Below are 144,179 nucleotides of genomic sequence, written 5' to 3'. Positions count from 1 at the left end.
TCAATACACAACTGATGCCTATTTATTAACCTACGATAAAGCAAACAAATCTCATTCTCACTACTGGAATGTTTATTTAAAATGGAATATATATTTAATTTTCCTTTTTTTTTTTCATTTTATTTAAATCATGACCTAGACATGTTTACAAGAGATTTTGCCAGTGCATAACATAAAAAAATGCACAAAATATTCTCAAAATGCATCCCTTAAGATAATTTGGCTCATGAATACAGCTTATGAATACCACCATATATAGATATTAGATATTTATGTACATACATTCAAAGCCAAAAGCTTTGGCAGTGACATAAAATGTGTGCTTTGCAAAGTTTCCTTCTTAAGGGGTTTTGCTGTTAATGCTAGATTATTGTGTAGAGGGATCAGAAGTTTCCAATCATTTTGTTCTTGTTAGCAGTGGTTACCTCCAAAGAAACACATGCAGCCATCATCACTTTGCATCAAAATGGCCTCACATGCAAAAAGAAATTGCTACAAAGAATATTGCACCTGAAAGAACCACATACTGGATCAAAACTTTTTCAAAACACAAAATGTGTAACTGTCAAAACGTATGGCCATGACTGTACAATTTACAATTTTGGTAATACAGTAAAATGAAAGCCAATACGACAAGAGTAGCAAGAGATTTATTTATACCAGGAATGGAAGACTTTATGCGACAGTGATTCACTTTGACATATCACAATCTGTTTGGTATTCTGATTCACGTGGATAACATATTTGATGCATTTTGTGATTTATTGTTTTATGTCCACAAACGAAATGGTCTGAGAGGTGGCTTATCTGGAGAGCACCATGTCCTGAAGTGGTGTACAGCTCGGGTTTGTCAGGCTGCCAGTTCCTCACCATGCTTGGTCTAGAAGCAGACAGCACTGAGCCAGCCCAGTCCAGTGGGTGTAAAAGGGATGTCAACTTGTTTACAATATCGTTTGTTGTTCTCTGGCCACCCATGTCGAGGCCCATGGCATGCAAAGGTCATTTTCAGCCAATGATCATTCATCATCTATGAAGAATGAATGAACATGGCTGAAAATAATAGTTTATTGTTATTTATACTGGCATGCCTAGGCTTTGGCTCATACTTGAATTGTATGTCTGTTATTTGCAGAGAAAGTGCAATATTTTGCAATGTTGCAAAAGAGAAATATACTGTTAAATAATGCAAAAAAAAGGTGATTTAATTCGAAAGATATTAATACATTTATTCAGCAAGTTTGCATTAAATCGATCAGAAGTGACAGTACAGATATTTATAATGTCACTTTTAAAAAAATGCTGTTTATCTATTCAAAGAATCCTGAAAAATGTATTCATGTTTTCTACAAAAATAGTAAGCAACATTAATAATTATGAGCAAATCAGCATAATAGAATGATTTCTGAAGGATCACGTGACACTGAACTGAAATGGATGCTGAAAATTCAGCTTTGCTTTCACATGAATACATTTTCAAATAGAACAATTTTAAAGTTATTTTTGATCAAATAAGAGACTTTATTTCTTGGAATTCTGAGGGAAAAAAGTCAGATATAAATAGAGAAAAGAAAAATATGAGAGATAAACTCAGAAATCTGACCTGTATTATTTCCCTTACAATTCTGAATCTACTTTTTAGATTATAATATGTGGTAGTCTGTCCAGTATCATCCCAGCTGTATTGTGGTGTAGTATTGACTTGTGCAGTTGTGAGGATAGATTTGAAGCAGGGAGAGAAGCATTCCCTGTGTGAACTTCCTGTCTCGTCCAGCAGAGGTCCTCCAACAGTAGCTTTCAGCAGCCTGATGATCTTTTTCTTCATGGTACAAAACCTGCAGGGCCTTTTTGTGTTTACCAGACTTCCCGAGCAAAATTGCTCTCTCCACATGAAGAAACCAGCCTGTTATTTGTTTCATCCATGAACACTTGCAACAGTATCAAACACATTTAAATTTGAATTTCAGATATGCTGGTGTAATTAACCTTTCAAAGTGCTCGCCATATATGACATCGGCTTTATAGAAAGAAGATTGCCAGAGTAATTGCTGAAGTTTGTCTCATCTCATGCTTGCTTGATTCATTGTTATTCTCGGTTGACTGCAGTATCTGTTTGACATACGATGTGATAAGCATGGAATGATGCTTTTCCTCCTGTGAACAGACAAATTGTGTTTCTTAAATGCGACATTCAGTCAAGGAAAACTGGCAGTAAATGGGTCGTGTAATATATTGTTACAGAAGTTCTTTAGTTTTTCTCAATCTTTATACTCTCTCTGACCCGCAAAAATACTCCTTAACCTTCTTTTGTTGTTTTGCCATTGAAAAACATCCCATGTTGTATGAGAAGCAGTTTTACACACTTACCCACATTTTACTCTTATCGTTGGTTCTTCTGGGACCATATTACAAAAACATCCATTATAGAGTCCTATCTGTTTAGTAGTCATGGTGATTTCTGTTTGAAGCGTGTTAGGTCTTAATTTGAGACTTAACTTTCTGTAATACGTGCCCTAAGGCTTAGAAATAATAGCATTTATCCTGCTTTCTCCTTATTACATCACTATGTATGTCCTGATGAAGTATCTGATCATCCAGTTCTGATGTGTAAACGTGGAGAGTCATGTGTGGATGCGATGCCACAAAAGTGCAGAAGTTCAGAACGAGTCGTTTTTATAACTTAGCTTCACCAATTGTCTAAGTTTAAGTATCGACAAAATGACTAAGAATTAAGCTGAAATGAAACTAAAAACGATCAAATAAAAGCGAATTCAAAATATTTAAAAAAAGCTAATTTATTAGTTCTAAAAGCTAATTTATGTTTCAAATCATCAGTGTAAATTTGACTCCTGATGACCCCTTTAAAATTGTTATTTATTACATATATACATATATACATATATTTACATATATATCCAGATGATGGGTTTATGTTCCAGATTTGAGAGGGTGTTAAAAAGTGTCGAAGCGATGTCCTGGGGACACATTTGGCCCTGTTCTGTTGGCCTGACATCTTTCAAGAAGACATCCAAAAAGATTATGTATTATTGAAATGTCGGCCAGTTGTTTCAACTTAATGTCCACAAGTCCTTGGCATGGTCCTTGTTAACTGCTGTTGTCTGAGGTGTAAAGTCTTCACTTATAACAGCCACAGCTGGATAAAGGCTCATTGATTTCTCTTGGGTCTAGTTCACCTTTACTGGAAAATAAAAGATTATACTGAAAAGGTGTTGGATTTCACACAGAAATTGCTAGTAAATTTCACTAATTGAAGCATTACCTACATAAAGTTCCTTTGTATCCACAAAAGTTTCTCTGTGAAACTTTATCATTCCAGATGTACTGTACTGATTACATATTTATGTAGATCCTAAACATAAAGTGATGAGTGGCATAAATCAGTTTCCATTCTAATTCTGACTTCTATAAATATATAGAAAGACAGACAGTTTAATACTACTGTAAGATGATTTTCATCTTGCTGGAAAGACATCTGTACATCTGGTGCGAGTGCTTTATATGAATTGCCTTGCTCAGTGTGTCTAAGACACACTGACCTCGGAAGATCCCTTCTGAAACCTTTAGGAGACATATGAGATTAAGCAGTCTTGCAAAATCAATAAAAGTCTTCAATTGTTCGCCATATTTTTTTCTCTGTGGGATCTCGAGTATATTATAAATTATTGTTAGTACATTCAATTAAACAATGTTTTTTTTTTTTTTTTTTAATCGAGCACTTACAGACTTTAAAACACTTGAACCCCAGTTTTTTTTTCTACCCCTTACAGAAAAACCACATGAAATATGTGAAACACGTGAAATGACATGTTTATGTACGTTTTACATTTGTTTCACATATTTCACATGTGATTTTAACGTTATTGCATGCACTGGCAGATTTTGCAGATTTACCTTGTTTATCATTTATTTTATAATTAAGAAAAAATTCTTACCCAAACAATCCAGGCCCATTTAAAATGAATTCTCCTTTTCCACATTTGTTAACAATGCTACTTTGCTTTCCCAGGTTATGTGGGAAAAGATCAAGGGTGGTTTGGCTCTGATAGTCATGGAGAAAATATCTGTCTCAAGTGGCCCCACACAGACACGTCCCAGGTTCCTGCGGCAGAGCCACCTGTCTCACACACTACCGTCTGTCCACACGCACCTTATAAATGCTCACTGTTTTCCTCTTGGTCGAAGCTGCAATGAGCTCGACAGAATCAGTCTGAACCGCTGATTCACTGACATAGAAGAGTGGCACATTCTCATTCTAGATGATTTTTTTCTGGACAGGAATCAGTTCCAGGGGGAACATGTCAAGCACCGTGACCGAACCATCCCAGAGAACTAAGAGGTGATTCAGAACAGGGACCGCCGTCAGCTGGCTGATTGCTCCACTTCGGCCCATCTGCCTCTTCCCCATCTCCCGGACTAAAAGGCTTTCTTCACCACTCATGTTATTTACAGTGAGGTACTCAACGACTCCCTCTTTAGTCCCAATATAGAGGTTTTTACCGAAACACTCAATGCTGAAGTTGTTTTTGCCTTTCCCAAAGGGCATTTTTTGAAAGACTAGCACAGGGGTGAAGACTTTCATGATTATTTACTCTTAATTTAGGTCTCAGTGGCAAAAATACACCTAAAAATAAATGACAAACATAGTAAATTGGGCAGAGAAGGAAAACAGTCTTCATTAGCCCAGCTATATACATGCTGTAAAGCTAAATAAAACAAGTAAAGGACGGTCTCACCTCATTAGCAGAGAGGCTGTCAGTGTTATGGAAGTCTCTTTTTTTACTCAAGTGTATTTTGGCCTTGCCATGTGACTCTCATCCTGTTTGACTGCTTTTTACTCTGACTCTGAATGGATGTTTGATTGCACAATAATTAAAGTGTATGAAAGGAAACTAAAACAGTGTTTGTTGCTTCATCAAATGCATTTTTAGCTCACGTTTGCTTTTGCTCACATTATCAATTGGGATTAGTGTAGGGTTAAGTTTAAGAGTATGTTCATTTCAAACATAATACAGCATTCAAGGAATAGATCACTCAAAAATGCAAATATGCTGAAAATGTATTTAACACCAGACCATCCAAGAAGTAGATGAGTTGGAGAAAATTTAGCATTCCATCACTTGCTCACCAATGGATCCCCTTAAAGGGGGGGTGAAATGCTATTTCATGCATACTGAGTTTTTTACACTGTTAAAGAGTTTGATTCCTATGCTAAACATGGACAAAGTTTCAAAAATTAAGTTGTACGTTTGAAGGAGTATTTTTGTTCCAAAAAAACCTCTTCCGGTTTGTCACAAGTTTTGGAAAGTTTTTTTCGAGTATGGCTCTGTGTGACGTTAGATGGAGCGGAATTTCCTTATATGGGTCCTGAGGACACTTCTGCCGGAAGAGCGCGCGCTCCAGTATAGCAGAGCACTGAGAGCGGAAGAGCGCGCGCTCCCGTATAGCAGAGCAGAGAGAGGCTGTGCACAGCCTGATCAGAGCGAGAGCGTCGCGAAAAGTCACAAAAGAAGTGTGTTTTTGGTTGCCAGGGCAAGACAACCCTGCACAGATTACCAAAAGAGAAACAGCATTAAGGGACCAGTGGATGGAGTTTATTTTTACAGAGCATCAACGGAGTTGTGCAAGTGTTTTTGTTTGTTCCCTGCATTTCGGATTGCACATCGTTTATTTCTTAAGGATAATGCAGTCCCAACGGAAAAGGGTCACGATTGTGTGTTGGAACCACATGCGGTGAGTAAAACTGCTTCAAATATCTCTGTGTTGTTAACTTAGCTATCAGCGCGTAAGCACATCAAGTAAACAACATGCGATGTTGTCATCAAACTGCACTTTCCACATGTACAGCTTAAAAAAAAAAAAAAAAAAGACGACATAAAGTGGAACTTAGTCATTTTCCAAAACCGCTAAGCAAATATATACAGTTTCAGTACATACCACATAGCATACCGCCTTTGCTGATGCTGCTCTTGTTAAATTTCAGCCTCTGGATCTGTGTCACAGCTTCCACATGCTCTCAACACAAAAGCCTACTGGCGCTCGTGATTCTTTAGCTCCGCCCACACGTCACGCCTCTAGGCGCTCGTGTTTTTCCGGGAAAAATCGGTACAGACTATCTTTCTCTTATAAATATAATAAAAATAAAGACTTTTTGGAGTTATGAAGGATGCAGTACTACTCTATAGGTACTCAAGATTAACAGGATATTGAGTGAAAACGAGCATTTCACCCCCCCTTTAAGTGAATGGGTGTTGTCAGAATGAGAGTCTAAAAAGCTGATAAATGCATCACAATAATTCACAAGTAATCCACACGACTCTAGTCCATCAATTAATGCTTTGTGCAGCCAAACGCTATGTGTTTGTAATAAACCACCACCATTATGAACCTTTCAGTGAACAGTTCTTAAAAGAAACATATTTTCTATTTCCACTCCAAAGAACCTTTTGTGCATAGGAAATGTTCCATGGATGTTAAAGTTTTCTTTATTTTTAAGGGTGTACTTAATTTTGAGTGTTTCCACATGACATTGCAGTGGTCAGGCTGAACGGTTGGAGCTCTCAGAAAATGTCAAAGTTTACAAGTTGTAATTACAAGTTCTATGAGGACATGAACACTTTTTACAAGTCAGAATCTTGTAATCACAGTCATTTTGACTTGGCGTAAACACACCTCTACTCACTTTATTTCACCAGCGAAACTTAAACAGAAAATGACTGAGAACACCTTTAAAAAAATGTATTTATTTTGTGGCCTTTAGATCATGTTTGTTTTTGAGAGTTCATGCTAGTTTATGTCACAACAAATTAGCCATTTTTACACATGTAACTTTCTCTATGATGGGGACAATGAACCAAAAATATCAATGACGCATCTTGTTCCCAGAGCCTTAGCTAAGTTTAGCTAAGTTTAGATAATTGGACCCCAGAACCATTCCCACTTTTTACCACCTTTATGGTAGCAATTAATATATGCACTGTAATCATAGCATCACCAAACTATGACTACAATGCATATATTAATGGCCACCATTAATGGGGATAAAAGATTGGGAATAATGCTGCATGTTTATTGTTATACTTAAAAAACAGGCAGTAGTAGAGAAGAATACATTTTATTGAACAAAAGAGCATTTTGTGCAACCAACTTCAAACATTTTTTATATTATTCCATACTGGTTTATGAAGACAGTTATTTTTGAAAACGTATTAAACAATACAATAAGCATCCTTATCAGCATGCCACACAGATTATTAATCTATTCATTGTATATTCATCATTCCATTTATTTGAGCAGAAATCCAAATCTATTTTGCCCTCATATTGCTTTCCTGCTATAGCTGGACGACTGTGCTGCTCCTGTGGTTGTCTGTCCCAGTCGGGTGAGCTCACTTCTCCCTGCCGCAGTCAGTGCACAGGATGTCATCCCTCTGGGTGAGGAATCCACGGCCCACCAGAGACACAGAGCACTGCATACATGTGAAACACTCACTGTGCCACTGTCGCTCCTCAAACGAGATGTACTTAGCACCTGCCAGGCCTGGACACACACACAGATGTTTTACAATCAAGCACAATGCTGATTCATTTTTTTATTTAAATTTAGAGGTGTATAAAAATAGCTGCCAGATGTCAAGAATGAAAACATACTAGTAATTGGTTTGGTGCAACCCACGCATTTCTTGGCATACAGATTACTGAAGCAATCCAGGCAGTATGGGTAGTTTTCTCTTGAGGTAAAGCGCTGGCCTGCCAGTTGTCTCTTGCATCCAATGCAAGTGAAACACTCTCGGTGCCAGGGCTTATCATGATACGTGACACCACCAGTTGTTATGGCCTACAGAATTGAAAGTGTGGATTTCATTTTAGTAATATCAATTAACCATATTGTCCAACATTAAAAACAAAAAAGAAAATACACGAAAATTAAAATCCCAATCAAATCCTTGAGAAATGTAAATATTTTACTAATTGGTGTTTTCATACAAATTTGTATGATGTGATTTGTACAGAAATATATCTTTTTTTTTTTTTAAGCTTGATGGTGCACCCTACATGTACCTGTATGTCAGAGAGCATAATCAAATCAACCAAAAGTGTAAAAATGAGTGTAAAAGTGTAAACATGCCAAAACAGTTTTCCATGCCGCTTAAATACATAGACTGTAGATTTCAAGGTCAAAAAAGCAATCCAAAAGCATTATGTATCATATTGCATTCAATTAATCTGCTATATTCCATGTCTTCAATGGCAAATGATAGCTTTGTTGAGGATTTTGTTAAAGTTATGCTGAAAAAAATGCTTTTTGAATCTTCAAAGCTCCAGTTGCATAAATGCTTTTTGATATATTCTCTCACAAATTTTCTCTTTTTGTATTCCACATTTTAAAATACTGTTTTGGAACAGCGTGAAGGTGAATACAGGTGAGTCACTTTTGATTGAACGATAACTAATGAAATGTAATAGTTTTTCATATGTCTGATTCCAAAGCTTTCAAGGTTCAAAAAAGACCTTCACCTTCACAAACTTTTTTCTGTTTGTGTTCCACATTAGAAAAAAAGTCATATTAGTTTGCTGCAATAAAAGAGTGAGTCATTTTTGGGTGAACTGTAACAGTAATACTGTTTTTCAAATATCTGATTCCTTCACAAACAATACACAAAGTAAAGGACTTACTTTTTTACAAGCACAGCATTGGTAGGCGAATTGCTTCTCAAAACAAGGGACACAGAAGTAACTGTTATCTTTAGGGATGAAAGACTTGGTTCCTATTGGCTGCTGACAGCGTTGACACAGAAAGCATGTCTCATGCCAGCTATTGCCTTTGTACTCCATTTTTCGTGATCCTAACACATAAGCAGAAGACAACCTTTATATACTGAGATCTTTCATATTTTATTCAATTTAATAAACAACCTATTTTTAATACAAACACATGCTTTTAATATGTTTTTAAGGGGGGAAATCATTTAGTTACATTTAATTTCTCCAGAAAAGAATAAATAAAAAGAATAAAAAGAGAATAAAGTGTTCTACCTGGCATGATAGTCTTCTTGCAGGTGTTACACTTTGAGGAATGCTCATGAGAATAGCACTCAGTGCAAAGCATAAGGTCATCTTTAGCAGCAAATGCTTTGTCCACCAATGATCGACTGCACTTGCCACACTTGAAGCAATTTTCATGCCAGTGCCGGTCTTTGTAGGAGAGATCCTTCATTAGGCATGCAGAGAAAGTCTAGTTAAAAGACTGCAAATCTGTTCTGACTTTCTGTTACTCATTAATCCTTTATTAATGGATCCTTTTTTTTTACATTTCTAGAGTTCTTAAAAGCAAATGTAGTCATAGTTGGGTATGTTTCTATAGGGGTGAATGGATACTACAACACATATAATTTGTGTTCCCATTTGATCCAAATGCAAAAGAAAAAAAAACCATGATAGCATTTCAATGACTTTTTAAAAAGGGAAAAAATATTTTGATTGATTACATGCCTAGAAGAGAATTTTGAAATGTAATACAAAGGAAATGTAACACAAAGTTTAGTCCTATAAATATGCATTAATAATAAAAAATAAATAAAAAAGTCTGTGTAAAGGGTCCACTGATCTCACAGATTTTTGATTTATTGCATTGCATTAAAAATTAATTCTATGTCATTTTCAAATATAAAGGTGTGAATTATGATGTCATTTAATGCTTTCTTATGCCTACCTTAGAGTTGCACCCAATTGGCAAAGAACACACCTCACAGCAGTTAGCAAACAGATTCTCATAGCACTTTGTGCAGTATTGGGTATCCTCCTTTAGGATGTATTTCTTTCCGAGCAAAGTGTCCTTGCAGTAATGGCAGTCGAATCGTTCCATAGACATTGTTGTTTATGTCTTAAAAGCAGTAAACAGAACCTTAAAAATGTCACAACATACCAGGCTAAAGCAATAAGGTAATTGTCACCCACAAAAAACATACGCCTCTTAAAATAGACACAACAAGCTAAAATTATGGTCTCTGCAAACAAAATCCCTTCCGTGGGATCCTAAACCCCCTTTAAGGTATCAAGAGAACGGCTTGTGATAGTGAGTAAAACTCACCTTCAGTGGCTGCTGGGTGAGATGGCCAGTGATTGAGGGGTTGCATTAAAACGAGCCTCTATAAATACGATTGCTCTTATTAGAAATCCCTGGGGAGAACGGCCCAGTTGCTGATCTCTGCACCTTTTATGGGAGTCCAATCACAACGCATGCCTTATGGTCAAGATCTGTGAATGGTGCCACTGAAATGTTATTCATTTGTGTACTCTTAAAGTACTTTTCCATTACATATTATTCCTGTAAGAGTTACAGAAATCAGCATTTTAGCTGAATTAATTTGTGTCAAATGAATCTTCAAATGAAACACATTATCTTCATAGTTACATACTTCATGTCTCGCGTATCAGTGAAATTAGCGATTGCTCTGTCCTCGGATACCGGATATCTTACTGTATCCACATCTGAGCCCTCAAGCAACTGCTGAAGGCTTAGATAGAGTTGAAAGCAAATGTTGTAGAGGATGCCAAGCTTCTCTGCAACCACTAAAATTGCCTTGGGTTGACTGGATTACAAGAACTATGCAGCAATTACCACAGCTAAACAGGTTTGACACCGGGGGGGGCTCTTAAATGTAAATGGAAGAGTTGATTCTTGACATTTATATTTAAGGGATATACCCAGATAACAGGGAACATTCTCAGAACTTTGGCTAATGTCCTGACAAGGTTCTCTCATGAGCAAACATTCTTCCAGTCACATTAATGAAAATTTATTCATGTTTTCTGGTCTTTAATAATGGTAGCACAAAGTCCATTCTTTTTTTTAACATCATTCATGGAGTGTTTTTTCTCTAGAATGTTTTAATTGAATGTTTGACTAACATCTACGTGTCTCAGAATGTTCAGACATGTGACAGACATGAAATGTTCTCTTGATGTTTGCATAACCAAATAAATAAATGAACATTAAAACTGGATGTTTTGAATGCTCAGAGATTATTATTATATTATTGTAATTCGATTACAATTATTTATACATGGTTAATTTTTTTCTGAAATGTTTCAATAGGATGTTAATCTAAAAAAAATTGTTTTAATGTTACTAGTTTCAGAACATTCAATGGACATTTAACATTCCCATAATGTTTGCAAAATTATAAATTGGAATTTTCCCTTAATATTTGCATGATCAAAAACATTTTTAGACTAACACAGCCTCAAAATATTTTCATGTTTAATTCTACAACATAAAATACATTAATTAATTAGTGTGTCTTGAAAAAGGAGGTTGCTAACAAGTAACTAAATGGGACTACAGAGGTTATTGGGGACAGTAAACATTATCATACCAAACAGGAAAACATTTGTTGGTCAACTTATTTTTAACATTAATCCAAAAGCCAATAAAACCCTCATCACTGCAGCAATCTATATATCTGTATGTATAGTTAGGCATTCAGGCTGTAAAACTTTTTTTGTTCTTAAAAGGGGGGGTGAAATGCTATTTCATGCATACTGAGTTTTTTACACTGTTAAAGAGTTGGATTCCCATGCTAAACATGGACAAAGTTTCAAAAATTAAGTTGTACGTTTGAAGGAGTATTTCTCTTCCAAAAATACTCCTTCCGGTTTGTCACAAGTTTCGGAAAGTTTTTTTCGAGTATGGCTCTGTGTGACGTTAGATGGAGCGGAATTTCCTTATATGGGTCCTGAGGCACTTCTGCCGGAAGAGCGAGCGCTCCCGTATAGCAGAGCACTGAGAGCACAACAGACTTCACTGATCAGAGCGAGAGCGTCGCGAAATGTCACAAAAGAAGTGTGTTTTTGGTTGCCAGGGCAAGACAACCCTGCACAGATTACCAAAAAAAAAAAAAAAACAGCATTAAGGGACCAGTGGATGGAGTTTATTTTTACAGAGCATCAACGGAGTTGTGCAAGTGTTTGTTCCCTGCATTTCGAAGATGCTTGTTTTACAAACAAGGCCCAGTTTGACGACGGATTTGCGTATCTCTGCCTTCTTGTTAGTGCGTCCGCCTCCCATCGGAGACCCGGGTTCGAGCCCTGTTCGGAGCGAGTCGTTGTTGATGCTGCTCTCGTTCAGTTTCAGCCTCGGGATCTGATTCTGGATCATAAATATACGCTGAATCTGACTGTTAGCCATGGTTTGTTTTGGATGTTTTTTTCCTCACGGTAATGTCACAGCTTCCAAACGCTCTCAACACAAAAGCCTACTGGCGCTCGTGATTCTTTAGCTCCGCCCACACGTCACGCCTCCAGGCGCTCGTGTTTTTCCGGGAAAAATCGGTACAGACTATCTTTCTCTTATGAATATAATAAAACTAAAGACTTTTTGGAGTTATGAAGGATGCAGTACTACTCTATAGGTACTCAAGATTAACAGGATATTGAGTGAAAACGAGCATTTCACCCCCCCTTTAATGAAATGTAAGAATTTAAGACCTAATGTATCATTTCAAAATTCTAACTTATTTTTAATTTTCAGACAAGTTAGCTTTTTTTTCTTTCTTCCGTTGCTGTGATGCTTTTGCAAAGTTTGCAGTAATTTAATATATATACAGTACATTAATAGATTATATATACAGTACAGAACTGTTTCATTTGCAGTATTTGGTACTTGACATTTGAGCTGCATCCAACTTATTAAAAAATGAGTCTGAGTTTGTAGTCATATCATTTATCAAGAGGATGAGAGAAATGATCTCGGTGCAAAAATAGCTCAGAAGATCAGCAGTTAAAGAACTTAATCCATCATGCATGTGCATAGGGAGGTCAGTCTATTAGAGAAAGTAGTGATCAATGCTGCCTTAGATTTTCTGCAGTTTCAGACTCACATCATCTGTCTTCATGAATGAAGGGAAAAAACACATTCATTGCTTGGCAATTTATTCAGTGTGATAACAGTTCATTCATATGATTCTTCTTTGCAAAATTGTCTCGTAAAGTGAAGTGTCCTGGTCCTGGATGCCAAAAGTGACAGTTTGGAGAACATCATGCCACAATTACATATGCCACAATTACATAACTCCCTGACAGCAGTATTTCCAGTCTCATTATCTGTCCTAAGCATTCATGTCTGTCTTTTTGTTCTCTTTAACAGGTGTCAACATGACTTGCTAGATGTTTGATTTGATGAACATCCATCACCAGGGGTTTTTAGCTCAGAGCACGGCTGTTGCAACCACCAGATTAATCTCCAACCGCGCTGCTAGCAGCTCAGCTCAGAACAAACAAACATGCACAGACTTTCGGTTGCTAGGCATCCCAGAGCATGTTGCACCTTTGAATGAAACTAGTGAGTCCACAGTAAAATGTGTCTTTATTTATGTATTTGTGTGATTGGAGAGATTAATACGGAAGTGAGAGGAAGTGTTGGAAAAGAAAAATATCTTTAAACTGAAATATGAATAGATGGAGTCTTTTAAATAAAGGAATCGGAATTATGAAGTAGCATGTAGCTAATGTGTTTATTGTCATAAATCACTAATATTTCTGGACTTTATCCCATTTTGTTGAAGTGGTAGAATGGCAGAAAATGATGGAGATGTGTGACCAGAAATATATTTTAGATTTGATTGATGTGTGAGTGGATCCCAAAATATATTAGAATGCAATTCTAATACAATGCATTCTACTTCTACTTCTACAGTCAGTTTACTCTTCCAGATCAACTTCTTTCATGTTGGAGCAATTATTAATCCAATAACCAGAAACTCATCAACACTTTTATTCCTAGCTACCAAAATTTTGGCATCTTTGATTTTACAGCAGAGATATTTGAAATTAATTCTACTGCCCCCTTACTGAGGTTTGTTACCGCCACAGTAATGCAGTTACACAGGTGTCAGTGTTATTTTAGCATTTATTAATATACTGCATTAGCTTTTATGTATATTTTTTTATTTTAATTTTGGTTTACATTTTTAGCTTTTTTATGTGTTTCTGTCATTAGTATTTTTTCTGTTTAGCTTTGATTTAATTATTTTTAGTTTAGTATTACTTTTTAATTAGTACTTCAACTTACTCTTATTTATTTTGCAAAGTCAACATTTCAATATTTTCATTTCAGGTTTTTATATAATATCTTGTTTGAGGATTTATCTCATAGTCATCTAATGTTTCAAGTTTTCTATCTTACATTTCTATTTTATTTAATTTTATTTCAGCTTTATTTAAATTACCAACAACAGTTTTATTTAACAATAACAACACTGACAGCTGGGTCCACAAATTAGAGACAACATTGAAAATCTGATATTAAAAATCTAAAAATAAAAATAAAAAAAAGTAAGATGAAGGAAAATTTTCTTTGATGTTCTTTGAAAATCTTTTTCAGGTTGTTATGATCATAATTTCTAATGGAAACACTAATATTAAATGAGAAAATGCTACATTCAAGCATCTCCTTAAGTGGTCTCAAAAGATCAGTGCATTTCAATGCTTTGGCCAAATATTCATGCCTTAACAAATGTTTTTCCCGCTTTTACAAATAGCAGAAACAATAACCACATCTTACAATCATACATTCTAACAGTCTATTTAATCTGTTGTGACACATCTGCTGTAAAATCTGCTGATCTGACACTGATTATAGGAAGGCATTTCTTCGGCTACATCATTCTCACACATTCGACTCAGGACTAAGATGCTTAATAAAGTGTTGACAGCATAAGTGAAGTCATTGTGTTGAGATCAGGTGGCCTTCACAGTAATAAGTGTTCTCACACCTTTCAGTTTCTCTGAGCTGACGATTGCCTGTCACAGCTGCCCGAGCAGGCGAGGATCAGCAGAACTCTCAGTTGGAAATAAGATAGGCTTGGTGGACAAAGAAACAAAGAGGCAAAATCCATACCCTATGATCTTGCAGGACTGTACACCCCTTCAGGGATCCTGAGGCGCTCTATTGGCAATGTCCAGGCAGGAATGGCGAGACAAGGTGACAGGAAATGTCATAAAAGCTGGTTTAACCCATCTAAAGTCTTTATGATATTCTGGTCTCTAGTTTTGAGCCAGGAATTTGGCTGTTTTATAAGATGCCATTTGTATCATTTGCTTATTTTCAGCTGAATTATTATATTCAACTAAAACCAGAAAACTTTAACTGAAATAAAATATAAAACAACTTATTTTATATCAACTTGCTGCCAAGACGTAATTTCTCATTTTCATTTAGTTTAACTTGTGTACTAAAATAACTTAAAGGGATACTCCACCACAAAATTAAAATGTTGTCATAAATCACTTAATCACCCCATGTCGTTTCAAACCCGTAAAAGCTTTCTTCGTCTTCGGAACACAATTTAAGATATATTGGATGAAAACCAGGAGGCTTGTGACTGTGCCATAGACTGCCAAGAAAGTTACACTGTCAAAGTCCAGAAAAGTATGAAAGACGTCATCAGAATAGTCCATCTACCATCAGTGGTTCAACCGTAAGGTTATGAAGCAACGAGAATACTTTTTGTATGTGAATAAAACTAAAATACTGACTTTATTCAACAGTTCCTTTGTAAACAGTCTCCTCTGTGTCTCTACATCACTCGAACTGCCTACGCGCTTCTGTGTCAGCCGCGCCACAAGGGTGCGCTGTTTTCATTCAAATCAAAGCATAAATACATGCAGAAACAGCGCATCCTTGTGGACTTTGACAGTTTAATTTACTTGGAAGTCTATGGGACAGTCATAAGCCTCCCGGTTTTCATCCAAAATACTCTCTATTGACTCTCTATTGACATACTCTTTATGCAAAAAACACAACAAATTTACTAAACCTACAATGAAAAAAAAAAATACAAAATTTAAATAAAATATATAAACAGAATATAAGCATTCAAAACATGAATAAAAAAAATATATGATACTAAAATAACATTGATTTTGAGATAATGAAGTGCGAATGTACATAATTATTTTATTTTATTTATCAGTGTTTTTGAGGAGCCTGAAGCTATTGTCTATAGCTAGAGCAAACATTTATTTTATTTACATTATTTTCTCTGTTTGTGGATTTTGTTGATCAGATCTTTAAATATCCCAGTCCAGAATAGAATTTAATTCTTAATCTCTGTCCTATATGGATTTACACACTGATTATATGCTGGTCCTCTATGCCCACAAAACACACACACACACACACACAAACATACACAAACAAAAACATACATTCCCTCATCAACATAATACTGAAATATATAGTAACCCGATGAACTTTACCCCCTTATTTGGCATAAGGACTGAACAACTGTGAGTCCTATTGTTTTGAGGAACAGGATAAGAGTGCATCACCTTAGTGGGTTCAGAAGGATAACTCTAAATGCCAGAGTATCAACACAGGGAGGTCACAACAACAGCGAGGGATTTGATGGCCTGCACACCAAACTGCCCCGTTGGTGTCATCATTCAGCATACAGTGGATTTGGTGGGCTATTTTTAACAGCCTGAGACATGTTGCTGAAAAAGCAAGTTGTTGTTTGACTAATGGTGGTGCAATTCAATAGGCTTGCAGTTGTGTTTTACATGCATGTCTTTTCAAACCTATTTGCCGTTAATTTATTTCAGCGGAACACAAAAATATAATTTTTGTAGAAATTTATTTTTTCAGTGCACTTATGCAAAACATTTGCATGATTTGTAGCAAGGTACTAGTTCAGTGAAATACGATAAACAGCTCAAAGACTTGCAGAAGCAACTTAAAATGGCATGGTTGCTACAACAAATGTGTTTTTCTTTCACGGTTACTTTTGTTGTAGTTTATGGTAAGGTTTCATAAAATTGAAATAACATTTTAAAAAGTGATAATCTTTTATTAATCTTTTAGCATCACTTGCTAAACACTTTATTTACAAACTGCAGCAAGAAGTACAATAACTAGCATTATAAAACAGTGCCAGATTTGCATTCGCCTAGTTCAGATAGTGTATGTGTTTTAGTACAACCCCTGGATATTTCATTTTGAGAGCCTAATCATTTTGCAGAAATGTCACTACAGGCATGTTTTCCCAATGAAGACATTGTGTAATGTTTCATGTTTAAAAAAACAAACCTGGAATTGAGTAATATTTAATAGTTAAATGTTTTTATTTTTAATTGCACTTATTTCAAAGCCAGAGAATAATACATTTGGCTGTATGGCTTCAGACGACTTGGTAGTAGTTTTACAAGTAATATGTACTACTTTTGTGGTGTATATATATATATATATATATATATATATATATATATATATATATATATATATATATATATATATATATATATGTGTGTGTGTGTGTGTGTGTGTGTGAGTGATTTATTTTTTGTTAGCTTCATCAAAAAACTATTTGGGTTAAAATTATGGCCAAGTTTAACATTTTGGATAGATGTAACAATTAATTTAATATGTAGGTGAGTTAATAATTTCTTGTTGAATTATTCAAACTTTTTTTCACACTTTTTTCAAGATGGGAAGCAAAATGTTCTGTGAATGTAATTTAATTTTCATCTCTTTATTTTACTAACAGACATCTAAATTTGGCAAATAACAATGTTTTAGTAATTAACATTGCAATGAACAGTTCTATACACCCTCGAGTTCCACAGCACAATAGGAATGTGGGTCATTTTGCAATAGAGTCCATAATGCATAGAGGAGATATCACACTCGATGCTGGAGTTAGTGAGACCAGCCTACATGTGTGAGTCAGCAGGGGCTCTTAGTCAGACACTGCTAACACACTCATTCTGAAAAAAAAACTGTTTTAAAGGGTACCAAGAGCTCACAGCCAGCATTTTGTGCACAGGAAATAAAGATTAGGTTAAGAGAGAGAGAGAGACCACAAATCAATACAAGTCAGTAATTAATGGTCAGGAAGTAAATAAGCGGTCGCTGATTCACTTTGTACAGCAAGATGAAACAATAAACAGTTCATTCTTTTTTTTTTCACAGTTCACATTTTAGTCACAATATGTATTTTTACTGTCACCAGTTCAATATATCACACTGGAGAGAAAGTTTTAGCTTTTAGGTTTTCCAGTCCATTATTCAAAAGACTAGTTCCTAATACCAAAAATGATTTGGATGTTCATTGTGGAAACTGCTTTAGAGACAGAAAATGTCTTTGTTTTCAGCAGGAGACTTTTCTTCCTTGTTGCAAAGGCTCAGAAAGGGCTTATTTTGTCTGTCTCATATCAGTGCTTCATCCTCGTGGCATTCGCTACAGTTTTGAGATTGTCCAACAATACTGCCATTTACAATGCCTAAAGAGCATTCACGGCAAACCGATTATCTCTGACAAACACTGATCTGAGACGTGTAGTGGAGCTTGTGTTACTACACGTCATCCCGATTTTCCTCAAAGTTAAAATATAAAAAACTCTGGCTTTTTGTGCACATTTGAGTAATATACAGATGGACATTGTTAAAATAGCACTTCTATTTTTTTTTTTTTTTCAAAACGGATGGTCCCTTAAGTATACAAAAGTTAAAAACCCAGGCATGAAATATTTATCCGCTGAAATTACAGTTTATACAGTTTGTTCAATTTGAAAGACACTGGAACACAACAAGAACAATAACCCACAAACATGTGTGCTTCAGACATGAGAATATACATGTGATTCAAGACTCGTGAGTGCCTGAGCCTGGAAATGATTGATAATCCTTATAAACAAAATGTGTACAAATATCATCAATTAAAGTGTGCTTTATCATATAGTGCAAAAATCATTTTCTTAATCGCTTTTGCCTTGGTTTCCAAGAAAAACAAGTAAACATCCTTAAAAAAAATTATATTTGCTTGAAGAACAAAATATTGTATGATCAGAGAACATATGTATAATCATTTAGAATCTACCAAATGCATTTCAGTAGTTCAAACAGTAGAGCATAGTGCTGGCAACACTTAGGACAGGGGTTTGATTCCCAGGATAAACTGTATACCTTAAATGCAAGAAAAAGCATCTGCCAAATGCATAAATATATAATATGACCTATTATTATTATTTAAGGATAAATCTAGCTAAATGTAATGCTTAAAATTAGCAAAAATATATTTTGGCACATTGTTATGTCTTTACTTAAATAGATAGTTCACCCAACTATGACCGTTATACATAAACTTCTCAAAATCATGTTTGATTTATACTTAAAACATAAAAATAAGAAAACAAAAGGAAAAATATTGTCTTACACAATATTTTTTCTCAGGTAAAAAAATTAATAAATAAAAATCTTGTTCTAAGGATGTTCAGATTTTTTTTTTTTTATTGGAGATAAGACAAAACGTTAAGAACATGATTGTTTTTTGCAGTTCCAGTATCAGCAGCTTAGTCTTCGATCCACAGCTGAAAATGTTATCATTGATCAATAATAGAGCTCTTCAACCTCATCTAATATTAGACTGACTACATGTATGTGAGCACATCTAAAACAGTCCTTCACCATTAAATGAAAGCAGATCTGATAAATGGGATGACCTGAATCCCAAAGATAAAAGATCAGTAGCATCACATTTGAGAAAGAAAACTTTGACTGCAAACAAATCTTCCAAGCTTCCATCTGAAGCAACTTCTGAATTAGAAAACCTAGTCATTATGCTTCTCACATTATGATTTCATACATCTCGTATGAGCACGTCGAAACATTTGGCAACATTTGGAAAAAAGTCCTTTGCATTCCTGTGAATATGGCACCTCCCACACATGACTGTATGTATACCGGCCTTCTGCTATTGATTCAACACTTCACTGTTAAACAAAAGTGACATTTAGAAGACAGAACTTCACAGTACACATTGATACTTCACAGTATCACATATCCAAGCCATGTAAGCTACTTAACAGTGATATTATCAGCAGTTATTCAGTAAAAAAAAAAATGCTTCTGGCATATTTGTTGTTTTTCAGTGGCAAATCATGTTGGTTACTGAAATGGTAAAATATAAATTTGCAAAACAACATCCAAAACCATGGAAAATGAAAGGCAGGTTGTCTCAAAATACATACACATTACATTTACAGTACATTGACACTTTGCACAACATAAGATCTGTAAACACTGCATAGATGCACTAATGTTTTCACAATAACCAATGATATAATTAAAGCATAAAAATCTCAGTTTCAGAAAGTGCTTGGTTCTCATTAAATAAACTGATTTCCTGTATAATGTGCGGTTAGGTGCATGAAAACAGCTAAACTGAATTCCCTCTCTAGGGAACTTGCGCTGCGTCCTCTAGCTCTGAACTATCTCTGCTCTTCATGGCTCTGCTCTATGGGGACTGCCACCGTGCCTGAAACACGTGTCAAACAATTCCAATCCCATTGGCCCACATAGCCCGTGACATCACAGGCCGAATACGTCACCGAATTTTATTGTCTTCAGGAGCCGTTTGTTTGACAGTTAGTGTGAAGGCATAATGGAGAAAACCAAGGTAGGTTTCTGAGGTTTCTGACACCCGAGGACACACAATCTAAGCGTGCTGTGTCTTCGTGAGAAGCACATGCGTTCATGCTACTAAGAGTCTGAACATGCAAAAGGCAGAAGCTTGTGGCAGATTGGACGAGTGCTTTCTGGCCAGTCATGACCTCCCCTCCCTCAGGGGACTCCCCTTTCTTTCCAACCTCCAAGTTAGTGAGATCACGGGACAGGCCATATCCAGCTCAGCTGCATCTTTTTCAGCATGTGGATTACACTAATATTGAGGGTGCGGGTGAGCATGAAAATGTGAAGATGCCCCCTGGAGATGCTAGTGAGCTATCTCTCCCAGGGTGAGTCATCGTCTTTAAAGACCTGCTTCAGACCAACTTGCGTCTGAACTGCAAGGTGTATGTGGCGGCAGGTCAAGCTGGTGGAGCTTTGTATACAATGGCTTTGTTAAAAGCTTATCAAGCTGACTCGCTTAGAAATCTAGATGAGGGCAAGGTTTTATCCCTGAGGCAGTCAAGGAACTGTGCCGCACCACAGACTTGCCGTGCAATGGCAGCAATGGTGGCTACAGAGAGGCATTTGTGGTTAATGGGATGTCCCTCATGTTTGGATGGGTTCTCCATTTTTCTGAGTTATGTTAGTGGCCCCGGGCATCAGTGGCTTACTCCCTTTCTGAGGGAAGTTTTGATGTATGTCTGTCGCTTCCCTTGGTGCTATCTCACCAGGTGAACAGGCATGCACATGGCATTGGATTAGGTCCGTTCCCCATAGTGAGGACATAGTGTGATTTCCCTAGAAGGGGATCTATGCCTATAACCATGGCTCCTCGAGAGGAAACAAGATGCTGGGTGGTCTCACCATGCCTAAATTGACTAAAGACTAAATTGATGAGGCATTCAGCAGGTGCCCTCTTATACTCCCGGACACCTGCCTGTGACATCATGGGCTACATGGGCCAATGGGATTTGATTCACATGTGCTTCAGACACTGGTCTTGCTGGCAGCAGTCCCCATAGTCTCTGCTAGAGGACGCAGCATCTCGTTCTCTCTCTGGGAACCACTGTTACATGTGACGTTTTAAAGCAATATTTCACACAAAGATTCTGTCATCATTTACTCACCTTTGTGTTGTTTCAAATCTGTATGGCTTACTTTTTCTGCAGAACACAAATTAAATTACTTTTGTGTGTTATTTTGGACCCCATTAACTTTCACTGTATTGGAAAAAAAACTATGGAAGCCCATTTTTTCAAACTCATAAATTCTAACAGTTTTCTTAACAAGTTTACATATCTCTCTTCTTCGTTTATACAGTATCTCACAATTCAGACTTTGTTTCTCAGAATTCTGAGTTTATGTATCAGCTGTTGTTTTTTTGTTTCCCCTGAAGAATAAAAAATAAAATTATGACTTTTTATCTCTCAGTTCTGACCTTTCTCTTGCAATTACATTATATATCTCAGAATTCTGACTTTTCTTGGAACTATGAGATAAAAAGTCCAAATTGGCGGAAACAGGATTCCATAATATCTTATTTATGTTCCTCAAAATAAATACAAGTCAGGTTTGGAATGACATGAGGCTGTGTAAATGATTTTTGGGTGAACTGTCCCTTCAAATGCAAATTGTGCATTTTGGTTAAAATCTTCTTTCCCAATAAATATATACTTATTAAACACTAAAATGCATGATTTGCATCTAAAATATAATTTACAAAATATGTTTGTGTGTATGTGTTCCACAGAAGAAAAAAGGTCATACAAGACTGGAACGACAAGTACGTATTTAAGTGACAGATTTTCAGTTTTTACAGAGAATGACAGAGTTTCAAACTTATTAAACTCTAAAATGCATCATTTGCATCCAGATTAATAAACACATGAAACCAAACACAAAATAAATGTACATCTACTTTTTTTACATTTTACAAAAATAAAAGTCTGTAAGTGCTCACGACTAACCCTCATGAAGTTACATGAAGCTCTTATTGTCAAGCAACTTTCATTAAGCTGGTCCAGTGTTTCAGTTGTGGATTAACCCCAGTACCATTTGTCAAGATTGTTAATTGATTTGTACTCATTGTGCCTTCTAATGTAATCACAAGCCAGACATGTGTGTTCAGCCCAGAAGTACGCCTTTTTCACCTTAAAGTGTTTACGCCAGTCAAAGTACTTCAGGTAAAGCTCCTCATTTTTATCAAGGAACAGGAGGTAATCAGCCAGCTCCTTTGGAGATGGGAAGTCATCAACGTGGATGAAAGCATTTCCCTGCACAAAGTTCTGATAGTTCTCCCTTGGTGGTCCAAGCACCACGGGTACAGTGCCGATGGAAAGTGGGTTGTACAATTTCTCAGTGATATAGTCTTTGTGAATTGAGTTCTCGAATGCCAAATAGAATTTACAGCTTGCAATTGTAGGGAAATAGTCCTGGTCGGAAATGTACTCACCAAATGCTTGTCCGTATGCATGAACCTCGATGTGCTTGTAGAGTTCATTGTAGTATTTCACTCTGACGTGGTCTGGGTTCCAATTGCTGACGATCCAACAAATCAGCTTGTTCTTGCTTGGTGGCACGAAGTCCTCCTCTCCTTGGGCCGCGACAATCGATCCATAAGGCACTTCTATATCAGCATCCCGCCGATAGTTTAGAGTCAAATTAAACAGGTTTTCAATTCCAGGTAACTGAGATGAATGCGAAGGTGATTCGAAGTTCATCCAAATCCATCTCTGCAACGTGGGCCGATACGCCGGTGGCATGTTGGACAGGTCGCTGGTGATGTCCCTGTGATGTATGACCACGGCGTCAGATTTGTTGTAAAGGTTTCGGTCGGCAGTGAGGAAGCAGCCATCAATATTGAACAAAGAGCTACAGACGTTCAGGTCGTACGTTTCACCGAAAGGCCAAAGCCAAACAAGGATGGTGGTCTGGTTCTGTTCACTTCTGGTGGAAAGGAGGCTCTTCACTCGGGCTGTGGACGTTTCTGACTCGACCGGGCCTGACAACCAGCTCGTAGACGGTTTGATGTACATTAAAAACAAAGTCACAAAGCATCCTAATAAAAAGATACCAAGCAGGAGGGGTCGTAGGATTCTGTAAGTTGGTGCAGATGGCATACTCTGGCCTTTAAAGAGGAAGTAGATGAAGATCAAAAGGCAAAAAAGGGTTATTGTATGAAACAGCTCCTTATAGACCTTATAGACCTGCCTATATAATTTAATGTACTATTTAATTTTGACAGGTATGAAAACAATGCTGTAAGGGATAGAAGTACAGTGCATTCAATTTATTGTGCTATTGTTTAACAACAAACTGAAACGTCTTTCTGTAAAACATTCAGTAGACAAAATCTCCATAAAACAGTTGTGAGTTGAGACTGGGAAAATTACTTGATGTAGGAACTTTATACTGTGCGTGCCATTTGAATATATATATATATATATATATATATATATATATATATATGTTAAGGTATATGTTAAGGTGTCTCATCCATCAGATGATTATATGTGCACTACTGTAATGAATATAAACATAAGATGCATAAAAATCCTAGACTTTTTATAAAGAGACATTTTCATGCCTAGGACGTTTGACTGTACAAGTATACTTGAGATAAAAATGCTGGCTGGTTTACACACACACACACACACACACACACACACACACACACACACACACACACAGATATATATGTGTATATATATATATATATATATATATATATATATATATATATATTAGGGGTGTAACGGTTCACAAAATTCACGGTTCGGTTCGATACGATACACTGATGTCACGGTTCGGTTCGGTTCGGTTCGATACGTTTTAGATACAGCAAAATGTAAAAACATCTCAACTTTTCAGAATGCCGCAAGCGCACCGCGGGTCATGTGACAAGAACCAACCAATCAGCTTCATCCTTTCCCGTAACAACGTTGAGAGCTCAGCCAAGATGAAGGAACAGCTGATCATAGTTGTATATGGATTGCAATTTTGAAATAAATTCAGTAGCAGAGCTACTGCAAGCGATTTTTAGAGCTGCAAATCCATTTATCCTTCGCTGAAATTTCCGCGTCTCATGGAGAGAGCACGTCATTGTTGCTTAGCAAAGACAGACGCCTCAGGAGAAAGACGCGCTTAGCGTTTTCCATGCGTTTTTAGGCACGATATGTGAACGGCCCCTAAGGCGCTCGCTCACTCAGCACGCGCTGAAGGCTCGTTGCAAAATGTCTAATGCATTTAACAGACCAGAAATATAAGATCCTAAAATAACCAACAGGTCTGGTGTTTGGGTTGGATTCCCTGTAAGCTATAGTGTCTAAATGCTGCAGGGATAGTTTGCTGCGTGCATGTTTCTCCTTTTTTTCGTCTTTTCCCAGATAGTACTGACGCATATATCCCAGATATACCCGCTGTTTTTTTTTTTTTTTTTTTTTGTAATCCCGCTGGTGTACCCTGTCATGTTGCAGATGCGACATACCGTTGTTTATTTATCCACCACTCTCTTGCCATCACCATTATAGCTTAAAGGGAATCCAAAGTGCACCCAAACACCAGACCTGTTGGTTATTGGAGGATCTTCTCATTTCTAGTCTGTTAAACGCATTGGCTATTTTGCAACGAGCCTTCAGCGCGTACTGAGTGAGCGAGCGCCTGCTGAGTAGCCTAACATAAACATATAAGATGGTGTTTTTTTCTTCTTCGGGAGTGTCAGGGGCGTTGCCTGTTACGTTGTTTGGGTTATTGGGCTACCTTGTTGAACGCATATCATTATATTTCTTTCTCTCTCTTTTTTTTTTTTTTTTCAAATATAATTAATTACTCCAACGAACCGTTCGGTATACATAATGCGTACCGCGTACCGAACCGAAAGCGTCGTACCGAACGGTTCAATACGAATACGCGTATCGTTACACCCCTAATATATATATATATAAAAATAAATTATTTAGAGAGAAAAAATATATGATTAATATATTTAACATGACTAATAAGTCAACTAATCACAAGCACAGCGAATTCCAATTTAAATGCAAAGAAAATAATCTTAAAAATTCACCTGACAGATTTGCTGATATCCAGAAGGTAAACTGATTGTATGTTCCAGGTTCTTCTTTTTATTACCAGAAGACTGTCAGTCTTAAAATCAAAGGTCTTCTCATGAGGGGAAAAAGACATAAAATAGATTTTCATCACTGTACAATCAATATCAACTATCAGATGTCAAGCATTTTAATGAATAAAGCTGCAGACTGACTATAAAACTGAATATAAATATCTATAACTTTGTGTAGAAAGGGTGTAAACAAACATTTTAGACTGGGGGATACAAATGTGAAAGTTTAAGATTTTGTCATTAAAAACTCCATATTATTTGACCACTGTTCAGAATATTTAGGGAGATGCACCTCCCTCATCGTCTCTGGTGGTCCTGGGCCTGTTGTGGGATTGTATACTTATAATTCTGGATCATTGCAAGAACAATTAGACAATCAGTTATTTATTTGGAAACACTGCCATCTTTAGGATGTCAACAGATAATAGAATCAAAAGGCCTATATTTACACCAAATTTTCACCTTGACAAGATGTTAAAATCAGCTTACAGTTTAAGGATCTAGAAACACTAGATTTTGTTTTCAGAATACATTCCCAGAACAGAATCCAAAATATTTTTTCTTTCCTCCCTTTTTCTTTTTTCTAAATGAAAACCATGGGACTATAATGCAATACATTTCCCAGTCTTTCTTAAAACCACACTGCCCGTTACATCCAAATTCTTCAAAAGTGAACCAATGACTTCAAGAGGCTTAAAAAAAAAACATTATTATCAAAACATACCATTAAAAATCAAATAAACATTCACTTCACTTATTCAATTCACTTCAATGGACTGAATCAACAGCTCAATTAACTGTACAGTTTCACAGGAACACCTGCTAATAAAAAAATACATCTTCACAGCTTTCACCCTGTTCTGTTTAATAGATGTGCTAACCTGACACATATAAGCAAATTAATCATTGAAGAAATCAATTAACAACCAATAAGTCACATTTCTTTGTATTAACTTTCACAGCAACCCTTCACAATAAGGTTCCATTTGTTAACATTAGTTACTATACTATAACAAATGTATTGCTCATTGTTAGGTAATATCAGGTGACACATTAAATAATGTTAATGTAATCTCAATGCAATTTGTTACCACTTTTACATTGTACATGTATGTGGACTTAAAAAGGCAACATGACAATAAAACGATTTGTGATATTTCCTGTGAGAAATATTGCATCTAACACACCTGTTACTCATTCATTTCATATTCATAATGCATTTCAGTTGTGGGGTTTTACACACACTACACAACACTGTTGGCTGATAAATGAGCTTTTTTTAATCTCTGCAGTGTTCATTCGCTATTAATCCAAGTGTGGACACATGGAAGAGCTGTTTAAAAGGTTTAGTGCATTTGTGACTCAATCATCTCACATCACAGCAAACGCTCTATGTAAGAGCGGACACAGAGAGGGCTTCTGGGAAATATATCATACATATGCTAAATCAAACATTGCTCATCCAGTACATGATCAAATATAATTATCCTAATGGATTATATATTTCTCAGAGTTTACAAACTCTGGGCAATAATCAGCTATTTTAAGGTCCTGAGGGGAGGATCATTTAAGAGTTTGGCATTTCACATCTTGTTTCCTATGCAGGCCTATATACTGTATATATTTACATATTTTTGGCCATACATAAGATGCATGATTTTATTAAAGTAAACAAAGATCACTGAGGTTGCATAATTGTGTGTCTCTCTCGGAGACACAAACGGTGACTATTCTTTGAGAAAGAAAGGCCTTTTGTTTTAAATGTATTGTGATGTATTTGGGACACAGAGTTGCATGCTGGTAGTTGGCTTCGGTGTTGACGTCTAATAAATAGAAGATGTGGATGAAGGACATGAAGATGAAAAGAAGAACCATTAAATATGAAGCGTTTCTGTAGTTTATTTAGCTTTACCAATTCGTGTCTGTCCCATCAGTGATATGGTGGTAAAATATTTAATGAACACACATCTAAAATCGTTCATATAAACAAAATGAACGTATAATACTGTGCAAGGTGTTATGTTTTGGCCAGTGATGCTGAAGGTCATCTTAAAACAGACTGTCACAAAATACTACACAAAATATGGCTATTCCTTAAATATGACACGTTTCCTCTTTCCAACATCTCGACTGCTTTGTCTGTTTTAAGCAAACACGCATTGTATCCAAAAAGGACGCATGAAGCATCCCTTGAGAATGATCGTCCCTGCCATGTTTAATTATTATAGCTCAAAAATCCCCCAAGAGATGAATGAAAAAATTATTTTGCACGCAGTGCGTGATATTTAAAGCCTGAAGTCGTGTCCTGCAATATATGCAAAGCATACAGGTAATATTCATATCGGTAAATCGCTTGTCTCACCTGTCCATCAGCAAACATCCTCGAGGGAAAGCCACATCATGCGCTTCTTTTATCTACATCCCACATACCTCGCATATCGGAATGGTGCTGAAAAATCTCCAATGATGGCAATATTCGGATAGGATGTAGGCTACCTGGACCCATAGTGTTCGCGTCAGGGCTTCACTGCATATTGCAATGTGTCCGCAGTGATGACAGACTCAAATCAGCGCGTGCAAGTCAAAATGTACGATCCTATGGGTCAGAAACGGAGAAAGCGAGCAAGTGCATCGCTGGAAAGGACCCCACGTAACGCGGTGTGATGTGATGTATAATAATGTCCCCGTGCTGTCCATATGCATGGATGTAATTATAGATTTAGAGTGTGTGTGCGTATATGGGCGTGCGTGCGTGTTTGTGTGCAGTTAATACATGCAAGAATGCAAAGATATGCATGGAAGGGGAAATTAAATTTGTAACTGCGTTACACTGGATTATGTATGTACTCGTGGATTATCCCTTTGTTTATCATTGCTGTTTGCATTCAGTGGCTTACAGCCTATGACAGTCAGATGTGTATTATTTATAAATACATGCATGCTATGTATAGAAAAAAACGTGGTTCACATATAAATTTCATGTAATAATTTGTTTTAAAATCGGTTTAATATAATAATTTAAACAATCATAGATTAGTAAATAAGCAATTACACAATCAATTATGTGAACAAATGATGACCGCATGGCATTTATAGTTTATTTAAAGTAAATATCTCTGAATGCAATTGGATGAGTTTAATGAGTCAGGTTTCCATAAAAAGGAGTTAAAATGCATGCAAGTAAAACAAATGCCTACGATACAAAAAATAACAAAATAAACCGTGGCCGACTTTTATATTCCATTTTGCTGTTTGAATTGTTAAATATATTGATGGAATATATGGATATTTTGAATGAAAATGCACAACACAGTGTTTTTTATTTTACATAATTTATTGTTCATTTAATAACTCCCATTCTTATAATAAATAATCAATTTAATTCATTTTGATGCCAGGGAAACTGCCAGTTATGTTGGTCACACTTTATGTTAGGTGGTTTTATTACTATGCACTTACATTAAAATTTAAAGAATGTGACACAGTGTGTCATTGTATTGTTCTGAGAAAGAAAGCTTATGAATGTCATGTGAATCTTTAAAGACTTTTCATCGAACAGTAGATTAAAATGCATATTTAAAAATAAATGTAATCTATTTAAAACTCAATTTTAAGCTAAGTACACAGTATATTATAACAATAATTTTTATTTCAGTGTTATTTGTTTTTTCTTTGTAATTATTTGTGAAATGTACCAGCAATTCTGAGTGAAATTGTTTCTACATCATTTTTTTTAGTGTAGTTAAAACTTTTCTTTACTCCAGCCATTTCTTCTGCTCCTCACTGAATTTTCTAGCCCATTTTTGTGTTATCTCTAAATAAACTGTAGGTTTATGAGGAAGGTAGTCAAGATACACAGTTTTACCCCATGTCTTTGGAATGGCCTTTTCGATTTGTGTTCCTTCATGCCATTCATTGAATGAAGTTATAGAGATGATTTGTGGCCTTGCCTCCACAGCCGCATTAAATGAGGTCTCATAGTACTTGCCATTAATGCGGTTCCTTGTATTCTGGGAGTTCCAAGGTCTAATGCTAGTGTCGATATAACCTGGCCCTACACTTGGAATGAATATCAAGTTATTATAGTCACAGAAGGTTTTGATGGATCTCCAGTTGTGATGTGAGGAGCCATAAGTAAAGCCATTGGTGGCAAAATATGTGTAGATTCCATCAAATCCAGCAGTCTGTATGTCCTTCTTATGGCTTTCTTCCACAAGAAGAGCAATGAAGATGCCATCATAAAGTGTGTTCCTGATTGTCGATATACCGTTTGGCTTTAACAGCTGTGCCCAAACATCTGGAGTTTGTAAGTAGGAGTCATATATATAATACAGTGGAAGAAATTTGCCAGTGCTTGTTTTGTATCTATAAAAAGCAGGATGGTTTCCATACCTGTAAAACACAATAAACAATAAGTGAAATTAAACACCTCTGTGGAATGATTTTCTTTATTTATTATTTAGATTAACTATAGAACAATTGGAGTGAATGGGTGCAGTCAGAATGAGAGTTTAAAAACATCACACGAATTCACAAGTAATCCACATGACTCCATTACATCCATTAATGTCCTGTGAATTAGAGATCTGCATGGTTGAAATAAACAATTGCAAACACACAGACAAGCATTTGTGGTTAAAAATATATACACACTTTTAGAAAATTATTGTTTCGCTAGAAAAGACTCATGCTGGGATCATGTGGAGTTCTTTGAAGCTGCATTGAAAATACAATTTGGACATTCAACTCATTGGCCACCACTGAAGTCCATTAATTATTCAGTTATCAGGAAATGTTTATTCTGGAAGTGATCTAATCCTTGATTGGTTTCTTACAAACACAAAACCTTTCACTTCACAAGATGTTAAATAATGAACTGGAGTCGTGTGGATTATTGTGATGTTTTTATCAGCTGTTTGAAATCTCATTCTGACGGCACCCATTCACTGCAGAGGATCCATTGGTGAGCAAGTGATATAATGCTAAAATCAGTTGGATGGCCTGAGGTAAGTACATTTTCAGTACATTTTCATTTTTAGGTGAACTACTCCTTTAATATTAACCTAGATTTATAAATGTTGTAGAAGTATTGTCATTGTCCGCTGATACATGATAGTTTTAAAGCTGTGGTAGGGAACTTTTGACGCTCTAGCAGTTAATAAACAGAACTGCTTGCGTCTTGCGGAAGAACATTGTAGCCGGAACTACTTCTCTCTGTTTATGTCTATGAAGAATCACAAAGATACTGGGTTACTCCGCCGCGGTACCCCCGAAGCAATCTAAAATAGTCCGAATATAAACACTTATTATAGGTGCACCCTAGTGATTCAAGACAAGCTAAAAACATGTTTTGGAAAATGGATTCATGGTGTACTCGCTTATTATATACATTTTTCTACATTTTGAACACAAACAAAGTTACAGACCGCAGCTCTGATTGGTTATTTTCTAACCGGGAGTGGATGAATTTCTGCAAATGGCAATAGGACCACTGGGAGGAGCCAGAGGAGCTTGATTTTTTCACAGATGATCTGTCTCATATTCTACTGTCAGGACATAATTACAGGTTTAACAAATATGTAAAAAATATATTTTTACAAAAGTTACCTACTGCAGCTTTAAGTAACTAATGTTAAGAAACTGAAAGTGTTATTTCTTTTATATGTTTTCTAAGTATGAATAGATAGAGTTGAATGAAAATGATCAAACATACCGCTCCACAATATATTTAATATTTTCATGCATATTTGCATCATCTCGCCCTTTGTATGGTTCAATGTGAAAAGCAACCTGTCAGGGACAATAAAAAAATAAATGCATGAGACACAAAAGCAAAGACTATGCATTTCAAACCTCCATCTGTATCTACTGTACACCACCTTCAATTGATATTTGTCAGCTGCATCCAGAACCAAAGGCAGAAAATGATCAATTTCTTCACCATTGTCGTCATTCATACTAAGTGGATACCACGAAACTGCTAGAACACCTAAAATAAAATAAAAATATTCAGTAGATGGAGCAAATACAGTAAAGAAAATGTTTCAAAGATGATTCTCACCAACATCAGCTGTTCGCAGCTGTCGCATGTGTTCCTCTAAAACTGATGGATCTCTGGAGCTGTATGGACCTAGCGCAGGGTAGAAATTGGCCCCGATGTCATCAGGAGGGTGGTGTCGTCCTGTCGAATAACCTGAGGCCACCTTGGGGTCCCAGTGTGGTAAGAGTGGATGATCCCAGTGAACATATTTTCCATCAAACTGCGGGTTCCCATACCACACATAGTAGAAAGCGTGCACATTGTAATTTGGCTCAGGAAAATCTTGCATTTTGTTCTCCATTCTATCAGCTTTCTCTGCTGGTATCAGCTGTGCAGGTTTAGCAGACACAACAACGCTGTTATCTTGTTCCATTTGTCCCGGAGGTGGAATAAGTCTTAATGCAAACTGACTGCCAAACTGATTATCCTCAGGGTTCAGAGACTTTAAGATGACTGTTATAATAAACACGGCCAAGGCTAATGCGATAAGTGCACAACATGACTTACGCCTAAAACGTGCCATTACCCTGGAGGATAGTTAAAGTCCATTCCACGGAAGATGTTCAGTCAATGGTGGAACAAATATGTTAATTGAAACCCTCAAGGTTCATTCTTCATCTCCAAGCTTCTACAAGAATAGCTGTAAAATAAATAAATAACTCACTAGATAAATAGATTTTATTTACGTGTATATATTATATATAATATATATATTTTCATGTATTACAATTATTTGTTAATATAAATGAAATAAAAAAATATACACGTTTAAATAATACTCTTGTGTGAAAAGACTTGTAGCCTACATTTAGTTGCACAACTTACTTTTATGACACTAATCATTAACTTTTAGCCTACGATGCTGTTTATACTAAGTACACGTACAATAAGATAGAAGGGCCATTTTAACAGTTTTTTCTATCAACTTATAAGTCACTTCTACATCGATTTTAGCCAAAAGAATACTTGTGAAATTCACTGTATTCATCTAAATAGGCAGTATAAGTATGTTTATATATATATATATATATATATATATATATCTATATAGATCTATATAGATATATATATATATATATATATATATATATATATATATATATATATATATATATATATATATATATATATATATATATATATATATATGTTAAACACAAGACTTAAATATATGACAAGTGCATGTATGTCATTGCATTTAAATGGTTACCTATTAAATGAAACGTATTAAAATAATCAAGTCCATTAATCCATTAAAAAATCAATAAATTGCTGTTACAAATAATTCATATTTTTAGAGCTAAAACGGGAACCAGTGAATAGCTATTACAAAACCTCATAGAAAAGAGGCACATGGAACAGCTATTTAACACTGACACATATATAACTGAGACTGAAATTAATTTTATACTTATTGTATTTTAAAACATATGCAGCATCATACCTTTGTTGAGTTGTTTTATAAATATATTAATATATCTGACTGACACTTTAAACTAACGCGGAAAGATCAGTGTCAGTGACCACAGACAGTAAAAGAAACCAGTATTTGCTTCTGTCTTGTTTATTCAGTAATTGTAGATATGAGCGATCTTTACTGCATTCTACTGGACGGGAGATGAATTTACGAATTCTATTATGGCGAAGACTGAACTCATGAATAATAATTAGGAAGCGTTTACGTAGTGTTCGTAAATTCGGTGTCAGACGGGTTATAGTAATTCATCGCCTCATTCATTGTTTGTTACAGTTTGCATCAGCTAATTTCGGAGATTAATGTTTTCTTTGAGAGGAAAATACATATGTGTAATATAAGTTCAGTTGCAGCTCACAATTGTCACATACAGAAAAATAAGTTACAAAAAATGCCTACAGCAATATATCTTTGTCGTTTTAGTCCAACAGAAGAATTTCGTGTTTCTTATTTTTATTCATTAAATTTTTTTTTATAGTCGCATGCGCAGCCATGAGAGGGCACTGTTTGCATTCAAATGAATGGGTTGCGAGGGAAGAGTCTGGCTACATTAGGCACACAGTAGTGATGTGTTTGTGCAGTTTTCTGAATGCATCTTGAACATCGATATATTCATAATAAGCATATACTTCAGGAACCTTTTCTTGTGAATTTCCACAAGACGGCATCAATAAAATAAAAATTAAAATAGGCTAATAAGTAAAAGTAAAAAGATGAAGTGCTGGGTCTGCACGTCTCAAAATATAAGCCACAATACATTTTAGACAATTCCACTTTAAAATGTAGTTTATTGGATATAGATTTAGACTACTATATACACTCCATTGTCAACACTGAGCTGCTTCAGAAGTGACAAACAGTCCCTGGTGTCTGAAATGACTTCAGTTAATCAAACAAAGCTTGCAAGCAATCATTTCCAAAGTGCACTATGTACACACAATATGGCAGGTTCTAGTGATGCTTTATGAGGACGGATGCAGAGCTGAGGGATTTTTCACATCTTAAAGTCTCCAATTTCTCTGATAAATAAGACTTTGATGTCGGTGCCACTCTGTGCCTTTGAGAATCTTTCACAGTTATTTTTGAACCTAACAGTGAAATTATGGTTCGTTTGGATCAGAATCAAAGGAGAAGCAAGAGCTGTCTGCGACAACCTGATAATTCACATAATTGCTTGCCAGCTCCCTTGGGGTACAGTGAGATTAAGTGCTGTTATGCTTACTCTGCCCTTGCTCTAATCTTAATATACATACAACCATTATAAAATTGGATCAGTTTTTTTTTTCCAGATTTATTCAGTTTTAATGTATAACAACCTGAAATGTGGTTGCAATCCAATTTTCTATTTTTTATTTTTTTTATAACAAATAAAAACAGTAATCCATGGTTTTGGAAGTTACAAATAATAATAATAAATGTTATTAATGTTATTAGATAATACCGATTAGATATTACTCATTGTCATAGATTGAGTGCATGTGTTCCAACATATAATATTCATTTATCAGGCTTTTTCTTATTTATTCATATTTTAAAACATGAATAACTTACAGAATAATGTTTGTTACAGCTACAGTTTTACTTTCTTGCATAAGGTTTTAATAAAATTAATGCAAATAAATTATTTTAATAAAGTGTAATAAAATTAAATTATAAAAATAATTCAGAATTAGTTTAATAAACAACAAAATTAAAATGCTTATTTACTTTAATGACTTGCAATAGGTTTCTGCTACAGTTTTGCTTTGCTAAAATTAATTGATTTAAAGTAGTTTTAATAATATTCATGCAATTAATTCATAATTAATTTAAACATGGAAATAAACAAATTAAACTTAATGAATAATCTGCTAAACTGATTCAATGTAATTTAATAAACGATAAACTACAAACCATTATTTATATGAAAACCTTACAACAGGTTGCTGCAGGCTTTCTTTCTTGCAAAAGGTTGGAAATGGATTTCAATGAATAATGCATTTTATACATTTTAAGAGATTAATTTACAGGTGTCAAGAAGTTAGTCCGTCAGACTCACAAATATGTGAAAACGCTGAATGGCTCGTGCTATTTTTCCACTTTTTTTACTATGGGCTCATCGCCATGACGTCATCGCCCCAATGTCAACAATGTTGCAATTTAGAGGAGGCGCGTGGTGGAAATGCCACAATCAGCAAAGAGCAAAGCAAAGCACGCGGTCTCGAATGTAACTCAACATAGACGAAGACTAAACACAGCGTTCCTCCGGCTTCAAAGAAACGAACAACCGTGCACGCTCCTCCAGCTGTTTGCGAAACGCGAAGAAAGAGACCATGTGAAAGCGTCTTTTGAAGAATATCTTCGTGCGGGAACGACTGAAAGTTTAGGTGAGTGACCAAGCCGACTGTGGTGCTGTTACAGTTTATGTGCGTCTAATTATTAAGAGTAGGTTGTTTGTGGTCCATGCATGCCTTGCGCACAGACAGAAAGCTTACGTCAACGGTTTTGGATGTACAGTCAGTCAGAGGAGCTGCACTGACGATTTTAGGTCTGCAGGTTCGTGCTTCATACAGTCACTGGTAGCCTCCTGTAGATGTCAGGTACAATTATGGGCTGGACTGGATGCACTCTGACTGAGACAATGGGAAGCAGTGATTCAGCAAGACAGTGTTTCATGCGTTTTTGTGTAATATAATGTGTGTGCTCATCCCTCTCAAACTTCTATCTATCTATCTAGTAGTAGTACTGCCATGCAAAGGCAAAATGAAAAAAAAAAAACATTAATCCCAGGGTTATTATAGTTAACACACAAAAACTTTATTTAAAATAAAATTTACATCAACTTAAGTAAATATAATTTTTCTATATATATATATATATATATATATATATATATATATAGAGAGAGAGAGAGAGAGAGAGAGAGAGAGAGAAAAATAACTTGTATAAAAAATATGTGTATGATGACTTTGGAGGAAGTAAAGCTGGTAATGGTCAACCGATAACCAAGCCTTTGGAACAACGAAAACATAAATCAATAAATAATAGACTAAAGTGTTTCTTAATGTTTCTTATTTTTGGAATTTTGGAATTCAAAGTAGGTATGTTGAAACATAAACATACTATAACATATTGTGTGTTAAACTGTGTTAAAAAAACTGTGTGCAGCACTGTGTTGTAATGAAAGAAGTGTGAGAGGGCTTTGGTTTTGTCATTGTGAATCTTTACTGTCAGACTGTCTAACACTTTAGAATATCTTATGAAATATCATCTTTATCCTATCTATTCCGTTACTGTTTATGAAACCAGTTGCGTTGCACCACAGACCCAGATTTGATGCGTTTTTGATTATTCAGTAAGGGTGAAGAAGATATGGTTAATGAGGGGATGAGTTGTTTGTAGCTTACATCCCGTGAGATGAGATGTTCACAGGTCTTTATGGTGCGGCATATAGAGTAGCTAATTCCCTGTGTTCATTGTAGAAATTCTTATCTGATTCTGGAAATTTTCAGACTGAATCCACCTTTAGCTTTCATCTTAATAAATATGCTCTCTCTTTGACACTTCTGAATGTCTTACCTGCATCTTTATTTAGAGCTGTGACCTTAGTGTGGTAATATCATGAGACATCTTGGTCTTAATGTGATAATGAGGTTTAACTGCACTGCATTACCAGTTACTGATGTTAAGTGCTCTCATGATCTTTATAACAGTAAAAGATTTGGCTTAGGGCTTGGATCTGCTTTATTGTTCATCCTTATTCTATACTCCCAAAAGTGTTTAGATGGGTCAAATCAATGGCCAGTGACTAATCAATGGTTCGTCTTTACTGTTGACTGTGCAGAAACCTCTCCTTAGTCATGTAACAGTAGTTTGTTCTTCTGATGAAAGCACAGCAGTTATGGGTTTCCCACTTATCGCTGGTTGAGAAACAGATGTTATTTGTCTTCTGCTTGTGTTTGCAACACATCAGTTTCTTCATTGGCGGAAAACTGCTTCTGTAATGAATTAGTTTGATAAAGCAAACTCAATTCCTGTTTTTTTTTTTCATGAAGTGCTTGAGTTACAATATATGTTCAGCAGTAGATAGAAGCTGAAATATTTGTCAGGTAGGAGCTTCTCTGTGCACAGGTCACCATCAGCATATTTTTAGACAAAAAAATCATAGCACTTTTTTTAGTGTACAAGATGTGGTTGCTAGATTTGGTTACTGCCCGATTCAAAAACACCCACTTTCAGTAATAAGTCTTTGAGAAGTTTGATCCCATTTTGTCCAATCACTTTGAAAATAAATTGCAAACCTTTCCTCAATCATGATTTGAGATATAATTCATATCTGTAGCATGAAGTTCACATTAATGCAATAAATAATCCTAAGTATGAGCATTAATAAGAGTGTTGCTTGCTACAAACACTAATAAGCCCAAAGACTGCACTGGTGTATGTGCAATGCATGTCAATTATATTGAGTCTCAACACCATTAAATCACTGACTGATGTGTTCAGAGTATTGTTTTTGCTCATTTAGTTTCAGTTTGGCTGAAACTAAATTGCGGGTATGATTTTTTTACCACTGTATTACTAAGTAATTTCTTTGCCTCCTCTGTACCCAAACATATTATGCTTAAAGCTAATAGTAAAGTATCAGGTTGTGATATAATGCATCTAAAGCCCACAGATGAGAGAAACAGAGCTGGAATGCACTTGGACACAGCTGTCATTTATTAACTACGTGGACTTCATGAACCCATTGAGTACTGGTTCACTTCCTGTTGGACGGCTAGAGTAGAGTTAGTCAGAGACATTGACACAATCCAAGATAATACAAACACAGCTAATGGGGCTATTCAAAGATTTTCTAATGGTAAAGGACATTTGTATTTATATTACACAGAACAGACTGTTAAGGGAAATGTTGCTGTATCCTGAACCATCAAAATGTCACCTGCTCACGTACATAAATACACACACACACACACACACACACAAACACACATATATGTAAAATACATCATTTTATTTCTAAAATATATTGTATATGAATATAATGCTTATTATTTTCTACATTTGTTTTTAAAATAATTTGGATATTCAAATAATTTAAAATACAGAAGTGTGTTAATCTACAATATATATATTTTTTTATAAAGTTTATAAATATTTACGTACATTTATTAATGTATTAATAGTACACGAGTGACATTTTAGTAGTGCAGGATGAAGTTGCTTGAATCACTTTTCTTTACTTTTTTTTTTTTTTGCATATTTGACAAAAAAAGATTCCCAAGACAGTTCTATAGCTATGTTGCCATGCTTTTTATGAAATGATGCATATCTCAGCCATTACAGCTTCGGTCTGGAGATCCAAATATATAGCCTCAAGATGCATTCACAATGAAAGAGCTTGCTCAAATCTCCAGCTACTCCCCATCTCATCTCTCTTATCCCTTTGAATATAAGTGTCACAAAACTTACTGCTGTGGTTTTTGTATTTTACCAGAATCTTTTGCTTTGACGGACAGATGAAAGAGGAGCTGTGACTCTTCTCTTCTTTGAAGTAGGTCATCAGCTGACTTAGGTAAAAGTAACACAGCTGAATATGAATGCAGGAAACCAGCTGCATCGTAAGCTATAAATGTGTAGGAATTTCAGTATGACATGTGTGTTACATTTAACCCTGATAAACTCTTTGGTCACGCTCTCTATGTCATGTGCGGTTCATGCCGTTATTTCTAGTTTTCATAGTAGTTCAGGTACAAATGTAGTGTAGTGCAGTAGTGTGGGTGTAGTCAGAGCTAAAGGACATTGAAAGGACAGTAGTTCACCCAAAAATGAAAATATGTTAAAAACAAATTTACTCACCCTCAGGCCATCAAAGATGTAAATAAGTTTGTTTCTTCATCAGAACAAATTTGGAATAATCACCTGTGGGTCCTCTGCACTGAACGGGTGCCGTCAAATCAGAATGAGCTCAAAATAAAATTAATTGATCCACAAGACTCCAGTCCATCAGTTAATGTCTTGTAAAGTAGAATGCTGTGTGTTTGTAAGAAACAAATCCATCAAGATGTTTTATGTTTGAAACATTACTTCTGGTCCATAATCTATAATCTATAATAATGCTTCCTTCAATGAAAAAAAATCCATTACTTGTTGTCCGCTTACATCGAAATCCACTGACACATCTGTTTATCTGACATGATCTGTCTTTGACTGTTTTTGCTTGTAAACGGTGCTTGATCTGTGCAGATTTCTCTCTTCAGACAAGACAACTTTTTCTATTGAAAGCAATATTATGGATTGAGAAGAGTGTTTTGATTATTACATATTCGATACAATACAAACATGCAGCTTTTCTCTTCACAAGATTAATTATCAAAGTTAATCGATGGACTGGAGATTATTGTGATGTTTTTATCAGATGTTTGGACTCTCATTCTGACGGCACCCATTCACTGCAGAGGATCCATTGGTGAGCAAATGATGTAATGCTAAATTTCTCCAATTCTGTTCTGATGAAGAAACAAATCCATCTACATTTTGGATAGCCTGAATTCATTTAAGCACAACTTGCCACTGTATCGAAAAATCATCAACCAGAACTGGAATAATCTATTTCACAACGTGAATCTGATCTGATCTTTGCATTGACTGACTGCATGTGTGTGGTCCAGTTCTGCTCTCACTGCATACAGATGAAACCTACCTCAGGCGAGATGTGATGTCAGTGTTTCAGCTGAAATAAGAGAGGTATAGACAACATCCTAGAAAATGGAGTGACAGGAAAGAAAGGTCATTCCCAGTGGATTGAAATACCTGTGTTTATTTTAGGAGAGATCTATTGAAATGACAACAGTGAACTTCAGCTAAACTTCAGGGCGGTGATTCTAAATCTCACTGTGATATTGTTTTCCACAGTTTAAGGAGTCTTGAAAAGCAAGACTGTGCCATGAATTGTAATTATAACTGGGAATTTCTCATAAATCAAGTCCTTAATTAATCAACCTGTTTTGTCTAATTAGCAGTCTAAGCGAAAAAGGAAATGCATCAGGAGACAATAAATTTTTAGGACACTAACATGGTTATGGTATTATACTTGTAAACATTTCTACCTTGTCAAATGTCCTTCGTTATAACAGAAAGAGATCTTACCACAAAAATAAATGAGAAGAGATGATGCCAACCCCTCAGAGGACCTCAGATGATGCTAGCCTTGAAACAACATTTTGCTATGTTTGATTGCATCATATAATAATTGATGTTAATAATCTTCATCGTCTGTTTGATTTACATTTTTTATTTTTCCATATATTTCTGTCATATGCACATAAATTACAGTCACCACTGATAAGCTACTTCTAATTATTATAGAAGCGTAATTTTCTGTAAAGTTGCTTTGCAATGATTTGAATCATAAAAAGCACTAAACAAATAATTCAAGTTCATAAACTTGAATTGAATTGAAATGTTTCAGAGATGTTCTTTAGCATTTCTCAACAGTTTGTTGTCCTGGCATGCCTTCGCACATGTCTAGGTTGTCTTACATGGATAAAAAGTAGTAAACTGTCTTCAAATGTGTGTTTATGCTCTTCATCAGATTTGTAGAACATGGTGAAATTTTAATAAGCGCACAAACCTTTCAGCATTTGCCTTTTTTTTTGCATTCCTTCTTTTTGATGTTTTGCAATCGGTTTATGAGATCACAGCAGAATGAAATCTTCAAAGCTTTTCAGCATTTCCTAGTTGATTATGTTAATAGTTTCTTCCAAGCTATTTGAGCCCATGGTACTTGTGTGATATTCATTTGAAATTCATGATATTTTACTGTAGGGAGGAAATCAGGTGCAACCTGCTGCCTAAACCGTCAGTCACCCTCAGTTGGTTACTGCCTCCCATGCTGGCCTCAATAACCATCTGTTTAGAAAGGATGTCCAGACCTTGGTCATGCTGACATCTCGTCTACACTGTATGCAAGCAACATGACGTGACAAAATTAGCATGCTCCAGTTTTAATCAAGAAAGCTGTATAGACCACAAAAGTGTGAAAAGCATAACTGCAATGTGCAGACAGTGTAGGCAGCCTTGTTGATTATATCGGGACTGTTCTATACTAGTTTTGTTGTGTTTTCAGGAATTTTTAATAGTGTAGATAAGTTACAAAAGGCAATGAGAAAAAGAGTTCAGCTTTTTAATCTCCTCACTTCAGAAGCTGATCTGTGCTTATGGGCAAAATAAAAGTAGGCATAACAGTGTCAATATTGCAAAGCTTTAATTTTTGTGTGTGTGTGTGTGATATTTAAATAGTGGCTTTCAATTTATGCTTCAATAGAAAAACATATTTTGCTTTTACATTTTACATTAAATCTGCATTAAATCTCCTTTAGCAAATTGCTTCAGTATTAATTTTCATCAGTTTTCTTGTAGAAAACAAAAAACAATCAGAAGTTTAGGGTCATTAAGAATTTCTTTTTTAAATAAATTATTAGTATTATTCCTATAGGTATTAGTACTTTAGTTTTATTTAATCATTGAATGGATCAAAAGACTAAATGATGTTATAGACATTTATGTTACCAAACATTTCTGTCAAATAAATGCTGTTCTTTTCTATTAATCAAAGAATCCTGGCGGAAAAAAAGCATGTTGAGAAACAAATCAGCATAAAAAAAAATCAAATGATTTCTGAAGGATTGTGTGACAGTACTGGCTTCTGAAAATTCAGCTTTGCGTTAGAGGAATAAATTACATTTTAAAATATATTTAAATAGAAAACAGTAATTTTGTTTTGCAATAATAAAATGTAATTATATTTCATAATATTTCTGCTTTTACTTTTGATCAAATGCAGCCTTGGTGAGCAAGAAAACATTTTCACTAGCATTTAATCTAACAGTTCATCTAATGTACTAATTATTTATGCCAAATTAACTGTAATTCACAGTCCCTTGTGATTTTTAGTCTAAAATATCCGTGATCTATGTTTTTAATGACTCGTTCATGACCATCTGCTAGTTGTATTATGTACCGCTTGTATTGAAGTATGTTTATCCCGCTCATTGCAAGCTTCTAAGTATATTTATAGCCTGCTTGCTGTGTTTTTTTTGTTTTTTTTTCATGGTTGCCTCTGCCCATATTAAAGACAGTTATGAGTCACTTCTCACTTCAGTCTGGGAAACCATGACTCATTCAAGATCTGTTTCAGCAACCAATGCCCAAAATACTCTGGCATGGAGTCACCCCATCTTTAAGTTGGAAAGCCTGCTTAGGAATGCCCTGATTGACTTGAGGAGTGGAATTTCAGCTGTTTATCTCACACCTGTTTTTTTTTTTTTTTGAATAAGCAACAGTAATTTGTAGAACTAAATTAACTGGCACAACTGCATTTACTCCTGAAGGACTTTGCCATTCTATTTCTATATTACAAAGGGAACTGAAGCAAGCTAGATGTGAATGCATTGTGGGACATTTCCCATGAAGTGGCAAAAAATAGCTTGCTTTTTTCAAAGAGATCCATTCTTTCAAACACCATTTGTTCACATCCTTTATACTGGCATGTGAATATGACAGTAACCCTCTGAATAAGAGACAGCTAACCTTATTTTGAGCACAATAGTTCATTGTTGAAACTATTGATGTCATTGTTGAATTTTCCAGCTGGAAAATCCCCCCAAGATGAGCTCTTATCTTAGTTGTGTTGGGTCATTCTGTTTAGTTGTGTCTGGTTTTTCTCCTGACATGCAGTCTCAAGCAGCCACGTCCCGCAACACAAAGTGTGAGCTCATGCAATCTGCAGATAGTGGTTCGCTTATATATTTCACAAGGATATGCACAATGATTCATCAAATGTTCTCACAACCAGAGCATCAGACAGGCATAGAGTTCATGTGTAGGTCAATGACCGTTACATTGGTGTGGTGCATGGTTAACAAATCTAATGTACTTAATTTGTAATACGTTTTATATCGATGTTATTATATAATATTTACTGTATATATAAAAAGTGAGAGAGCGTAATATTTAAATCTTTAAATGTATTCTTTTATTGGAGACATTTGTACATGCATATATTCATTTATACATAGATATATTTGTATATATTCTGATTTTTTTTAATGTTTATTCTAAACAAACACTCTTGTTTATGTTTATGGAAAACTAAACCGGCAGAAATTAATGCATTAAATAATTAATTAAGGTAAACTTAAAAACATAAAATAATTAATGTAATGTATAATAAAAAATCAGTTTAGGACTAAATGTTTTTTTGTTTTTATAAAAGTGATGATTAAAAAAAAAGAAGAAAGAATTGTATTTGCTTTATCAAGTCATATATTCCTGTATTTATGTTTCTTTCCTCCTTTGTTCATGGGTCAAGTTTTATAGTAAGTTGCTTTGGATAAAAGTTTCTAAAAACATTTTATCATATTATTTTAGTTATTAGCTAATAATTTCTCCTTTTTACCATGTTAAACCATCTCACTTCAGCTTGTTTTAAAATACAGCATACTGTGATTCTCAGGAAGCTCTTCAGTGGTTGGAACTGAAAGAAGAGCTGCTGTAATCAGGTCAGGATGAAATTAGGCCAGGCTTCTCTTGGTGGTCATAACGGCCATATTACCCCCTGAAGTAGGAGGCCTTGAGTTATATGTACTTTTTAATAATTGTCTTGGTGATGGGGTCACCACACTTGTGCTGTGTTATCAACTATTTAATGTTTGTCCATGTGGGATCTAACGGACTTCTTTACTTGAACTTAACTTTTGTTGAGTTTAAATGGAAACCCTAAAGTAAAAATCACAATTACAACTGCTCTCTGAACCAACTTTGAAGGGATACTTCCTCAAAAATAAAAATTCTGTCTTCATTTACACCAATGATCCTCAAATCTGGCTCGCGAGATCCACTTTCCTGCAGAGTTTAGCTCTAACCCTGATCATACAAACCTCAGTCTGCTAATCAATGTCTTTAGGATCATTAGAAAATCACAGGTAGGTTTGTTTGATTAGGATTGGAGCTAAACTCCGCAGTAAAGTGGATCTCGCGAGCCAGATTGGAGGATCACTGATTTACACAGTTGTAATTTACAAACAACTTGAGGGTGAGTAACTGAATTTCCATTATTGGGTGAACAATCCCTTTTAGCATTGAACTTTAACCTGTTCCATTTGTGTTTTGTGGTACTTACATTTTCTTCAGAAAATGTAAAATTGAGAAAAAAATTGTGCTGAAATCTCTTTGTAATAAATTAAATTAAACTTAACTATCCAGAATTTTATGTATACGCAGTTTATCTGACTTTGTTCCTAGAGTGTGTACATGCTCATTTCCATCAAAGGAGTTTTCGCTCTTGCATTTGAATCCATATTGCTGTTGACAGTGGATCTAGGTCGGGGAATTAGGGGCTTAATAAATTAGGGAGACTGCTGGGTTGGTCAACATCGTGGGCATTTTAACAAATGCTTTCTAATTATATTTCCATTCAGTCCTGGAGGAGCAGAAACCGAATAGGATAGTACTGTACCACGTTTGTTTCCACAGCAACCGGTTAAGCCTAGTTTTGCACTTGAATGAGTTTTTAGTGGACCACTTTTCTCAGAATAATTTGTCTTTTCATAACCCCTTTTCATTGTACTGCTTGTGCAATACACAATACTTCGAGCAGCATTGTAACGATGCTTATCTGCATCATGGTCATGGTTGTCTGACAGAGTCATGCATCAGTGTTGATGATGAAACATGCTGTAATTCCCTCTGTTTATGTGCATGGTATTTTTCTTTTTCAGAGCGCCATCTCTGAATGAATTGTCATACTGGTGATATCTCATTAGTGTGCGTAGAGCGAGCGAGTGACAGCTGCTATCAGACATTTCTCTGTTATGTGCTTTATTGGGAGATGTGTTAATGATTCACAAGCTGATGCTAAGATAACCAAAGCCAAGATGCTGAAATGCCATTTGTTAGAGTGAGCAATTGCTATTCAACAGCAAATCTTTACTAGAATGGTTCAAAATAATTGGAGCTCTTACTAGGTCCTCCTTTCAGCTTTTCAAGTGTGATAATAGAGTAGAAACTACCATATTTTCCGGACTATAAGTCGCACTTTATTTCATAGTTTGGCTGGTCCTGTGACTTATAGTAAGGTGCAACTTATTTATTCAAATTAATCTGACATGAACCAAGAGAAATGAACTAAGAGACCTGAACCAAGAGAAAACATTACCGTCTCCAGCCGCCAGAGGGCGCTCTATGCTGCTCAGTTCTCCTGTAGTCTACACTGAAGACATAGAGCGCCCTCTCGCGGCTGTAGACGGTAATGTTTTCTCTTGCTTCTAAATAAATGCGACTTATAGTCCAGTGCGACGTATTGATGTTTTTTTCCTCATCATGACGTATATTTGGACTTATGCGACTTATTATAAGGTGCGACTTATAGTCCGAAAAATACGGTACTTGTTTTGTTGTAGAAGTATATGTGAGGGATAATGCACAGTCAACCAATTATTCCTGCAAAATAAATCTGGATCAGGTCTTCTGTCATCCTCAAGAAATGTATTTTGAAGTAATGAATATAAATATGACCACTTTTAAAAAATAAAAAGTGGTTATTTGTGTTATTGTATTATATTACTTGTTGACCTCTGCTTAGAAGAAATATTCTTGTGTTTATTACATGGATTACAAATCTATGAATATAGTTTTTTAACATATTTGGCTAAAATCTAAAGGTTTATGATTACTGTATAATCTTCAATAATGTAAAACATTATATTCACACGTAGTGCAGTTTTATATTGTCTTGTTTGTAGATTAACTTCTGCTTAGAAAAATAGACAACTATCAATGTCCTAATATTACAATATTAATCTAGATAATTTTATTAATCTGCCACATTACTCTTAATTTATTCTTGCAAACTAGGCTCATACTCTTTTGCCTTTATTGTGGTCATGCAGAGCCATCGTTGTGTACTATTGTACTATTATACACTCCATTTTTTACGGTTGCCAACATTTTTTTGGCTTTCTATATTAAGCAACTGCCCTGAATTTGAACTTGCTTGTTTTGAGACCATTACCTTTGACATACTAACACTTTTGCTGTTTATGTGTGACAACAGCCTCTTTGAAACTCCACTAGTGTCATTTTGGAAATTCAGATATCAAAATCCTAATCATTAGTCCAAAGTTAGTTTAAAGCTGACACATGCTGCTAATTGGCCATCAGCTCATCTGTGCGAGCAATTGTGACTGAGACATCAGCAATTGTGCAGTTGTCCATTATTGGTTTTGAAGAACTGCCATTGAGATGGATAGCATATATGTTTTTTTTCTAGCTTTCACATGTGCAGTAAATATTTAATAAAATGTGGAGCAGTCATGTCATGTCACTTTTATCCACAGGCTCGGAGTAAGGAATGTCTACGGAGGAGAAGCCTGAAGCTCCCATGTATGTCTATGAGTCGACGGTGCATTGTGCCAACATCCTCCTGTGCCTGAATGAACAGCGGAAGCAGGACGTCCTGTGTGATGTGACAGTGTTAGTTGAGGGGAGGGAGATCCGTGCCCACAGGGCAGTGCTGGCAGCTTGTAGTCAGTATTTCTCCCTGCTGCTCAGGGGCCAGACGGAACATGAGCCGCTCATCAACCTGCCACAGAAGGTGAGTGTCCTCATTTGGCAGAAGTACAGATTCAGCATACATTAACACCCTGCGAAGATACACCTGAATGACCTGCACTGAAAACCTCACAAATATCCCAACGGTGCTAGATTAGGTTAACTATGAGATCTATGAAATCCTTTATTTTTTTGAAGATGACTGCATATAAACATCTTTATTGTCATTTCTTTGTTAATTCATTTAGTTTGTCAGGACTACTTTTATATTTTTGTGGATAAGGTCATTGATCAGACAAGTTATTGCAGAGATAATTATGCCTGCCTTGAAAATTAAAAGCTGTGATTTCAACAGAGAATACATTTTATGGTTTGCATTATTTGTGATTGCGTTTAGAGTGAATGTTGTGTACCATGTCATGAAAAATACTGTGTAAATTGAAGAATGTCTGAAATAGTCATTTGAAAATGTCTTGACATTTCTGTAGTGAATATACACTACCATTCAAAAGATGGATGTTACTACTTTTATTCAAACAATGACTGCAATGTTTTCAAAAGATTTCTGCTTACAATGCTTCAACTTTCTATTCATCAAGGAAATTATAAAAACATTTATTATGATTTTCTTAAATCATTAAGCAGCAGAACCCTTTTTAATGTTAATTAAGGAAATGTTTCCTAACACCAAATTAGCATATTTTTGTTACAAAATATGTTTCAAATAGTTTTTTTTATCAAAAAATTATTATATTAATCAAAAATAAAAAGTGTTTCTTAAGCACCAAACAGCATATTAGAATGATTTCTGAAGGATCATGTGACACTGCAGACTTTCAAAATTCAGCTTTGTCATTTAAAGGAACAAGTATTTTTTTTTATATTTGAATATATTATGTTTTTTATATTGTGGTTGATATATATATAACTGTATCAACATAGTTTCCTTTTAGGAATATTGTTTTCTAACATCAAGAAATGTTTTTCATTGTGTACTGATAGATAGACCAGTCCAACAGGAATGTGTTATGTTGTTTACCAGTTGTTTACCAGGACTGTTACCTCTCAGAACTTCATTCAGCTTGAATGAAGAATGATTTATTCATGGCTGAGCTTTTGTGTTGTAATACTTTAGGTGCTTTGCAAACTCAAGGCAAGCTCAAACTTATATTACAATATCCCAGATATGTCAGAAGCCCCTTTTGCCTCTGTTTATATATTAATTATCCTTCATCTTCAAAACACTTAATGTCAAATTGTATTCTACAATGACCGGGAAATTGGCTTCATATCTCATTCTCTCCTCAGAGCCATGCTGAACTGCTTTATAGTGTGGAGTCTCTGCTTTCTGCTTTGTGTGTTTGTGTGTTTGTGTGTGTGTGTGTGTGTCCCTGCCCGCTGCCCTCATTAGGATTGCTGGTTATAACATTAAAAGAGTCTCATATGGTGCTTGGCTTCCATAAAGACATGCTTCTGCAGGCGGCAGCTGCTGATGCCAGCTGAAAATAGATCCACAGAATGCTCAGCAACACCCCCCACCCACCCCACCCCAAAGCTTTTCTATTTATTAGCATCTCTGGGAAGACTGACTGAATGTCTGGGAGAGCTGTATTTTCAGCAGGATGACTTTCTATTTTAGAGATGATGTTCTTGGTGTGGTTGCACTGCCCCAAGCATTCATGGATACCTGTGAGAGCGAAAGTGATTGAAAGGGATGAGAGGGGTTGGTTTATTTTAGTTCCTGACACTCTGCAGCTCACTTAATTTTATTACTTCACATAAAGCCTTGTAAGACCTTTATAGAAAGCTCAGATACTTTGTAGCATAGACACAGTTATGATTTTAAATGTGATTTGATGATGATCTGATTATTCTCCGTCACTTGTGGTCACAGTTTCTACAACAATATAAAGCAGCTGTTTTCGAGATTAATAATTATTAGAAATGTTTCTTGAGCACCAAATCACAATATTAGAATGATTTCTGAAGGATCATGTGAGACTGAAGGCTGAAAATTAAGCTTAGCCATCACTGGAATGAACTGCATTTTAATATATATTAAATTAGAAAACATATATTTTAAATTTTAAGAATTCACAATATTTTTACTGTATTGTTGATTTAAAAAAATGCAACCTTGGTAAGCATAAAATAGTTAATTTCAGAAACGTTTTAACAACTTCACTCCAAACTTTTGAACAGTTGTGTGTGTCTATATATCAGTCATATATATATATATATATATATATATCAGTAATTTTTGTATGCTCCGCTCTACCATTTGTCATCATCTAACACTTAATCTTTACAAAATGTGTATAATTTAATAAAACTGTAACGTAATCGTTATCAAAGATCAAAATAAACATCGGTTTTTCATACTGTAGAATGTCATAACTACATTCAATTATGTTTGAATTATTTTCATTCTTTTTGTCTTTTACCATTAATTAGAAATATCAGTGCATCACTATTATTTAAGTCTTAAAGGTACAGTAGTAAACAGACTTTTTTAAAGAAGGTAGAAAATGAATGGAAACCTTGAGTAACAATATAAGTGCTGTTTGGGAAAACAAATAAAACTTCACCAAAGTGCTGCTGAAAATACCACCGATGAACCTGGAATGTCAGCTTGTTTTGTTTTCTTTTTTAGATCACGGAGAAAGGCTTTGCTCCACTGTTGCAGTTTGCTTACACAGCCAAGCTGCTTCTCAACAGGGACAACATCCACGATGTTATGTGTTGTGCAGAACTCCTGGGAATGCACAACCTCGAAGACTCCTGCTTCCGCTTCCTACAGGCCCAGATGAAAAGTGAGGTTCCTGGCATGCACACCAGCAAGAATCCCCTTTCACCTCAGACCCTGGTTCAGAAGCATCCTGATAATGGGTCAGTGGACCCGAAGGTACGGTTGAGTGTTTTCAAACCACCACTGTTCGGATCAAGCCTGCACCCTGAAAATGATCAATTAAAAGTCACCAACAACCTGCATCAATCAGACCAACCTCCAGATTTTGACATCCCTCATTATCCCAAATATAGAAAGTACCATCAGGTTCTTGCAAAGCGCACCGCAACCACCTCCTCACACAGCAGTACCTCAAGCTTACACGGATCCCTGCAGGATACCGTCACCAGCAGCGATGCCCAGGGCCTTGATCTTTCCAAGGTCAAAGCAGAACCAGCAAGTGGGGAAGACTGTGTGCCACTGGATTTGTCAGAGTTGGAGCAGGACGGTCTGGTCAGGGGTAAAGGGAATGAGATGGAGATGGAAATGGAGTTTGAAGGAAGACAACTTAGTTCAACACCCATGGAATTGCCTGTGAGCAAACGTTCACCAGTGTGCCTGCGCTCCCTTGTTAAAAAGGAAGCCACGTCTTCGGATCATTGTCTTAGCAGTGATCTGCAACTCACCAGCAGAACATCTCCCCTTCAAGAACAAGTTGCTCCAAATCAGGCCTTCGTTGGGGGACTTGGAGTGACATCCTCAAAGAAGGCTGAGAAATTAACTGATGGCGTGTCGCTCAAGTCACTTTCCTTTGAGATGATCTGCTCTCAAGAATCTGAACAGGAGAGCGACAGAAGAAGTGTCATCTTCTCCTCTCAAGCCCCCTACCATCTGGCGGCACCCGTTCACTCTTATCCGGGTGAGAGCTGTTTGGGCCAGGAGACTCCGGATGACTTATGGGCAGGTTCCAGCCAGTCATTCCCCTGCTCCCAAGCACTGTCCCCAACTTCTCTCACTCAAGAACCTGCTTTGCCCTACCGCCGCCGGCCAAAGAGCAGCTGTCCGGTGCCCATTAAGATGTGTCCCCGTTCATCTCATACCGAGAGCCACATCAGAACCTCCAGTTCTTGCTCTTCCTACTCCTACGCTGAGGATGGCAGTGGAGGATCTCCCTCCAGCCTGCCACAGTTTGAGCTCTCTACCTCTCCTTGTTCCACCATGGCGCGATGCCTGGTCTTTGAACACCAGGAGCATAGCATGTCGGGGCCACCAAAGATTAAGTTCGAGAAGTCCTACGACACTAATTCCAGTGATGAATCTGGATCTTTTTCTGATGGAGATAGCGAATCCTTTCCCTCCAAAGAGCTCAGTCAAGAGGTTGGTGTACGTTTGGAAATATTAGTTTTGGTCTAATGCACTGATATTTAGGATTATTTGGAATAATTGTTGCACATTCTGTGTTCAAAGTAAATAGCAAAGTGGAAATTAAAGCTTGAAGTGTAATGCTGAAATTGAGACATGGCTTAGTGCAATTATCAAATCACATAAATATAAGAGCTGCATGTCTCCGATGGTTGCATGGCTTTTGGCTTTCATGGCTCCCTTTGTTTTTTCCACCAAAAATCAAACCTCAATGTTTTGAAAATGTAAAATTTAGAAATTGAGACAGCAAAATGTTTTATTAGTAATGTACAGTCGTAATGTAAAATAAAATTATTATACTTTTTCTTTAATAATACAGATTTTTATTTTTATTTTTTCAGTTAAGTATTGCAATAGTAATATTCCTCGCCAAATTGGGCATCCCTGCATGCAGACACAACAAACCAGGAACCCCCTTTTTTTTTATCTGACTATATCATGATCACAATTTTTATCATAATAATCACAAGTTCATTTTTCTGTTGCCTAAATAGTGCAGCCCTATTGCAGTGGTTAGCACACGTATGCTGTTCAAATCCAAAAGAAAAGAAAAATCCACATAAATAATTATGAAAAAAATAAAAATTACAAAACATTCCCACATCCGATTCCTGAGCTTCTGAGATTAAGCATCAAGAATCAACTTGGCTAACGCTGGAGGGTTGCCATGGCAATAAGCTCTGAGCCATTCTTGTTTCTAAGGTCCCAATGACATAATTGCTCCTCCTCCTGACAACAGACACATTGCAAGTTCAAGAATCTGTGTATGATCATTTGTGCTCTGATTTAGTCGTTTGATTTTTGATGACCCAGTTGAGTAAGTTGTTGTCTATTCAAGTGACTACAAAGATTAAGTGTTTTTTTTTTTGTTTTTTTGTTTTTTGTGGAATTCTTAAAGTTTTGAAAGCGGCATAAAAACCCAGATATTTCACAGCAGCTTTATGAAACTGATAGCTTCTACAATATGATTGAATGATCTTCCTTCTACATTGCTTTAAAATAGAGGATATATGTGCGCACCTATGACCAAACTTTAGTTCTGTGTATGTATGTATATATATATATAAACAAGATAAACTGACTTGAAGCTACACTGAACAAGATAAGACTTGTTTTCATAGATTGTATCTTGAATATAAATAGAATCTCTCTTTAATTTTTTATTTTAACTTCTTTGTACTTCAAAAATGAAAAGAAAAAAAATCTGCAAGTAGGTTAAAATGTACTCTTATTAAAGATTAAAGAAAAAGCATTCTCTGAAAACAATATCTTCTGGAGTTTTGTTTCTTAAAGTGATAGTTCACCCAAAAATCGTCACTGTCAATTTGTTCCAAACCTGTATGGATTTCTTTCTTCCAAGCAGTTTTTTTAGTCCCCACTCTAGAACACGAAAGAATATATTTTGAAGAATGTGGTACTCAAAACTGGTTAAAATAAAAATTCTGTAGTATTTACATTAACATTTAATCATTTAGCAGATACTTTTATCCAAAGCGACTTACAAATGAGAAAAATAGAAGCAATCAGACCAACAAGAGAACAGTATACAAGTACCATGCCGAGTCTCAGTTAGTCTAGTACAGAACACGTAGCCAGGTGTTGTTGTTTTTTTTAAAGAATATAATAGACAAGAAAAGAAAAGGTAAGTGCTAGTACTAGTTGGTACCTTTTTTAGGTAACTTCCCATACTGTTGAAACTCATACAGGTTTGGAACGACATGAGGGTGAGTAATATTGACAGAATTTTGGGGTGAACTATCCCTTTAAGTACGTTTATCTAATTTCAGGTGGTTTTAGATATTAACTAGAAAACTGTTTATAATGATTTTCAGTGAAAATAGATGTTAACTATTTAATGAACATTATGGCAGAAAAAAATAGAGCCATGGTATTTAGATGGTACTTCAAAGTATCCAAAGCACTATGGTAATACCATGCTATTTTATTATTAGTCACAAATTAAAGAAAAAAATAGGTTATGACAAAATGTTAAATTTGACCCAATAAAGTGTAGAAATCTCTGCAGAAACGATCTTTCTATAGCCGTCTTTATTCTGCCCTTCACTCAGCCTGAGTTTAAAGCTCCCAGCTGCAGGTCCCCAGACAGAAGTGGGGCACCGGCCCCCAGGCTGCCATCTGATGATGGGCCGCTTCACCTCACTGGCTAACAGATGAGCCCTACTTCATTGTATGAGTGCTTTCTCCCAGAAACAACCTGACTTCAGAAAGAAGGAGAGGAGAAAACGTGCCTGTGCAGCTGGAAGCCTAATCTGTCATTCTAGCCTTATTACAGAGCTCTCTGTAGTAGAGCGGTTAAATATAGACCTCCATTTTACACAGACTGAGCAGTGGCACAAGGACACAGTAGAGAGAGGGAGTAATCGTCATGGTGATCACTGTGACCAACTCCCTCAGCAGAGTTTTAAGTCAGGTTCCATCTTTGTCTTTGCATAGAAATGAAATTTCAGTCGCTCTATTTGCAGAATATGTAATTGAACCATAATGTGTAGCTTATTACAATCACATATTACCAACCCACATAAAATCCTTCAGCACATATTAAAGAACAAAATGTAGACTCAGTGGCTGGCCAGAAAGGAAATGTATATATGAATTAATCATAAAGCATTTAATTATTAAACATCATTTAAAATAACTATTTTCTATTTTAATATTTTTTTAAGATATTATTTAATCCTGTGATGGCAAAGCTGAATTTTTTAGCAGCCATTACTGTATACTCTAGTCTTCAGTGTCACATGATCCTTCAGAAATTATTATTATCATCAATGTTGAAAACAGTGTAACTGCTTAATATTTTGTCTGGATTCTTTGTTGAATATATAGTTCAAAAGAAAAGCATTTAAATGTCTTTGCTCTCAGAGTATCCTTGTTGAATAAAAGTGATCATTGTTCATATAAAATAGTAGTGATAAGATAAAAAATTGAGACCGAATGACTGATCTGATACTGAATCATTTTATCATTTAATAGCATTTATATGAAATCTATCAAGAATTTACACACAAACACACACACACACACACACACACACGTATATATATATATATATATATATATATATATATATATATATATATATATATATATCTGTATGTATGTACATGTGTATACAAGTTTATTTTCCACTGCCTTTATTATCAGTGCTCTGGATGCAAATAAATAAAACATTTTATACAAGTTAGATGGCAGTGTCATCTAGTGGTGAAGCACTATAAATTCTGTGAAGAAAGTGTCAAATTTACTATATATATATATATATATATATATATATATATATATATATATATATATATATATATATATATATATATATAATATTATTATATTTTTTTTGTTGCCGTTTTTTTTTTTTTTTTTTGATGTTTCTTCCAGTATAAAGTGTTGCATGCTGTAAAATATACATCTTAACCATAATGTGCTGTACACTTGCAGATCAAACTGCCTTTCTCAATAGACCATATCACAGAGCTTCCACGCAATGACTTTCAGCTGATGATTAAGATGCATACGCTGACCTCAGATCAGCTAGACTTCATCCACAACTTGAGACGCCGCAGTAAAAACCGCATCGCAGCTCAGCGCTGCAGAAAAAGAAAACTAGACTGCATCCAGAACCTGGAGCGTGAGATTCACAAACTGGTAGGCCACGACCAATAAACTAAGAGTGTTTGCTTGCATAAGAATCTAGATTGTTCTATACCACCTTCATTATAGCATCTGTTTCTCCTCCGTTAGGTCTGTGAGAGACAGAAGCTCCTAACTGAACGCAGCCAGTTGAAGACCTGCATGGGGGAGCTGTGGGAGAACTTCTCCTTTTTGTCTCAGGAGGTCTGCAGGGAAGAACAATGGAGTCCAGAACAGTCTCGGTCTCTGTATAATCTACACCCAGAACCAGTTTCATCCAGTCCACCCGATACAGACCTTAGAATCTCTCCCAATCCCACCAGTATAGACGTCACTCTCACCTCACACAACAGCGTGGTGTTGTCTCCAGGCTTAACTGGCTGCCAGGCCGTAGCCGAACCGCCACCACACTTACACCTAAGAGTCACTTCTGAGAGGTCAGAACCTTCCCACGTGGGCAGCTCAAGTGTGACAACTGATTTCTGCCAGGAAATGACAGAGAAGTGTACGACAGAAGAGCTGCCCGAGAGAAACGAAGTCCGGTAAATTGCATTTTTATCTGTTATCATGACAATTGGTTCTGTGTTCAAATGTTACTTTTTTCCCACTACGTTAAAGGACTGCTCTGTTGTTATCTTCATGGTGCATCACCTGATGTGTTTTGTTCGTGTGCGCATATGGATTTGTTCTATGATGATGCTAAAATCATTTCATTTTGAACAGTACCTTCATTTTTTTCATATTAATTTTATGCTATCTAGTTCTCAGATTTATCTCAGGAATTTCAGATTTTTGGCACAACTTTAAATCAAGCAGCATATGCAAATGTGACATTGAGTGTTTGAAAGTGTTTTGTATCTTTTGTGCATCAAAGCATTCCTAACAAAATAGAATGATGGAGAAAACTAAACAGCTGCTCACCCCAATTTGCAAAAAGCCAAACAATCTGTTTGTCAGCATGGAGAAATCAACATCTGATCATCTCTTTCTAAACTAGCATAATGGAGAGCTCTTCTACAGAATAGATGATGAAGCAGTGACGATTAGCCTGCATGTTCCCTCAAATATTTTGTGATGAAGCATCATTTGATATGGAAGCAATTTTCTACAAAAGTTCGGTTTTCTAGACTTTTCAAATGATTGATCAGGGAGGTCTGTTGTATAAAACTCCCCAAGCAAACTTCTGACTTTCAGTTATTCTGACGTTCATTTTGGCAGCTCACACTTAGATCTCTCAGATCTGATTTGATTCCTTCAGGGGGTTATGCACATGATAATTTTACTGCAGTCAGAAATCAAAGCAAATCAATATTATTTTCCTCTCTTATGTTGTTTTTTTTTTTTTTTTTTTAATGGGTGGGTTGCAGTCCTTTATAATTTTTAAAATGTTAATAAGTGTGTATACTTGTCCATAGTCCACTTTCAGTGTTTCATTAGTTCAATGGTCATAACAAGTTCTCAATTCACTGCTTCCTTCAGTTCGGTGTAATTTTCGCTAGTCTTATAACACTTTTTACATGTTTGATTTAATAACGGGGTGAAAAATCAAGCCTTAAGGTAAGGTAAGAGTTGAAAAAGCTTAATGCTGCATTTCTATTTTTGTTTCTAATGTTGTGTTTTAAGCTACCGTGTGTAAGAGCCACTCACATCTGCTTCGTCACAATACTGAAGTTCAAAGCAGAGATGGGGTATATGTTTTCATGTTTTAATTAATTTAGTCTGTTTACTTTAAATTATTGTGAACTGCACGGTTTAAGATTTAAGGCATGATTAAGCTTTGTTTAATATTTGGTTTTACCAAACCGTTTGGGAATCTGATTAAACATTGATTGAGCAAAATCAATCAGAAAAGCTTTGGCCTTAAAAAAAAAATTGCATATAGTCATCTTGGTTAATTTGTGCTCCATAAAAGAGGATTCTCAAATAATTGACTGTCAGGACATCAGATATGTCCTCATGATGTTTATAGAGTCTTCAGAATTCTGTGCATAATCTGAATTTGTATTCTCATGAGTATGGATATGGATAAATCAATTAATCATACCTTTGTTATATGATGCACCACAGTTGTGATATGAATATTATGATAAGGGGCAAAATTAATATTGATTATTAGTTTACAATGCAGTAGGGAGAGTTTTGAGATCCACCGAGCTACCTGTAAAATCGATATACCTCTCATCACGGACAAGGTCTGTAGCAGAACTGGTTTACAACCTTTTTAAAAGTTGTTTTACAATCATTTATTTTATGTAGATTTTGTATGTATTGTACATATTCTGTTAATAGATATTTGTGGAATTCTTTGAAAATGATTGTTTCATTTTCTTTTGTTAATTAAATCTCAAAAAGTTGTGACCTCAATGTTCATAATCTGTGTTTTTTTCATTCTTGAATGTTTCCACATTGAATTTGTCTACTAGGATATTAAATAAATTGCCAAGCATGTTTTATGCAGATTGAATGCGTTTTGCATGATTTGCTCTGAGGAGTTTAAAATAGGCACGATCTGTATTCACCCTGAATTCAAACACAAACCCTTTTGGAAATGAGAAAACTTTTATTTTCTTCTGAATTTGATGTAAGAGTCCATCAGCTTGCATCACATTTTATGGATGCAAGCGAAATGATTTTAAAATGTTATTTTTTGCCAGCTGTCGAAAGGTCTGAAATTTTTATAAATATGCACAGATGTCTTTGTACAGTTTCTTAGAGAGCTCAACGCGCTGCAAATTATAAAAGCACCTGCAAATAAAGAAAACAACTTAATCAATTAGACAACAAACGCACTGTGAATACTCACAATAGAAGCAAATGAAAAAAATGCACTACAAATACAATTATTGTGTGCATTTGCAGGGCGTTTCTTTATTTGTTTTCTTGTGTGCATTTGTAGCACCTTTTGTCAAACTGATGAAGAGGTTTTTTTTTTTTTTAGCTGTTGCTTTATTTGCGTATGTTTTCTGAAGTTGCAACGCATTAAGCTCTCCATACCAGCCACCATACCTTTGGCTTCCATAATTGGACATGGAAAAACGGTATAACATGATTTACTGGTAAATTAAGGTGCTTAGAATTAAAAAGAACAGTACAAAACAGCACAACTTATACCACGTTAAACTCTGTTAAACCAGTGCTATCCTGGAGAGCATTTGTCGCTGATATCTCCATTCATTTCTGCTCATGAACGGCCTGTTACATTCCTGTTGTCCTTCTGCGCTTCTTAATTTCACTTTTTCATGATGGAAGAGATATCCAAGAATACACTCTGTAAAAAAAAAAAAAGAGGACATTTTTCATATCAGTAAACAAATTTGGCACACATCTGAGAAATAACAATCACATGTAAGTATCTATTTTTAGTATTTATTATATATAAAATCTAAAACATAAACACTCATTAATATAAACAAAATTTTGCTATTAATATTTATTATAATTAATAAATAATGTTGAATGTAACAGGCGGAATCTGATCTAGAAATAAATAAATGTTTCTGTTCCAAAATTTCATTTTGGACAAAGAAGCCTATAAAAGCCTCTATATGACCAGCTTAGTAGCTGGATGTCATTTGTGTCTACTTGCCATAGACATCCGTCTTCCTCCCCCTGGTGGTGGGTTCATTGGCAGGTCATTGAGGGAGCCCAGCTCGGACTCTGAACTCCTTGTGGAGGGACAGGACGGACTGCCAGAAAAGCTGTCCGAGGGCATACGGACCATAAAACTGGCTTTCCTGTTAGGTGGACAGAAGTCGCTCTCTGAAGACTCCCCAGCATCGTCCCCCAGTTCTGGCACACGACTGGGCCTGTGCAGAACGTTGCGAAGGCAGGCTGGTATTTCTGGATGAACCTCAGGACCCAGATGACCCGAGTTAAAAGGCATAACATCCCTCTCTGAGTCGTTACTGCTCTCTAGACGCTGGCCGCGGTTTTCCCGGTCCTCTAGTAACTCCATGGACCCTTGGGAGTGCAGTTCATGGATCATTCCCTGGCTTGGCTGCCGCATTTGCCGGGGCTGCTGGGTTATGCAGGACACTGGGAGGGTGGCTGCGGTGAAACTGTTGTGCTGCAGCATGTCGTTGCTCGAGCCGACACAAGCACTGGTTAGGAACAGTGGAGGGTCCATTTGCCCCTGTTGGATAAACGTTTTCAACTGGGGGTTTTTGTGGGGGGACATATTCGTCATTACACACAGTTGCTGAATGGTCGAGTGCTTGGGTTTGCAAAGACTTTTGTCCTCAACAAACTGGAGTCCTCTTAGAGTCTGTTTAATTTTTTTCACCCCCAAGTGGGATATTTCCAAGAGGTTCAGGAACAGCGAAACCCCTGCGATGACAATCATGAAAACCATGAAGATGGTCTTCTCCGTCGGCCTGGAGACATAACAGTCCACGCTGTTCGGGCAAGGCACCCTCTCACACTTGTACAAAGGATCCAGTCCAATCCCATATAAGATATACTGCCCAACAATGAATGCCACTTCTACCACTGATCTGGTAAGGATATGAATTATATATGTACGCAGCAAGGAGCCCCTCAGAGGAGCCTTACTAATTTTCTTTTGATCTTCTAGTTTCCTCAGTTCCTTCTCCAACTTCTTGTGCTCCTCCAAGAGGGCTTCCATCTCTTCCAGTTCAGCTCTCAGCTGGATTTTCCTCTTGTGCCGTTCTTTCTCCAAAGCCCTCAGCCGGTACAGAGCATGTCCCATGTATACCAGTGAAGGTGAGGAAACAAAAATGATCTGCAGTACCCAGAAGCGAATTAGCGATATTGGGAACGCCTGGTCGTAGCAGACGTTCTTGCATCCCGGCTGGTCCGTGTTGCAGATGAACTCACTCTGTTCGTCCACCCAAACGTCCTCAGCCGCCACGCCGAGAACCAGCATCCGAAATATGAACAGGATGGTCAGCCATATTTTACCCACGATGGTGGAGTGGATATGGACCTCCTCTAAAATGCTCCCCAACAAGTTCCAGTCCCCCATCTTCACCGCCACATGTCCGTGCTTGGTTTAAGACAAAAAATAGGAGTTTAGACTACTGTTCAAGTTGTTTTATTCTTTTCTTTTTTCGCATTTATACATTAGCCATCATGCATAAGGCTTTTTGCATGTATTCGACAAACAAAAAACAATAAATTCCAAGTCTAGAAAGTCATGCACATGGATCAACAAACTGCTTGTATGTAATTTTGCCAAAATAATAGTCCATAGCCAGTCAAAGCTTTTTCCACAGAACCAAACTAAAATGAACTTACGTTTCAGTGGGATTTGCTGTCTTGTTTCCTTAGTATATAAACAGTCATGTTTTCCCAAACAAGGAAAATCATTTCTTCATTTTACAGCCATGGAGTTTGCACATTAAAACGCAACCAGTCTCTCCACATAATGTCGGCTACAGTGAATGCTCCCCACAGTTGTCGCATGCAGCGAGTTCACAGGATGTAGAAATTGATCAGGAACTGACAGGAAATGCCCCATGGCAGATCTTATCAAGCAATTGCTAAAAAACAGCAACCACACACACATAAAAAGTTGCTCTCGATGCCAACCAACCAAATGTCCCCTATACAGTCAATACAGTATATTCTGCCACACAAAAAGTCATGATATTTTTCTCTAGTGAGCCATTTTCTTGCAAACCCAACTACATATTGGCTCGAACAGAAAATGGGTTTCAAACTTTTGTAAGCATGTATATCCACCCTATTTAACCATTAATCTTTTGTGTAATCTATAATGCTAGTCAATTAAAGCCCAGTTTCATAGCTCCTAACTGCATTGTGCACATCTGTTAGATAGAGATTTCAATAAAGGATATCTAACCCTGCACCTCGAACAAAATGAACCATATCAATTTTATCAACTCTATTTCACCGTTTTGCTTTGTTTTCCTTTGAGTTTTTGCCGAAGCTTTCCATGTTGTTTACGTTTGCGAGCACTCAATGTCAAATGAAAGACCTTGCAGTCGATTGCATCATGCCCCCCTCCTAAACTCAATCCATCAATACCGCAGTGATTTGTTTAGCATGTACTTTTTTCTAGTTTTATATGGCACAAATCTCATTACAAGCGTATTTTCACAGTATTGTGCATTAACCCTATAAATCCAATAGCGATTGATTTAAAAAACATGGTTTTGTATTGAAAGGGGGTTGGGGGGGGGCAAGCCATGATCCACCAGTCAGCATACGCACGTGATTTTGTTATCCTGATTCGTCCCTAGCCGAACCTTTCAGGCACTGCACAACTGGATCATCTCACCGATCACACTACATGCTTCATAAAATGACCAGCCATCCCTCAGGGCCTTTAATTAGCTTTCCATCACATGCTGACAGAGTCAATGGGAGATTGATTTGATTTTCCCTTGCAGAAGCTTGAACTGCAAATGCCAAAAGTCACATCAGGGACGTTGCATTACATAATGAGTTCATATGGTACCAAACAAAAGGCAGAAAACCATCTATTGGTCATTATTCTGCGGTGGTTCTTTGTGTCTAATTGCCTTGATCAGGGCCAAAATGTGCACTGAATTTTTGAGGAACAGGTTGTTGGGTATTGCAACTAGGTAAAATTGTAGTGCAAAAGTCATAGGCTATGTGCTGAAACCTACTACATTGTCATTATCCCCAAATAAACCATTTCCCACCATTGTGAATGGGTCCGTATTTTGGTCCCTGCACTCTTCCTTCGGATCACTGTTGTTTTTGCTTAATCATGTCCATTGTGTTTAGCGTGCTTCAAAAACGGCGGTCAAAAGTTTCTGTTTGTCTTGTTTGTCAAAATAACATCGCCCCCCAGCCCCTGATGCAGTTTTTACAGTTGTAAACCATTTTTACTTCTAGACCAGCGATATTTTGTTGCTAATGAACCACTTTTCCTGGTTCAGAGCTGGTGCTTTGGGTATCAAAAGACAAAGAACCGATTTAAAACTAAGCTCTGGCTCTGAACCAGCACTCAAACTGCCATGGTGGAAAAGGAGTATGTGACAAGAACTTGTCCAGAATGGTTCCAGTCCCTAAAAATGTATGAGTGTGAGTTCAGTTCTACAATGGCTGTCAATCCAGAAATTAACTAATGAACACACAGGACTAAAAACAGTATTCTCCTGCTGTGTGAACCTGGCCATGTAGCATCAAATTTCCTTTTTCACGTGTTTTCGCTGCGTTTGCGTTGTAACCAATCACACACGATTCTGTTGAGCTTATGAATGCATCGGCCAATCAGAGGCGTCCAGATAAGTCATCGCTGAAACCCGGAGTTTTGTTCTGTGCACGGGCTAGAAAACCGAACTCTGCAATCTCGCGAATTCCCTCATAAACAACAAAGTGCTGTGATACATACGGTAAGAGATTTCATAATGTAGGCAACTTCATTTACTTAAACTAGCGCTAGAGTAGACTGAAGTGATAATGCTATCTGATAATGGATGTTCCCTGTTTGAATAACTGGGAATGAAAGTGTTTGGTTGTTTTTTTTTACTTTTGTTTCGTTATTTGTATTTATTTATTGCCAATTTAAATATTATTCAAAATTCACTGCAAATATCTAAATATTAAAATATGTAATAATGCAACAGCCTTTTGTTTTTGTTGCAGTGTTACAAATATTTTGTTGTTAGGGGTGGATGGAGGCAGTGGCATGGACGTCCGCCATGCTTATAGATTATTTCACTCTGATCCATTTCAATCGATACAGACTCGTGCAGCCCTGATCTGACTGTTTTGAGATAATGAGATTCCAGCACGCCTGCGGATGTTTACCGAGAAGTGGTTTAGGGTGTGAACAGGGTAAAGAACAGAGCGTTAATAGCGATACCTTGAAAACATCTATAATAATGTTAGACTTTGAGGGTCTTTTTTTGTTGTTGTTAATTATTTTAGCCTCGTACTTGAGTCTCAAGGTATTAGATAGTTTTTGACTTCAACTTTGTGGTGAACATGATCATGAATCATTTAGTGGAAAAGATATGAATTCTTTATGAAAAGATACTATCAAATCTGACACTGTATATAGGATAATCATGCATCTGACTCTTGCAGGATGCTGTGCAGCAGAGATCATGGTCATGAGTGTTAAACATTTGACTCATCAAACATTTATAGCTTTTACACCTATCGCATGAATTCTTTATTGTATCATAAATAAAAACCAAAACATACTGCATTATGGCATGCATTTTAAACAGTTCTCTTCATTCTCAAGTTAAACTACTATAGATGCAATTTAATTAAAACCTTTTAATTACATTTTGTATGTGCAGATACTGAAGACTCAAACAATATATTATAGTGACATTCATTTTATATTAACAAGTACTATGTTATTTAAGGTAATTCTATCTACTATTAATCTTGACTGATTGAAAAGCATTTCATTACAATTTAATTCAGAATATTTCAGTCTTTACAAACAGTGAAGATAATTTAATTACTGAAAGTAATATTTTATACAAATATAAAAATTTTAAATTCTGTAATTTACTTACCATAATGCATCCCAAACTGTATAATATACTTTTCTATTTTAATATATATAAAATACATTTATTCTTTTGATGTCAGCTGAAATTTATTTATTTTATTTATTTATTTTGTTGATAGACTAGTCTTCATTTATTTTCACTTGTACTATAGAAAACAAAGTATCCACCTTATATATTTCACAATGATGGAACAACAATTAAATTTCTTTGAACCGCGATTCTGCACGTTCCTCTTCCTGTCTTTCCGATTCAAATTCCAATTGAACTTGTGGCCAATTCAGTTCACATTCCAGCTCATTAAAAGGAAGCACTTCTTTGATTATGAATCTTTCTCAACCCGTTTGAAAGACAAGATGGCGAGTAAATGATAACAATTTCCATTTCTGGATGACTTGACATTGAGCAAAGGAGTACTGTACTCAGTAGGCTAATAGAGCACTGTTGTAGTTAGTTATCGTTAGCATAACCACCACCTACATATAATGATTCCTGCATGCCACTGTCAAAATTAAACTTTGATTTGGAGTCTTATACATCTTAAAATAGTTTTGCATCCCTGTGTTTTACAGTACAATAAAACTACTGTAAGCTCACTCAGTGTTTACAAAGCTCCAGTCTCATTTGTCATTAGGTGGAATCCAGGTATATGGGGAAAGTACCGCATGTATCAAGAGTTTGTATTAGTGTTAGTGCGAAGCTTCTGTAGCTCTTCTTCCAGTGTGTTGATCTTCTCCAGTAGACTGGCTCTGTCCTGCATGGCTTTCTTTTCTGCTTCCTGGATCTTCCTCTCATACCAGCATTCCAGCTGTGTGGAGACCATCTCAAAGAAACGCTGTGTGTAACACTTGCTGGATGTGGACAGACTGCTGCTGGCAGTGCTATCGAACAGTTCATCCTTGACTTTGAGACATCAACCTCCTGCACTTGTGCTCTGTGCCACTTGGGGTCATCAGCCCCCCAGCTTCCGGGAAAGAGGTTTGTGTTTGACCATTGAAGGAGCTGACAGGTTATGATTAATCATCTGTTTGAATAAAGAAATGTATTTTAATGAAACAAAAGATAAGTGTTTATTTTTTGATTGTTTAGAGTCATATACTCTTAAATATTCATTTCATATTTTATATTTAGTTTTAGAGTATTAAAAACACACACAAAAAAACTTCTCAAAATAATAAATAAAATGCTTAGTTTAATGCTTAAAGCAAGCATGAATAAATGAAATTGACTGTATTTATTTATTTTCCGGTTAAAAGTATATCTTGCTTTATGAGTGTTTAGATATTTTTACTGTAATTAATGACACTGATTTAAAAAAAATGAAGAACCATTCAACTTCTTCCCAAAGTATCTCCTTCCAAGTGCATCCCCAAAATTCAAGACTTTTTACATCATTGTTATGATCTGCTTCTGGGCTGGGTAACATATTGACATAGGTGGCCAGCGAGCTGGAGCTCTCCTCAGAGATGAGGCGACAGCAGCGGGAGACCCTCGGGGTCTGAGTCCACCAGAGAGTGATCCACCGATGGAGACCGCAGAAGTTTGTAGTATTGTGTCTCTGCAGGCATTTGCACCTCAAGATCCTGAATCTTAGACATGCACCAGTTTTTCACAGCACTGCTAGCAGCTTCCTGCATGAAAGATTAAAACAGCATTATAAGTTTGATCAATCATGTCTAGACTGATGCAATTGTAGAGCATCTCTTCTCTTAAGGTATTGTACCTGTTTTCTCTCATCCTCTATGCGTTCCAGGGTGGCCCTCTGATTGATTCGATAATGACACTCCATCATCTCAGCCGACACACGCTCCTGCATGAGTTTCTCAAGAACTTTAATCTGAACATAAAGAGATGTTTGTCTCGAATACCCACATTTTCAGTGTTTTGGAATTGTTTTTCTAATTGATTCACCAAGAAATCTACAATAAAGAGCCATGCATCAAAACCAACCGTGATCAAGTCTTTCTCCTTCTGAGTTAACTAATATTCGTAAGTTATTTATTCTTATTTTCATACATTTTGAAAGGCATTTTTTCATTCCAATTCAAAGAATGACAAATTAAAAAAAAAAAAAAATCTCATATATGATTTATATTACACTTCTGTTCAAAAGTTCAGAGTCAGTAAGATTTTCTTTTCCTTTTTTTTATATTACTACTTTGATTCAACAAGAATGCATTAATTTGTTCAAAAGTGGTAGTAAAATCAATAATAATTTTACAAAAGATTTATATTTAAAATAATCTAATTATGACCTAAACATTTCAAATAATTTATGGCTGTTGAAAATTCAGCTTTGCCATTACAGGAATAAATTACATTTTAGAACATATTAAAATAGAATACAGTTATTTTAACTTGTAATAACATTTTACAATATTACTATTTTTACTGTATTTTTGATCAAATAAATGCAGCTTTTGTAAGCATAAGAGACATTTTATAGAAATTTTTTTGTAAAAATACACCAAACATTAAAAAAGTATTTTTAATTTCTAAATATAGAGGGTTGTAAAGGAAAAGTACCTGATGCTTCTTTTTTTGCTCTATTCTGCCAAGTCTGATGTTCATCTCATGCAGAAAATAAATTCTCATGTGAATTGATGAAAATGTGATAACATCTAATGAACTTTTTATTTAAGACAAAATAATAATAATAATAATAATAATAATAATGAGTCTACCTTATTATATTAGGTTATATCAATAAAAGCAATGATTAAGATGATTAAAAAAAAGTTTTTTTTTTCGATTTAGTTTTAATAGTAAACTTAAGATTCATTAAGATTTTTTCAATATTAAAATAGTTAAAATAGTTAAAATAGCTCATGTTTATTTTTTAGTTATAAAGCAACATAATAAGCAGAATAATGTACAGTCAGCATTTTATTATTGCAAAATAAACCTTCTAGGATCATTTAAAAATTGTCACCTAAAAATGTGATAACATCTAAATAAATAAGACGAACATATAATATGATTAAAAGAAATGTTTCTTAACCTTTTACAGTGAATATAAGATAATATATTGCACTCTGAAATTTATGTAACAATCAGTAAAAAAATTTAATATCAATGTTATTAAGATTAATTTTATTAATAGTAAAATAATAAATCAATAGTTCATGTTTATTGGTTTATGTCATTTAATATGCATACGAATGTACAGTCAGCATGTCATTATTGCAAAATAAACCATCTATCGAAAATATACAAGACCATATCACCATACAACCATATCACTGCATCATGGTATATTGGTATGTAGTATTAAATTGAAGTATATAATAATGTTAGTTATTATTCATTTGGATGTAATATCGCCACCTTTATTCTTGGGCTCCTGATCTTTCTCCCTGTGCCAGGGCTCAAAGTTGCTGTGTTCTGTTCAAGTTGTATCCTGTGATGCTCTTGATCACAGCCGTTTGTGTCTTCTGCCACTTCAGCACAGTCCTGCACAATGATGGGAGTGCTTGGCATGAGAGAGCTATTTAGACGAAAGCAATCACATGACCTCTGATCTCTTTTAGGGTTATGGAAGCTCAGTAGTCATGTGACATTTTCTTACTGGCCCCTAGACCCCAATCATATTACAAACAATGAATCTGCGATAGCACAGATGTCATTCTGCATGCGTGAATCTTATCTGAATTTTCCACCTTCTGTCGGGAGGAATGAACTCTGGGGAGGGACTGAGTTCTTCTCTGGGTCCCCAAGACATCTCTTCTTTTTCTCACTGTCTTTCCACGAGCAAACCTCTGCAATTGAGCAGGGACATACAACTTGAGTTATGAGAAGCTGTTGATGAAATAAAGATCGAAGTTTGGATGGTTAGGATATTTCATTTAGCTCCTGCCGGTAGATGCTGTAGCCACACAGCAAGGGTACATGGCAATAACTTAAACCACCACCAACAAAAAAATCTTACTTTTTTTTAAATTTGAGATATATGCCAAAGCAACATTTCTTATTTTTATATATTTTTATTAATCAATATTTTACAATACCTTTTATATATTTTTATTAAAAAAACAAAATCATAATCTAAACAGACATTAAAAAACTAATAAAAATGACAAAAACTAAATTACATTTCATTTATAATAATGTTAATTAAAATGAACTAAAATTAAAATGTGAACAAAAATGACAAAACGAAAAGAAAAAAAAACTACACCATCCGAGAGCACATGTCTTTTTCCGTGTATTTTGGTGAAATAAATATATTCACAAGAAAAGTGTCATGATCCGGTCACTGCATATCTGTTTATTTAACGCACAGAGTTTCATAGTACACAGTACACCCTGGACTTCATTTCCCATAAACCCCTGCCAAGGAACTCATAAAGATCAACTGTGACTTGACCTTTTTCCTGACTCCGGACGATCAGAGGTGACTCGACGGGGTCCTGACATGACTCTGGAAGATACTAAAGTCAATTCAGGTCCCCGTTGATCTTCCAGAATCAAGGTCCATTCAAGTCACCTCTGACCGTCCGGAGTCAGGTCAAGTCACCATTAAACCCCATGTGTCAAGTAAAACCACATAGTGTCAAGTAAAACCACATAGTTAAACTCCATGAGTCCAGACAAGTCACAGTTGATCTTTGTGAACAAGCTCAAGTCACAGTTGATCTTTATGAGTTCCTCGGCAGGGGTTTATGGGAAATTAAGTCCAGGGTGTACTGTGTAGTGTGAAAGTCTGTGTGGTGAATGAATGGATGTGCAGTCTTTCCTGCAGATATGTTGGTTAATACATTTGTTCTGGTCCTTGAAACTAGTTATGTTCCGCCTATATGAGCCATTAAAGCATTAAAACTGATTCGTTCATTTAGGAACTAATTAAGGAACTGCCTTTATGAGTGAGTCATTATTCATTAATTAACTGGTTCACTTAGTAGAGATGACTGAGTCAGAAGTTATTCAAGTAATCATAAAACGCTCTGTTATAAAGAGCATGTCTAACAGGACAAAGAACTGGTTCGAAATTGAAAATCTTTGAATGTAATAACATAACTTACCTGATTAGATTTTGCTAGAAGTATAGCCAAATCTCAGTTGTTGTTGTCTCGGGCTTTATCAAGCGCAGTGTGGCCAGTCTGTTGATAGATTCAGCGTGTAAATAAATTGTCATTTAGCAGATGCTGTCACCCAAAGCTATTTACAGCTCAGTTTGAGCGGCTCTGTTATAACCCCATCCCCACCCCATTATAACTCAATCATAAAGAGATTCAGGCATTTCATGAGATTACATGACTTACATTGTTTCTGATGTTTGCATCAGCTCCAGCTTCCAGTAACAGACTGACAGTTTTCTTGTGATTTAGGGCAGCAGCGACATGGAGCGCAGTGTCTCCTATCTGTAAAATATGTTGATTTTCCATAAGACTATGACCTGCTGTAGCTGTAATTGTAGATGCAATTAACAGAAGAAGTTACTGTAATGTAAACTACAATCTAGTGGTTCAAAGCAGACCATTAATTGTTTGTTCATTTGTCTCTCAATTTTTCATTGTATACCAGTTTCTTATGGTTTGTTGAGCATGCAGCAATGTGTAAACAAGCGTCACCTGCCTGGAAGGAAATAATATTTTCAGTATTTATAGTTGAACTTTTTACTTTCACTTTGCAATTAATATAATCATTTAAAATAGATTGTAATGATTTTAGAAGAGTGCACTTGCATTGTTTTTGCTATCAGGCATCGCTCCACCTTGTATTAGAACTCAAGCGCTCTGGGAATGTCCATTCTGACATGCTAGATGGAGAGGTGTGTTTCCTGCCTTTAAAAATAAAATATGAATACAGTTTAAATATTAGAACTGAAACTGATTGCATAATAATCATTCATCAGAATTCACTCAGCTTTTAGTCGATCTGTTTTGTCTACAGTAATGCATAATATATATATATATATATATATATATATATATATATATATATATATATATATATATATATATATATATAATTTTTTTAATGACTTTTTTTTTGGGGAAATGAACATGGACATATATTTTTCTGTACACAGAAATATTCTGTAGAATGAGAATTTCCCTTGCCTATACTATCAGCTGACTATCAAAGAACAAATCCTGCTATAACTAAACAAACCATAACCTGAAATCTGATTGGTGGAAATGTGCTTTGCTACTTGTTTTGGTACATTTGTGTTAGCAGAAGTTCCTTATGTTGTCTAAATTGTAAACCTCTAAAAATATTTGTAAATATTAATAACATTTTAATTTAATGGCTTTTGAGCGTCCTGTTTTAAAATTAAATCCATAAACATAGGAAAGAAATTTTTGCTTTTCAAATTATTTGACGGGGTCTCTAAAAAAAAACAAACAAGAAAATGTACATTTTTAAATAGAAATTCTGATTAAAATCTGATTTAATCCTAAAGTAAATGGAAAATATTGACTTACTTTGTTCTTCACTTGGACACTGGCTCCAGCTTTGACCAATAGCCTTACACAACTGAAGCCATGCCATGATACCTTATGCAAAGCAGTGTTTCCTTCCTGAAAATCAGATTCTATAGCAATTGAGTTTTTCATTTAAAAAAACTGACTCATTCCCACAGTAGTCAGGATTTTTACATCTGACAGGTTTATTTACAGCTAACAAGATACTTCAGTCTTGATTCGTTTAAATTGCAACAGTTCTGTTATTAATATTCATGATGAAAAAAAAGGATGATTTATTGATTGCAAATGAACAGACCTTGTCTTGTAGATCAAGTGCACAGCCTCCTTGGATGAGGGCAGAGATGGCGTCACGGTTTCCCACAACAGCTGCCCGGTGCAGGGCTGTCCGCTGACCCTGGGACAAAAAACAAAAATGTGTTTTTACTTTCTGAAATTTAGTGCGTCAACACAGGACAATTATGTGTACGGTAATGTAAAATATTTATAATAAATAATTGCAAATCTAACATTTAACTACAATTAAAAAATTAATTCAGACAACAGGTTGGTAATAAATAGATTTTTAGCTACATTGAATTGTGTTTAGTTCTACTGAATTTTATTGAATTGTATTGAACACTGCAGTCCAACTGAAAATCTTTTACAAACCAATCATCAAAAGGCTGACTCTGATATTACTAGATTTGTATAAATATAAGTTAACATTCATGTTATAGTAATATTTTTATAAATATCTGACAGTGATGATGACTTGATGTTTCTTATGTTATTCAGTATATTTTAATCTGCATTAAGTTATGGTCTGAGATTTTTATTTTAAATGTTTGATCAAATAAACAAATGATAAAAAATGATAAAAGAAAATACATACAGTATGTGAAAAATTAGAGCTGAAATTAATTTAAATATTAAAATAACTAAAACCGAAATAAAAATTAACTGAAGCTAAATATAAAAAAAATGACAAAAGGTAATAACTAAAACGAAAACTAAATCATATTTAAAGAAAATATAAAAATAAAAATGTATTCAAAATATAAATAAATGCTATTAAAGTGTATAATAACACTTTCTCTAATTAATGTCAAAATCAAAATGTTTTTTGTACCACTCTCATAAATCAGCATTTTGTTGAATTGGTCAGAAAAAAGCATGTGATGATCTCATTCTCTCATTGAAGAGTGATTTTAACTGCATACAACCACAGTGAAGCATTAGAGGGATCGCTGAAAACGGCATAAAAATATATGCATTAAACAATATACACATGAAAAGCCTGAACCAAATGTGCTAGAGAGCAAGTCTGAAGAGTTGCAGAGTTTGATCTCATGGTTTTAGCAAGATGAGAGTCCTAAAAGCTACAGCGGGGTCATGGTAGGACAGATGGAGAATAGCTCTGGTGTCTCTTTTAGTTAAATAGAAAAATAAATCATAATGTTGCTTGTTGCTCAACAGTTCATGAAATAATTGGTGCTTATAACCTAGTCTAGCTCATGAATTATTAATGTTTTGCTGACTCAAGCAACATTTGTACTTAAATATTCAAAATTCTTTAAGTTATAAGACTGCTCTGAAATTGTCCATATTGGAAGTAGCTCACAAAATAGAATTAAATCATATTTTCTTCAGTTTGTTGTTTTAAACCCACAATCATACTTACAGAAGTCTCTGCTTGATCATATACTGAATTAAACTGCCAACATTTTGTGTGCATTAATTTTCATTATTGTTCTTCACTTACATTCACTGCAGAGCATCCATTGATGAGTAAGTGATGTAATGTTACTTTATATTTCTCTAAATCTGTTCCTTTAAGCAAATTAAACCAGATGTTTGAGGGAAGCATAATATAGCATTCACATGTTGAAAAGAACACAAAACTTGGAGGTAAATAAATTGTTTATACAAATCTTAAACGATAAAACAAAGAGATTAAGTCTGGATGAAAAGGAGAGAGAGATGTCAGTGTCTTCAGCCTCTCACAAATCCTAGAATAAAGCAATCAACTCTCAACATGACACCTTCTAATGTCAATGTATCTGATTTGAAGTCATCATGAAGTATGTAAATGCAACATCTGAGAGTTTAATGTGGGTGGAAATGTTGCATGCAATCACAAGAGTACAGCATTTCTGAGTGAGTGTGTTTTGCTCATATAGGTTGTTATCAAGGCCGCATTAATCATGTGGATTCATGAATTACTCAGTCCAGAGGGAAATTAAGATTTGTTTTAAAATAACATGAGAATGAAATGTGTATGAAGGCCAGATTGGTGAATCCATGTTAGAAATCATAAAATAATTAACAAGAAGTTCAATCTCTGGTCATTTAAGGAGCGTAACCAGAGAAATGCCCTCCAGACACTATAATACCTCAAAATAATAATAATAAATATTCAACTTAATATTTTGTCATTTTCGTAGTTTAATACTGTACTATTCTGATTATTATTTTTATTCTGCTTCCATTTGAAATTTTAATAAATCAATGCAAATCATGCATTGTTTCAGCATATATTGTAGTCCTTTTACTGTATCCATTTTATAGGAAAATTATAATCAGTACAGATGAAAGGCTCCTGTTATTGCAGTCTTTCTGCTTATAGCTCAAGCCTCATGGATCATTTCTAAGCTGATCTTTATTTTATATGATCAGCTGATCTCAAAGCTTAAACTGAAGCAGCATCTGCTAAGAACTGGTTTACTTTTTTTTTTTTACATTTCAAATAATAAGGTAATCAAAGAATGATGATCATAATAATACAATTCATAAATACCTTTTTAGAGTTTCTGTTGGGTCAGATGGGTTCCACAGCGTCAGTAGCTGGAGTAAAAGTGCAGAGTTCGCATATGCACACGCTAAACATCTGTACTACACCACCTAACCACGCTCACCGCCTGCTGTCCCAGAGGAAATTACCCACACGAGCAGGCAGTCTGCTGGCTTTGTGTCTGTACGGAAGCTGAGGTATCACAGCAGGTCAAATCCTGTGAGACCACAATAACCACAAGAGAAGATGGGCTGGAGTTCACACTGGAGTCACTGTAAAGTGTGTAACAATGTTATATACCTTATACCTGTTCTTTAATGAATACAGCCTAACAGTAGCCTACTGTAAGTGATTTTCAAAGTTAAAAGCTGTCTGACAAAAGAGTAACTTAAGCATTTGTCAAAATATTAGCTGTAAAAAAGAGACAGTTAATCCTCTGTAAGTTCAACAGACGAGTTATGACCCTGAGGAATCAGAAGAGTGTGCAATTGTGTTTATTTCCATATTCGGTAATGGATCGAATGTTCCCTTATTTGGTTGTATAAGGCCTATTGGAGCATCTGTACAAAGTATGTAGCCTACAATAATAAAGTTTGAGACTGTAGGTTTGCACCCAACAGAACGAGAGCTGAACTAGAAAAATATAAAATCAAAAATATTTATTATACAATTTTTGCAGCGGTGAACATAAAGAGAAAATAACACTGGTCTCTCATAAACGTACTTTTATTATTCTCTATAAATAGTTGAGTGATACATCACAGCACTTACAGCGCCGTCTGTCGACTGGCCACGAAATCAACATTTGAAATAAATAAAATATTTAGTTTAGAGCCATATAAGGTCATAGAACATTGATTAAACAATTAAATAACAATTCAATAAATGTGTATATATAATAATAATAATAATAATAATAATAATAATAATAATAATAATAAAGCTTAATATTATTATCATTATTGTTGTCAGTTATTTATATTGAATTATTAGTATTTTGTTAGAGTGTTGAATATCTATTATAATTGCATTACAGCATTATTATGGTTTAAGTAAAATATTGTGTTTCTATTATGCTACTGGGCTATAAATTATTTACATTTCACATAGGCTATAAGAATATATATATATATAACAGAACAATAAGTTATTAAAAGCATGCAATGCATTATATGCATTATAAATTCTCTAAGTGTGTCCCTTATGTGAAGAAAAGACTACATCTCCCGAGATCCACAGTCATTGTGGCAGTCCACGCAAACTCGCATAGCCCGTTTGTTTTTGGGAAGGGACAGGGAGGCGTCTTCTCCTCTCCGTCTCCGTCTCCTCACAAAGTTCTTGCAGCTCTTCATTCTGTGATGGTAGTGAAGAATAGTCTCTGATTCCTGGCGTGCTGCTGCTGTGTGTGTGTCACAGAGCGGAGAGCGAGGGGGAGGTGAAAGTTCACCATGGCTTGGCCATATCAGGTGACAATGTAGAAAAGTTTGGCTGCCTCCTCAGATTAAACTTCTCAAACTCGGAGAATGACAAGCGAACGGAAATATAACGGAGTGGACGGAGAAAACGAAGCGCTGTTGTTCGATTATTTTGATGACGATGATGATTTCGACACATTCGAGGACGGAGACTGCGGCTGTGAAGAAGGAGGTTAGATGGCAGTATTCATTTATCACCCAGAAATAAGGGCTCGTGTATATTTTACGTGTTTCTGAACGAGCGCTAAGTGTAACGATATTACAAAACACATTACCATTGTAACAGTGGTTCCCTCTTAAATGTCAGTTTAATTTGTTACTAACTTGTAGTAACTTCATAGCCAGCAAAGTCATTAAAAAGTAAATATCCCAATAAATTATATAAGCTTCCACTCTGTGACATCTTATATAAATTTATTATGGTTTTGAAAGTGTCGCCAATAATTTAAATAATTTAAACTTGTTGGTGTAAACTCTGCTTGGTAAATATTCATGATGGATTTTTTAATAAACTATTGTAATTAGATGTCCGCCAATGTCATTAATGAATAATTGAGAACCCCTAAAAATGTATTATTGATTTAAAAGTAACGCTAAGGTGTTTTGGTGGAAAATTTGGCATGATATTAATCATGGTACAGTAAAACTTTGCTAGCTTGGCATTAGCCAGCTCCAGTATCATAAAATAATATAGCGTCTTGAAAACAATTATGGCTTTTAAAGTACCGACAAACCATAGTAACTAGTACTTTGGAAATTGGTAGTAGGAAATACTATAAAAATGCTTACAATGGTTTTATTAATAAGAGTGAACACATTTGGTTTCTCAATTGTTGGCTTTTACATTTTTTTTTTTTTTGGATATTTGATCATAATACCATTAAGCTTCACCTTATGGAAAGCAGGTAGATGTATATGTTTTTAAGGCATTGCTTACACCTCATTGTTTCTACACAACTTTAGAAGCAAACTGTAATCGTCAGCACAGTCAGCGGACGTTTTTCTTCACTTGTTTTTACATTTGTCTACCAATTCAACAAACACTATGTGTTACACAGTTGGACACCTCGATAAACACTGCAGGATTCCTGAGACTGTATTTTGAGACTAGAAGTGTCCCTCAGTCTCACCAAACGCAGCTGAGATTCCTCAGCTGAGAGCTAGCAAGGTCACAGTCTTCAAATCAGCTGCAGCATGTGATATGAAGGAGTGGAATGCCACGAGAGGATTTGCCCACAACTCCACACTCATGCTCTCATGTAATATGATTCAGACTGATGGGATGAGTATGCCATTTCTCTTTTCACTTTGCTACATGTCTAATTAATTAGGAGTGTATAAACTTGTCACAAGCCTATATTATTGGCGGTTTGACACCTCTTTTAGATGTTAAAGTATGTGTAATGATGCAGAATGATGCTGTTTTGAAATCAAATAAAAATGACAGTTATTCTAAAACCTCCTCTATGACGTTTCGTAAACATCGTAAACACGTAAACATCAGAGCTTTTCCGTTTAGAGAGTCCTCCTGCAACTCTTCTATTAAAATTAGGTGTACTTTCATTTTAGACTAGTTATTATTCATTCGAATGCATGATTTTTCTTTTCAGGTGAGGAACTTCACATCTGACTTTTTTGTCAAAATCTGCAGCACACTGACTAAAGTAATTAATAACCTTTGTCGGCTGATGACGGCATGTTAATTAGGTGTTATTGTGTACCGCTATTGTCAGTACATTTAGCATATGACATACATCAAAGAGAGACGGAATATATATATATAAGCTGCAATATCAAATAGGACCACATGGAGATGACAACACATCACTACAAATCGCCTTAACCCGACTGTATATATGGATCCAGTCAGAATTATTACACATTTTAAACAATTATAAAAAGTTATTACCATTGTTACCAGTAGATGGCATCAGAGGAGCACTTACTGACTTGTTAGTCATTTCATTTCCACTTTTTTGCTTCATATTTTGAGATGATAAAATTATTATTATAAAATAACAAATCATCAAGAAATCAAATCATGTCGTATGTATGAGGAAAGAAAAGCCACAAAGTGCCTTGAATCAAACATAACGCAAGCAAAAGGTGCTTCTTTTATAATCATTTTATAGAAAAAATAATAGTCCATTTAATAAGAGTAGAATATATACAATTTCCATAAAAAAAATCTAATTTTGCACGTTACTGTTACTAAGTAAATGTTGTTCAAATCAAGCTTAGTTCTTTACTGTCAAATTTGTATAACCAAGAAATAAATGTGTTTTATTAAATATAATATTACTAAAGTATTCAAATGAATGTCACCAGCAGTTCATGGGCTCGGTTTAGTTTTGTTTGAATCCTGGGTGTGGTTCATCATTAACCAAATGTGGCGTATGTATTTATGATGATTTAAGATTCTCAAGCGGTGTTTCTGTGTTTGGCTCTTGTACAGTGCTGGGCTTCAGTGATCCGTTCAGCAGTGAGGTGAAACCTCGGATCCTGCTCATGGGCCTGAGGCGAAGCGGCAAGTCTTCCATTCAGAAAGTTGTGTTCCACAAGATGTCACCCAACGAGACTCTCTTCCTGGAGAGCACTAATAAGATTTGTCGGGAGGACGTTTCCAACAGTTCCTTTGTCAGCTTCCAAATCTGGGACTTCCCTGGTCAGATTGATTTCTTCGACCCCACATTTGACTATGAGATGATATTTCGTGGCACAGGGGCTCTCATCTTTGTCATAGACTCTCAGGTGAAATATCTATCTGTCTGTCTGTCTGTTTTCTAAAAATACACTACAAACGTGTTACTGTGCAGGACGATTACGTGGAGGCATTGAGTAGACTTCACCTCACCGTGACAAGAGCCTACAAGGTCAATCCTGACATCAACTTCGAGGTCTTCATCCACAAGGTGGACGGCCTTTCAGATGACCACAAGATTGAGAAACAGAGGGACATACACAAACGAGCCAATGACGATCTAGCCGATGCTGGTTTAGAAAGAATACACTTAAGGTTGGTATCATAATAACAGATCAGATATTACATGGCATTTTTGAAATCATCAGAAGTTGGATTTGTGATGTGAAATGCATTATTTCTTTCAGCTTCTACTTGACAAGCATCTATGATCATTCAATCTTTGAGGCCTTCAGTAAAGTCGTGCAGAAACTCATCCCTCAACTTCCCACCCTTGAGAATCTGCTCAACATTTTCATATCTGTGAGTAGATGAACATCTTTTAGTTCACTGTGTGGCCCATGCACCTCTTCCTGTCTTATTTTCATCATGGATAACCAAAGTGAATCTCTGATCAGTGCTTAGTGTTGAATTAATTATGTTCTTGCTCAATGAATGATCATGTAGAACGTAACTATTTCTAGTAATTCATATATTTTTGAGCATAGGTAATGAAACGTTTGATTAAGACATCAATGGTTACAGTCGATGATGCATGGAAAGTTATCTTTAAAATTTAAAAGAGTGGTGCACTAATTATAAATAACTTGCAAATAGTTTTCACTATCAAACAAATTAACATGTTAAAAGATATTATATATTTGATGGAAACAAGCATAACCAGAAAGCATGAGTTTTTGTCTGTTATATCTGTCATAATCAACCATTAGCATAGGTACATTAGCACTGGCCTGTGATGTGCCGCTTGCAGTGAGGTGTAATGGAAATAATATGATGATCACAGAACCCATTATTATTTATTATTATATCTTTCCGACATAATATAATTTTATGGTGCTCATGTTGTATTTTAATGTTGATCAGGAAAGCAATTACATTTAGCAGACTCAGAAATTCTTCAGCGGTTTTTTAAATTCGCCAGTTGGTGGCAGCAGAGGGTAATTTGACAGGATAAAAAGACTGCTACATCAGTACAACAACTGAGCAATCTATAGATTTATTATTATGAAGAATGAAATCTCTTAACCATCCTACATTCAGTGCATTTTCTGATTTCATTCAGATTGACCCTTGATCTGTGTCCTGTAACTATATTTAGATACATTTTTAAAAGAATAAACACTTTTACTCAATAAGGACACATTAAATGAATCAAAAGTGAGAGTAAATAAAAATATTCTATTTCAAATAAATGCTGAGCTTTCTATTCATCAACAAATCCTGAAATAAAATCATGTTTTCCACAAAAATATTAAGCGTTTTTTACTGTTCTCACTGTATTCAATATTAAGAATAATAAGAAATGTTTCTTCAGCACCAAATCAGTGTATTAGAATGATTTCTGAACGATAATGTGACACTGAAAACTGGAGTAATGATGCTTAAAATCACAGGAAAAAAATATTTTTTATATATAAATAAAATTTAAAGTAGTAATATAATTTCACAATGTTACTGTTTAACTTTATTTTTAATAAATACATCTAAACCAGTTAATGTAAATGTAAAATCTAAATTTATATAAAGTACAAGTATAACTGAATATAATTTTTTACTGTTATGTTTGGGGAAAAAAACGTCACATGGGAAGAGTCACATAACTTGGGAAGAAGCTTTCAACAGCTTTTATAGAATTAAATGCATTTTCTAACAACAGTACTTGCAATGCAGTTGATTACTTGGTTGCGTAATTCATTTCCACTTCAAAGTGTTCTTAGATTGTTCCGCTGCATTTCTTAAGAAATACAGCTGACCTCTAACCCCGTCCTGTGCTCTCATTGCAGAATTCAGGGATTGAAAAGGCTTTTCTCTTTGATGTGGTCAGTAAGATTTACATAGCAACCGACAGCAGCCCGGTGGACATGCAGACCTATGAACTATGTTGTGACATGATAGATGTGGTTATCGACATCTCATGCATCTATGGGTGAGTGACACTGGATGGAAATCTCTCCACAGTCACATTAAACTACGGGACCTTTTTTTACCCTATTAACCAATATAAAATACACAATAAAATACAACACTCCACATGCAACAACCTTGTTTTCCTATAGGCGTTGTTGGATGGAATTGAATCTTTTGTGAATTTAGTAGCATATAACTTGGGGATATGTAAACACTGGCTGTTCACATTGTAAGGGCAGAGCGTTGCACCTCCAGCGCCATTTGTCCTTGAATTTGACGGGACACAGTGGTCTGGGTAGGTACAGGAACACAGGCCTTACCCAGGGCCCCACATATGTCGGTTCTCGGTGGCCTGCAAGAGCAGATGGGCCACCTCATCACTATCTGATGAATAGGAGAGCAGGCAGGACAGTTAACCCTGCAAACTGTAGCCGTATTAGTCTGTAACTGAGAGGCATGGAGTTTAAAGGAATAGTTTACGCAAAATTGAAAATGTTCTTTTTATAAGAATATCAAACATCAAAAATGGTCTCCAACTCTATTTTTTCTTCTCCTCCAACTTCAAAATTGTTCAACATAGTTGTTTTGAACTGTTTTACAGTGTGAAGGATGCTTGACATGTAAGCTTTGTGCATTGCACTTAAACCGAGCTGGACCAAGATGAGCATTTGTAGTTAAAAAGTATGCAATTTTATTTTTTTTTTTTACGACTGATCATTTCACTAGAGAAGACCTTTGCCTGTCATGTGGATTACTTAAACTGTCTGAATATGGATTGTGGACAGTCAAGAATGGTCTACGTTAAACCCTGTTCATTTGCTTTAGATGAGAGAAAAAATCCTGGAATATTTCTCTACAAAATCTTGAATGGCTTGGGGGTAAATAATCATAAGATGGTCATTTTTGGGTGAATTCCTTTAAGGCACAAGATGTTCATGTCAGTTCAGCCCATTTCGGCACGACAGCCTGTGCATTAATATATAGTATGGCTTTTATACAGATTTGGTGAGGTGCTGTGGAATAAATTTCTCTCACTGAAATTAATAAGTTGCTTATTAGTTCCCTATTCATCATATTGACATTGATTTGTGTTCTCAGTTTCAGGAAGCTTCAAATTACATGCTTTATTATGTCGACTTAATTTGCTCATCATATTTCCGTACTTTCTTTTTTTGTGTGAAAATATTTATATATTTGTAACATCCATGCATAATAGCGTAAATTTGTTTGGTTATAAAAGGAGGAGATTATGACAGGGCATCTGTTCATTTTGATAATTATGATATGAATCAACATCTGTTCCACACTGCACGATTTTTCAGCTGCATCCAGTCTGTTCTTCAGCTGAACTGGGAAAGTGTCTTCCAGATGGAGCAGTAATTCACGCTCCTCTTCATCCTCAGAGGAAGCTGCCTGTCAGGCACACTTTCATTATGTGCATTTATCATACAAATTGAAGGACAAGTACAAAAAAAGCATAATATGTCTGCTGAGAACAGGGAAGACATGATGAGAGTTGTGTTTTTGGGTGTTCTTCGTTTTTATTGTTGTTATTTTTTTTATATAGGTTGACTGGAGATGAGGTGGGAACACCTTATGATAAAGAATCCATGGCCATTATCCACTTGAACAACACTACGGTCATGTACCTAAAAGAGGTCACCAAATTCCTTGCCCTGGTGTGTTTCCTCAGAGAAGAGAGTTTTGAGAGGAAAGGTGAGCTTTCTGGACATCAAGCAAATGAGTTTGGTGGAATATTATTGTTTAAATCTGCTTTTTTCCAGGGCTGTTGAGAAGTAGTCTCAAGGGTTATTTAGAGTCTCAGTAACTTTATTAAAGTCCAATTATAAAAATAGCTGTTTTCTCTTTCTCTTTTTCTATGTTGGATTCAATCATCTACAGTAGTTTTAAAATTATTTTGTTTAATATTTTATATACTACGGTTCAAGATGAAAAGTTTTTTAAAATTATTATTACAATTTTATTTACCAAAGATGCATTGAACTAATCGAAACTGGTTATAAAATTATAAAATTTTTAGTTATAAAAATTACCATTTCAAATAAATGCTCTTCTTTTAAATGTTCTATTCATCAAAAAGTCCTGGGAATTTTTTTTCACTGTTGCTGTTTTCAACATTAAATAAATATTTCTCGAGCATTTAATCAGCATATCAGAATGATTCCTGAGGAATCATGTGACACTGAAAACTAGAGTAATGATGTGGAAAATTCAGCTTTGTCATTACAGTAACAAAATGCATTTTAAAATATAATAACATTTAAAACTATTTTACATTAGCAGTGTTTTTTCTTTATTTTTGATCAAATAAATGAAGCTTTGGTGACCATAAGAGACTTCAAAAACCTGTAGAAGATTATTGAGCACAAACTTTTAAACAGTAGTGTAAATGCATGTGTTTAATGGAGTAAAAAAAAATCTTTACTTGGCAATTGGTTTTTGTAACCAACACTTTAAGGTTTGTTAGTATACAAAATTGACAAAAAGCTAAAAGAAAGCTAAAAGAAAAAGAACAGCATGCATCAAAATATGTGTTAACTATGAATAATTCCCCCTAATAATCATCATGCAGCACATATGGATTCAATAGGGACTACAATAAAGACCTAAAGATCAGCTTTTGCCTACAAGCTGTTTTTAGCAATTACAGCTACACTACATTTGTCTTAAATCAGTCAGAGAAGAACCTGCTCTCACATGAGAGAATGGGATAATTAGTGGAATCCTTGGGAGGCTAATGAAGATTGAAATATTCATGCTAGGAATTACTAAGGGGGTTAGGGAGAGTATCATGAGTAATCATGTTAGTCAGCAGGGAAAACAAGGCATGTTACAAAAGCATAGATTTGCACTGGCTTCTTGGATGACATAAAGTAATATTACATTTTATTAAATTTTCCCTCAATATTCAGCTGAACTCAATATTTAACTCCAATATTAAAAAGGTAAATTGCTATGGAACTGGTTCTTTTTTTTTCAGTTCAAAATGAATATTTAATCATTTGTGGGTTCAAAAATCTTAGTTGGCACCCGTCAAGTGGAACTGTCTGTTTTACACTAGCTTTCAAAGTATATCTGTATGTAGGTGTTAATAAATATTTTATGTTCAAAGCTAAATTACATTTCTTGTGTGTCACAATCTTAATTCAAAGGGCATTTATGCAGTGATCCAATTTGAGAATGGGTCGAACGACTTTCCTGCCGCAGGCTAATTACACTTGTCTTTGCTCATGCAGGACTTATCGATTACAATTTCCACTGTTTTAAGAAAGCCATAGAAGAGGTGTTTGACGTGCGCTTGAAAGTGCAGAGGAGTCGGAAGCTTCTGAGCCAGAGGAGGTGGAGCAGGCAGACCGTGCCAAACGGGACTCAGGTGTATCCTCACTGAAGAGCACTGAAAGCCCTCCATCCTGTTACAGTGACTCCAGAGTGACGGCTTCACACAGACTTCGCTTGTGCTTTCAATCGTCTTCAGGGCCACCTGCTGCTCTTCAACGATCCAAAATGGAAAAAATATAAATATATACAGTGGATTCTGTTGTGCATTTAATATCTTGCACGGCTAACTTAGCCGTTCATGCAAAGTTCGTAAAGTAAGTAACTTTTTTGTTGTTGTTTTCATTAATACAGTATTTTTTACACAAAATCAATCAACTGTGCTACAGTTTTCCACGAAAACATGGTAAAAGTCATTTCCAAAGTCACGAATGCAAGATCATACAGTAATTTTGCCACATTTGTACAGTAGGTCACAAACATCTAATTTAACTTCAAAATACATTTTAAAACAAGAAAGTGATTTTTTTTAACATTCATTTTTTTTAGTTGAAATAAATTATTGCCCCATTTAAAGTTGTGATTTAAGTTTCTCAGCAGCTTTTTTAGGGCAATTTACTGTACTGTTCTTTTTTTTCAATAATATATATGTATTTTTTTTTACCTTGAAAAGATTCTGTGCTAAAGGTCACAAGTGCTCATACTTTTGTCACATGTTTAGGGCATGGACATCTGTTATCTTCTATATACATTGTAAAAAAAAGAATAATAATATTAATAGTAATATTAATTGCTTAAAAGTAAAAATTAGAAAAGATTTTTTTCCCCTTTGAAGTCATATTTATTTTTATTACCTCTATAGAAGATTTTTTATCTGATTTGATCTTATGATATTTTTTTTTGTCTGTTCATTTCATTAAAATTGTTATTGAAGCATGTCAGCTTCTTTAAATGAACAAACAAGCATATGATTGGTCGATTTGCATATACCAGTGGTTCTCAATCAAGGAGATGGGACCTGGGACCCATTAGAAGACTTCTGCAAACTTCCAAGGGGGCACAAGATGACTTAAAATAATTCAAGTGAATTATTATTATAATACAAATAATAGGCTATTAATAGTTTAATTTAACAACTAATGCTATTTATTTATTTCCCCCCTCAATAACTATTTATACAGTAGTGTCTTTTTGCAAAAAGGTTGAGGACCACTGGCATGTACATTTGCCATATTGTATACATTTTAAGCATTATTTGTTAAAAAAAATTAAAAGGATTTTGTAAAAAATAAAAAAGTCCCTTTCTTTGTTACTCACAACTACGGGAAAATAGTATTTTTATTTCACTACCACATATCTAAATTTATATAAGACGTAATTCTTAATTTGTTACTAAAATGATACTTATTTTTACATTGAACCAAATGCAAGAAGTGTTGATTGACTCAGACACTTTTCCCTTTCCAGGCCATCCGCACTTAGCTTTTGCTTGCAAGGAACAATTCACTTCTTTGGCGTCACAGGAAGTTAAAGTTCCTGCCTCCGCCCCGGCACTAATATCATGTAACTGATTTCACTGGTTGGTGTGTGTTGTCAGGGTTAATGCGTGTGCAGTGGAAGTGTCTCGTTGTGGGATTAGAGAACCAGCGCTAATCCCAGGGGATACCTTTGCTTCAGCAATGAAGGCTGATGGGTAAATCTCATGAGGTCAGAGCCGCTTACGCAAGAGCTGCTCCTCTCTGGATGGACACTAAATCATCTGTAGTGAAACTACAATGTGTTATGTAAGACAATTTCATGTTTAGTCTTATAATCTCCATCAGAGGGCCAAACGCTATTTACTCAGCGAGAGCAGGAACGCATCTGTGACTGAGGGCTTTTCCTTTTGCACTTATGTATTGTCAAGGCACATGGGTGAAGTGAAGAACTCCAAACTCTCTTTTAGTATGAATATATTAGAATCAAAGAAGGACTCTTTCCAAGCAGCATTTGAAATAGTGTTACCATGTCAAAACGAATGTAATTTAAATCTATCAGCCGTAGTTCTCAGTCACAACTAGTCAGCAGCTGAAGTGAATGTACCAATCAGAGGCTGTCATAGAGGATTAGATTGCTTCAAGACTTAAGCTGTCGCTCCACATTAAGAAAAGGCTTTATGGGCTCTTCACATGGTCTTCACTGATTCTGTGAAAAGAGAGCAGTCTTCATGTAACTTGTGCTGTCAGACATGAGGTACACATTGGACACATGTCAGGTTATCCAGATATTTCCGTTCTTGTGTGCTACACATACACACTGTTGGTGGATTTTCAATGTATATTTAAGCTTCTCATAGTTTGCGTATTGCTTGTTATTGTGCAACATTATGATCGAAGCACAAATAATGTATCTTTTGGTAAAAATTTAAATTGTTAAAGGAATAGTTCACCCAAAAATAAAGATATGCTGAAAATGTACCCACCCTCGGGCCATCCGAGATGTAGATGAGTTATGTTTATCAAAACAGATTTGGAGAAGTTTAGCATTACATCAGTGGATGCTCTGCAGCGAATGGGTGCTGTCGAAATGAGAGTCCAAACAGCTGCTAAAATGATGCGAGGTGATGTGAAGTCCAGAGGAATTCTCTTCAGTTTCAACCTGTGGGATTACAAATTTAGAAAATGTTAAATCTAGGTTCCAATATAATAGTAGACTTTTTGGGGTAATAAAGTTGAGATCCAAGAAGCTCAAATCAGGAGAATCAAGTGTCTGAGACATTAACCTTTTGTCTTTGTGTTCTTCCTTGAAGCTCAAGGCACAGCTGTGCCTTTTGTCTCTATGATAATGTGAAGGTATCCGTGATACTGTCAGGCACCTCTGTATTTAAATGACACTGTTATGCTGATAAGATCAAGGCTGGGAAGTTGCCAGTGTCTGGAATCTTCCTGATTGCATTTGCATGCTTTGTTAAAATGGTCTCCACCTCTACTGTATAGATCCCTCCCACTTGAATGTATAAAAACTACAATGTCTTAAGGACAAATTAGACCTCTTGATGACTGCAGCGCCACGCAGAGCGTTCTCAATAAAGAATCCTGCTGAAGATTACCCAAGAGTCTCCTGGTCTTCGTTTCTGAGTTTCCAACAGTTTTTGGTGCCGTGACCCGGATAGAGCTTCTCACCTGAATCCAGATTGAAACTGCAACCTCAACAAAGATCAGACTTCATTCCACACTGAATCTTTCTGTACAACCAATGGTTGGTGAGTGTACCTCTATCCAAAAGAACCTTTAAGACCAGAACAAATTTGTTAGCCTCTGCACCGTCAGAGAAGAGTTAACAGACAGCTGTAGGGTTTGGTTAACTAAGTTACCCTCTAAAAAGGATATTTTAGAGATGAAAATAATCCTCTGTATAGGCAGGGAATATTAGCATCACAAGCTAATATTTTGCTACCCTCTGTGTCTGACAGGGAAGTTTAGCATAAAGTGCTAGAAGTTTGTGTTAAGTGACCCTCTAAAAAGGATATTTTAGAGATGAAAATAATCCTCTGTATAGGCAGGGAATATTAGCATCACAAGCTAATATTTTGCTACCCTCTGTGTCTGGCAGGGAAGTTTAGCGTAAAGTGCTAGAAGTTTGTGTTAAGTGACCCTCTAAAAAGGATATTTTAGAGATGAAAATAATCCTCTGTATAGGCAGGGAAGATTAGCCTCACAAGCTAATATTTTGCTACCCTCTGTGTCTGACAGGGAAGTTTAGCGTAAAGTGCTAATAGTTTGTGTTAGAAGTGTCCTTTTGTGTCAGAAAGACATTACAAAATGTTGAGAAGAAATCCTAAGCTGATTCCAACAACTAAGAAAGGTGGACTAGCTACTCCTTCATGGACAGACAGTGAGTTCAAATCATTGTTAGGACAGCACATGGACTCAATAGTGACAGAGTCAGTCAGATTGGATTTGATAAAGAAATTTTGTATTGATCCAGAAAAAGTATGGTCAATTGAAGAATGTAAAAAGGTACTAGGATCATGTATTCGCAAAAACAATACGAAAGGCATTATCTGCTGCCACAGAGAATTTGGTTTAGCACTAGCTACGCAACATTCTCAGCGTACCTCAGAACTAGAGGAACAGATCAAAAAGCTCAGAGCCAGAGTATCCTCTTTGACTAAGAAACTGAATCGCAACAAAGCTGCAGCAAAAACTGATGTGGAAGAAGTTAGTCAGACTGATAACAATTATCCTGACTTACAAGCTTTCTTTGAAACAGATGTAGCCATCCAGTCAGTAACTGATGTAACTGTAGATTCTGTAGACAGTGTAGCTACTTGGGAAAGAAACTCTGATGTCAAAGCCACAGTAAAGATTGCAGCAGCATCTTTTCAGGTCAAAACAGAGAACCGACCTAAACGTAGAAGTCCTAAGAAGGAGGGCAGTTGTCATTTTTGTGGTAAAACTGGACACTGGTTGAAAGAGTGTAGGAAAAGAAAGAAGACATTAAGAGAAAATTACTCAGCTCCTACTCAGTCTACTTACCACTCTGAAGCTGCCCCTCCCCACGTCACCTAACTGCTGGAGCAGCTTGCTCAGGTGTTAACTGTGAGGGCTGTGAGTGCTTAACTTCCCCAGTAATGTGCAACAAAGATGAAACATCCTTTGTAAACACATTGACTGTCACTTCCTTTCATTGAGAGAACGTTAAGTACACTCACAGCCTTCAAAGCTATACTAAAGCACACTCCAGTCACTCCTATTCTTTTTGGGTTATGATGTCTTGTTATGACTGATGTTTCATTAGAGGATGGAGATGTCACACAGTAAAGTTTTCACACCAGCTACAGGGACAGACTAGGACACACACAGACCAGTGAGGAGCCCAGGGAAGAACCGAAGTGCAACAGGCCTCGGGGGCCAACCCTGTGGTGAAGACTTCCTCATAGGTTTCCCCTATCCATAGTTTTATCCCCACCTCACTGGTCCATAGGTGTCAAATTACTTAAAACTAGTTTGAGAAAAACACTATACAATCACCAGACTTAAAACCACTATACGATCAACAGAAGTCTAAAAATGTTTATGCATGAATACTGCTGGTCTGCTGTTTCTTTGTTTTCTTGTGTTGCAGGTATGCACGCATGAGAAGTCATTTCCATATGTGACAGCCTGGTATGAAGCATCACTTCAGACATCCATGAACAAGCTTCATGAGTACAAAGAGTCATCTGAGTGAATCAACATGGGAAATGGACTACAGAAAACAGACTTCACAGCTATTCGGACGCCATGGACTTCAAGACTTCCACTCCTATGCTACATGATTTTTTCTGTGTAATCATGTCGTTTTTACAACATGTTACCATCCATGCCATATGTGTCAACCGTTATGGTTCTAAAAATACACCTAAGTAAATCTAGTATAAGACACAGAATAAGTTAGACGTGCCTGTAACCTTTTAAAGTTACATGACTGAAGATGGGGCTTATGTTAACAAAGATAGGCCATAGAATGGACTTATGAACGTTTAAATTTGTATTATGTGAGAGTTATTAGAACTCTCAACGGGAGGACTGTGGGATTACAAATTTAGAAAATGTTAAATCTAGGTTCCAATATAATAGTAGACTTTTTGGGGTAATAAAGTTGAGATCCAAGAAGCTCAAATCAGGAGAATCAAGTGTCTGAGACATTAACCTTTTGTCTTTGTGTTCTTCCTTGAAGCTCAAGGCACAGCTGTGCCTTTTGTCTCTATGATAATGTGAAGGTATCCGTGATACTGTCAGGCACCTCTGTATTTAAATGACACTGTTATGCTGATAAGATCAAGGCTGGGAAGTTGCCAGTGTCTGGAATCTTCCTGATTGCATTTGCATGCTTTGTTAAAATGGTCTCCACCTCTACTGTATAGATCCCTCCCACTTGAATGTATAAAAACTACAATGTCTTAAGGACAAATTAGACCTCTTGATGACTGCAGCGCCACGCAGAGCGTTCTCAATAAAGAATCCTGCTGAAGATTACCCAAGAGTCTCCTGGTCTTCGTTTCTGAGTTTCCAACAAACCTCTCTTAAAAGTAATCTTTGTTGTTGCATAACTATTGGCCCTGATCAACAGCCCCAGATTCTGTGATGAGGACAGCCCAGCATCCAGCCTGCGTTTCTTTGACCTCGCTACTTCCCCAACGAAATGAAAAAGTTGGAGGAAAAACAGCAGATCTGACTTGTGAATTTACCTCCCGCTGACACATGGATATGCAGCCAGAATATTATTAACAATTCAGAAGCGCTTCATTAAAGATAACTTATAATTTAGGCTCTCAACATCCAGCAAATCTAAGAACCATTTCAATTTTTCAGGAATCGAGGCAAACATTAAATTTAATGATAAAGATTTTTTTTTTGGGTTGTTGTTGTTGTTTTTTGTTTGTGACCTATTTTCAAGTTTCAAATGCAACAATTTGTTTGCAAACCTGCAAAATGGAAATGAAGGTCTCACTAAAAAAGTTCAGTGCTTAAATAAATGAGCTTTTTAAATTAAATTAGATGAAAAGAATGATGCACTTTTTTATGTTCCCTTGTATTGGCAACAGCAGGCCTCCTTTTCACTTCAGATTGCACATGTTTCATGCTTTAAAGGCTAATAACAACAGATGCTTTACTTTTTTATTCATTTCAGTTAGGCTGCATGTCACATTGCTTGAGTTCAGAATAAATATCAGATAAGTAATCGTACATGTGACACAAAGCAACAAGTTCAAAAATCTGTTTGTCTATATTTAACCTTCAGTACTGAGCAATATTTTGATGTGTATCACCTTGGAAACAGATTTTGAAGGCAACTGAAGACCACTTCATAAAGCTCTGTGAAACATCGCACATTTATCTCTTTCTTTTCTTTGTGTATAGAACATTTCAAGAAGAATATTACATTGAAGTCATTTATACGTCACATATTTCTTCACCAAAACTATTGTACTGTATATCTTTTAAAAGCCTTTAACTACATTGTCTGTGTTAAAGGCTCACATAAAAAGCATATGTCCCGCCTTTTGCACATAAAAAGCATTAAAATTCAGAGCCAGCAGGGCTGCAAAATGTGTCCTTGGTTTTCTGAGTTGCAGCAGCAGCCTTACTAAAACAGTATGGAGAGTTTTACACTTTTAATTATTTCAGATTTGTATTAATACTGGCAATTTCAAAATGTAAAAATGTTTGAATACACTATTCGCTCTGAAAATATCTCCATTACATTTTATTGATGCAACTTAGAAACAGCAAGTCTGAGATTGCTTAAAATAAAGCTATGCTTACCGGTTTCATTACACTCATGTGAATTTAATAAGAATAAATATATAATCTCCGCAGGGGCTTCAATGTACTTTAAAAAAGTCAGTCTGTTTGCTTCACTTGAGTTGGAAATATTCATAAATTAATAATTATCCCATAGTGTTCATTTACAGATATATAACTGGTTTATCTTTCGTCTTTGTTGGATTATGCTGAGCTTGCAGTCATTTCCCACATATTTAATATCTATTATCACTCCAATATCTGATTTTTTAATAAAATAATCTTTGAGGCTAGGACCTTTTATGTTATGAGAATTACAAGTATGAGAAATTATAGCAAAATGAATATTACAATAATTTACATGCCTCTCTGGAATACATGGTTCTGACTGTCCAATCGTGACAGTCAAATATTTTTGCATATTGTTGTCTTTTCTACATAGCAAATTTCATATCTCTCATCCACTTGTGGTCTTTTTTTCTCATATACTAAAATGATTTCAACTCAAATCAAGATTCCTTGTCACTTATTTATTCATTAAATATATACTTGTATTTCAATATGAGAAAACCCAAAATGATCAAGTCAGCTCAAGTCAATATATCATGTATCTGTTTTAATATGCATAAATAATGCCATTTAATAAATTGACTGTATATTATCTCGTTATGATTTAAAGAGTAACGCTTTAAATTTCATTACTGAACATAGATTTTGTGCAATTCTTTCATCATATCTTTAGTAAAACAGATGCCTCGGTATATTGTTTACACGAGCCTTGCACTTCACCAAGCAACCAATGGATCAGTGCAAAAAAAAAAAAAAAAAAAACCTTGTTGTCATCTCCTTTTATTATCTAAATCTGTATGAGTTATGCATGCAACATTAGTCCACAATTTGAGGTTTCCAGCAGTTTGAAAGGGGAGAATGATTCCAGCAGTGGCAGCGCTCATTTTGACACAGTTAGGGCTGGATATCATAAGGCTGACACAGCATGTTTGGAGAGCCTCCTATACTGTACGTGCCATCAGTTCATCTTTACACAAAAGGTCCAAGGATAGCTTTGTTATTATTTCCAATTGAATTTCTCCATTTTGATTTGCAAACACTGCAACACAAAAGCCCTGGCTGTGCAGGGGACAGATTTATCCATTTAATATGAGAGGCCTGACAAACTTTTATGTAACAGATCCTTTAGTGACACACTGGCGATGCTCCAGCTCAGTGGCAGGCATCGAGTGGATACGGAGCCGGGGCGTGGCAGCACAGAATTGCTGTGAAATCCCAGATAAGCTGAGTTTCACTGGCAGTAGAGCCGGAGCTGAGTGAGTGGGAGGACAAATGCATGAAAAAAAAAAGCTTTACCATCTGCAGATGTGACAGTGACACGAAGGCAGACCTTTAGATACCCCCCCCCCCCCCAAGAAAAAGCAAGGGGTTTGTGAAATCTTCATGAGATTGAAAAGATTTCAGTTGAATTAGATAACAAAATAGACTTTTTCTCAGAACTAACTTCAATTTTGTATGGCGTCTTTGCAAGGAATTTTAAGCAACTGGTGTCATTTTGAAGGAAACGTATGACGTCAGTTTCCATCAAGGAATTTTTGTGTAATGTGCTTTGTTTCAATGCCATTTGGTTTGAAATCAATAACACTTTACAATGAGATTCCATTTGTCATTAACATGTGGAACCAACCAAGAAAAACTACTTCTTAAGCATTAAATAAAGCAATAATTCACCATTAGGCTATTCAAAATGTACAGTAGATCAGTTTGTTTCATAACCAAAAGAGCAATTTAGCATTACATCACTTGCACATCAATGGATCCTCTGCAGTGAATGGGTGCCGTCAGAATGAGAGTGCAAACAGTTTATAAAAACATCACAATAATCCACAGATAAACCACTCTGATGCATATTATTTAAATATATTTAAATATTAGTTTAAATATATAGTAAATACTAGTAAAAATACTAGTATACTTCTTATCACATTATTTAAATATATTTAACTAATATGATAAGAAGTATACTTGTTTGTAATAAAATGCAGCACAAAATAACGGGAACCGAGTGACACCGGAAGCCTCGCAAATTCGTGTTACAAATTGCGCGCCCGCAATTAAACCTACGATTTCTTATTTCCGTTTGGTTGATTGTTTCACAGTGTTCTAAATATAGGCTAGAAAATGCCACGATTATGTAATACACAGTATTGTAAACAAAAATAATCATCGTAAAATCGGAAGTGAATCGAACTTGTCCTTTCACACCTACAGACTACAGTAGGCCTACTATGCATTGATCCCACGAGAATTAGCCTATGTGGAATTGCGTCAATCACGAGGATGTTTTGGCTTTTAGTGAAGGTTATGCATTTCACCCGTGCATTAGATTTGAAAGCATTCATAGCTCCCGATATAGAGCTTTTTGAGGTCATATGTGTCTTAATCCGTCTTTTCCTCCAGCCGCACAGACAGCTGTGAGAATGGAAAGGCGTGTATGCCCACCGTTGATGCCATGTGGTCAAAGCAGCTGTGCAGCTGATAACCAATGACAGGCAGAAGACGCCGCGCGGAGCTGCAGCATGCGTCGCGTCGCGCCGCGCTGATATTTAAACCATCCACACATCGCGCATGCCAGAGATGAGAGCTGCAGCGATTTCTGCGCCGAGAGCGAAAGAAGATGCTGCCTTTCCCGAGTCACCGAGTTCATGGATTAAACTGGATTTCAGGACACACCTGTAGATTTCTCACCTGCTCTGCATAATGCCTTATCTGAGACAGTTCCTGATTTTAGTGCTCTTCCTGGCCTCGTTTGGGGAATGCCGGAATAAACACACCACGAGAGAGAGGAGGTGGACAGGAGCTGTGGAAACTCAGAAGCATGGGACGTAAGTGACACCTATTCAGTATTTGACAACTGAACTTGGATTGACATTTCACTTGCACACTGCTGGGTTCACAAATGATGATGATGAGGAATAGTATAACAATAAACACAATAAAGATGACTGAAGATGTCTGTCAACAAGTGCACATATATTTTTACTAGTCGCGATTATTTATTTATTTATTATTATTTCTGAGTTTTCAGAGTTTGATTCATCAATGAATTTATAACTGCATGTTTAGACTGATTTTAACTTCAGGCAGCAATTCACCTTAATTATACTATTTAATTATAGAAATCTAAAATGCATGTCTTGTTGTCAATTTTTGACTTGTTTTTTTTTTTTTCATCTGCAAATTTTATTTCAATTTCATGTTTAATTAAACTGTCTTTCTTAGTAATAAATTGTTAAATTTACGGAGTAAAATTTTTTCAGGGTATCGGATCTATATCTGTCCATTACTAATTTCATGCATTTTATAATAATGTATCTGATTTATGTGTTCCGAGATGCTGCGCATAAGTGGCGATAGTGTGAACTCATTCATTGGTCTTTCGCAGACTAATTTTCCGACCAACTTTATTAGTCTGATTTCTGTATGACGGCATAGTGCCATAAATGAGGCCAAGGGCCAATGCACAATTAACGTGACCCAGACAGATGATACCGCCACTGAACCGAACACATATCACTGGTGTGCTCGAACTGGTGCTTCTTACTCAGACAAACAGCCACGTTTCATCATTTCGCCCATCTGCCAAGGACAGTACGTTGGCACAAAGCTGTCCTGACAAACAGCTCACATGGGTACAGCTTCATGGGTCTACAAAATGAAAACAAACAAACAATCTGCAGAATTAATGAGAAAATCCAGCAGTAGTGCTGCAGACAGGGTGCCGGTCATGGCAAACTGCCTTCTGTCTCATATTCGCAACAGGAAATAAATTACAAATGACAAGAAGCTGAGAGGAACGAGGCAGTCCACTTCTCACTGTCAGTGATTGTCACATAAAGAGTTAATTATGTGCATTGTCTGACTGGAGCAATCACAGTTCATGAATCTAGTCTTCAGGACTCACATGTCTGTCGATAACATCTCCTGTAATTTGTAACAGATCCGGCTTCTACGGTTAGTTCACCACTGCCTTAACAATTTGTTGATACAAGCGCAGTGCATGATCTTAATCCGTCATTACACTTTTGCGGCTGCGTTTTCACAGATATTATGTAAACGTCATTGACTTTGAGGGTTCAGGCTGAGTTTTTCATGTAACCTCTGGTAGATTCCACCTAGCAATAGTGCACATTGTCTAATGTCTGATATAAGAGGCTGATCTGAGTTTTTTGTGACTTTGAAACCCGCAGCTCCCTGGCAAAGAAGCCACCGGATGTGACAAAATCACGGCGACTGAAAACAGAGCAGCTGTTGAAAGTGGATGACCATGACTTCACCATGAGGCCCGCATTTGGAGGTTAGTTCATCATATTTCTGTGTTGCAAATGTAAATTGCATTTCTTTGCCTTCATTTGTAAGCCACAACCTCAGTTTGGAGCCTTTTTCTTTTTTTAAATCTTCAAAGACATGTAAAGACATGTGTAATTTAAAATGTTTGGCATCCAAATCCTCTGAAGATTACTCAAAATAAGACAAATGTACTTCAAGCATGAGACTAAGAAAGTCTTAAGTCCTGTTGATAAACTACTGTTATAAGGTCTTCACTCCATCAGTTCTCTGAATGCCAATAAAAATAATTTTAGTTGGATTGTTAGATCTTATGTACAGATTGCAGATACAGTATTTAGTATGCACAGTTTGAAAACATTCAGGTCAGTTACTTGACCAGCAGACATTAAATCTACACTGGCTCCCTCTAGAGGGGTAAACAGCCTCATTATTAAGCACCGCTGTAATAAAGACTGGGATTTTTACTTTTTCTGGAGTGCATTTGGTTTTGAGTTTTGGAGTTTGTGATATGCATTGATAGGCAGGTGAATTTAGCCTATCATTATTTGATATTAAGCCATAAAGTCGCCTGTATTGTGTATCATATACCCCATTCAATTATTTTACATAGAACTTTTAATTCATACAGTATAAAATCTTAGAAAGTCCGAAACCAAATCTGTTTTTATTTAAAACTGGGAAATATGAAGTTTTATGATTCTGAAAGAGAAAACCATTGCTAGGTCACTAATCAAATAAGTACAATTTGTGTCATTGATCATGTGACTCTCTGTACAGATAGTCATACGTTTTTGCTTCCACTGAAGCACAAGATTGTCTTTGGATCGTGCTGGAGAAGATTTACACAAACTTGTGGAGTTTGTGCAGCTCAGTGCCACTGAAGCAAAGAGACAGAAACCAATTACTTTCTGACATTCATGCTTATTTTTCATGTAAATATTCCACTCGAATTGCTTCAGTGATAATATAATCGGTCTGTTATTTCATGTTGAGAGTAATTTTTTCCTAAAAATGAATTAGCATGCTTTGATGAAATTTTTGCATGGACGTGGACTTTCTCTGACCTTGATTTCACATATTTCTTTTACAAAGCAGTATCTTATTAAACTCGTTTAGATCGATTTTAGTTAGACATTTTTTATGCTTTTAGCTTTGCAGATGGAGCCTTGTGCACTTTTCTCAAGCTTTTTACACCATTTTTAATGTTGGGGAAAGTTAACAGTCAATCAGATCACATAGAAGCAGCCGGATGTGTGTGTGTGCAGATCGATCCTCTGGGAAGATGAGATTCTAAAATAGGAATAATTAACCCCCCCCCCCCCCAAAAAAAAAAACAAAAAACAAATGTATATTATTTATTCGCTATCATTTCGATATTTACATTAGATATTTTCAGTGGATTTCAATGATAGATACAAACACGTCCAGATTCAAAAATGGCATGTCAACAGCGAAATGTTTTTGTGTGTGTGTGTGTGTAAACTTATGCTTCCATTTCTGATAAACAAGAATGTAAGATTATTAAGGACTTTTATGGTGCTTTTTATTTTTAGTGGGTTTATTTTCTTGCCTTTTTTGGAGTTTGACAGTCATGGTCACTATGAGCTGTCACTGCAATGGTGTAAAGATTCAAAAACTCTTCTTTTTGTGATCTATGGACAAAATAACAGTTTGCGACGACAGGAAGGTGAGTAAATCGTGTCAGAATTTTCTTTTCTTTTTTTGTATGATCTATTCCTTTAATGCCTTCTATTCCTTCTCTACCACGGCTATGGTATTAAAGGATGATATAAGAGGGAGCTCAAAGATTCCCTTTAAGTGTATTATACTTAAACGTTTGCGTAGTAAAGGCTAAGAACCAATGAAAGTTCTCCTGCTAGTCCATACAGTCCCCCTGTTCTTTTTATAATGATGTGTTCCTATATAGGGCAAAGAAAAAGAAACACTCCTGTGTTTGCTGGCATTCCTCCTATGAATAGAGTATCTAAAAAGTCACTCATTTAGATGTTCTGACTCGGCATACGTTTGGGAATTGCTCTTTGTTCAGCAGGGGGTCACAGCAAAGGAAATGAAAATAGCCCAAACACATTCACCCCCTCAGACGCAAACACAGATCTGTCAGCTCTGTCAATGAAGCATTGTTGCATCTGCTTGATGGTGAAAACCTGACTGCTAGTTCACAACATGATGTAATGTGTCACAACTGTCAACCAATGTCATAGATTCATAGTATTATTATAGTTTTTCACCAAGGGGTTAAAGGGCATTTTCATTTGCTTTTCTACCAAAACACTGGATAGATAGATAGACAGATAGACAAACCAATAGATAGATAGAAAGATAGATAGATAGATAGATAGATAGATAGATAGATAGATAGATAGATAGATAGATAGATAGATAGATAGATAGATAGATAGATAGATAGATAGATAGATAGATAGATAGATAGATAGATAGATAGAACTGTAACCTACTTTGTTTAAAAATCCTCTATGGTCATGTAAAACAACACCCAGCATAACGAACTGGCTTCGTGCTTTCTTTTTTTCTTGTGTTTTTTTTTTACCTTTCTTGCCAGAAACCTAACTAAATGCAAAAAAAAAAAAAAAGAAAAGAAAAAATAAGTGAAAATTTAATTCGATGTCCCCTTTAAATAAACAGGTTGGTTCAGAGCAGGTTATTTTGAGTGTAGACATTTCTCAAAAATATCTTGCTGTATCAAAGGTATTTCTATGATCTTGTTGAACCATTACTTTTCACAGAAATTTTTTTATTATTTAAAAATGTAGAATTATGCAATGAGTTAATATAATGTACTTTATTATTATAATACAAATAATAATTGGTTTTATGGGACTTAATTATTTTATTTTTTTCAGTAAATGTCAAATAAGTCAAAGTGAAAAGTGAAAGTGACTTGACGTGACATTCAGCCAAGTATGGGGACCCAAACTCAGAATTTGTGCTCTGCATTTAACCCATCCGAAGTGAACACACACACACACACTGTGAACACACACCCGAAGCAGTGGGCAGCCATTTATGCTGCGGCGCCCGGGGAGCAGTTGGGGGTTCGATGCCTTGCTCAAGGGCACCTAAGTCGTGGTATTGAGGGTGTTATATTATTTTTTCCAAATATTTACATGGGTTTGTTGAACCATTTCTTTTCACAGCTCTGTCAATCTGCTGAAATTATAATTTTATATAAAATTATGAATTTTGGACTAGGAAGATGACATTGGCTTTTATTCCTGTTGTGTCCTATCATATTAAGCAATGCTTTTTAATATGCTTTTCATCGATCAATTTCATTATATAGATACTGCAGTTGTTCAATGACAAGCATGCTAAAAATTGATTAGTAAATGGTAGCGCAGGTATAATGTGCCGTGTGTACTGCATAAATGAGTTTTACTTCTGAAGCAAAAGAGAATTGCTAATGCATGACTGCAGTCTGGTTTAAATCCAGAGACGGCTAACTGATGGTGCATAAAGCTTATGTCTAATCCTCCACAAGGGGAGTATCAGTTGATGTACACAGAACATATAGCATTCACTGCATGTTTATGGGTCATTACAGGGCAGTATGTGTTTCTTGATGCAAAGGATTACACCTATTATAGATTGATATCATGTTGTAGACCGTTTCTTCTGTCTGCAGATTTGCATATGCACAATGCAGCTTTCAATACTAATGTTTGGGCCAGCTGGGCCAGCAGCTTCTGAAAACCAGATAGTAAATGAACTCAAAGATCAAAAGATATCAAGTAACATCTCTGTGCCAGGATGTCACATGTCTTCAAAGCCAGCAGCCTTTTTTCACGTTATTCGTATTCTGTTGTATGAATTCTGACATTCGACGAAAGGATCACTTAGTTTTACAAGCTGCTTGCGAAACTGAGGACGATTGTAATCACATTACATTTTGTTGGCACTCTCTCTCTTTTCTCGCTTTTTATATTTGTGTGTAAAAGACTTAAGCGGTCCACACTGATGGGTCGGTCCATCTGGAGGATCACTCGATCTGCTATGGGCTGAGGCGCTATGGCGCTAGAGGCGAGATTAATCTGGCAGCGGTTTGTACTGACCGGTCATGTGGATTAGCACATGCAACAATCCCAGCCTGCCCTGCCCCGCAGACAGCTGGTTTAAAGACCGCCCACTAGCCAAACATCAGCCAGCGATTACCAGCTCAATGTCATAGCCTCGGGATCTTTGAAAGAAAAGCACTATTAATAAAATCAACACTGGTAAGGGGTGATTTATTTTTTTTAAAAAAGGAGTAGTTCACCTTAAAAATAAACATGTTTTTGCACTATGACTTTGACTTTCTTTATTCTGTGAATACAGATATTTTTAGGAATTTTTTGAAGGATAAAATGAGTTGGGAACAACATGAGTGTGTAAATAAACAAAAAAAAAAACAGTTCTTTTTTTTAAAGAACTGTCCATTTAAAGAACATTTTGTCATAATTGTTGTTCCAAAACTCTGTAACTTTTTCAAAAAGGGTATATTTCTCTAAATTTTTAGAGGATAAAAAGTAATATGAGTTCGAAATAACATGAGGATGTGAAAATAAAAACAGAAAATGATTTGTTTATTTATTTATTTTAAAGAACATCTCTCATGTAATGTTGTTTCAAACCTTTAAGACTTTCATCTGTGGAACACAAAAAAAGATAAAAAATCATATTGGTTCGAAAACAAAATGAAAGAGCACAAATAATAATTCTTTATTTGTATTTTAAAATAATTAATTTTAAGAGAATAAAAGAGTCATACTGGTTTTGAACAACATGAGATTGTGTAAATAATAGAAGATAATTTTCATTAATTCAAATATGCCCTGGGGAACATTTTATCATAGTAATTACATTGTTCCTATCCTTTATTACTCTCTTTTTTTTTTGTGAAACCCAAAAGGAGATATTTTTTAAACATTTTAAGAGAATAAAGGTTCATATGGATTTTGAACAACATAAGAGTGTGTAAAAAAAAAAAAGATTATGTATATGTATTTACTTATTTATTGATGAACTTTAATGATATCCAGTTAATACAAGGATCTTTGAATACGTTTTTAATGGAAAAAGCACAAATACCCACCTCCAAGTGGTAACTACAACTGAGAAATAGGACAGCTGAACTCAAGGTCATTCTAACTGACAGCAGGGGGTTGATTAGTTTGGACAAATCGATTTTACCTAGGAGCTGTGTCCTTATTTAGGCTTATTTGTGTGATATGATAAGCCTTGATGGTACATGACGGGGAAATAAACAGGATGGTCCAGTGAGTGTTGCATGGCAATCGTTTACTTATGAGGATTTGGATTACATAAGCAAATTTGTAAAAGTCATCTCCAGCAATTGGTGGTTATTTATCAGCAGGACTCATATGCGTTTTCTGCAGCATGTGAAGTAATGCTTGTGCTTTTCATAAAGGGTTTTAATAAGTGATACATTAAGTGACATTTAATGGCAAGTTTCAGTCAGTGTTGGTATCATTTTGAGCATCAAAGATTAATCTACCATTTCCAGTAATCTGGTCGGATTACTAGGACTAGGAGTGGCGATGGGACACACTGGAAATCTCGTTTTGATTCTGTCTGGCGTTCTCACATCATCCCCGTCCGTATGTACAGGCCACCCTCTGCCCATTTACCTAAATGTCTTACCTTCTGAGTGACAGATAGCCCTATTACACTAATCCTGGTAAAGAGCAAGGCTTTAGATTTGCTGCAGAAGACAAGTGCAGCTCCATGTAGGATATCAAAGCTGCAGTTCCAGTTGAAGTCCCATCCTTTGAGAGCTATAGCATTTCCTACAATCTGTCAGATGTCAAAGCAGCTGCTAAGCCTTTTGTGAACAGATCTGGTGGAAAGCAAACAGATCCAGATCTGGCCATGAGGACGTTTTTAATGATGCTCACAGAAGTCTTTGCAAACACCCTGCTAATTGCGACTGGTATAAAGCTGTCAGAATCCAGTAAACAAACAGTGTTATGAAAAATGAATGCATGGCAAAAGCAGAAGAGGCCATATATATCAGTGGGATGGAGAAGATGGTGTAATTCAATTGACAAACAGTTGTATATGTTGTAGAAATGGATGACATGTTTTGTCTTTTGCAGGTCCTGCTATTCCAGTGGGAGTTGATGTACAAGTGGAAAGCTTGGACAGTATTTCAGAAGTTGACATGGTAGGTAATCCCAAACAGTTGCTTTTTTTTTTTCACATGTGTCATTTTACATAACATCATCAGCTATTTGATTCTAAATAATTGAACACATGAGCACACATTAAACAGTCAAATTTGAATTTCATGAAATTTAATTTAGCATGACTTAAAATATTAAAAATATTTTATGCTATTTTAATAAAATAAAAATAAATAAAATACTACTATGGTGTAAAGTGTTTAGTTTTTACATCATCTTATATATCTTTTTTTAATATTATTATTATTAATTTTTCTATTCATTCATTTATTAATAATAGTTAGAATTTTAGGGATTAATTGACATGTAAATCTACTATCCAAAAATAAAAAGGTCCTAAAAATAGGTTGCATTTTCTATGCAAAGTATAATTTAAAAATAGTAAAATAACACAGAAAAAATATTATAATAAAATATAAATCTTAAATTTTAAATATAATTTATATATATATATATATATATATATATATATATATATATATATATATATACACACACACACACACACACACACACACACACACACACACACACACACACACACACACACACCTGGACATGATCTTCACAAGTTTTGTAAGAATCACTTTCAATTTCATAATTCTCTTGCTTTTCTCCCATTTATTACTGGCTTTTTTCGCAGTTACTTAATCCCAAAAGGGTAATCCTAAAAAGAGCTGCTGCGTCTCTGATGGTTGAATCTTTGATCATGGATGTGCTTTTTACTTCTGTTTTAACAGAATATGACACCCATTCTGGCATTCCATTCTCATGTTTTGGATTTCACAAGCCTTTGTGCGATGCAACAAAGAAACTGTGTGGTGCTTTTCTTGACCGTATATCATTACTAGCCATTTTATTGTTATATAACCAAAAGAAAGAATAGAGAAGTCTGCCTGAGCAATTTAGAGAGGCATTTGGAGGATCGAGAGTTACACCAACTTTCTATTTAAACAAACTGCAAAGAAAAGATCAAAGGAATTGTTGTAAGGAAAAGATGTGAAGTTGGTTTTGTACTTGCTACAGCGAAAAACAGTTGTCACTCCCAAAACTTTACAGTGTTACATTGCCTGTATTTATAAAGTAAATAAGTGGTTCTCACTAAACCTTTGAAGAACATGGTCTTGTTTCACCCCAAAATAAAAAGAAAGAAACCACATTTTGCTCAGAAAATAAAGCCAACGTAATGTTTTTATCCTTGGGCATTAAATTTATGACCGTCATATGCACACATCTCAATTCTCATTACTGTAAAGCATAGGAAATCCCATTCTTATCTCTATGAAGAAAAACTCACCCTCATGTTGTTGCGAACATAAAGACTTCCTTCCTTGGATCACAAAAGGAGAATTTCTGAAGACTGTGGTGACTCTTTTGAGTGCAATGACAAGGAATATAGCTTTCAACCTTCAAAAGGATACTAAAGTCCCAAAAAAGTGGTTCCTATGACTTGTGCGCTATGCTCTTCTGTCTTCAGGATGGGGATATTCCACACAAGTCATATAAACCACTTTTATGGTACTTCAAAAAGGAAACAGAAGCTCTAGTCTCATTTTTCTGACATATACAGTCTCTAGATGTCTGCTTTTGTGTCCCAACAAAAAAGAAAGTCGTACAGGTTTGGAAAAAAAATAGGGGTGAGTATAAACAACACATGAGCAAACAAAATGAGTAATTTTTTTTTTTTGGTAGAACTATTCTTTAAAAATCATATGTTTTTCTTTCACATATTGTCAAATATTTTTTACCTCACAGTATAAGAGGCTTGAGTACAGAGCCCCACACATGACACACTGGAAAAATTATAAGGCTAAATCATGCGCACGATTTACTAATTCATTCCCTCAATGTACTAAAACGTGCACACGATTACTATAGCGTTCCCTCGATTTACTATTGCGTTCACTCGATTTATAAATTGGGCGCACTATTTACTAATTTGTTCCCTCGATTTGCTAAATCGTGCGCACGATTTAGAAAATCGGGGGAACACAATAGTAAAACAAGGGAACGCTATAGTAAATCGAGGGAGCGCAATAGTAATCGTGTGCACGTTTTAGTAAATTGAGGGAACGAATTAGTAAATCATGCGCACATGTCATGTGCGGGGTTCCGTACTTGAGAAATATGTCTCAATACTAAAAATCCTAATGGTCCAAAAATTTTATTTATGCCAAATATAATTCTTTTTTCTTTTTTTTTTGATTTTGGGGTCAAATGTAATGGGTTGTCATGAGATTAACCTTAATATACATTCCCGTTATTATGTTTGGGGTCAGAAATATTTTTCAAAAGAAGTTTGTTTCACCAAGACTGCAATTATTTGATAGAAATACAGTAAAAAAAAAAAAATAATAATAATAATAATTTTGAATGCCAGTTTTTGTTTAACTTATTTTAATATGCAATTCATTCTTGTGAGTTTTGTCATGATTCTTTGGATGAAAAGGATGTTTAAAAGAACATAATTTATTTGAAATAGAAATGTTTATAAAATTATGAATTACTTAACTGTCACTTGATCAATTGATTGCATCCTTGCCGAATAAAATTATTAGTTTGTTAAAGAAAAAAACTTTTGAACAGTTCAGAAAACAATAAAATCACTGTGCTTTAACTAAATATTGTAAAAACCCTTCTTAAAAAAATATTTTTTCCTCCATCTGTTGTAGGACTTTACTATGACATTATACCTGAGACATTACTGGAAGGACGAGCGCTTGTCTTTCACCAGCACTACAAATAAAAGCATGACTTTCGACGGACGCTTGGTGAAAAAGATCTGGGTTCCTGACGTCTTCTTCGTCCACTCTAAAAGATCTTTTATTCATGACACCACCACAGAAAATATCATGCTGAGAGTGTTCCCTGATGGTCACGTTCTTTACAGCCTGAGGTAAAAAAGCAGATTATCTACACCGCCATTTCTGACTTTTAAGTGAGCCATTATAAATCCAATGAAATATAAGTTATGTATAGAGTTTAAATGTATTTATGCAAATATACTTATACATATTTATTATAATTCCTGTTTATTTTGTACAATGTTAGGAAAAAGTTAATATTTTTCAGCAGTTACTACATTTCATCTCCAAGCTACTGAATGTGGTTTCATTTTTAATGTGGTCAGAAAACAAAAGCACGTTGCCGGGCTTAAGCATTTGCATAATGCTGCGGTGTTAAAATTAGAATGACGCTTCTGGCCTGTGATGTTTTTGCTGTGTCTTTTGTGCTGTGAGTTAAAAATTAGGCCAAGCTACCTGCGTGCAGGCTAGAATCAAGGGCTAGTGCTGAGTTCAAAGTCAAATTTCAGACACTGTTCTGGCTCCAGGGAAAGTGTCGTTATTGATGGGACTGGCCCAGATTATTTCCATTGTCCAACAAATGATGGACACCACTACAGAGAACAGAGAGAGAGAGAGAGAAATTAAACGGTCTTAGTGTCGGTTCTGTAAATGGCGCTAATATGCCTTCTTGACTAGCATTACTAAGCACATTTACGTCACATTTACATTTTTATTCTTAGCAGGAGCTTTCTTACCTAAGCTAGTGTCATCCCAAGCCCATATGACTTTCTCTTTTTTGTGGAACTCAAAAGGAGATGCTTAGCAGAATGTCCAAGCTGCTCTTTTACATCATTTGTGTGGAAAAGAGCAGATTGGACACTCTGCTAGAAAACTACTTTTTGCATTTCACAGAAGCATGAAAGTAGGGCTGGGTGAAAAAAAAAATGTTGTATGGACATGGAGTTGAGTAAATGATGACAGAATTTCATTTGAAACTGCATATGCAAATGGTTTTTGGGTTCGAAAAGTGAATAAAGCAGCCGTCCGTGGAATATGATGAAATATAAAGATCTAAGACGGTGGGTTTCTGTATTTTCATCCGTGTTATACATGGTTCTTGTGCCCAGGGTCACCGTTACAGCAGCCTGCAACATGGACTTCAGCCGTTTCCCGCTGGATACACAGACCTGCACTTTGGAGTTGGAGAGCTGTGAGTGAATCATTCATTTGGGTTATTTTTAATGTGACACATGCTCAATCCACTCTGCCAAGTTAGTTTTTCCTGAAATGGATCCTTCTTTTCTAGACGCCTACACAGATGAGGATCTGATGCTGTACTGGAAAAGTGGAGATGAGTCTTTGAGTATAGATGACAAAATCTCTCTCTCTCAGTTCCTCATTCAGAAGTTTCACACCACCTCTCGCCTGGCTTTCTACAGCAGCACAGGTATTGGGGGATTATTTGTCAAATTAGTCAAAGTAGTGTGGCCCCAAGATTAATTTGGACGCTTAAGTCACACTTAAATGTGTATGAATGTCATTGCATTAATTATCAAAGCAAGTGGCATCTGCGAGTAAATGATAACTTGTCTTCTCTGAGCTGGTTTTTGCATTGGCATTTAACCAACTGGTGCTACTGGTTCATCAGATTGTGGACAATGTGTAAATATTTGTATAATTAACAGTCTAACAAATGTATTTTTGTGAAATACTTGAAAAGTGTGCTTATGGTGTCTTGCTTTAAAATATACTACCGGTCAAAAAGTTTAGGGTCGGTACGATTTTTGATAGATATTAATACATTAAAGATATTTATAATGTAACGAAAAATTTCCATTTCAAAATAAATGCCGTATTGTGCTTTCTATTCATCAACGAAATCTAAAGTATCATGGTGTACAAAAAAATATTGGCCAGCACAACTGTTTTTAACATTGATGATAGAAATAAGAAATGTTTCTTGAGAACCAAAGCCCTAAACTTTTGAATGGTAGTTAGAATGCCATTTGTTAAAATTTGTGGCTAAATTGTTTGCTGGATTTATATTTGACTCCATATGCATTTTTATCTCTTTCTCTCTTTAGGATGGTACAACCGCCTGTATATAAACTTTACCCTTCGCCGCCACATCTTCTTCTTCCTGCTGCAGACTTATTTCCCAGCCACACTTATGGTTATGTTGTCATGGGTGTCGTTCTGGATTGATCGCAGGGCTGTTCCAGCCAGAGTTTCATTAGGTAAGATTATCACAAATGTCATCGTTACTTCTAATGTCAAGTCACACACCTGCAGATCTTAACAGGATGTGCTGATTTGATCAAGGTATCACCACGGTGCTCACCATGTCCACCATCATCACTGGGGTGAACGCCTCCATGCCCAGAGTCTCCTACATCAAAGCTGTGGACATTTACCTGTGGGTCAGTTTTGTGTTTGTGTTCCTGTCCGTCTTGGAGTATGCAGCAGTCAACTATCTGACCACGGTCCAGGAGAGGAGGGAGCGTAAGCTCAGAGATCGAGCAGTTAGAGAGCAGGTAAAAAAATGATTTTTCCAATTATGCAGTGTTTTCCAACTCTAATCCATTACTTTGCCATGGCCTCATGACTTTCCTGTGTGATCTCATTATGTAAATGCAAATAAAAATGAAGCAGTGTAAACTGGAAAACTCTTGTTATTCCAATCAGATATCCTAAAACAAAAGAATGTGTGGATATTACTTTCAATTACTTTTGAATGGAAGGTCATGTGTCATTGCACTGTGGGATATTGTACTTCACAGTGCATATTTTACATTGATTTCTATGCATACAGAAAATTTGCCTAACTGTATTCATGCTTAATATTACAAATTACTCTATATGCTATTGGCATTTTAACTTCTCTATTGAGTGCAACAGTGCCCGTCCACTTTATCCATGGTCATGGTTCTGGAAGTATTTTCCCATTCATTTTTCCCTTTATAGATTTTCAGAAGTCTTTGTTTAGGCGTTATATGACCTCAACCAAACCAATGAGGTGAATTACAAAATTTAATTTGACTAAAAAATAAAAATTGATCTACATATATTTAAATAGTTTGAGAGAGTGTGTGTATCTACAGCACTTCATGGGAATGTCTGGGCGCTAAATAGTTATTTTTGTGCAAACAGCTTATTTCGATTTGATTAGTGAAGATTTTTTGGCAGCATCATAGTTAATGTAGCTTTTCCATCAGATATTCTTCTTTAAACGTGATTATTTAAATCAGTTTAAATAATATAAGCTGTTGGCCTCCACAGAATCAGAATTAATTCCAGTTGATTTAACAACCTCATAACTAACAGTTTCTAATTTATTGTTTAAAAGTCAGTTCTATGGAGAAAAATATTTTAATTTTTACTTCTAAACCCCAACTGTTGCACACTATTTGCAATTTAACACCCACTTACTTTTCTCATGTTTAACCCTCTTTTTAAGGGTTGAGGAATGTTAATAAGATAGTCAGCCATCAGCTAAATAAAGCCAACTGATAATTTGCCCTTGCTAATGATATCTTCTCTTTGTTCTCTGTTCTCCCTGGGTGCCAAACCCAACCTGTTCCAGTCATTGCCCTGCACCTGTGGTATGTCCCACACCAGGACCATGATGTTAGATGGGACCTACAGTGAGGCTGACACCAACAGCTTGGCTGGCTACACAGAAGCTCCCATGGTTCTTGAGGATGTGGTGCCAGAGAAACATGAGCACATGGTGGTTCACATGTCCATGAGCAGCGAGTCCACCACCACCAAGAAAAAGGGCATCCGCGCCTTACGCATTATGCAGAACACGCATGCCATTGATAAGTACTCCCGCATGATCTTCCCAGGAGCCTATATAATTTTTAATCTTATTTATTGGTCAGTGTATTGCTGATCTTTCTCCAGCTACATCCATCTTTAACTCTTTTTTGGACTTCTGGAGGTTTTATACAACCATCCTTGACTTTTTGATGCACATCAGACATTGGCTCATGTGATACCAAATTGCAGTTACATTTGTCACTTTTCATGCACAAAAAGACTGAGAGAAAAAGGGGATGTCTGTGTCAGCTAAGTGCTTCATGTAGACCTTTTCAGGTTTATGACAAATTAACTGTAAAACACTTATCAGACATTGTATGGGCTTATGTGTTTTTTCTTCATGTTTGCATCATTGGACTATTATGTATTGCAAGAAAGTCTGGTATTATCTTCTCTTTTAAAGGTGTACTAATTAATTTTTCCACTTGTAGCTAACAAAAATTAGTTTTAGCAAAATATGTTTTACACTCACATGAGATCCAGTCATATCATTTGCCTATAAAATACAGATGTATTTTAAGGTGGGTTTCACCCTCATAGGGTCCGCTATGTTGAGATTGTATGACTTGCTGTGTTGTGCATTTTAAGCAATTATTAATAAGTTTAGATATTAATTTTATTAATATAGCATATTTATAGTTTTGCATTGCTCAAGGTTCTCATCAGAATTAAACAAAACAGACATAAAACGAACCAAATACAATATAAATATTGAAGACATACAGTAACTAAGTTCTTAAAGTTAATAGACAAAAAAAGAAAAGGAAAAAAAAAACAGAAATAAGAAATGAAACAGCTCTAATGCAAAGTGGCAGTGGTTTATGAAATGTAATACATTAACAAATTATTTAGTGCACCTTTAAGTCTGTTTGTTTATCTGCACAATGTCCAGTTTTATTACATTTAGGGAAGGCAGTTTGTTTATCCTAAGGCAATCTCTCATGTTAATGTATTGTAATTACCAGTAACAAGAAAGAATCTTCCTTCAGTTTGAGGTTTATTTGGATGTGTGTGTGTGTGTGTGTGAGAGAGAGAGAGAGAGAGAGAGAGAGAGAGAGAGAGAGAGAGAGAGAGAGAGAGAGAGAGAGAGAGTGTATTTGATACCATTATATTTCTCATGCAAAATAAATCTGTATGTATTTGCTGTGGTTCATCTTCATGCATGTTATTTTATATTAGTTACTACAACCTGAATTTGACATGATACCTTAAAAAAGTACAAAGCTTCTTCATGTGGGCAGTCACTCAGTGCAGGCTAAAGTTTAGTTTGTGATTCAACAGGCTTGAATACAATTTGAAGATGCCTTGTGTGCAACATCAAACACTGAAGGTGATCATTCATTTTGGTGGGATGATTTTAGTGGAGATTCATCGCATGCAAACTTTTTAAATACCTCTTACTGTAAATGAAATAACTGTGAACTCTACATTTGCTGGAAATTCATGTATACAGTATTTGAAAAGTAATCATGAAAACATTACCAGTCCATAAGATGTTTCTGTAATTATTGAAGAGTTAAGAATGTAATGTAATATATTACTAGAATATGGTGCACTAATTAAACCTGTATATTATGTAGACCAACACATAATATATATATATATATATATATATATATATATTTTTTTTTATAATGCATTGCAGATGCATACAGGTGAATCTTATTGTTGTTATAAAATTATAACTGTTGAAACGACCTGTCCTAAGATTATAATTTAATAGATTATATTAAAATATTAAAGTGAAGAAAATCGGGAATACAACTTTTAAAAATCATTACTAATGTTTCCTGACAGAAGGCATAACTTAATTTAAATATGTCTTAGGTTTCACAGCCAAGTTCCTGCTTTTTGTCAACAGAATAGGATATTTATGAAAGCATATAAAAATCAGGCAATAATAAAGTAAGCCTTCATCCTGAATGAATTTTTTTTATGAATTCAACAAGGTCAGATAGGCTCTGGTGAGATTTTACTAATCATTTTAACAGTTGCGCTCTGCAGTTGTTACATCAATTTGTTGGCCAACCTGGAAGTCTAGTTCACCATGTACCCTCGGGAATTAAGATTTCTAGTAGTCTAATGTTATCCATGAGCCTTATTTTTTAATTCATAAATCAAAACGGCTAATCTAATAATCTGTTTGAAATTCCTGAGGGAATCCATGGCTCAGAACTGCAAAACTGAACTGAAGTTGTTTGGGATATATAGGTTTTCCCCCTCATTTTTAATAGGTTGATTTAAAAAAAAAAAGCTGCTTCATTATTCGTGTGATATTTACATTATGGTTATTTTATCAACACTAAAATTTTCTGTTTAATAATGGTGAGTTCAGTAGATTCAATAGATTCAGTGAGGTAATGTTAGATATACAATATTTATAATAACTACTTGATTCCTTATTTTTGTGATATGGTGATATTGGGGAAAATACACATTAGGTGTGTTAAAATCTTACTTTTAAGGCAAATCAAAAATTCCTCAAAATGTATGTGATTTTTTTCACAGTACTGGGGGAAGTTTATCGGTGAGGGATATTTATGAATTTGTATTACATTTATTTCATATTAAACACACTTATATTTTAATTTTATTTTAATTTTTCTCTCACTCTAACGGTCAGTAAAGAGCGCTCTATTTTTTTATTATTCTGGCGCGCTCTGTCACGTGCGCTCATCAGTGACTCGGCAGATGCGCTGCTTCTGTCTACCTGATGTCCTCCTCGATCAGCCCAAGCAACTGACAGCACTTCATTGACTTCCTGACGGATCACTAACTTTGCAGCTCGAGAAGCAACTTAAGGTCGTTTATTATCATAAATACTCACATCAGATGCGCATATATTCGTAAGTACGACCACTTTATTGACTGTTTAAGGTCTGTGTACACTGTCGTTTCTGTTTACGTTAGCTGCTGGGCTGTTACTTTTTGAACACAAAGTTTAACGTTACAGCTTATAAAGTGCAACTCGGTGGGATTTAATGTACTTAACAGTGTCTATATGCTTCATTCGAGGCAGTAATCCTCTATATTTTGTTGTTACACTAAATGTTTCTTTAAGTTTCGTTTATGTGATATTCTGACTCAGACCTTGAACTGTATGCAAATCAGTGTATAATCGTGTAAAGGAGGGCGTGGGGTGGTTTGACTGGGTTTGACTTGAGGGGACTGTGTTTCTAAAACATTGTTAAACTGGACAGATAAGAGATGTCAGTAGATGTAATATAACAATTGTAATATTGTAAGTAGATGTACTATAACAGTTTAACTCCTTTGGTTATATTTTAGTTACTTCCCTGTATTTAATCATCATCTTAATATATATATATATATATATATATATATATATATATATATATATATATATATATATATATTGCATGAAATATCAATAATATTAAAATAATTTACATATTGTATATGTTTTGTTCATGGAGCCATAACCGTAAAGGCCAAACCAATGGCAATCCAGATGTATTGTTTGTGTATTTCTATATGAAAAGGGTTATGGAAATGCTGTGGGAGATATGACTCATGCAGGAATGTCTTTTAATACTTTTTTGGGCACCCTCTCTGTAAATAATAAAAAAAAGGAAAATATATATCCATAAGGAATTGTGTTTCATGCCCCTTGAAGTTAAGCAGCATTGCCAGTGTGGGTTCGGTGAAAACATTGCACTGTAGGGGTGAAGTGGTTTGGTGGTTACTAATATTGGCTGGTAACCAAAAGGTGTTGGGTTCAAATAGGGCTGCACAATTAATCGAATTTGTAATCGCAATTACAATTACAGATGACACAATTATGTAATCGTTTAAAGGCACAATTACACAAAAAAAAAAGTTCACTTACATCATTCTGTGTGCATAAGATATGTTGTTGTTCTCTCTACAGATTATCTTAAGGGTTTTTTTCCCAATTGTTTGAATTTCTTTGTTTTAATATAACATAATACCATGCATATATTTACTTTGGTTTGGTTTCTCAGAAAAAATAAAAAAATAAAATAAGTATAATTATATATATATATATATATATATATATATATATATATATATATATATATATATATATATATATATGATATTTGAGGCTTAAAAAAAAAGAAGTTTTTCAGGAAGAGTGTTTTCCGCTGGTTTATTTTGATATAACAATATGGCATGCAGTGGCTTCAAACAATGGCATAAAGCTATTAAAAAAATTATTCAATCTAAATTGTGCTAATCGTAATATATAATCGCAATTACAATTTCAAGGGAATAATCGACAATTATGATTTTTGTCATAATCGTGCAGCCCTAGGTTCAAACCAGCTGCCAGGGATGATTCATAAACTGACACCGTTTGTGAACACAGCAAGCCTACCAAATTCAAGTAATTATTAGTTTGTTGTCACTACTATGAAAGCGTCTAGTGTTTGGGAATTACTTTCAACAGGGTGAGATACTGTCTAGGGATGTAATTCTGTGCCGAAACCTAAAACCTAAAATGCTTTGTATTAAGTATTTATTATTTTATTAAATAATATAAATGAATTGTGTAAGAATTTTTCATTTAACTCAATCAATTGAATGATATTACAGAATTTAAGAAACATAGGCCAATACAATAACCACACTTTTATTGAAAGTAACACAATATAATTGGACAGACAAATATCTTTGCTGTCAATTTAAAACAATTTAATAAAAGTAAATCATACCAACCCCCAACGTTTGAAAGGTAGTATATATAAATAGGTGAAATTGTAATGGTGGTCACCGCTTTTTTCGTTGGGTTCATCACAGTGCTCAAAATAGCAGCTGTAGGAATGGAAAGTCCCACATTTTAGTTAAATGAGGCAATTTCATGTTTGTTTACTCCAGAGAGTACATGTGCATTAACTGGCCATTGTTATTCAAGCTGTATTTCAGATTTGAAAGGTTATAGAAACATAATATTGATCAGATTACGGTTTTTCAAGTAGAGAGAGCTGTGCATGAATGACTGTAAATAGCTGCCCAAGGGTGTTAACAGTGAACAGACTTGCCTTAAAGTTACTTTGTATTTGCCAGTTGAGCTCCAGAGACACTTGTATCACAGTGTATAAGAGAAATGTGTGGTATGGAAAAGGCTTGTCTTTTCTAAATTCACATCTTTTTTGGAATTTAGCAAATGTGGTCCCTATGTTTTTGCATTAGGTCAGCCTTAACCTAATGACCCAGCAAGAGCAGCATGAGTTCAGTAAAAGATTGGCAGAAGCCCTGGCCTGGATGCAGGCCATCCAGGAGAAACTTAAACAAATTGATAACACCCAAGGACCCAGATCAGCACTGGAGGTCAGGCTCCGAGAGACAGAGGTGAGATCTTCCCTGACCTTAGACCTATTGAGGACATGGTAGTAGAAATAAAACCATCTTTCAAACCAGTTTCTCAGATGCTCTCATATCTCATATTTGCTAAAAAAAAAAGCTCTTGCAATAATTTTGCAGCTAGGGTATGCCAGAATAATAATAATAATAATAATAAAAACTGTAAAACCATTTACTGAACACACTGTACATATTACTGTATAAAACTAATTTACAAACAAGAAAATTGTAATGGAAACCAGTAAAAACAATAAATCACACTTCCACTAAAATCTGTTTTGTACCTTTGACATGTACTGACAAGTGACAACCACCATAATAATGCAGTTGGTAAAAGAGAAAGCCACATGAAGAATTACATTTCATCACAAGTAGCTTTTCCACAAGCTGATGTATATACTAATATACAGCAGGTGCACAGAGTCATTCAAGCAAATACTGAACACCATTATGGTAACACACAACTCCTAAATAATGCAATAAACATTCATTAAAGAACAGATAATGTACCCTAATGTACATAACTGATAATTAAAACTATTAAGAAATGTGATTATAAAAAAAAAAAAAAAAACTTTCAGATGTGGAATGTCACGCAGGGAATTCTGGGAATATCATTTTACAGTTTTGGACTGTAAATTATACATTAATTTGTTCTTTTTTACTTCTAAAATGTTTTTTTCTAATAGGTTTTCCATTCCTTGTATATAGTACTGTTAACATATTAACAGTTTTTTCTTCTGTGGCATTTTTACAATATTTTACAGTTAAAATTACACTCCTTTTTTTTTTTCTTTTTTTCTTTTTTTACAGTGGATATCTCATCAATTTAAAACCTCATTAATAGAAATGTTCCATTAAGCAAGACTTTTCTTTGTTGTACAGAAAATTCATAGCTCCATACCTGAAGGCCATGTGAAGATGGACAGGGTGTTGGTGGCTTCTGAAGCTCCGCTTCAAAATGGAGATGAAGAGATGAAGAAAAAGACTCATTCCAAACTCAAATATATAGAAGCAGTCTGGGAGGAGACATTAACCTACATCAGTCATTGTCACAGGTACAGGCTTTGTCCATATGTATAAAGGTGTATTACTATTAAAAGCATTTGCATATATAGTGACATTTGCGTTATCACTATAGCGCTATATGTGACCCTGGACCAAACAAACAGTCTTAAGTCGCTGGGGTATATTTTTAGCAATAGCCACAAAAAAACATTGTATGGGTCAAAATTATCGATTTTTCTTTTATGCCAAAAACCATTACGATATTAAGTAAAGATCATGTTCCGTGAAGATATTTTGTAAACTTCCTACCATTAATATATCAAAACGTTTTTTTTTTTATTAGTAACATGTCTTGCTAAGAATTCATTTGGACAACTGTAAAGGTGATTTTCTCAGTTTCCAGATTTTCAAATAGTTGTATCTCGGCCAAATATTGTCCGATCCTAATAAACCATACATCAATGGAAAGCTTATTTATTAAGTTTTCAGATGTATAAATCTCAATTACTGAAAATTGATTTTGTGGTCCAGTGTCACATAGTACTATAAACATTGCGGAGAATTGCAATAATTTTGGATCATTTACCTTTATCTATCTATCTATCTATCTATCTATGAAAATATTTGCCTAGGACAGTTATATTTTGTTTAAATTAATTGATTGATTAATTGATGAATTAAGATGATTTAGCCATCATTATACAAATATATTTGACCACAAAATGTGAGGATTGACCAATCAGAATCAGAGAGAACCATTGAAATGCTGTGTATTCTTATATTTGAAAATGTATTTATTTATTTGATTATTTTCATGTCCCTCTGACAGTCGTATAGAGTGGGTGTGGCTGCACTGGAATGAATACTTGAAGGCCCATGAGGAGTTTGGGATGTGGCTGGAGAAGATGCACAGGGCTCTGGAGCCCCAGCTTGAGATGCAGCTGGGTCTCCAAGAGAAGCTGTGGCAGGTGGATCATCTGCGGGTCCTTCACTGTGACATTCAATCCCAGGCTCAGTTTCTGAAGAGGCTTCTGGATGAGGCTGCAAACCTCTTCGACCGCACTGAAGACCCTAGTGTAGATGAGAAGGCTCAGCAGGGTCTTCAAGATGCTTACAACCAAATTCAAGAACGAGCACAGGTAAAACTTTAGATTTCTTTTCTTATCACTGACAACCACACAGCCAGAATAAATGTGTGTGTGATGAGTCATCTCAGAATGCTTTAGCTTTGAGGTTATTAAGGTACTGCCTTTGTTCTACATTAAAATGCTGCATTTAAAGAATTTGAAATTCTTTGAAGCTGTATTGTATTGATAATGTTGTATAAGGTTGTTCAGCATGTTAAATAAGTTAAAACAGTCTTTTAATCATTTATTTGTAATACAAATCATTTATTTATTTGAAATACAAATATAACTTTGTTTTACTGTCACCTTTGTCCAATTTAATGCATCCTTGCTGAATGGTAGTGTATAATTTGATATTTAACCTATATTATTCTTCTTAATGCATAATTCAGTTATTGCTGTTATATGCAGAATTAAGAATATCAAATTGAAAATAGTACTGTAAGGTCATATATATATATATATATATATTTATCTATCTATCTATCTATCTATCTATCTATCTATCTATCTATCTATCTATCTATCTATCTATCTATCTATCTATCTATCTATCTATCTATCTATCTATCTATCTATCTATCTATCTATCTATCTATCTATCTATCTATCTATCTATCTATCTATCTATCTATCTATCTATCTATCTATCTATCTATCTATCTATCTATCTATCTATCTATCTATCTATCTATCTATCTATCTATCTATCTATCTATCTATCTATCTATCTATCTATCTATCTATCTATCTATCTATCTATCTATCTATCTATCTATCTATCTATCTATCTATCTATCTATCTATCTATCTATCTATCTATCTATCTATCTATCTATCTATCTATCTATCTATCTATCTATCTATCTATCTATCTATCTATCTATCTATCTATCTATCTATCTATCTATCTATCTATCTATCTATCTATCTATCTATCTATCTATCTATCTATCTATCTATCTATCTATCTATCTATCTATCTATCTATCTATCTATCTATCTATCTATCTATCTATCTATCTATCTATCTATCTATCTATCTATCTATCTATCTATCTATCTATCTATCAATCAATCAATCAATCAATCAATCAATCAATCAGGGCTCCAAACAATAAAATTGAGTAAGGAGCCATTGGCTCCTATAAGAAAAAAACTTAGGTGCCAAATGATTTTTTTTAGGTGCCACAGAATAAACATGTTTTATGTGTTTTATTTAAATTATTTATTTTACATTTTAACTTTTAAATCATACTGACGTGTTTGTGTCTAATCTTTTCTTTACTTTATCAGCATTTTAATCCATCTTGTAGATGACCTGGGAATGAAGGAGCTAAATGTCTTTTCCAGCTTGAAATATACAGTCATGCGTTGTTTATTACACAAAATCTGTACCAATATCATAGACCATAAGCATCACTTGGCCCCTGAGTATAGTTTGGGGTCCTCCTCAATGCATCCTGTAAATGTTGTCATACTCTCTTAAAAATAAAGGTGCTTCATGATACCATAGAATAACCTTTTTTTCCTGTCTAAATGGTTTCATAAAGAACCTTTAACATTTGAAGACAATAACAGATTATGAAAAGGTCAGAAAGAGATTGTTCTTCAAAGAGCCTTTGACTGAATGGTTCTTTGTGGAACCAAAATTGTTCTGTGAAGAACCTTTTAAGCTCCTTTATTTTTAAGAGTGCATGTCTTTCACACTTTCAGTCTGTTTTTCTTAATTAGTAAAATTAAATTTTATAGTAGGAGTTGAATCATGTAGACAACAGGTTAAGTAAAAATATAAAAATTCAATAGCTCATAAATATAGCAAAATGCTCCTTTTTATAGTTATTTTTCTAGCTGACTGATGAGCTTATGGACACCGAAAGGTCCATTTATCCTTTGCTGAAATTTACGCGTCTTCATGTAGAGAGCAGGTCATGGTTGCTTAGCAACGGCAGGAACGCAAGAGCCAGAAGGCTTTTGGAAAAAAATCAGAAAGTGGTTTTCCACGCGTTTTTAGCCGCGATATGTGAACGGCCCTTTAAAGAGCACCAAAACTGTATTTATTGTTTGAATTTTGTTATGAATTTGGAATAATTTTAGAGCTGATACTTTGTAAATTAAAAAGTAACAAAGCACAAAGTTTTTTGTGATTACTGGACGGCAAGTGCAGTTCAAATAATGAAGTCCATGCATTAAAGGCAGGGTAGGTAAAAAATATATAAAAAACCTTTTTTCCAAATTTGTTTAAACTTTATTTATATATCAATACATAATTAAAATGTAAGTACTCTGAAAAAGAAAGTATAAAAATCGAGTGTCTGTAGACCTCTCACGGCTGTTTTAAAGACAGCTCATTATTTCCATTCACTCCACCCCCTCCCTTCTGGGCTCCTTCCAAAGCCACGCTATAGCTATCATCTTGAGCTAGGCCTATAGATTATTTATCATCTCTACTACGGCTCGCTAAGTAATGTTATGTTAGCTATGTTATGCAGCTACGTGTGCTAATGACACATGCTTCATGAAAAAATAAACAAAAAAATATGTATGATCAAAATACAAAAATAAAGATTTACCTGTCCAGCAGAAATAAAGCCATCAAGGAGTCACTTTTCAGCCCCTTGAGTTCCCTCAGTTCTCGCATCGCTGGAAAGCCACGCCGATATTAACTCACGTTTTATTTCTTTGTTTATCCAAAGACTTTTTGTTCATTGCCTTTTCTTGTACTGTTACTGTCTTCCTTTTTTTGCCTGGTTTGCCTTCACTAACTGCATAGGCCGGTACTGTGAATTTTGCTTGCTGTTTCTCTACAATTGTTTTGGTATTCCTAGGATCCGTGCCTCTTGAATTCCTCAAATCAAACGTACGCGCGCAAGTGGGCAGGTCATGTGTGGCAAAAGTGTGGTTGCCATGGTTGCGAGAGAGTGACAGTCGCCTAAGCCAATCCTATGTTTCGTCCCGAATGGAAATAATGAGCTGTGTTTAATACAGATTAAACGGTCTAGAGTCACTCGATTTTTATACTCTTTTTATCAGAGTACTTAAATTTTAATTATGCATTGATATATATAGAAAGTTTAAACGAATTTGGAAGAAAGTTGTTTATAAATTTTTTACCTACCCTGCCTTTAACAGAACACAGCATGGACTAAGATAGTTAAGAAGAAGCCTTATGATTATAAACGAGAACTGTTAACGATATTGCCAATATCCACACAGATGACAGCTTTACCTGTTGTAGTTTGTTCAAGTTATGAACGAAATAGACGCTGTTTTTCTGCACTTTCTCTTCCAGTCTCCATCATTTCTCTCTCTCTCGCGGCAGATCAGGACTGTTTAAAACTCTTTTTCCCACTAAAACTTCAATGCGCATTCTCTCAATGCGCGAACATAACAAAAGATGTGAATGCAAAACAATCAGGAAAAAAGGCATTACATGCAATTTGGGATAACATGTCAATATATAGGCCTAGTCGCCAGTGGCGATCTCAGCAAAAACTTCACTTGCATTTTAATATTTATGGTCGCAAATGCTACCATTTTAGTCGCAGTTTGGAGCCCTGTTTATATATTTATATATAATTTTTTTATTTGTATTTTATTTTTTTATAAATGAATGCAGGAAAGATTATCATTGGCACAGAAAACAACAGAGGAGCACCAGCAGTACCAAAGTTGCATTGATAAGTTTCAAAGCTGGCTGATGTCTAAAACAGAAGAAGTCAGCAATTTCAGCGAAGTGGAGGATACGATACAAAACAGGCTGAAAGCCCTGCAGGTACAGTGACCTACTTATTTGGGGGAGGGGAGGTCAGAATGGTCAAGTGGGAAAATTATTTCTGTTTTAGAAGTCATTCCAGCAACTCAAGTTTAGCACCTGCTAATTTGCGGTCTCGTTTTCACTTCAGTCTAGTATATTAAAGGGGTCATAAGAAAAATCTGATTATTATGTCTAGTATTAGTGTCTAGTGAAATCTATTACATCACATAAACGTGAAGTAACTTGGAGAACCTCGTTTAATTATAACATGTAAGATTTAAAGATTTAAAAGATTTAAAAATGACTCTAAAATGTTTGTGATGTCATGGTTGTTAATAAATATTAATAATGATGAATTTTTAATGAACCAATTTGTCGTTAAGAATCTGACAAGGTAATAAAGTAGAAAATCAATAATTCTCTGCACACAGTAATCATCGGAATATATAAACCAAACTCATTGGCTGGCCTAAATATAAATTACTAGCCAATGGCGATTCCATTGCCAAGGTGTATGTAGAGGGTTGAATGGTTTAATCAAGAATTAATAAAACTATGACCTGGCACTCATTTTTTGTTTCCATAGCTTAACACGCTGTAAAGGTTCCATGACTGTTGCCAGGAGAGTACTGTATCACATTTTAATTAATTTTAATTAATCTATCATTCCATATCAAAGATCAGCTGTATTAAAATTTGTCAAGCTGTCCTATCTGACTGTTTCTATCATATGCATTTTTTACCAAAGTCATGTTTCACTTGAACACTAGGGGATTTAGGAATGATTTTCAGTAAAACTGCTTTGAAACAATGTGTTGTTTGAAAAGTGCTAGACAAGTAAACTTGATGTGACTTTCACTGTTGATAATGCTGCCATTTTGCGTGTATTTTTATATGAGAATGGTCAGTGTTTGACAAAGAAGTGAAAAGTTGCAATTGATGGTGCCGCATATGGCTGCCTTGTTGTGGAGCTCTTCCATTCTTTTGCTGTTTTTGTTTGTTTGTTTGCTCTGTTTAGTCATTATTTTACTATTAGTTTTACCAGAGACACCAGACCAGATTATTTTGGTTTTTGATTCTTCAGACACTTTTTTTGGATGTTCTAGTCAGAGGGGCAGCAGTCCTATTCAAATGCGCACTCAGATGGAAACAAGGGAAGCGTGTCGGCGCACTGGTTAAGCTCCGCAAACGCGACTTCTGAAGAGCACTTCCTAGTATCCATCTAGCGAATCTCCAATCCCTTCCTAACAAAACGGATTAACTACTTCTCCTCAAACAATGACTTTTCAAAATCTGCTGCATTGTGCTTCACTGAAACCTGGCTAAGTGAAGCTATTCCGGATGACACGTTATATCGGCCGGGCTTCCAGCTGTTTAGCAACGGTACCCAGACTCTCTTTTAATCATTCTTGGGGATTTTAATAATGCAAATCTCTCCTGTGAACTGCCAATGTACAGACAGCATGTTACATGTCCTTCCAGAGACAGTGATATATTGGATCACTGCTACACCACAATAAAGAATGCATATCACTCTGTCCCATGGCAGCTTTGGGGCTCTCTGATCACTGTCTAGTTCATCTTATACCGACCTACATGCAGAAACTGAAATCAGCTAAATCTGTAATAAGGATGAACTAATGAAGTAGAGCAGGATTTAATGCTTTGACTGCACTGATTGGAGTGTTGTTGAAGCTGCTGCCACTGATCTGGTCAAGCTCACAGATTGTAGCGTCATACATCAATTTCTGTGAGGACATTCTTATCATTCAATAATGATAAACCATGGTTTACTGGAAAACTCAAAGAGCTTTGTCACACCAAAGAGGATGCTTACAGAAGTGGGTTTAAAATCTGGTATAACCAGGCCAGGAACAGACTAACAAAAGATATCAGAGGGGCTAAAAAAAGCTGCTCTGAAAAGCTGAAAAAAAACTGTTTTCAGCCAATGACCCAGTGACAGTCTTGACAGGTCTGAGGAACATCACCAAGTAAAAGACACCACCCCGGTAGTCTGTGGAAAATCAACAACTGGTTGACAGTCTGAATGTCTTTTTACTGCCAAATCGAAAAAGCCCAGTCTCACACCCCATACCCACTCAGATATGCACTTAACATATCCACTTTTCAGTTTGCGGATGAAGCAAACAGGTCTGGATGATGCAGTCAACATGGGACTGCATTACATCCTGCAACACCTCGACAGACCTGGCAATTATGCAAGGATCTTATTTGTAGACTTCAGTTTGAGCCTTCAATACGATCGTGCCTGATGTTCTCTCAGCCAAAACTGACCCAGATCTCTGTGGCCACTTCCATTTCTCAGTGGATCACCACTTTTATGGCAGACAGGCAGCAACTAGTGAGGTTGGGGAAACTCACATCCAGGACCCTCACTCTCAGCACTGGTGCACCTCAGGGATATGTGCTCTTCCCGCTGCTGTTCTCCCTGTATCCTTTGGATAATTTCCGCACCGAGTCTATTGCTGTGCTGCAAGCGCTGAATTAAAGTGACAGCCCATTGTTTGCAGAAAATATGAACATGGGTTGACATGATAATGTAGTAATTTCACCATAAATGCATATTATTAAAGTGTACTGTGTTTCACATTCGACACGGAAAATATTGCTTTTTGGCTAGGTTTAAATGGAAATAACACTTTTAGATTAAGAAGGCAATAAAAGATGGCAATAGGAAGATGTATTACCATATTATATTATTATTTATTCTATTCTCTTTATTATTAGTATTTCATTTCACATTATTACCTTAAATTATACAGTACGTATGCCTACACTGTCTGTACTTTCTGTTCTGTAAGCTCCTAAATTAATTTTATTTCTGCTTCATTTAAGTGTTATTAAATTTAGTTTTAGCTCCAGTTACAAAATACATCACTAATTGTATATGACGTTATAGTAATCATTGTTTATTCTACTTGCAGTAATTCTTAAATATTGGTCTGGTACACATACAAACGGATGTCTTTGGCCACTGCATTAAATTCCACCTCTTTTGCCATGTTTAGAAGGCCTTGTTATATAAATACATTATAAAGAATTTGTGAAATAATGGTAAATAATTCATTATTTTTTTACCCGTTCAACTCTCTATCAGGAACTGGACGCTAGTATAGCCAAAGAAGAACCCAATCTCCAGCACATTGAAAACTTGTCTGAAGCTGTGAAGGCCAACACGTCTCCAGGAGGTGCGGAGAAGATCACAAAAGAGATGGAGGAGTTGAGGCAGGCCTGGCAGAGGTTACGCCAATTGCTGCTAGAGATTGAAAAAGAGCTCCAGAGCTTACTGGACTCTGAGAGCGAGTATTCAAACTGTTGTAAGGAGCTGTGGATGGACCTGGAGCAGTTTCGTACCTTGGTCCAGAACCTCAGCAGAGATCTGGAAAGCAGGGATGGAGAGAGAACTGAGGAACAAATGGTAGCTCAATGGAAGACACACATGGTTAGCACTTTGTTCATCTCTCTCACCACTCTCAAAAAGTCTTCAGATGTTTTCTTGTAGGATAAACATGGAGACTATAGCATATTTTTGTGACAGCACATGATTAGTACAGTGATTTAGGGAATGCCTCAGGTAAATTCCTTTTTGGGGTGAGACAGTAATTTGAGCCGAAGTAAAACTAATTCTACAAGTTGTATTTGGAAGAGTAGTAATGTGGCATACAAAAGGGCAAATTCACTATACAGTTTTAACACTTTGTATGCTTTATTTCAGTGCAAACGACCTGCATCTTATTCATTAACTAAATTTGACCAATTAAATGTTGAGATGCTTTAGTAGTGTCTCTGAGTTAAACTTCATTAGCAAAATCAATGTCAAAGGTTGTATGTTCACATAGTCTGAATGTGTGCACTTTTATTTCAATCCATCAAAGTATCCAATTAGACCAAGCTTGCTGTAAGCAGTGGGGAAAACCAACCAGGATGAAAATCTTTTTTAGATCAATGAAAGCTGTCTAGACCCCATGTGGAGAAATTCTGCATTTTATGCCCTGCTTGAATGAGCTGCCTTCAAACACACTATGTGTGTACTCATTTCATTGATTAGTTCTCTACGTCCACATTTCAGAGTGTGCGCAACAAGCTAATTTCAGAGGAGCCTAGGGTTGAACAGCTGAAATCCCAGTTGAAAGAGTTATTCCGATTCCCACAAGATTCCAAAAGCCTGTCTGATGAGATGCTAGCAGTTGTGAAAGAGTACCAGAGGTGAGCAGCAACCACACACATGCAAAGAGCCTCCAGCAAAGGAGGGACGAAGCAAAGGAGAAATACTTTGATGGGTATTTAATTAATCATTAGCTGTTGATAATGTCATTGATAAATATTCTGTTATGCAGACACAATGGGAGGCTCGTCATGTAGGCTTCCATCCTCATTGTGTTACAATCACAGTGTGTCAATGTGTCAACATGATCAATGTGATGTCACTCACACAAGTCTAGTCAGCCTTAAACAATATGTATCCTAAAAGAGTGCCAATGTTAGCACCTCAGACAGTTAGTGCATTACACACAGGGTTTATCACATTTATTTATTTATTTATTCATTTATTAATTCATTTGTTTTGTGGCAGCCATCTGTTGAAAGCTCTATAAGCTCATATTGTATAAGTCTACTAAAGTAGAGTTGTTTTGTGTTTCCTGTGGCAGTGTGAAAGGCAGATCTTTCAGGTTGTCTTCTGAGAGCGAGATGGCTCTCCGGAAGATACTGCAGGATCCTCTGTATGGCTTCAGCCAGTGGAGTCAGGTGGTTTCTCAGTTCCTGGAGGTCTCCACTGAGGTGACAGATTTCTCCCAAATCGCTCTGCTCGTGCAGCATATAGAGGTAAATTATATTAGTAGCTTTTAACAAAAGTTTTTTTTTTTTTTGTGCAAAAAAGTGGAGTAAAAAAGTGTAAAAAGTTTGGATCAGTAAGAGTTTTCTTTCTTAAGAATTTAATAATAATAAAAAAAAAAAAACCTGCATCTGAACTGTAAATCATGCTTTTTACAGTCATTTTAAAGTTTAATATGTTGCCATAGACATTTCCCTACCCCATTTGTATGTTCTTAAATTTGATTTAAGAATCCTGCAGATACTCTGATTTAAATGATAATTAGTTTAACTTTTTATTCATCAAAGAATCCTGAAATAAAAATCATGGTTTTCCCAAATAAAATTATCTTTTACATTTTATACTTTGCCATCACAGGAATAAATTGCATTTTAAAATAGAAAAATAGAAAACTCTCATCTTAAATTTTAATAATAATTCACAATATTACTGCTTTTACTGTAGTTTGATTAAATAAATGTGAAGTGAGTGAAAGTGACATACAGCCAAGGATGGTGACCAATGCCCAGAATTTGTGCTCTGCATTCAACCCATCCAAAGTGCACACACACAGCAGTGAACACACACAGACACACACACTGTGAACACATCAAAAAAAATTAAAATTAAAAAATTACGGTAATAAAAAATAATGTATTACGATTTCTAACTTATGTCTAGTCTATTCTAAATGGTACTTTCTGGGTTATCATAAGTAGTTTTTACCATTTATGTTAGCAGGCTAAAAAACAATACTGTGTGATACAAGTGGTTTGAATCTCTCTCATGTCGGGTTTTTGTTTTTGTTTGTTTTATTAAAGGTCAGCCTATTTTTTTTTCCCCCACTCTGAATGCTGTGATGTTTTCCCATTCATCTTTTTTGAAGTATTGAGTGTGCTCTTTCTTCTTTTGTTTTATTCTTTGTAGAAGTACCTTAAAAACAGTGTGCAGCTCCAGGAGCGCTTGAGTTTGCTCCAGGTGAAGAGCGATCTGCTCATCTCAGTTTTTGGCCAAGAGAAAGCTGACGATCTGTTGAAAGAGCTCAGCGGGAATGTGAGGAAGAGAGAGTTACTCCACAGCAATCTCCTAGAGCGCAAGAACCACCTGCAGGTACCCCGCCAGCAACAGCTTAAAATTTTACTGCTCTATTTACAGACTGTAAATGCCTGAGCTACATCAATGCTTTTCACCCCGCCATTAGCCATAACATGCATAGTCTCGCATAACAGAAAAGGTGCTCAACATTTATGCATATCATGTCCGGCAGAAAAAAAAGAAGTCCTGTTTATTTGTGTAAATATATCCAGAAAAAGTTTAAAGTATTTTCCGGACTATAAGTCACACTTTTTTTCATAGTTTGGCTGGTCCTGCGACTTATAGTCAGGTGCAACTTATTTATCAAAATTAATTTGACATGAACCTAGAGAAATTAACCAAGAGAAATTAACCTATAGAAAACATTACCGTCTCCAGCCACGAGAGGGCGCCCTCTCGCGGCTGTAGACTGTAATGTTTTCTCTTGGTTCTAAATAAATGCGACTTATAGTCCAGTGCGACTTATATATATATATATATATATATATATATATATATATATATATAATTTTTTTTTGTTTTTTTTCCTCATCATGATGTATTTTTAGACTGATGCGACTTATACTCAGGTGCGACTTATAGTCTGAAAAATACGGTAGTTACTTTATTCTTCATTAAATACAAATCCTTTAGGTGGTGTTTTTATATCAATGAGAGTTTTTTCCCATTCATATATTATTCAGTAGCTTTGATATCAAGATATAAATGTACACTTATATCACCCACTGATAGAATATTTTATTTTATTTTCAGAATACCATGATATAAATATGTTCTTATATTGCCCACTAATAAAAAAATCTGTTATGTCTGGTATTAGTAAGAAATATAAAAATACTGTTAATACTTAACAATATTTCAAAAGGGATGCAGATCCCTGTCTTAAACTTTATTCATATTGTCTAAACACCCCAAACCATGTGGTATCCTATGAATGCCCTTAGGGTTTGATATCAAAGACAAAGGACTTTTCTGACGCCTATGACTCCATACACGAAAAACTGACCTCTGTAAAGGAGAGATTCATCATGACGGATGGACTTCAACCTGATATTCTAACCAAGAAGACCCAGGCCGACCAACTCAGGGTGAGCAGCAGATAATATAGCTGTGTCCGACTTCAAAAATGCTTTGCTTTGCATGCAGATTTTTGAGTTTCTTTTTGAACAGCTGTTTTGTTTTTTAATCTCTGCATGTTGTATGCTGTAGACATACAGTGACTTTTGATTAGGTCGTCTTTTGACACACACTAAAAGAGTCATGTGAATAATTTAAGGAGCTAGGAGTTATGTCACGCTGAGCTCGATGTGTTTGCGCTGATTGATCAGAGTGGGTTGTCCAGGTGTGAGCGGGAAAGATGCGCGAGTGGCAGACCGAATGTAAAATGAGTGTGCATCTCTCTGCAGGTCATTAGAAAGGACTTGGAAGATTGTGAAGCTTATATCATAGCTCTCGAGACACTGGTGTCATCCAGCCCTGCAAACAGGTCAAAGTTTGAGCGTCTCTATGCCAACTGGAAATTGCTTTGTAAGGCAGTTCGGGTAAGATTTGTTCTGCTCAAGATTCTTCAAACGTCCTGTCTATGGTTGTAAATTTAATTCAATTTGTGGTTCATCCAATCCAAAAATGAAAAATCTGTCATCAATTGGTAACCCTCATATTGTTCTGAAGTCTCTTTTGCTCACTAAGACTGCATTTATTAGATCAAAACTGCAATAAATCAGTGATATTGTAAGATATTGTTAGTTTAAAATGACTGTTATCTGTTTTAATTATTTTATAATGCAATTTCCTCCTGTGGTAAACCTGTATTTTCAGAAGCCATTACTCCAGTCTTCAGTATCACATGATCCTTCAGTTCAAGAAACAATTCTTCTTATTATTATTATTATTAACATTGAAAACTGTTTTTACTGTTAATGTCTTTATGGAAACCATGATACATTTTCTTTAGAGCAGCATTTACCTGAATTAGAATTAGATTTTAAATTGATTTTTTTTTTATGGAAATGATTCTATGGGACACTCGATCAAAAAGAGTTGTTATGGAATTTACAAAAAGGTGTCTAGGAAAAAACTTGAGAAAGATGTGTATTTTCTCCAATGTGTATTCTATTCAAAATTTGAACCAGTCATTTTATCATGCTCATGCATCACCCTTGCAACTGTACAAGTATTGTGTGAACATGATTTATTACATCCTGTGCCCAGGCATCCATGATACAAAACAAAACCTGTTAAAAGAATTCTGTTGAAAGAATTCTACAGTAACTGGGGTCAGTTGTCTGTGAAGTTAAGAATTTGAGAGCTGTTGCAGAGGGAAGATTTTCAGAGAGTAAATTAATTTTTCTTTTTGAAAGACCTATTTCTCATATTCATATTATTTTTATCGTTAATTGATAGAAATACAAAATTCAGAATAATGAGGGGAGGCTACATATCTTTTTACTAGCCACTTCAAATAGTCCCAACTTCACAAGTGATTTTGATTTACCCCTGAAGATCTGTGGAAACTGCTGCGATCACACCCTGGTTTCCATATCTCCTGCTGTGTGTTGATCATGATGGTGATGAAGAAGATGACTATGAAGGCCTTGATCAAATCTCCCTATTTCAGTTTTAATGCACACTTGTGTCCCAAAGAGATTTTTTTCTTTTCAGAAAAGATACCAGAATTTATTGCATTAAGATCCTTCTCACGTCTTGTTTCGGGTTCATAATGTATGTGTGTATTTATGTGTATATGTGTTGTTGTTCATACCAGATGAAGGTGAATGAAAGTGAGGAGAACATTGCAGAACATGAGAGATTCCATGACAGTATTCTGAATATGGAGAAGTGGTTAATGTTTATGAGACAGAAGCTAGAGTCGTTTCGCGGATCAAATGGGGAATGGAGCATCGATAACCGCCAGCATGAGGCTCAGGTACACCTATGAGCAACAATTATGGTTTATTAAGTACATTGTGTGTTAAAAATGCATATTAAGATTTATATATAAATAGTTATGCATAGTTATGGAAAACCTGGAAATATCAGGCAATTAGAAATTATTTTCAGTCAATGAAATTAAGACAATCTTAAGAAAAGCGATTGTAATTGGTTTTAAAAATGGTTTTAAACATTTGTTGTCATCTTTTTCATTATCACTTTATTTTGACAGATATCATTAATGCCATGTTACAGTTTTGTGAAAGATAGAAAATTGTACACTTTAACCCATTTTATAAATATCTTTAATTTATTTTATAAAGCCATTTAACAAGTCAAATATCGATTTGTTTTTCTATTAATCACTATTCGTTTCTTTGAGTCACTTGAGTCATGTCATAAAAGAAAATGAATGTTTGCCTGTGTATGCAATATGCATGTCTTTGTAGCATTTCAGACTCAAACTTGTTTCACTGTTGTTGTCCTCTAGAGGGCACTAGGAGAGTTTCCAGAAAAGGAGCTTCAGCTTCATCAGACAGAGGCTCAGGGTCAGACCGTGCTGGCCAGAACCTCTGATGAAGGCAAAGTTCACATCCAGCAAGACCTTAAACGCCTCCGAGAGACCTGGGTGTCCCTCCACACACTTAGTCTCAATCTTGACAGGTTAGAAGAATAGAACAGAGTGATGCTTGCTGTAATAGTGGGTGCTGATAGTATTAAATGAAGAAAAACTATGACTTAAGGAGCATGACCTGTTGAACAAGCCTCATAGATATTAAAGCACCAAGTCACAACTTGATTTTAATCATTGTTGATTGCTTTTTGAATCAGTGCTGTGTTAACACTGTTTACTAGTCAGAGGTTGAGGAATAATATCCAGAAATGAGCATTTATTTTAAAGGTGATATGTGTAATATTTCAATTTAAAATACTTTAAAATAGACATTTACCAGTTGATTAATCATTGACCTGGCCAGTATATCTCACTTTAGCGCTAATGAATATAAAATAAAAATACAATTTTTGACAACCTGTTTATTTCTTTAACCATAACTTACTAGGCTTCTGAATGGACATGGTGCCAGAGGTGACCAAGATCCCCAATTCCAGAGAACTGAGTTGCTGGAGAGACGGGCAGAAGGGCATCTGGGAATGGATTCAGACTTTGAAGTTGGATTTGCCAAAGGAGATGCAGGAACAGGCCAGCATCAGAGATCCTACCACGGAACAAAATCAACAGGTCACCTAGAGCTGGAGAGAAACATGGAAGCAAAACCAGATCGACCACCAGGAGGTTCAGAGGCCTGGAGAAGAGGATGTAATAACCAAGACCAGTCCATAGATGATCAAGTGGATGCAGTCGTATCTGGAGGTGCCCGTAATATCAACAGGAAGAGGACTGGGATGGACGAAGGTGTCTTGCTCAGGAGCGGTGGTCAGACTGGGAAATGGGAACAACACATACATAGTTCTGGGATTGAAGACCTTGATATAAAAACTGACTCTGATGCACAGAAAAGGATGCAGCAGTCACAGATCCCGCCTGATGACACTCAGGTTAGGATGATTAAAATATGATTCTTGCTATTTTGACAGCATTATAAGGCAATGACTTATATCAAAATATGAAATTAGATAGTAAATATTCCAATACTATTTAGAGGTCTCTCCTTGTCTTGACTTAGTATAATCAGGTCTTTGATTTAAATATAAATAGCAAAAATTATCAATAGTAGGAGCTGTTATAATGCAAAGTTTTAAACATTTTAGATGTGCAATATCATCAGAAGACTTAAAAAAAAAAAAAAAAAAAAAGCTAGGTCATCCAGCCCTACAGCCACAATTATGCAAGCAGTACCTAGGCTATAATCATGTCTCTGTTCATTTCTGCTGCAGATGGGCTCTCAGGGGCCCCAACATCAGGCTGATATGGAGGCCCAGAGGAAGGAGTTTGAAGCGTGGCTTCACATGGAAAATGACAAACTCACAGGAATTCTGAACAACCAAAGATCCCTGAGCGAAAAAGAACTGAGGATAAGACAGAATACATTCAAGGTTGGTGAGGTTTGTTAAGTTTTTTTTTTTTGTTTTCTTTTTTATCTGTTTTTGATTAAAGTTTCATGAGGAGTCCAAAATATCAAAAAGTGTTGGAGAGTAAAAAACAATCTTTGATAGCTTTGATATCTTATTCAACAAAGCGCAGTGTGATGTTTTACTTAGGCCACAAAGAACACGCTGGATAATTTTCAATATGTAAAGCTACATGTCTGTGGAAGTCTGATGTGTTGTGTGCCGTGGGTACATTTACATCAGTCCCATTGTGGTTGCAGATCTGTGAAGCTTTGAAAGGCTTCTGCTCAGGTTTTACCCCAGGCTTCAAACTTCACAACTACCTGGAAGCTTTCATATCTGATGATAGTTGGACTGACAACCACTGTGTCACATTTACTTTTTTATTCATAGCTCTGATTTGGAAAAGCTGTTGAATGGCACTTTATAGGTGGTCTTCCTGTTGAATATACCCTGAACTACTTCAGTCATTTGCATATTGTGCTCTGTCAGTTAATTAAATCTCCCCCACAGCTGACAAAGTGCCCAGATGCTTCAATGCTCAAACCTGACTTTATGTTAGCAGGAACTGCTTCCTTCTCCGTTAATAACTGTTGCTAATTCAGACACTTTTACTTATAGACTAACTTAGAGATTGTTAGTATAATGTGCTCATTAAAATCTATTGAATATTATTCTATGTGGATTAAAATTAAAATGTTATCTGCCATTTTTCTGTAAAGAAATTGTTAAATTACTCAGCTATGTCATTAAAAACTGAGATTTGCTTATCAATCAACTGGAAAGATGAAAATATAAAGCAGCACATATGTTTTCAGGGTTAATAAAGATAAGAAATGTTTCTTAAAGGAACACTCCACTTTTTTGAAAATAGGCTCCTTTTCCGACTCCTCTAGAGTTAAACAGTTGTGTTTTACCATTTTCGAATCCATTCAGCGTATCTCTGGGTCTGACGGTAGCACTTTTAGCTTAGCATCTGTGCATCAGAAACGGAAGTGCTAAAAATCGCTAAAAATGGGCTTCACCTGTCTCAATTGAGTTCCAATGGGGTCGCTGTGTCCATTTCTTTTACTGTCTATGCTTGCAACAGCGTTACAAGTGTGCCACAAGATCAACCAATCGATCATTGAATCTGATTAGACCTTTAGCATCTCGTTCAAAAATGACCAAAGAGTTTCTATATTTTTCCTATTTAAAACTTCTTTTTTTTATAAAATTAAATCAGGTCAGGTGAGCATTAGAGTCTTCTTTCAAAAACATAAAAAAAATCTTAATTCCAAACCCCATCGTTTTGAATGGTTCTGTATTTGCATCACAAAAACTGCAAAAACTTGTTTTTGTAATATTGTGGACATTGTATTGGTCTGGAATGTTTTTTTTAGGTTTGGGTTTAAAATAACTGGATCATGATGCACAAATCTTTGACTGCTACACATACACAAACCCCTCATTGTAAATTTATCTGAAAAAAAAAATATATATATATATTATTATTATTATTATTTTATAGGGTTTAAATGCCGGTGTAGCCTGGGGTCAGAGTCAGTTTCGGAAGTTGATGGCCGGTCAGCAGAACACATCAGAGGAGGAGGACGTGGAGCTAGAAGAGCTGCGTTACCGCTGGATGTTATACAAGTCCAAACTTAAAGAGGCTGGTGACCTCAGAGGTCTGCTGAAACACAAGGTACAAAGAGAAAATCTGTCACAACTGTTTTTGTTTTATTACTTTATTAAGCCATAATTTTGAGTCCCTTCATTTTTTTTAAAAAATGGGGAACAAAATTATTATATTATGAATACCAGGAAAGAGCCATATATCCAGGGGTTCACATAAGTGGTCCGCAGGTCCGCATGCACGACCAAAATAAAAAATGCGTTGCATAAATATGTTCTGACAGTGCATTTGCGTACCGATATGGTTGACAGCTGACATAATACACAATTACCATTTTAGATCACAAGCTGTACTATATAAGTTTTTCTATATATTTTTCAACATGAAAGCATACATCTAGGCTATGCAATGCCATTTTCAAAGCACAATGCAAAACTGTGACATGCATCCACTGACGCTCTTTAATCAGCAAATACGGAAGCGCGTATATTTATTTGCCGATAACCTGCCAAAATAAAAGCCTGCTAATTTTAAGTTTGAATATGATGAAAACGCATTTATTTATTTATTTTTTGACGCTTTTATCCAAAGTGACTTAAAATTGGGGAATAGATAAAGTGAGGCAAACAAAGAAAGTAGTAGTAAATATTAGCATTTTATTTTTAAGTTTACTATAAAATAAATGTATTTGCATTGACTGCCTTTTATTTTTAAAAGTATTATCACACACTGTTATTTAGTTTATTTACTATTATTTTTTAATTTTTTAAATGAAATAAAGTGCATTAACATTATAACTATTATTAGTTCATTTTTTATAGTTAATGCAGTGTGAGGGCCAAACCAAATCTCCAGGTTCTCTAATGAGAACTAGGCTGAACAAATTATGTGCACCTCTGCATATTATCATCTACTATCATTTCCAATGCAGATTTTGATGTAGTATCATATGTCCACCAGAAGGGGGTAGCAGATTATAGCCGGATGCAACTAACTAAACCTAATGTTTCTGTTTGTTTCAGGGTCTCGGTGGGCAAGGACAGGAGTATGTCCGAGCTGAAAAGGTAGTTTTTATTCTTTGAAAGTAGACCTTGATCTTGTGAGTGGGAAATTGTTTAAAGTGGGGTTCACAATCTCTCTGATCTGACAGGGGAGAATGTTTGAAGACTTTTGAATAGAAAGTATTCCCTTTTCGTGTCTAGTACACAATTGAAAGCAGAGTTTATTTACTGACACCATCTGAGGCTGGTAAACTTTGTTTCTGAGATGTAACAGTGGCATGTCATTAATAATTTTGAAAGGAGCTGCTCATTTAGCAGTTTGAATCGACTGCGTATTACATCTTTCTTGTTAAATATTGTTTCACTCTTAAATAATTCAAATTATGGACGCAGAATGGTTTTTGAATGCTGTTTCATGTTGACTTTAAGAGTTTGTAAGCACTCTCAAGTGAGTGAGTAAGTAAGTGAGTAAGATGCTGTTCAGCTGGATAGTAGGAGGGCTTTGAAATAGAGGCTCATAAATAGCACTTAGAAATCCTGAATCAGAGTACTGTCTTAGCCCCAAAAACTAATTCTATTTTTTTTTTTTTTGGCTCTGTGGGCCACTTAAAAACATCAAGAGGTTGCTCCAGTGCTTGTCTGAGGAGCATGTTAATCTTTCTCAGTAATTTCTCAATTTTCTCAGCATTCACACCAATTTTATCACCTCTGTCACTCCTTCACTCTCTGGCCATCTGTTAATGAACAGTCACGTATGCTTGAGAAGAGATGCAGGTGCACTGCTGACTGCATATAAAAGCTGCTCTGAGTTTGCCTGCATTATCTACATAAGCAGATATTAGTGGATGGAGATAGAAATGTTTATTTACACATGCAGCATTGCCCTCCAGTTAACAAGGCTATTCACAGATACTTTGGTTGAGCTAGTTCTGCAAAATGTGCGGGGGAAAAAAACTATATTTGAAATTATTTTGAATTGGACATCCAAAATTAATTAGGAGTTTTTAAAATGTGTATATATATTAGGGGTGTCACCACACACGGGTCGGCACGCGCTGGGACCGCGGTTCAACTTAAATCTGACAAAGCATCTGTAATTTGGTTTGCTATAAATAACACGTAAAGCAAACTGGCTTCAGTTAATATATGTTTCTGCTGATGGATGCGCATTGTGGGTACCCAGACATTGCAACAACAGCGATGAGAGAAAAAAAAAAGATAAGAAAAAAAACCTGGATAAATCATTCACTCTTGTTCAATGTGAATGCTGTATTCTGGAATATGAGGAGTCATTTATTCCGTCATCATGCGGGTGCCGATAGCGTGCGCTCACAGATGATATCTGAACAGCACACTAATATGTGTTTAAAATAAACTCATTTAAGCTTTGCCAGTTTACATATTTAAGAGCCAAAGGATGCAACTCGCGCACAGAAGATTTGTGCATGCGCTCATCCGAAGTGCGCAAACCCGCGCCTCAGGGAATAAATAGGCTATGAGATGGGAGGATAAAAAAAAAGATTTTCTCCACTGTATATTGTCCTATTGTATGATTATCAAGCAAGAACGATAGATTGTTGATGTGTATCGGTAAGAACAGTCTGTCGTTCTATAGCCTACATTACTCCAGGCCTGAGCACTGCTGTAATTACTTTTCAGTATAATTATATTGTCCTGTAAAGAGGCTGACAAAAGAAGAGTGTGGAGAGATATTCTGCTTTTCATCCACCCACATTTCCTCCTCCTCACTTTCTCGTACTTCTGTTCTGTCTCTCAAACACCCAGAGAGAAAGAGTTCCCATGTTCCTCAGCTTTGATACAGTTAAATAGAAAAGGTTGTATAAAGTTCGAGCTCAGAGCAATGGCGGTTGTTGAGCAGCTGTGGGTGGACATAAACTCCCACAGTACTACAGGAGCTTGGAAAAACATCCTTATTTTTTATGTATTCATTTGTCTGTGTGAATTTTTTTGGTATCCATTGAGTCATGGAAAAATGACTCAATCATAGTGATGTTTTTTTTTTTTTTTTTTTTGTAGAACAATGCTAATAAATGAGATGGGTCTTGTGTTGCTACATTAAGTCACAAGCCAGGATCTATATTCTTGTCAAAGAGTTTTCTTTTTTGCAATGTCATGATTTGGAGGAATTATATGAGATTTGTATGGAATTTTTCTGCTCTTTTATCATCCACCAGAAGAAAAGTTTAAGCTTAGAAAATATAAACATTTAAAATTACTCTTAAAATCTCTCTCTATACTCAGAATTTGAGCTTATTGTGTGCACATATTGTTTTTGTAATAAAATGAGTGAGTCATCTACCTTGGCAACAAAGACTTTAGAAATACTAAGACGGTTCACCCGTATAACCATGAGTGGGATAAATAGCGAAGCTTAATATTGTGGAATAAATCCGGTCTTCTAAATAAAAGAGCCATTCAACCATTGGAAAAGTCATTGCATTACTGCAGGTCCGGTCGTGTCCTGAGATGAGTGCTTAGGACTGCACATGCACACTGGCTGGGACGGTCAGAAATTTACGCATTTTAGTGCTATTTGAGGACAAGAAACAATATTAATGGATAGTTCCTGTCAGATTTTATTGCTGATTTTAAATATGTTATTTAAATATGTATGAGTTTGGCCAGCAGTTTTTGAGATTTCCCCACTCAAGTAGATAGGAGTTGACCTTGCATGCCCAAAAATAGCAGCTTGGATGCACTCCAAATATGTCCAAGTCAAGTGACTTTTCCTGAAGAGACTTTGACAACTTTAGGCACATAAACTTTTTAAAACAACATTTCAAAAATCCTTTAGAATAAGATAAACCCAGAATGCACTGCAACAAGATCATTCAAGGTTTTGATCCAAGAAAGGAAAAAAGTCTATTTTAGTGATTTTATTCATAACGGAAATGCAGCTGTAGAAAATTCTTCCGTGTAATAAAAATAATGTTTAAGTTTTTTGGTTTGTTTGTTTTGATTTGTTTCTTTTTGCTGTTTAATCAAGGATTCCCAGACATTTTTTGGTCAGTTGAACACCTTTGAGTGTTTTCTTGAAATATTGTCAACATACTATAGAGATAAGTTAATATTATACTGTATATATTTGCGTGTTGATTTTGTTTCAGTTTAAAATTATTGATTTTATTAATAGGCTTTTAATCAATCACTTGTTTCAGATCCAAAACAAGCCTGATGTTATTATATTTTAGGATGTTGCATTAAGGCTAATGCATACTGACAGTGATGAGCAATGACCAAAGTAATTGAGTTTCAGTTGGATTTAGTGATTTGCTGCAGCAAAGTTGAGCAGTGACTGCAGTGAAACTAGCGTGATTTAAACTGTTGGACACTTGTAGATGAGTAGAAACCCCTACAGTGTTAGCGTGCAACAGCACAACTATTCGGTGACCTCCAGAGTGAACGATCTTGTAGAAACTCAAGGTTTTTGTTGTTGTGTGTGTTGCAGGGGAACAGTGGTCTCAGCTTCCTGTATCGTGTCTGTCGCGTGGCTCTTCCTCTCCAGCTCCTGTTGTTGGCCCTGCTGCTGCTGGCCTTCATGCTGCCCTTGATGGATGAGGGCACCGGCTGTTCAGTATCCAACAACTTCGCCCGCTCCTTCAGCATCATGCTCCGCTACGACGGACCTCCGCCCACTTAAGCATCAACAGCAGCTTTTTAAAAAAATATGACCATCTGCGTTTGTGTTGCACATCAGAAAGCATGTGTGTATGTATGTGTATGTGCGTGTGTGTGAGAGAGAGTGAAAGTGTGGGTGGCATAGACATGGGTTCATTTTCTCTACAGGTGTTTGGATAAACCAATGGCACTTTAACAAAGATCAAAACTCCCATCTAGTCATAAAGACATCTACTCAGGATCCGTCGCAAGTCGCTCATGTTTTTATGTTCGTTCTGTTGTTGCTACATACTAAAGGGATGTTCTGGCATCATTTACTCACCCTCATGTTGTTCCATACATGATTGATTTACTTTATTCTGTGAAAAAAAACTATTATTTTGTTCATACAATGAAAGTCAGTGGGGTCCTGTATTGTTTTTGACTCACTGGCATTCATAATATGATTTAAAACAATACAAATATCTTATTTGAAAACATGAGGGCGAGTAAATGATGACCGCGTTTTAATTTTTGGCTGTGCTATTCCTATAAATAATTTTAATACTGTAGTTTATCTTATGTTTAAATGCATTTGTGCATGTTTGGATTCATACCACTTGTTTAAAATCTTTTGTTTGTTGTTTTTCTCAGGTCACTCAAAAACTAAACTCCGTTTGATGATAGGTATCGATTCTGATGTCAAAGATAAGACTGTCATCTGAAAGTTTCGAAATTAAGTTCAGTTTAAAATTCACAGAAGTGGAAAAGGTCAAAATCAGCACAAACATTCCTGTATTACTTCATAGCAATGGTGCTGTGCACATGCGCTCATAGAAAAGAGAGTTTTCGTTCAATGTTTTTTGGAAGTATTGATTGCAGAATCACATGAGCTTTAAGACTCAGTTTTGGCATTGGTTTGCCTCCGATTGTTGTTATAGGGTATTGTAAGTGTTTTGCAGGCATAGATTATAGAGGAAATATATCCCTGTTTGGGGGGATTGTCCTTTTTTTAACTGAATGTTGGAACTCTGTGACCTTCTTGGTCTGTTTTTGATTTCTCCTCTTTTCTTTTTCTTTTTTGCAAGCAATGTATCAGTTGGAATTTCTAAGGGCCTAAGACCATCAGGGGTTGAGTTCAGTTATTCTTTCAGGTCTGTTTCTTTAAGTTCATGGTTCGATGAAAGAAATGACTTGATTTATTTTTGTCCAGAACAATGGCTTCTCTCAAAAACAGTCTGTCTTTCAGAGCTGGCAAAAAGTCAAAACCCTCTTTGAACGCATCCTTGAGCTTTTAGTTTGCAGTGCTACTCATTTTATTTAGAGGCATATTGCAAGGCTTTACAGATTTGAGTAGTATTTCACATACGCACACTGGACTTAAGTACTTTTATCCTGTAGCAAAATCTCCTTTTTAAAATTTTATTTGGACCTCTCTGTATATTATCTCCTATGACACATGATGAATTATCTCATGTTAAATGGCATGCATTAATAATAGTGCATGGTCAGAAAGAGACTTCACACAAAGTATGCTGCATATTTTTTTAAGAAACCGTAACGTTGAAGCTTGGCATATCAGGTTATTACACTGCTTTATTGTTTGTATGTGAAGGAAAAAGTCACCCAGAAATGAATGTTTGCTGAAAATGTACTGCCCTTCAGGCCATCCAAGATGTAGAGGTGTTTGCTTCTTTATTGGAACAGATTTGGAGAAATTTTGCATTGCGTCACTTGCTCACCAGTTGATCCTCTGCAGTGAATGGGTGCCGTCAGAATGAGAGTCCAAACAGCTGATAAAAACATCACAATAATGTAATGCACACAACTTCCATCAAGGACGTTATTTCTCTAATTCTGTTCTGATGTAGAAACCTATCTGTATCTTGTCTGGCCTGAAAGTAAGTACATTTTCAGCAAATACATATCTTTGAGTGAACTCTTTCTCTAATCACTTTTTATGTCAGTGCAAACCCTTTAATTATATGTACTGGTTTCATCAATGATACTGTAAATGTACAAAACTCAGTTAAGTGGTTCAGCTGTGTTATAAGATTGCCATATAAGATAATTAAATGTATTCTGATAAAGCCAGTTTACAGCACTGTGTGCATGGGAGAGTTTTCTCATCGGAGAGCTTTGATTTGGGAAGAAAATTATGGGAATTATTTTCAAAGACAGCTTAAAATAAAATGAAAGAATTTAGGAAGGGTTGTAAGACAATGTATTAACAAAAAAAAGGTTTAAAAAATAGATATATTTTATTACCATATTTTGGATGAAACTCTTATAATGTATCTGTAAACCGATATATATATACTGTATGACGCATATTACCAGTATTTTTGTATTTTACTCCAGGCAATAAACTTGCAGTGCATTTTCAGGACTGTTTGTGTTTCTTTTGTTGCTATGGACTTGAGATTGAATAGATAAATGTGTGACTCAATATCAAGATTCCCATTCTGAACGCCAGTGATACTCTTTTTGCAGGAAATGTATCTGTTTATCTGCCTTCAGCATTAACCCAAAGCGGAACTGGTCCGACAAGATGTGCAATGACAATGGAACACAAAACCTGCAGGTGTGAATAGACATCACGCAGTGGAGCACAGCTATAGGTCTTCCCTATCAATAAGACCCTCATAAGGTCGGTCTGAGGTTACTCTGCAAATTCTTTGATTTACTTCGTACAGTTGGAAAGGAGAATGCATAGGAGGGTTTTTACATTTTATCAGTTCACATGTAACTATGGTTAAGGAAATGTTTATTTCCATGTATTTGTAATTTCGTGTGTGGTACTCTGTCACTTCAGATTTGTTTTTACATTTCATTTAGGTCACCAGCTAAAGGGAAACCAGATCTAATAGAAGGATACTGCACAGCACTGTCAGAACAGCTATTTGAGTCACTATAAGACTGCACAGATATGTTTTGGTTAAATATTGGTCATAGCGGAGTGCATTTATTGACTAATTCGCTGTGTAGTCATGTGGTTGTTTGTCTTCGAGGTGTGTATGTGAACTCTTGCCTATTTGGCACAAATATATGATGGCATACATATAACTTTAATGGTAAAGCCCACTCACTGAAAGCATGCTAAATTATTCAAATGCAATTCCTGTGAGTGGGAAAGAGTTGGATCTTTCCTACACGCTCACCCACGTGCGCAGCGACAGATTTCACACTGCCGTTTCCTTCCTGCTTAGATATTTCTCTGGTGTGGAAATGCCATGTGTCATATCAATGCAATCCAAATCATGTTTGTTTGCTGATGCCTAAAATATTCGGGAGGAGAGATCCAAGTCGTGGTATGATGTACATTAGACATTCAGGTGAAAGTAATGGGGTTTGAATAATACAGGGATCATTAGCATTCATGTCCTTGTAGATCTCGTAGTTACAACTTGTGAACTGGGAGGTTTTTGAGAGCTACAGCTTGTACCATCGTTGCACCTGACCACCTCACATTCATTATCTGCTATGTTTAGGCATTGATAGTGTGATAGTTCTGAGTCCAAGCATGTGAATGACCTAGTAGAACGCCACGTGTTTTCATCTCAAAATCATGGCATGAATGCAGCGTTTTACCCATGTTAAACATCACCTTTACACACTGACACATTAGCTCAAAAATGTAAATTAAAAAAAGTACCCTTTATCTGCAAAACAAGAGATGACTTTGCAGGTATGAAACGTTACACCAAAGGCATTTTCACCAATGTTATTACTGTTAACTAAAACCAGTTTTATTTTAGTATCAAGATACCATTAGTTTTTATTCATATTTTGAGTTAGTTTTCATTTTTATATTTCATTTTTCCTTTTTAAGTTTTAGAATGTTGTATTATATATAAAGATATATAAATATATAGAGAGAGAGAGAGATTTTATTTAATTTCATTTGAGTTATTTCAGTACTAGTTCAGTACAAGAACTGTTGCTGGAAAATAATACGTTTCTTTTTTCAGTTTAAGTTTATTTCATTTAAAGTATTGAACATGTTTTTAAATGTTTAAGGTTTAAGGTTAGAAAACTTAAAATACAGACTAAAATGAGAACTAATGTTAAATAGTTGAAATAAAATATACATTCATATACATACATATAAATATACAATATAAACATTCAAAAAGTTCTAAAACAAATATAATTATTGAAATATTACAAAATAACAAAGTGCATAACAAAATGACTAAAATTGTAACTAACTGAAAAAAACAACTGAAAAATCTAAGCAAAATATTACAAAATTTTTGTAATAGTGTATAATCCTAAAATACCACTGCTTTACACAAATAACAATAACCCACCAATCTAGAGTTATAATTTAGTGGAGTCAGTAATTCATAATCTGGACCCACAAATATTGACCAGGTTCACTGAATAAAGAAAGATGAACTCATCAACCTTGTGTAATGTGAATGGAAATCAGCATTTTTTTGCTAATAGAATTATCTTGGCAGAAGACATTTCTGAGATGAAGCTGTAATCACACTAGCCGGATGTACTCTAGCATGTGGTGCAATCACATTTAGCTGCTTAACTTTTAACTTGAGTACAAGTTACACATTTGCTGGCTTAAGTGGGATATGACAAACACACCAAGAGCTCCTGGTCACATGATAAACTGCTGTTGTTAATGTGCCGGACATGACCCACATTGCTAAAGACTGACGTTTTCTCATTGGCTTAATAATGTGCCAAAGTCTGGACAATTTTTAACCTTGTGTGACTTACTAAGGAATGTTTTTGACTATTAAAAAGTCAAGCAGCAATATCACTTGAGCAAACTGGATGACTTTTCGTAGCCCTGTCATTGTTAATTAATCAGTAAGCATAACAAATGGGTTAATGTCAATGTGCACCTGGTCTGTTAAAACAGCAGCTGAAGGAATCTATGTTATACACTGGCTGGCCAGAACCACTGCAGTAAATATTTAATTTCGTGGCATGTTGCCATGGCAGCCAAGGTTCCCATGTCAGGGGTGCTTTCCACTGGGAAAGCCTTGTGAATGCAATATAATAATACAAAATCTCTTAAAAAAAATAATAATAATATCTATCTATCGATTACTGTTTTGGAGTCTACTGAAAGAAGTCTTTTATGCTCACCAAGGCTGCATTTATTTGATAAAAAATACAGTAAAAAACATTAATATTTAAAAAAAGTTATTACAGTTTTAAATAACAATTTTCTGTTTTAATATATTTAAAAAATAATAATTTATTCCTGTGATGGCCAAAGCTAAATTTTCAGCCGCCGTTATTCTAGTCTCACGTGATCCTTCAGAATGATAGTATTTTAACCTTTCTTATTATTATCGGTGCTGAAAACAGTTTTGCTGCTTAGCATTTTTGTGGAAACTCTACTAAATTTCCCCCAGGATTCTTTGAGGAATGAAAAGAACAGCATTTATTTGAAATGGAAATCTTTTGTTGTTTTTGATCAATTTCATGCATCCTTGCTGAATAACCGCAATATTTCCTAACTTTATCTGTATTTAATATTTTAAAGAGTATTTTAATATTATGCATGCTAACATAAGACTTGTTAACATTATCTGTGAAAAACACGATCTGTTAAATCTTTTAGCTCCTGTCACAACTATTTAAAGCCAGTAAACATGACCAGAAGGTCATCCACCTAGAACCATATCTCAAGTCTAAAATGGTGAAGGTTTAGTAAAACAGCTGTAATAAAAATATCACCTTAATGATTTTTATTGGCTTTTATAAAATGAGAGATGAGTCTAAATTACTTTCTGTCATTACTTTTAGGTTAATATATACTAGCTAAGCACTCTGTCATAATATAAAATTCCAGTTTTGTATGTGTTATTATAACAGCTGTAAAATATTGAGTTCACTGCAGGAATTAGATATGGCCAAGCTTGTGTGCATTATTTAGACATTATTAACCAAGGGAAGAACATGTGATAACATCTACTGTATCATAAACTGTTTATTGCAGCTATTGCAGTTGAATTTTCTATGTGCCAGCAATAGTGTGTCATGAGAATCTGTGTTCTTCAGAGCAGCGCACGATGAGCTCATCTGTGGTGACTGCAAACGGTTCAGCTGACTGACCTGATACATGGAATGACCCTATTAATTAAAGCCTGTTAAAGCCAGAGTTTAATGATGCCTTTGTTGTGGTCAGTGTTTTGAAAACCACTAAGGTAAGGTTGGAACCACAAAACCTGGTTAAATGTTCCCACTGACCTTCAGCTTCGGATCAAACGGCAGATAGTGATGTGATGTGATGTCACAGGATCATATGCGAAGTGTTGATATAATATCGTCCGAATGTCATGATGAATGGATCGAGTATTGTGTTTCATTAGTGTTCATTTGCCCACCGCTCTTAGATCACTGTAGCTTCCTCCTCTATGTTTCTCAGAGGACAGATGGTTGGCACCAGTGTGTTGGCAGCATTAGCAGGGCACTTGTTCTGTAAAGCAGGGGAAAAAATCCAATCAGTGCTACTGCAGCAACTAGTGGCATCACATCAGTGCCTAGGGTCAATGCACAAGATACACAACAGCTGTGGCCTACATCAAAATAAGGTGAGTGTCAAATATAGAGGCAGAATTTCTGCCTAAATTAAATACAGATTCAGTTGGTGAAGTTTGATATTTATCAAAATCCAAGGATCAGTGACTACCTCGAGGTTTTAGAATGATTGTTTCCAATATTGATCAATAATGAATATTGATGATATTTTGCAGTATTGACTGTGGAAATCCAAAGGCTGAAACAACACACTCTCATGGTAGTTCATGGTAGTTTTGGGGCAGATGTGGCCTAATGGTTAGAGAGTTGGATTTGTAACCTGAAGGTCGCAGGTTTGAGTCTCGGTGCTGGCAGGAGTTGTGGGTGAATGAACAGCGCTCTTGAGCAAGGCACTGAACCCTCAGTTGCTCCCTGGATGCTGGATTTATAACTGCCCACTGCTCCGGGTGTGTGTTCACGTCTCACTGTTGTGTGTGTGCGCTTGGATGTGTTAAATGCATAGCACCAATTCCGAGTATGGGTTACCATACTTGGCAAAATGTCACTACTTTCACTCTCATAACTGTTTTATGTTTTGGCAAATTGGTGGCTAATTCGTATAATCCTATTTCCGTCATGACAACTCTTGGAAATAGTTTATAAGACATTTTATTAATGTAAATGGAGATGTACTATGTTTGGTACTGGTGGACTAGATCTGCTATGCTGCTGCTGCTGCTGGAGCTGTGCAACTATGACTTGCTTCTGCAAAAAAACATAAATACAGACATGCTGCTGCAAGAAGAGAGAGAGGTAGATTCCCCACGCAGATCTAGGCAGGTGGTGCTGGGGAGGTGGTGGGCTAAAGAAAAAGCTCTCATAGGAACTTGTAATGAATGCATGATATTATGTACTTGCATGTGTGCTGGCGGTTAAAAAAAATAAATAAAAAACTCAAGATGCGATAGTTACATTCACAACTTAAAAAAAATAAAATATTCAGGTAAGTTATAATAATAATAACATGTAATAAACATACTGACTTTAGCTAATTTGCTCAACAGTTCAGAGACGTTCCTATAATAATGCAAACGTTAATCCTAAAATTTTGACAAAGAAGGGACGAAACAGCACATTCTCACATTCATAACTATTTAATGTTTTTGTGAATTTGTGGCTAATTCATATCATCTCATTTGTAAAATAGACTCATGATGATGGTTAGCTCAGCAGTGGAAGCTTAATTTTCTTAAAAATCATGTTTTCGTACAAATCACAACTTACAAATTCATACAAAATCGACACACACACACATTGAGAAGTTTTTTTGGTTTTCAACCAGGTAAGTTGATAAAATCTTGTACTACACAAGATTCTCTTTATTCACTTTAATTGCTGCTTCATCATGAGTGTAGTTAACTAGAAATAGAAAACCAACCAAAAACTAGAGAAATTTCCACTGATGTCTGCTATAGTGCTCGCTGCAGCAATTTATGTGCCTGCTCTCCACTTAATGAAGTCAAGTTTGTGTAGTTTATTCCAGTCATATATATGAATAATTAAATTAAATAAATATACAAGTGAAATTAAACAATATATTTTTTTTAATACAACCACAGTGTTATTGTAAATCAAAGGATTGCTTCATGGCCTCAGATATTATTGGTTTTATGACCTGATAAGCATCATCTCCAGTGGTACATTTAAGTTAAAACAGCAACATACAAACACTGCTACTATTAGTATATATAGATTATAGACATGCATTTTAGCAAATTACCTTAAACAGATCAGTAATTTCCAGTAAGCATGCACAGTCCCGGATAGTGTTGTAAATTTAACCCAACAAATCCTAATCTTGCCCATTACTCAGCATTGCATTATAAGAGTAGAATGCTAAGGACAAAGACTTGGATGAAATATTTTGTTCCAGCTTCTGTTTGTGGGCGATTTTTACTTCTCATCTTCTTCCCTATTACACAACAGACGCCTCTGCCTGGAACAGAGGGTGGGTGAACGCTGGTGCTCATCAATCTTTATAAATATTCTGCATAACTGACCCTCGCAGACATGTTTTATCATAATCACTGCAATGCAAAAACAACAGCGCTGTTACAACTCTTGTTCTCTGTCACCTCTTGTTCTCACTGCTGTGTGTGCATGTGGATGTGCAAAATGCAGAGCAAAAATTCAGAGGATGGGACACCATTTTTGGGCTATAAGTCACATCATGATGTTAGCAGCACTGCATTGCTCCTCTACAGGAAAAATCCCTGTTAATAGGATATATTATAATGACTTGCTTTGGGACCAAATATCAGGATGTTGTAGTCAGCTCACCGTACACCATATCACTACTGTATATTTTTTAAAGGAAGCACTAAAATACTAAAAACACCAAGCACTTTATTTATTGGGCACTTGCTTTTACTTTGCTCTCCTATATTACTGAACTAAAGAAATTCATTGTGAAATATCAGGCCACCATGATTATGTATAATCATAATTGTTATGGATGTTAAGTTTTGCAAATGATAATTTTGTAAACTACACAGTGATGAGCAAAACCAATCTGATATTTTTTCCAAGGACTAGGCTACTGATAAAAGTTTGAAGGCTTGGGAGAATTTAAAAAGAAAATGTTTGCTGCTCTAGTCTAGTGAAGATATATCAGTAATCTCGTGTTCACTCATGTTCCTGGGTGATTCAATTCCATCAAGTGCAAAAACAGGCGGCTCAAGATAAAACCTACAGTAGTTTAAGCTACTGTGCTGCCTCTGCACTGGTTTACTACTATTGTTTAATCAATAACCTTTACCTTTGTTTCTTATCAGGTTGACGTATGCAGTGTTTGTTGGTTTCATTAGAAAAGCTCTGCAAGAGTGGTCACAAAAATAGATAGTTGTTCATTACAGCTCACTTTAAACGATCAGTGGATATGTGTTCGCAGGATGGGGGTGGGTAGGGGATTTGGATATCACATGAAGCCGATATTGCTCGGTCATTGTGTATAACGCGCAGTGAAGCCACATATGAACGACTGTGTCTTTT

The 144,179-nt window shown here is 35.6% G+C and overlaps 8 protein-coding genes, 2 long non-coding RNA genes and 2 pseudogenes across 14 annotated transcripts; 4 read left to right on the top strand and 8 right to left on the bottom strand.

Moving 5' to 3' along the window:
• Nucleotides 1-3,594: 3,594 nt before the first annotated feature.
• Nucleotides 3,595-4,831, bottom strand: LOC128031560 (transforming growth factor-beta receptor-associated protein 1-like; annotated as a pseudogene).
• A 2,282-nt stretch (nucleotides 4,832-7,113) lies between these two features.
• Nucleotides 7,114-10,185, bottom strand: LOC127933449 (four and a half LIM domains protein 2-like). Its single transcript, XM_052530460.1, has 6 exons — nucleotides 10,106-10,185; nucleotides 9,728-9,898; nucleotides 9,052-9,226; nucleotides 8,692-8,861; nucleotides 7,666-7,852; nucleotides 7,114-7,555 (listed from the first exon to the last, which is right to left on the bottom strand). Exons 2-6 carry the CDS (start codon nucleotides 9,884-9,886, stop codon nucleotides 7,404-7,406), a joined length of 843 nt encoding a protein of 280 aa, XP_052386420.1. The 5' UTR covers nucleotides 9,887-9,898; nucleotides 10,106-10,185; the 3' UTR covers nucleotides 7,114-7,403.
• A 7,331-nt stretch (nucleotides 10,186-17,516) lies between these two features.
• Nucleotides 17,517-28,371, bottom strand: LOC127933587 (4-galactosyl-N-acetylglucosaminide 3-alpha-L-fucosyltransferase 9-like). Its single transcript, XM_052530656.1, has 3 exons — nucleotides 27,946-28,371; nucleotides 25,527-25,621; nucleotides 17,517-23,588 (listed from the first exon to the last, which is right to left on the bottom strand). The coding sequence occupies exon 3, from the start codon at nucleotides 23,578-23,580 to the stop codon at nucleotides 22,501-22,503; it is 1,080 nt and encodes a 359-aa protein (XP_052386616.1). The 5' UTR covers nucleotides 23,581-23,588; nucleotides 25,527-25,621; nucleotides 27,946-28,371; the 3' UTR covers nucleotides 17,517-22,500.
• Nucleotides 28,372-28,898: 527 nt separating this feature from the next.
• LOC127933585 (glycoprotein endo-alpha-1,2-mannosidase-like) lies at nucleotides 28,899-33,201 on the bottom strand. The gene is made up of 5 exons (XM_052530655.1): nucleotides 33,068-33,201; nucleotides 31,645-32,263; nucleotides 31,463-31,572; nucleotides 31,297-31,373; nucleotides 28,899-29,975 (listed from the first exon to the last, which is right to left on the bottom strand). Exons 2-5 carry the CDS (start codon nucleotides 32,144-32,146, stop codon nucleotides 29,339-29,341), a joined length of 1,326 nt encoding a protein of 441 aa, XP_052386615.1. The 5' UTR covers nucleotides 32,147-32,263; nucleotides 33,068-33,201; the 3' UTR covers nucleotides 28,899-29,338.
• A 2,044-nt stretch (nucleotides 33,202-35,245) lies between these two features.
• LOC127933583 (transcription regulator protein BACH2-like) lies at nucleotides 35,246-56,947 on the top strand. Of its 2 annotated transcripts, none has more exons than XM_052530652.1 (5): nucleotides 35,246-35,463; nucleotides 46,477-46,733; nucleotides 49,344-50,795; nucleotides 54,297-54,503; nucleotides 54,600-56,947. In XM_052530652.1, the coding sequence occupies exons 2-5, from the start codon at nucleotides 46,491-46,493 to the stop codon at nucleotides 55,032-55,034; spliced, it is 2,337 nt and encodes a 778-aa protein (XP_052386612.1). In that variant the 5' UTR covers nucleotides 35,246-35,463; nucleotides 46,477-46,490; the 3' UTR covers nucleotides 55,035-56,947. The 2 variants fall into 2 exon arrangements, with proteins under 2 accessions (XP_052386612.1, XP_052386613.1); XM_052530653.1 differs by having other exon boundaries at nucleotides 54,579-54,705.
• A 1,109-nt stretch (nucleotides 56,948-58,056) lies between these two features.
• On the bottom strand, nucleotides 58,057-59,951 carry LOC127933584 (gap junction alpha-10 protein-like). Its single transcript, XM_052530654.1, has one exon. The coding sequence runs from the start codon at nucleotides 59,470-59,472 to the stop codon at nucleotides 58,057-58,059; it is 1,416 nt and encodes a 471-aa protein (XP_052386614.1). The 5' UTR covers nucleotides 59,473-59,951.
• Nucleotides 59,952-62,993: 3,042 nt separating this feature from the next.
• LOC128031626 (ankyrin repeat domain-containing protein 6-like) lies at nucleotides 62,994-66,759 on the bottom strand (annotated as a pseudogene).
• A 2,524-nt stretch (nucleotides 66,760-69,283) lies between these two features.
• On the bottom strand, nucleotides 69,284-72,633 carry LOC128031518 (uncharacterized). The gene is made up of 3 exons (XR_008188108.1): nucleotides 72,480-72,633; nucleotides 72,179-72,389; nucleotides 69,284-69,796 (listed from the first exon to the last, which is right to left on the bottom strand). It is a non-coding gene; the product is annotated as an uncharacterized LOC128031518 (long non-coding RNA).
• An 800-nt stretch (nucleotides 72,634-73,433) lies between these two features.
• Nucleotides 73,434-87,771, top strand: LOC127933567 (ras-related GTP-binding protein D). Of its 4 annotated transcripts, none has more exons than XM_052530621.1 (8): nucleotides 73,434-73,819; nucleotides 74,706-74,906; nucleotides 76,103-76,398; nucleotides 76,464-76,663; nucleotides 76,756-76,870; nucleotides 78,352-78,494; nucleotides 80,043-80,191; nucleotides 81,733-83,175. In XM_052530621.1, exons 2-8 carry the CDS (start codon nucleotides 74,849-74,851, stop codon nucleotides 81,882-81,884), a joined length of 1,113 nt encoding a protein of 370 aa, XP_052386581.1. In that variant the 5' UTR covers nucleotides 73,434-73,819; nucleotides 74,706-74,848; the 3' UTR covers nucleotides 81,885-83,175. The 4 variants fall into 4 exon arrangements, 3 of the variants coding, with proteins under 3 accessions (XP_052386581.1, XP_052386580.1, XP_052386579.1); XM_052530620.1 differs by having other exon boundaries at nucleotides 74,706-74,933; XR_008147536.1 differs by lacking the exon at nucleotides 74,706-74,906 and adding an exon at nucleotides 83,240-87,771 and having other exon boundaries at nucleotides 73,435-73,819; nucleotides 81,733-82,089.
• A 3,846-nt stretch (nucleotides 87,772-91,617) lies between these two features.
• Nucleotides 91,618-107,376, top strand: LOC128031511 (gamma-aminobutyric acid receptor subunit rho-2-like). Its single transcript, XM_052619810.1, has 9 exons — nucleotides 91,618-91,934; nucleotides 93,300-93,406; nucleotides 99,534-99,601; nucleotides 102,293-102,516; nucleotides 103,534-103,616; nucleotides 103,713-103,853; nucleotides 104,491-104,643; nucleotides 104,729-104,940; nucleotides 105,990-107,376. The coding sequence occupies exons 1-9, from the start codon at nucleotides 91,810-91,812 to the stop codon at nucleotides 106,299-106,301; spliced, it is 1,425 nt and encodes a 474-aa protein (XP_052475770.1). The 5' UTR covers nucleotides 91,618-91,809; the 3' UTR covers nucleotides 106,302-107,376.
• Nucleotides 107,377-108,904: 1,528 nt separating this feature from the next.
• Nucleotides 108,905-137,019, top strand: LOC128031732 (nesprin-3). Its single transcript, XM_052620095.1, has 18 exons — nucleotides 108,905-109,074; nucleotides 111,407-111,565; nucleotides 112,463-112,635; nucleotides 113,415-113,724; nucleotides 117,332-117,487; nucleotides 120,588-120,932; nucleotides 121,560-121,696; nucleotides 122,140-122,314; nucleotides 123,231-123,413; nucleotides 124,343-124,486; nucleotides 124,805-124,939; nucleotides 126,163-126,324; nucleotides 126,820-126,992; nucleotides 127,391-127,886; nucleotides 128,226-128,384; nucleotides 129,910-130,083; nucleotides 131,037-131,078; nucleotides 134,485-137,019. The coding sequence occupies exons 2-18, from the start codon at nucleotides 111,422-111,424 to the stop codon at nucleotides 134,674-134,676; spliced, it is 3,300 nt and encodes a 1,099-aa protein (XP_052476055.1). The 5' UTR covers nucleotides 108,905-109,074; nucleotides 111,407-111,421; the 3' UTR covers nucleotides 134,677-137,019.
• Nucleotides 137,020-139,101: 2,082 nt separating this feature from the next.
• Nucleotides 139,102-143,142, bottom strand: LOC128031731 (uncharacterized). Its single transcript, XR_008188162.1, has 2 exons — nucleotides 142,909-143,142; nucleotides 139,102-141,087 (listed from the first exon to the last, which is right to left on the bottom strand). It is a non-coding gene; the product is annotated as an uncharacterized LOC128031731 (long non-coding RNA).
• Nucleotides 143,143-144,179: the final 1,037 nt, after the last annotated feature.

The sequence above is a fragment of the Carassius gibelio genome, chromosome A17, assembly GCF_023724105.1.
Source record: "Carassius gibelio isolate Cgi1373 ecotype wild population from Czech Republic chromosome A17, carGib1.2-hapl.c, whole genome shotgun sequence".
NCBI lineage: Eukaryota > Metazoa > Chordata > Actinopteri > Cypriniformes > Cyprinidae > Carassius > Carassius gibelio.
The sequence above is the reverse complement of the archived record's forward strand: the minus strand, read 5'-3'. Positions and strand labels throughout refer to the sequence as shown.

Bases quoted from the DNA above. Each gene is read 5' to 3' on its own strand.
- LOC127933584 (XM_052530654.1), bottom strand. From the start codon at position 59,472: ATGGGGGACTGGAACTTGTTGGGGAGCATTTTAGAGGAGGTCCATATC.
- LOC128031511 (XM_052619810.1), top strand. From the start codon at position 91,810: ATGCCTTATCTGAGACAGTTCCTGATTTTAGTGCTCTTCCTGGCCTCG. The intron at 99,602-102,292 runs GTAGGTAATCCC...CATCTGTTGTAG, and splicing joins GTATTTCAGAAGTTGACATG to GACTTTACTATGACATTATA. The intron at 103,617-103,712 runs GTGAGTGAATCA...CTTCTTTTCTAG, and splicing joins CACTTTGGAGTTGGAGAGCT to ACGCCTACACAGATGAGGAT.
- LOC127933567 (XM_052530619.1), top strand. From the start codon at position 73,696: ATGACAAGCGAACGGAAATATAACGGAGTGGACGGAGAAAACGAAGCG. The intron at 76,664-76,755 runs GTTGGTATCATA...TATTTCTTTCAG, and splicing joins TTAGAAAGAATACACTTAAG to CTTCTACTTGACAAGCATCT. The intron at 76,871-78,351 runs GTGAGTAGATGA...CTCTCATTGCAG, and splicing joins TGCTCAACATTTTCATATCT to AATTCAGGGATTGAAAAGGC.
- LOC127933449 (XM_052530460.1), bottom strand. From the start codon at position 9,886: ATGTCTATGGAACGATTCGACTGCCATTACTGCAAGGACACTTTGCTC. The intron at 8,862-9,051 runs GTAGAACACTTT...CTTATGTGTTAG, and splicing joins CAAGAAGACTATCATGCCAG to GATCACGAAAAATGGAGTAC. The intron at 7,853-8,691 runs GTAAGTCCTTTA...TCAATTCTGTAG, and splicing joins AATGCTGTGCTTGTAAAAAA to GCCATAACAACTGGTGGTGT.
- LOC127933585 (XM_052530655.1), bottom strand. From the start codon at position 32,146: ATGGCACGTTTTAGGCGTAAGTCATGTTGTGCACTTATCGCATTAGCC. The intron at 31,374-31,462 runs GTGGTGTACAGT...TGTCCCTGACAG, and splicing joins CTGACAAATATCAATTGAAG to GTTGCTTTTCACATTGAACC. The intron at 29,976-31,296 runs GTATGTTTGATC...TGTGTTTTACAG, and splicing joins ATTAAATATATTGTGGAGCG to GTATGGAAACCATCCTGCTT.
- LOC127933587 (XM_052530656.1), bottom strand. From the start codon at position 23,580: ATGCCATCTGCACCAACTTACAGAATCCTACGACCCCTCCTGCTTGGT.
- LOC128031732 (XM_052620095.1), top strand. From the start codon at position 111,422: ATGACCCAGCAAGAGCAGCATGAGTTCAGTAAAAGATTGGCAGAAGCC. The intron at 123,414-124,342 runs GTACCCCGCCAG...GAATGCCCTTAG, and splicing joins AGCGCAAGAACCACCTGCAG to GGTTTGATATCAAAGACAAA. The intron at 124,940-126,162 runs GTAAGATTTGTT...TGTTCATACCAG, and splicing joins TGCTTTGTAAGGCAGTTCGG to ATGAAGGTGAATGAAAGTGA.
- LOC127933583 (XM_052530652.1), top strand. From the start codon at position 46,491: ATGTCTACGGAGGAGAAGCCTGAAGCTCCCATGTATGTCTATGAGTCG. The intron at 46,734-49,343 runs GTGAGTGTCCTC...TTTCTTTTTTAG, and splicing joins TCATCAACCTGCCACAGAAG to ATCACGGAGAAAGGCTTTGC. The intron at 50,796-54,296 runs GTTGGTGTACGT...GTACACTTGCAG, and splicing joins CCAAAGAGCTCAGTCAAGAG to ATCAAACTGCCTTTCTCAAT.